We start from the raw sequence: 111,358 nt of genomic DNA, 5'->3' as shown, positions 1-111,358 counted from the left end.
GGCTGGTTGTTCAGGAGGCTTCAGCTTGGGTCCTCTGGAGGCACCCTTCCCCCACACCTCACCACACCTCCATAGAACATATGCCCCCACCCTTTTTATAAATACATCAACTAGAATTGTCTTCAATCTCCTCCTGGGAGACAAGTTTCTCCTCTGCACTCACCAAGACTTCAGCCTTTCCTCTGACCCAGTCTTGGGAGTCCAGCTTAACAACAATGAGAGGGGCATCTCAGAGCCATTGCTCCCTGGTTTCAGGTTATAACACATCCAAGCAGAGGAAGTCACAACAGCAGGAGTTTGAGGCAGTTGGTCACACTGCATCTGTGGGCTGGACCCACAGACAAAAAAAAAAAAAAGAATGCTTGCCATCAGTTCACATCTCCATGTCTTATGATTATATGGTCCAGGTTTCCCACTCGGAGAATTAAGATGGTTGTTCCCTGGGCTGGAGAGATTGTGCAGTGGTTAAGGGCAATGGCTTCCACTTCCACCCATATGATAGTTCACAACTGTCAACAACCCCAGCCGTTGGAGATCTGATGCCTCAGGGGACACTGGGCATTCAGGTGGTGCACAGGCATACATGCAGACAAGTCACCCAAACACATAAAAAATGACTAAATATAAGTCTTCCCACTAAAAGTTAGAATCTCCCGTAGACGTGTCCACAGGTCATCTCCTAGGCAATTCTAGATTCTGTTTATTGGCATAACACCAACCATCATATTTAGATGCCAGATTTTGTCTGTGGCATTGGAACAAAAAATGTGTCTGAATGTAAAGGAATCTGTTGCCTGGGAAGGCCACTCTGGGGTGTCTCTGATGTATGTTCAGAATGGTGTCTCAGCAGGATGCAGAGGCTTGCAAGTTTCGGGTGCTGTAGGGATGGCTTTCTACTGGTAAGTCCTGCATTGCCTATCACATTGTATTATCTTTTTTGACGGAGTTTTTCTATCTTGCTCTCTGTCTTTAAGGATTCTTGTTTTTTCAACCTCATATAGAAAATAATTTCAGACCTAGCCAGTGAGAGGACACCAAGTTGTAATTTTTATGAGAGTTAGGAGGAGAGGCACTTAGAAAAATAGTAGATGTAGCCAAGTATGGGTACAGGCTCCTCAAAGGGGAGTCAATGAATTGTCTCAGCATTTTAGTGCCTCCCAAGGTTTTTGCTTTTTCTTTAAAACATTTTTGGTAAGTTATCTCTGCTCACAGCCAACTCAAGCTAAATTAAAGTATAAAGGTAGGTTTATAGGGGGCTACTCTTGGAGGTAGTTCACTACACAGAAGGGGGTTAGCCAAGGTTCCATGCAGAAAGGGACTGAGGACAAGGGTAAGAAAAAGAGAGAAAGTGAAAGTGCAGAGAAAGAAGAGAGGTGCAAGGGGTAGGGAACCAAAATATTTGGACTATATACTGGAGAGCTGCTGGCTGAATAGAAGCCTAGCTCCTGGGTTGGGAAGTTCAACATAGAGAGAGGGTATTCAAGCCATGCCCTGTGACGGGTAGGGACTGAGGGATTCTGGGAGAAGCTGGAGGGCAGGTCCAATTGGGGATATTAAATATGCACCTCAACCACTGTCTCAGATCTGAAACCCAACACATTTTATTTACTTATTTATGTATATATGTGGTATATATATTTTTGTATGTGAACACAAGTGCTGAGGGCTTTAGAACTCATGGATTGCAGCCCATGGGTTACCACAGCAACATAGGTGGGCATCATCATGACATGGCCCCAAGTACTAATGAGTCCCGAGAACTGTGTTGCTATGGAATTCCACTGTTTGCTGCCTTCACATTCCTCTTAATCTAAGAATTATGAAAGCTCTAATGAGGCTTCTAATCCCTCACTGGGCAGTATCTCTGGCTTTCACAGTACTGATGCTGGATCTCCTTCGGGCACTGCTGCAGGAGCCGATTATGATTCAGTCACCACCCTGGAGAAGAACTTAGAGATGTGGATTGTCAGCTACGACCACTGCCCTTAGAAAACACTTGGAAAAATAAGGTTGTTAGTGAAGCTAGGCTGAAATGTTTTTCTAGTGGCACTGATGTAGAAAATCTTAGGAACAATCTGAAGTTCAGAAAAGCACACTCTCATTAGTTAAACTGGGGACCTTCATGGTCAGGAACAAGAACAATGGCAGTGCTAGCCGATGTGACTCTCGCTGAGGCTGGGCTGCTGCTGATTGGTTTCTTACACCCATGTTTGCCCTCAGCTTCCTGATGTGATTTAATAAGAATTGCTGATGAGCGGATATTCGTTCTGAGGATATAAGGTACATGATTGATTTGTATATAAAAGTTTAGATTTGTGTTCTTTAAAGGATTCTTACAAGATTATTTTTTAAAGATAAATAATAAAATAACACTTCTTTCTTTGTAACTACAAATTGCTGCCTTCCAGTAAGAGAAACTGGCTGAGAAAACCACCTTGCTTGCTTACACTTTGTTAATCTATAAAAAGTTGCTTGGTTACGAGTGTATGTGGGCTTTTGAGAATAATTCTTTTCTTTACCTGTCTGTACTGTGTAATGTTGCATCTTGTAAAGGTATTGAAAAACACACTTTTAATAATTATTCACCAGAAGAAAACTAAAATGTAATCACATTATAATTGTATACTGCTTGAAATATTTTTCTGGGATATATAAGCAATGGAGGAAAGAATAAAATAAAACAGCATAGTGTGCTGTGGCGTGTGGTGTGGTAAGGTATGATGTGGTGTGGTATGGTATGGTGTGGTGCGGTGTGGTGTGGTGTGGTGTGGTGTGGTGCGGTGTGGTGTGGTGTGGTGTGGTAAGGTATGATGTGGTGTGGTATGGTGTGGTGCGGTGTGGTGTGGTATGGTGTGGTGTGGTGTGGTGTGGTATGGTGTGGTGTGGTGTGGTGTGGTGTGGTATGGTGTGGTGTGGTATGGTGTGGTGTGGTGTGGTGTGGTGTGGTATGGTGTGGTGTGGTAAGGTATGATGTGGTGTGGTGTGGTATGGTGTGGTGTGGTGTGGTATGGTGTGGTATGGTGTGGTATGGTGTGGTATGGTGTGGTGTGGTATGGTGTGGTGTGGTGTGGTGTGGTGTGGTGTGGTGTGGTGTGGTATGGTGTGGTGTGGTGTGGTGTGGTGTGGTATGGTGTGGTATGGTGTGGTATGGTGTGGTGTGGTATGGTGTGGTATGGTGTGGTGTGGTGTGGTGTGGTGTGGTATGATGTGGTATGGTGTGGTGTGGTATGGTGTGGTGCGGTGTGGTGTGGTGTGGCTGGAACACTGTCGCTGCCATACATCAACTATGTACGTGTAAACTTTATGAGAATAGGGGTTGGAATATTATTCCTTTCATCCATTGGTTGTGTATTAATAGATGTATGTGTGGCATACTTGGAGCCTGCTTGCTGGATAGCTTTGCTCTAACCATTCTGCGTGTGAATGTGTATATGTCTGTCTATAGTCTGTATGCATGTATGTTTGTATGTTTGAAGTTATTAGATTTTTTTCTTTTTGTTTCAGCTATTGTGTGTGTGTGTGTGTGTGTGTGTATGTATTTTCTCTTTCCTTTTCTTTCTTGCTGGCCCCAAATAGTTAAAAGAGTTTATAGTTTTCCATGGACCACAGAGAGCACCAGCCTCAGTAAATTAAGCTTTGTTCCTTCAGGAAAAAGTCTGCTGAGCAGGTTCTCTAATCACTGGCTACCTTTGGCAGCAGCCCCTGTAGGTTTCTGGACCCACTCGAGTCAGTGGCTCGAAAAGCTGACCCTCAGCGGCTGTCTACCTCGCCTTACCTACCACATGGATGCCAGAGCCAGAGTCGTTGGCGCACAAGTATGCCACAGTTCAAATGTGGGAGTCAGAGAGAGAGAGAGAGAGAGAGAGAGAGAGAGAGAGAGAGAGAGAGAGAGAGAGAGAGGGAGGGAGAGAAAGGAACTTGCAAAAAATCAATTCTTTCCTTCCATCAAATGGGTGGGTCCTGGGGATCATCTGACTTAGTAGCAAGCCTCTTTATTCAGCAAATCCTATTGCTACACTCTTTCACATCTCGTTCAATAGGTGAGCTAAGTGAGGTGGTACCAGAAACACCTCAGGTGTGATAACAGTCTGACAGGTGAAGCCAGGATCCACTGGTGTTGCATAAACTACAGAACATGTCCTTTCTCCACAAGTGGAGTGTTGTGACATATCCACCAGAAAAAAACACTTGAACACAGGTTTAATGCAATATAAAGTCTTTGCTAACTGGCTGACAACCACACAGGGTGTTGGGGACATCAGTATAGCTCTAAGCCTTTCTCAGAGTGAGCTTTAAGCACAAAAACCCTGTCCTGTATTGACATACTTCAGTAAACAAGAACAGTTAGCCAGAAGTGGAACTACAGAAGATAAAAGGCAAGATTAGCTAGAGACTTCCCCAGACTTTGATAGATTAGGTCTTTGTTTTTGTTTTGGCAGGTGATGCTGTCCATGTGCTGAGCTTTATGGCCTGAATGGTGCTTCCATCATGGAGTCAGTTGTGCTAAGGTCTGGGGCTGTGACAGGAGTTTGGTGAGAGTCCTCGGGTTAACCTGAGTGTGGAGAAGGGCCTCGGGGAATTAGCTGCACTAGAGTTCTTGACTCTGCTCTTGAGCAGCCTTACTGGTTTCCTTGGGGGGCTGAAGATGGAGTGGGTGTGAGTGCTCTTCTTCCTTACACAAACACTTTGCACAGGCAGGGTTTCAGAAACAAAGGTTTCAGGCAACAGACAAAGATATAACAGCTACAGGAAAGTTTTAAAAGAGCATGTGAAGTTGCTAGAGACATGGTTCCTGTTCAGTGCTGCAGTCTCCCATCTGGGACATAGGCACTAAGTAGGCTCACTGTTCATTCAGCCAAAGGAGAAGCAGTTGGAAACAAACACACACACACACACACACACACACACACACACACACACAAACATACACATACATATACATACAAACATACACACACAAACATACAAACACAAACATACAAACACAAACACACTCACACAGACACATACACACACACACACACACAAAATCCACACATACCTATACAGAAACACCCACACAAATGCAGACACCACACAGACACACATACAAACACAAACACACACATACACATATATATACACACACACACATATATATACAAACACAAACACAGACACACACAGACACAGACACAAACACATATACACACAGACAAATGCACACATACATATACACACAAACACACACATACACACACAAACACACATACATACAACACATACAGATACACACACACACACACACACACACACACACTAAATCCAGCACCATGATGTGTGTGAGGGCTTGAAAAAAGCCTGGTTTACTATGTTGCACCAGCTGTTTGAGGGTAAACAGAACTGAAGTCTGCATGCCCAGAGCCTACTGGGTAAGGGCAGCAGGGCCTTGATGACATCTTGAGAATTTTCACATGAGGAACTAAAATATTTAGAAAAAAATGGGGGCTTGGAATATGGCTGAATGGTCGGTGCCTAGTCAGCCCTGGAGAAGCTCCTTGTCCCAAACTTAGCATTGTAAACATTAAAAAAAATGTAAAGTGACTCAAGGGTTGGAAAATGAGGTTATGATTTATCATTATTTGGTTTTATTTGATTTTGCTTAAACAAAGAACAGGGTCTTGCTCTATAATCTTGGCAGTTTGGTATTCTCTGGGGAGTTCAGGCTGGCTTCAGACCCACAGCAACCCTGCAGTTTCCTCCTAGGGTTATAGCACTCACTACCCAACACGTGGAGTGACTAAGAGGCAGAGTACTTTCTTCACTGTCGTGAAAGATATCTGAGAGAACTTGTGGTGCCTGTACCATGAACAGCTACTCCGAATTGGGCGACGGCCCGAGGGTTTGAAAAGAAAGACACAACTTTCTGTTACCAGAAAATGCTGCTTTACTCCATCTCCAACTCCAACTGCAATTCCAACTGGCTCCAGCTCTCTAGTATATACACTTGCAAAGGCAGTTTGTAAATTCCCTAGCTGCTGGGTAGAAGTGTCTGTCACCCTCTGGGGTGAAGTCTATATCCTGAGATAGCCAAAAGCAGGAACAGGAACAGGTGTGGAGTAGGCTTGTGACTGGGCATTTATATTACAAAGGAAGGTGTGTTTTCCCAAAGTCTAGGCCTGCAAGTGGGCAGTTCAGCTAACCCTTAGATGATGCTGGATGGGCATAACTCCCAATAAGAAGTAACTTCACAAAGACAGGATTTATGGATGACAGTGTGAGGTTACAGTCCTCACAGCAGGAACGTGGTAGGCACTGGTGTACAAGCTAGCTGGTCACATGGCATCACAGCCAGGAAGCTGAGGTAGATGAGTGCAGGGCGCAGCTCAGCTCCGTTTTACTCAGTATGGTACCCAAGTTCCACCTCCTACCCAAGACTCACTTCTAGAGTGGGTCTTCCCTCAATGAAACCTCTCTGGAAACACCTTGATGCACAAGCCAAGCAGAGTGTTTCCATGGTGATTTTCCATTCAACTAATTGGACAGTGAAAATGAACCTTCACTGCAGGATGTGTAGGGTTGAAATGATAATGTAAATCTTGAAAATGGCAGGAGTGTACTTAGGATATGCATTGAATGTAAATTCAATTTTGGGTGTGGTGGCTGAGGGAGAGGAATTTAAAGAGGCTTCTTTGTGCTTGGTCATTTCAATGTTAGCTCCAGACACCATATTCTAAATTCTATCTTACAGTCCTTCTGCCATTTCTGGATGTTGTAAAGTCCCCACTGAGAATGCTCAGTGGTTAAGAGCACTGACTGCTCTATCAGAGGTCCTGAGTTCAAGTCCCAGCTGAAAGACCAGGATAAATCCTGACTCTCTAACATGTAACGTAGAAGACTCCTGGCAGGTAGAGTAGATCCAAAAATGTAGGATAGCCCATTCAGTGACTTTGTTCCAGGAACTAACTGACCATAAAAGTTATAGCCGGTTCAGCAGTCTTGAGAAACCAGGTGTTTCCCTTGTGATTCTACGCTGGTATTTTCGGTATTTTTCAATGACACCCTCCCTAACCCCTTTGGGTTGTGGTTTTCTCCTTTAAATATCCCTTGTCCAAGCTACTCTACTCCTGTGTGGGATATGAGTCTCGACCCCAGTGCACTGGTTTCTGTTAATAAACCTCCTGTAATTGCAGCAAGGATGGTCTCTTGTGAGTTCTTGGGTGGTCGTGTCATCCTGAGACTTGAATGAGGGTCTTCCCTCTGTGGGGGTCTTTCACCAGCAACTACATGGTGGCTCACAACCATTTGTAATGAGATACAATTCTCTTTTCTGGTGTGTCTGCAAACAGCTACACTGTATTCACACATTTAAAATAAAAATAGTAATAAAAACAGAATGCTCAGTGAAAAACGGAAAAGATGCCTTCCTTCCTTCCTCCTTTCCCTTATCCCTAGCTCCCTATGGCAGGCTAGAAAGCAGGCCCTTGGGTCATGAGAGTGGAAGAGCCCAGTCCTTCATCAGCAGGGGTGCTCAGGAGAGTGGGTCTTGTACCTTGGCTAGGCAACACAGTAGAGCTGGCCTTGATGGCATGGACTCAGGATGAATCAGCCCCAGGGTTATAACAGTGGGAGAGCTGGTTCTGCCCTATGATGTTGAAGGCAATGGATGGGCCAGCTGGAGCAGGCCAGCTGGGGCAGGGCAGTGCAGAGCAGGGCAGGGCAGGGCAGGGCAAGAACTCATCCAGATGTTGTGGGTGTGGGAGAGCTGGTGAGGTAGACCAGCTCAGATACCTTTCTGACTCAGATTCAGAGTTTTGAATTGGCCCATCCCAACATCTACCCTATTCATGAACTGATAGAGTGCAGGTAGGGAACCAGTCCTACAGATTCAAAGCTACAGGATCTTCAGGACGCAGGGCAACAACAGGATGTTCAAGAAGAGTCCCAGTGAGGTTCCAGTATTGATAAGTTACCAGAAGGCAGAGGCCTAGAACCAGACCAATGACTCTTTATAATGAATTTCAATGACATTTGCAAACAAAGAAGTGTGGGCAAGAGGGTATACTGTGATACAGACTACACTTTAACAATGAGAATCCTCCTCCACTCTGGTTGGGGTCAGGTTGTGAGGGTGGAGGGCAGGTACTGAGGGAAGGGAGAGATAAATAGGATTGGAGTGTATGATATGAAATTGACAAAAAACAAAACAAAACCATAAAACATTAAAAAAGATGCACAGAGAGATGTGCAGCATTGTTCTGGGGAAAATCGAGTTTGCCTTTCTGGGAGCCAAGACTCATTAATGAAATAATTTAGGACTTGACCCAGACAAAGGCATGAGGACAATTTTCTTAGAGTCTGAGAGAAAAGCTACAGGATGAGCAAATAGTGGTGGCAGTTAATCCACTGGGGGAAATCAGTGACTTGGCCTTAATTCAAACCTAGGTCAACTGAGGTTATTCTTTCTGCTAGCGGGAAGGCAGCTTTAGAGCCAAACTGTTCCAAGAACAGTCATTAGAAAAGTATGTATCATAAGTATCCATGGAATTCACAGCCGGATCCCTGCTTCATCTTTTCCCATAGTGACAAGCAGGTTTTACAAAGGCAAAGCCAGCTGTCAATATTGCAAGCCCATTGTCCTGCTCTAATGTCACCTGAGGTTGACTGGGATTTCCCACGATTCCAGAGCAAAAGGTCAATGACCCTTACAGGGTGCCTGGCTGCATAGTAAGTTCCTTTCATCCTCACAGTTCTGAACACCCAAATGACTAAGATAGAGCAGGGCACTCTGGGCAGGAAGAAACATGGCGCTCCCACATCTTGAAGAAAGCAGGCAGAGGCTGGAAAGAGTGCTCTGGTTAACAGCACATACTATTCTCCCCCCCCCCCCCACGCCCCACGTACTATGTAAACGGAGCAGCTCACAACTGTTCTAGGGCATTCAAGGTTTCCAACCTTCACAGGCATCAGCATTCTTGTGCACATAGCCGCATATAGACACATGTACACATACACATAATTAAAAATAGGAAAGTAAGCCTTAAAAAAATCAGGCAGTTTCTTAGTGAAGGCCAAATATCTGTGTGGCAGAAGGCAAAAAAGCAAAAAAGACTAATGTGTGTAAAGCATGCCAAGACTCTGGTCACTATCTGAAAGAAAAAGCGATGGGAAGAGTGAAAGAGGAAAAGTCACACTTTTCTGAGTAACTCAAAACAGCGGACAGACCCCAATGCTGTGTGATGGAAACTCTACCAGTGTTGCACAGGGGAGGGGCTTCTGTGTTGAGCATGTCTCCCCATCTCCTTAGCATGGCTTTCAGAGAGTCATCTTCCTGAGGAGTTGTCTTCTGCCAAGGAATTGGCAGGGGCCACATAGATCAACTTTTAATGGAGCAAACAGTAATGTGTGTAATGTTTTTTTCTTGGGGCAGACAACCCAGGGCCAGAGGGAGCTTCCACTTATTTGACCAGGAACTAGCTTCTCTTTAATGGGCATCACCAGGGCTTTATATCTATCGTCAAGTGGTACTGTAGTACGTATTCCGATGTAGTATGTACTACATGCTATGCATTATAGCAATGTCACAGCTGAGATGGAATCATCCATATCTACATGTTTCAGAGAAGAAATAAGGCTTAGCTGTGACCCACGTCTACTATGATCCAGCAATACAACTGGGGTATTGCTTGAACTGAGAGCAGAGAAAAATAAGAAATACTGAGAAAAAGAGAGCTGAGTTCGGAGGGTAGTAAGAGTGAAGCAGGCTTTGGAGGCCACTTGTGCTGAAAAACATTGGCTGCTCAGGCCCACTGGGCATCAGAAGCAGGAGGAGTGTCTGCTTTCTCCACATTGACTTCATATCTGCCTTTCTGACCTTGGCTCAGAGGCCTACTTAACTCCCAAAGGCATGTGAACCATTTGAGTGTTTGTTTACCTAACTCGTCCCTTTCAAGGCTGAAAACACAAAAATAAAGCCATTGTCCAAATCTGCAGTCCCTTGGATTCCAGGGAGATCAAAAGCCTTTCTCAGGGGAGGCCAATTATCCAGAGGGTGGTGCTTCAACTGGGATCAGAAGTCATCTTCTTGTAAGGAGTCAGGTTTGGTCCCCTTGGATAGTAAAACTCATTAACAGATTAACTATTTGTTTGACTCTCTTACAGGTGGCAGCTCAGACAATGATGAGCTGATGACAGACGGGTATACATATTCAACAGGTATGCTTAACTGTACAAACATTTTACCCTCTATTTAAACTAAGCTCACGTCGGAATGCTGAAAACAGATTTGGGGCAACTGTTGTTAAAGAGATTTCCTGGCTGGCGCCTGGACAAACCACACCAAACCAACACAGTTCCACGTGGAGAGGTTCAACAGAATGATGAGACAGTGGGCGGCTTGAGAGAAGAAAAGAGAGAGAAGGGGAGGGGGCTCTGTCTTTTATGGGGTAGTGAGTCATTTGCTCCCAGGTGGAGGTAGGCTTCTGAAGCAGTGTATCCTGGGAATGCTTAGCTGTTTCCATGGCAATGGATGGGCCAGGTCCCTGTCACCCGTGGGTGGAACCATCATTGGGGGTGGGGGTAGGAGCCTTCTTAATGACATCGGTGTGGTCACACTGATCACAGCCATTCTCTCCACTTCGCACATTTGGTGTCTTTTTAATTGGCACGTTGGAAATGAGTGGCAGAATCTAACCATTAAGATTGCTGGAGCCTAGGCTTTTCCCTTAACAGTCTTCATGGCTAACAGTGTCATGAGCACATCAAGTCAGAAAACCAGACATGTCTGTGCTCTTATTTCTACAATGTCAGAATTTAATGACTAACAACAAATTCATAAGATATGTCCATTTCACTGGCTGCAATTTTCCAAGTAGTCTTGACTTCTATTGAGAGCTGTTCTGGTTTGAATAAGAATGGCCCTCACAGATTCATAATTTGCATACTGATCCCCAGTTGATGATCTGTCAGAGGAGAATTAGGAGGTGGGGTCTTATTAGAGTAGCTGAGGCCTCCTTGGACATTGGGAGTGGGCTTTGAGGTTTCAAAAGCTTCTAGTCTCTCTCTATCTCTCTGTCTCTCTGTCTCTGTCCCTCTCTGTCTCTGTCTCTCTGTCTCTTTCTATCCCCCCTCCCCAACTCCTTCCTAATTCCCACCTGTAGATCTGGATATTGAGGACTGTGTACCACCATGTTCTCTGCCCTGATGATAACAGTCAGCCCCTGGAACTGTAAGCCAGCCCCAGTTAAGTGCTTCCCTGTTTTAGAGCTGCCTTGACCATTGTGTCTGTTGACAGCAATAGAACATGACTAAGACTTTTGGTAAAGGCAAATATAGTTTGTTATTTCAATCTTAATTACTAATACCAATTGTATATTGTATATTATATATTACATAATAGGGTTATCACACATTGTGGATGTTTAAATATGCTTGGCTTAGGAAGTGTCACTATTAGGAAGTGTGGCCTTGTTGGGGAAAGTGTGTCACTGTGGGCATGTGCAATGAGATGCTCTTCCTATCTACCATAAAGAGACAGTCTTCTCCTGGCTGTCTTCCAATCAAAATGCAGAGCTTTCAGCTCCTTCTCCAGCCCCATGTCTGCATGGACATGACTGGATGCTGCCATGCTCCCTACCATGGTGATAATTGATTAAAACTCTGTACTGTAAGCAGCCCAATTATGTTGGCCTTTATAAGATGTACCTTGGTCATAGTTATGGTCATAGCAATGGAAACCTAACTAAAACACATATAACCTGAAGTTTCTTTCTCATTTTCTGTGATAAAATGCCCTGACAAAAACTACTTAAGGCACATTGGGTTTGTTATGACCCACAGTCCAAAAGTAAATTCCCTCTTGGAAGTAAAGTTAGGGTGAGAAGTTTGAAGTAGTTGATAACAATATGTTTACAATCAGAAGCAGAGAGGGATGAATGCAGGCTGCTGTTCCATTCCCTTTCTCTACTAATACAGGGCAGATGCAAGCCAGGGAACTGTGACTCTGAGGTGGGTGGCCTAATTACTTCACAATACCATCAAGATAAGTTGTACCCTACCACTGGAAAATTGAATTCATTGTGGTGAAAGGGCCTCACCACAGAGCCACTTCCCAGACTTCATAAAATTTTTAAGAATTTACTTTTATTTTTTCTCATGTGTATGCATGTGTCTTTATGTGTATACCATGTCTATGCAAATGCCTGTGGAGTCCAGACTGTCAGAAACTCTGGAGGTAGAATTACAGGTGCTTGTGATGCTGATGTGGGAGCTGGGAGCTATACTAGTCTCCTCTGGATGAACAGTATGTGTTCTTAACTGCTGAGCTATCTCTTGAGCTATTCAAATAATTTTAAGTTGTTTTTTATTTCAGAACTAAATTTTGTGTCCTTTTTTAAAATTGTTTTTTTCTCCTTCTGAAAACTGGATAAATTTTATTTACATTTCAAATGTATCCCCTTTCCCAGTTTCTTCTCCAAAAACTCCCTATCCCATCTTCCTCCTCCTGCTTCTATAAGGATGCTCCCCTACCAACCAACCCTCTCTTGCCTCCACACCCTAACATTTCCCTACACTGTGGCATGAAACCTTGGAAGGACCAAGGGCTTCTCTTCCCATGATGCCCAACAATTCCCACTTATGCAGCTGGAGCCATGGGTCCATCCATGTGTACTGTTTGGATAGTGGTTCAGTTCCTGGGAGTTCTAGTTGGTTGGAATTGTTGTTCTTATGGGGTTGCCCCTTCAATCCTTTCTCTAAATCCTCTATTGGGGAGCCTGTTCTCAGTTCAATGGTTGGCATCTGCCTCTGTATTTGTCATGATCTGGCAGAGGCTCTCAGAAGACAGCTGCCTCAGGCTTCAGTCAGCATGTACTTCTTGGCATCAGCAATATTGTCTCTATATAGGCTGAATCTTCAGGTGGTGCCGCCTCTGGATGGCCTTTGCTTTGGTCTCTGTTTCAAACTTTGTCTCTGTATTTCCTCCTGTGAATATTTTTGTTTCCCATTCTAAGAGGACTGAGGCATCTGCACGTTATTGTTCCTTCTTCTTGAGCTTCATTTGGTCTGTGAATTGTATCTTGGATAATCTGAGCTTTTGGGCAAATATCCACTATCAACAAGTGCATACTGTGTGTGTGTGTGTGTGTGTGTGTGTGTGTGTGTGTGTTGTGATTGAGTTCCTTCACTCAGGATGATAGTTTCTAGTTTCATCCATTTGCCTAGGAATTTCATAAAGTCATTGTGTCTAATAGCTGAGTAGTACACCATTGTGTAAATGTACCATGATTTCTGTATCCATTCCTCTGTTGAAGGACATCTGGGTTCTTTCCATCTTCTGGCTATTATAAATAAGATGGCTATGAACATGACAAAGCATGTGTTCTTGTTATATGTTGGAACATCTTTTGGGTATATACCCAGGAGTGGTATAGCTGAGTCCTCAGATAGTACTATGCCCAACTTTGTGAGATATCTCCAGACTGATTTCCAGAGTGGTTGTACCAGTTTGCAATACCACCAGCAATGGAGAAGTGTTCCTCTTTTCCACATCCTCACCAGCATCTGCTGTCACCTGAGCTTTTAATCTTAGCCATTTTGAGTTGTGTGAGGTGGAATCTCAGGGTTGTTTTGATTTGCATTTCCTTGATGACTAAGGATGTTGAACATTTCTTTAGGTGCTTCTCAGACATTCAGTATTCCTCAGTTGAAAATTCTTTGTTTAGTCCTGTACCCCGTTTTTAATAGGATTATTTGATTCTTTGGAGTCTAACTTTTTGAGTTCTTTGTATATATTGGATATTAGCCCTCTATTAGATGTAGGATTGGCAAAGATGTTTTCCCAATCAGATGGTTGCCACTTTGTCCTAATGACAGTGTCCTTTGCCTTACAGAAGCTTTGCAGTTTTATGAGGTCATAATTTGCTTGGTAATACAGCTTGAGCTCAGGGATGATGATTCTCCTGAAAAGTTCTTTTATTGTTGAGAATAGTTTTTGCTATCCTGGGTTTTTGTTATCCCAAATGAATTTGTAAATTGATATTTCTAACTCTGTGAAAAATTGAGTTGGAATTTTGATGGGGATTGCACTGAATCTGTAGATTGCTTTTGGCAAGATGGCCATTTTTACTATATTAATCCTGTCAATCCATGAGCATGGGAGATCTTTCCATCTTCTGAGATCTTCAATTTCTTTCTTCAGAGACTTGAAGTTCTTGTCATAGAGATCTTTTACTTGCTTTGTTAGAGTCACACCAAGGTATTTTATATTATTTGTGACTATTGTGAAGGGTGTCATTTCCCTAATTTCTTTCTCAGCCTATTTACCTTTGAGTAGATGAAGGCCACTGGTTTGTTTGAGTTGCCATTATATTGAGCCACTTTGCTGAAGTTGTTTATCAAGTTTAGGAGTTCTCTGGTGGAATTTTTGGGGTCACTGCAGTATACTATCATGTCATCTAAAAATAGTGATATTTTGACTTCTCCCTTTTCAATTTTTGTCTATTTGATCTCCTTTTGTTAATTTGTCTGGCTCAGATTTCGAGTACTATATTGAATAGGTAGAGAGACAATGGGAAATCTTGTCTAATCCCTGATTTTAGAAGGATTGTTTCAAGTTTTTCTTCATTTAGTTTGATGCTGGCTACAAATTTGCTGTATATTGTTTTTAGTATGTTTAGGTATGGGCCTTGAATTCTTCATCTTTTCAAGACTTTTACCATGAAGGGGTGTTGAATTTTGTCAAATGTTTTCTCAGCATCTAATGATCTGATCATGTGTGTTTTTTTTTTTTCCTTTGAGTTTGTTTATATAGTGGGTTACACTGATGGATTTCTATATATTGAACATTCCATGCATCTATGGGATGAAATCTACTTATCATGATGGGTGAGCATTTTGATGTGTTCTTGGATTCGGTTTTTTGAGAATTTTATTGAGTATTTTTGCATCAATATTCATAAGTGAAATTGGTTTGAAGTTTTGTTTCTTCGTTGGGTCGTTGTGTGGTTTAAGAATAAGTGTAATTATGGCTTTGTAGAATGAGTTGGGTAGTGTTTCTTCTGTTTCTATTTTGTGGAATAGTTTGAAGAGTATTGGTATTAGGTCTTTTTTGAAAGTCTGATAGAATTCTGCAGTAATCTCATCTGTTCCTGGGCTAATTTTTAGTTGGGAGACTTTTGATGACTGCTTTTATTTCTTTAGGGGTTATGAAAATGTTTAAGCCATTTATCTGATTTTGATTTAACCTTGGTACCTGGTATCTGTCTAGAAAATTGTCCATTTCATCCAGGTTTTTCAGCTTTGTTGAGTATAAGCTTTTGTAATATAATCTGATGATTTTTTTGAATTTCCTCAGTTTCTTTTGTTATGTCTTCCTTTTCACTTCTGATTTTGGTAATTTGGATGCTATCTCTGTACACTCTGGTTTTCTGGTTAAGGGTTAATATATTTTGCTGATTTTTTTCAAAGAACCATCTCCCTGTTTTGTTGATTCTTTGTATAGTTTTTTTTTCCCTACTTGGTTGCTTTCAGCTCTAAGTTTTCTTATTTCCTGTCATCTACTTCATTTTGCTGTAGAGTAATCAGATTGCTGTCAAGTTGCCAAGCTCTCTTCAGCTTCTTTTGGAGGCACTGAAAGCCATGAGTTTTTTTTTTTTTTTTTTTTTTTTTTTTTTGGTAACACTGCTTTCATTGTATCCCATATGTTTGGTCATATTGTACTTTTATTTTCATCAAATTCTAAAAATTCTTTAATTTTTTTCTTTATGTCTTCTTTGACCAAGTTACCATTGAGTAGAGCATTGTTCAGCTTCCATGTATATGTAGACCTTCTGTTCTTTTTGTTGTTATTGAAGACCAGCCTTAGTCCATGGTGATCTGATAGGATGTATGGTATTATTTCAATCATATTGTATTTGTTGAGGCATGTTTTGTGACTGATTATATGGTCAGTTTTGAACAAGGTAGTATGATGTGTTGAGAAGACATATTCTTTTGTTTTAGGATGAAATATTCTATAGAAATCTGTTAAATCCATTTGCTTCACAACTTCTGTTAGTTTTACTGTGTCATTTTAGTTTCTGTTTCCATGATCTATCCTTTGATGAGAATGCAGTATTGAAGTTTCCCACTATTGTTGTGCGAGGTACAATTTGTGTTTTGTGCTTTATTGAAGGTTTTTTTTTTTTTTTTAAAATAAATGTGGGTGCCCTTGCAATTGTTGCACAGATATTAAGAATTGAGAATTTATCTTGGTGGATTATTTTCTTTGATGATTATGTTTTTTTCCTTATTTTTTGATATTTTTTGGTTGAAAGTTGATTTTATTCAATATTAGAATGTCTACTTCAGCTTACTTCTTGTAATTATATGTTTGAAAAAAAATTTGCAGTCCTATACTCTAAGGTAGTTTCTGTTTTTGTCACTGAAGTGTGTTTCCTATATGCAGCAAAATGCTGGGTCCTCTTTATATATCCACTCTGTTAGTCTATATATTTTTTCCTTTTTTTTTTTGAAATTGAATCAATTGACATTAAGAGATATTAAAGCAAAGTGATTGTTGCTTCCTGACATTTTTGTTGTTTCAGTGGAATTATGTTTGTGTGAATCTCTTCTTTTGGGTTAGTTGAAAGAAGATTACTTTCTTGCTTTTTCTATGATGCAGTTTCCCTCTTTGCGTTGGAGTTTTTCATCTATTTTTCATCTATCCTTTGTATAGCTGGATTTGTGGAAAGATATTGTATAAATTTTGTTTTGTCATGAAATATCTTGGTTTCTCTGTCTATGTTAATTGAAAGTTTTGCTGAGTGTAGTAGCCTGGGCTGGCATTTGCATTCTCTTAGGTCAGAGTGTCTCGTGAGAAGTCTGGTGTAATTCTGATAGTTCTGTTTTTGTTAGTTACTTACCCTTTTTTATTATACTGATTTTAATATTTTTCTTAGTTTTGTGAACTTGGTGCTTTGATTATTATGTGACAGAAAGAATTTCTTTTCTGGTTCATTCTATTTGAAGTTCTGTAGGTTTCTTGTATGTTCATGGTCATCTCTTTCTTTAGGTTAGGGAAGTTTTCTTTTATGTTTTTGTTGAAGATATTTACTGGCCCTTTAAGTTGAAAATCTTTGCTTTCTTCTATACTACTATCAATAGGTTTGGTCTTCTCATTGTGTCCAGGATTTCCTGAATGTTTTGGGTTACATGCTTTTTGCATTTTGCATTTTCTTTTACTGTTGAGTGATTGTTTTTGATGTTATTTTTTTTGTACCTGGGATTCTCTCTTCTATCTCTTGTATTCTGCTGGTGATGCTTACATCTTTGACTCTTTATCTCTTTCCTAGGTTTTCTATCTTTAAGGTTGTCTCCCTTTGTGATTTCTTTATTGTTTCTATTTTCAGTTTTAGATCCTGGATTCTTTTATTCAATTCCTTCATCTTTTTGGTTGTGTTTTCCTGTAATTCTCTAAGGGATTTTTGTGTTTCCTCTTTAAGGCCTTCTAGCAGTTTACCTTTGTTGTCCTATATTTCTTTAAGGGAGTTATTTATGTCCTTATTAAAGTCCTTTTTCATTATCATCAGATGTGGTTTTATATTCATATCTTTTCTGGTGTGTTGGAGTATCTAGGACTTTCTGTGTTGGGAGAACTGGGTTCTAATGATGCCAAGGTACCTTAATTTCTGTTGCTTAGCTTCTTAAACATGCCTTTTGATATCTGGTTATCTCCAGTTTTAGTTGTTCTTGCTGTCTCTGACTGGAGCCTGTTTCTTCTGTTTCTCCTGTGATTTAAGGTGTGTCTTGTTTCCTGGGAGACTATGTCTTTCCGGGCTGAATTTGGGCTTGTAGAGCTGTGCCAAAGGTTAACTCTGGGGTGTTCATGGAAACTGGAGGGATTCTATTCTCAGTTGTTCCACATTTCTTGAACCCTGTGTTCTTCTGGCAGGTCTCTCTTTGGCCAGTTATTGGAGCAACAGTGTTCCTCTTACCTTTGGACTTAGAAATGACAGCACTCTTGAAATACCAGCTCTCTCAGGGCAAGATTGTGTCCAGAGACCTGTGCTAAGGGTTAACTCACTGGTGTTTTCTTGATTAGTGATTGATATGGTAGGGATCAGTCCACTGTATGTGGACAGGTTGGCCCGACCCATATAAGGAAGCATTCTGAGGGCTGGAGAGATGGCTCACTTGGAAAGAGTAGGCTTACAAGGCTCACACCCAAGAAGAAAGCAAGCTAAGAAGCTGACAAGCCAACAAACAGCATTTTTCATGGATGAAGTCTCTGCTTTAGCTCCTGTCTCTAGGTGCTTCTTTAAGTTTTTCTCTTGGCTTTGCTCTACAGGCAGTCACCAGGTAATCTCTTTCCTCTGGAATCACTTTTAGTCACCAACAGAGAGCAAACAAGGACACTGTGCAGCACTGCAAGAAGCATGAAAGGAGAATCAGGGCAGTATCATGAGGGACCTACTCTTGATGTTCTTAGGTCTAGACAAACAATGCATTTGAAGGGAGTCAAAACCCAGCATGACAGGTATTATCACAAGGCAAGGAAGGCTCTCAGTTGATCAAAAGGAGCTGTTAAATATATCTGAGTGATTTTTCTGGAACCTGCCCTTGGAGACCAGGTGACTAAATAAGGAGGACATGATTGTTCCAAGGAATGGTTTAGGAGAAGAATTATTGTAGATATGGGAGAATACAAGCAGAGGCATCTGGAGGAGTCCAGACTGAACCTGACCATGAGAGAAGAAGGGGAAGAGAGTGGGAGAGGAAAGTGCAAACAGAAGAAAGTGCTGAGAGAGAGGGAGCTAAGGTAAAAGACCCAAAAAGGCAAAAGGGACTAAAGGTGTGTGGCCAGTCTTCATTCCAGCCAGATCACACAGACTTAAGTCTTTGAATGAGATCCCTTGCCAGATAAGCCATGTTGCTGTATTAAAATTCCTCTACAGCTTTAGTTATTAAGTTATTAGCTATTATGGTATTCTCTAATACCATGGTCAAAGGGAGCTTGAGCATTAGTTAGGAAGGAAGGCAGTAGGAGGATCATAATTACTCACCTACTTCCTAGACACTTCTTGAATAGCAATTGTGTTGGCCATTTGTAGCACAATGGCCAGCTATATTCTATGTAGATGGTGCCAATGGTGAAACATCACACCTTTTATAGCACAGTGATAGCCAGCACAGTCAGTGGTCAGTAGCACCCTTTAAATATTGAGAAAACAGGATTCTGCTTCAGATTAGACTTGGGATCTTTTATGAAAGGACCTCCTTTGTTAGAGAGGAAGTCATGCTTTACAACTGAATAAAGCATAGAAACCCACAGTGAAAAATAAGTGGGGCACACACATAAGCAAGCATGGCACACACATGAGCAGGCAGGGCACACATATGAGCACTGAATAAGTAAGTGGAAGAAACAGCTGATATGATGAGAACTGCACTCACACACCTGTACATCTCTCACCCATCCGTTGACTGCCAAACATCCCTCCCTCACAACTACATCCTCCCATCCTCATGTCCCAAGTGTTGGGATTACAAGTGTATGCCACCATTCTTGGCTTTGAAAGACTCCCAGAGTAGGGAGACCCTCACTCAAGTCTCAGGATAACACAACCTCCCAAGAACTCACGAGAGACCGTCCTTGCTGCAATTACACAAGGTTTATTAACAGAAACCAGTGCACTGGGGTCAAGACTTGTACCCCACTCAGGGGTAAAGAAGTTTGATCCTGAGTAGCTTGGAGAAGAGGTATTTAAAGTAGAAAACCACAACCCAAAGGGGGTAGGGAGGGTGTCATTGGAAAATATCAAAAAAAAAAAAAAAAAAAAAAAAAAAAAAACCAGCAAAGAAGGGAAACACCTGGTTTCTTAAGATTGTTCACAAGATTTTAATCTGTTTCTGGTCAGCCAGGTCCTAGAACAGAGTTGTTGAACCAACTATAACTCTTATGGTCAGCCAGTTTCTGGAATAAAAGAATAGAATTGCTGAACTGTTGCTTAACCGACTAGCCTACATTTTTGGCTCTACTCTACCTGCTAGGGGTCTTCTACTTTACCCATTAGGGGTTCAGGATTTATCCTGGTCTTTCATTCCCCACTTCTTCTAGTGCCTAGTTCTAATCATAGAACTAGATCTCAGTATCTTTATAATATTGATTTTCTTGACCTTGTAAAGCACTATATTGCTGGCACAACATCAAAATCTGCACAGTACTCAATCTTTTGCTAACAAAAGCTACTAACTTATTAAGAATGCATGGTCCAAATGTAAGAAGCAAAAGAAAAATTAAGAGGCCTCACTAATGAGGAGATTAAAGTGTTCTGCCATGGGGATCTGTTGAACCATCCCTCAAACCATCCTTGTTGTCTCTTTTACTTTTGTCTAGTCTTTCTCTTAGCTTACTCATAGAGTCTTTAATCACCCCTGAATGATCTAAGTAAAAGCAACATTCTTTTCTTAAAGTAGCACATAGCCCTCCATCTTTAAGGAACAGTATCTCTAGTCCCCTTCTGTTTTGCAAGACCACCTTCGAGAGGGAGGTCAGTGATTCTTCAAGCTTAGATATGGATTGTTCTAGGGCTTGTAAATCCTCATCTATTGCAGATCTCAATGTATGGAAATATTAAGGCATCTGTATTAGTGCTGCTGTGCCCATTCCCACACCTATGGCCACTCCAAGCCCCAATATGACTGCTAGGAGTTGTCAAAAGCACTACATACGGCTCCTTCCAGCGAGGTTCTACTTTTCCCACTCAATGGTATTGGACCAGAATGGCATCTCCAACTTGGAACTCATGGGGGTATGTCTGGACTCCCAGTCTCATAAGCCTCTTTCAGTTGTTCCCAGGCTTGATGTCTAACCACCTCAAGGGCCTTTAGTTGGACAAACAAAGGTTTAGAAAGAATAGCATCAGGATTATACACTCCACCCAACTCAGTGAGCTGTGGTGGTCCCCCACAAAGGATCTCATAAGGGGTAAGTTTAAATTGTCCTGGGGTGTTCTAAAGTTGGAACAGGGCAAAGGGAAGGAGAGCTGTCCAGCCATTTCCGCTGGTCTCTAAGGCCAATTTTGGTCTCTTTTAGGGCTCTATTCATCTTTTCTACCTGACCTGAGCTCTGGGGTCAGTAAGTACAATGTAATTTCCAATTGCTCCCCAAGAAATGAGCTAATATCTGACCTACCTGGGTAACACAAGCTGGCCCATTGTCTGATACAATTACCTTAGGGGTGCCAAATCTAGGGAAGATCTCTTCTAGAATCTTCTTAGCTATGACCGCTGCTGCCATTTTTCTCTTTATGGGGAGGATTTCACCTGCCCAGCAAATGTATCTATAAAGACTAATAGATATTTATATCTATATCTTCCTGGTTTAGTCTCTGTAAAATCTACTTTTCAGTAAACCTCAGGTCTATCTTTCCTTCTCCCCGGCCTTCTACATATATTTGCTTTCTGGCATGGCACACAGTTATCTACTCAAATCTGGCACAAAAGAATTTGACCTCAAGACAGTCTTCACAAGTTTGTCTACTTATAGAAGAGTCCATTGATGGGGTTTCTTCAAGTCCAGTACTGTATACCAGATTCTGAATGGTGGCCATGATTCCAACAGGTTATAGGGGTTCAGTACCATGAGGTGGAGATCGGCCACCCATTTATTTACCTCTCAGAGATCTTGAACTGTCCAGCAGTTGTTGGTTCCAGGTTTCTACACCAGTAGGAGAGGCATGTTTCAGGCTGATTGACACTTACACAGAACCCGACTTGGAGTAGCCGGATGATGTGTGTCTTGATCTTGTCTCAGACCTCCTTTGACATGAGGAACTGACATGCCACTAGCCTAGATTTTTAGCTCCATATGCATGCAGGCTGGCTTTCAACCTCCCTCATTCCTGCAGTTTCTGCCCAATCTTGTGGATATGCTTGCAGCCACCAGTCCATCTGATCTGAGGAAAGCTGTTTTTGTTCAAAGAGTTGGTACTCATCCTCCAACCAGATGGTTAGAACCTACACGGGCTCCCCTTTTGGCCCTCTAACCTATGGTCCATCAGAGTAGAAGTGAATCTGTGCCCCATCTTAGTCAGGAAGTCTCTCCCAACAACGGGCAGGGACAGTCTGGCATTATTATGAATAAGTGGGATTCCTGGTCCACCCTGAGTCCACAGATCTTCGGGTAGTCCATGAATATTGTTTGATGTCGGTAGCCCCTTGAGCCCAAGACTTTTTGACATGTGTTTCTCTATATGTAGCAGAACAGAGGATTGAACCCCTGCATCTACAAGGAACTAGATAGGTTTCCCCTCTACTTTTGAGGTTACCCTGGACTCAGGGAGAGGGAGGGTGCCCATGCCCCGTCCCTTCTAATCACTGTCTTCTTGTATGGTCAAAATTTTGGGGCTATGGGACCAAGGGTTCTGTTTTCTGGGTCCCCTTATCTTCTTGTTGGGTCAATCTCTGGCTCAGTGGCCTTTTTCTTTACAGTAAGCACATTGATCCTTGTCAAGAGGCTCCTTCCTAGTGCCAGACTTAATTCTTAACTCCCTGCCCCTCACCACTGTGGCCAAAATCCTAGTCAAATTCCTATCTTGCCTATGATTCCTCTGGTCCACCTTTTCCTCTGCCTCCTGCTTCTCTCTTTCTCGCTTATCTTCCTCAGTCTCCTGCTTATGAAACACTTTCTCTGCTTCCTTCACCAAATCCTACAAGGTATAGTTTTGCAACCCCTCTAGCTGTTGTAACTTTTACTTAATATCTGATGCTGACTGTCCTATAAAGGCTAGAGCCACTGCTGCTTGCTGACCCTCAGAGGTTGGGTCTAAAGGAAGTATAATGCCTGTAAGCCTCCATTAAATGTTCAAGAAACACAGACAGTGGTTCAACAGCCCCCTGAAGAACCTCTCTTACCTTAGCCAAATTAGTGGGGCACCTCGTGTCCCCTCTGAGACCTGCCACGAGAGCCCGGAGATAGACGGTCAGCTGCTCCCTACTTGCTGCCATCCTGAAGTCTCAATCAGGTTGGTTAAGGGGAAACCTGGCATCTATTTCATTCAGAAGTTTGGTTGGTACCCCATTTGCTCCAAGGACTTTTACAGGTCTCCAACATGATCCTCTCTTTCTCTTCCATAGTGAAGAGGACCTGCAAAAGCTGCTGACAATCATCCCAGGTGGGTTGGTGGGAAAACATCAAAGACTCCACCAACCCTGTGAGGTTAGTGGGATTTTCTGAAAAGAAAGGGTGATGAGTTTTCTAATTATAAAGGTCTGCAGAGGAAAATGGCCAATACTGAAGGGGCTGAAGGTTGGGTGGGTCTACCAGTGCCCCAATGGCACGTAGCGGCAGTGCCACAGTAGAGTCCTGTCTGCCAGGATTCTGTGCTTTTCTCAACTGACAAATTGTGTGCTCTAGTCTTAACTTCAGTTCAGTGGTCCAAAGTCAGACTCAGAGGAACTGTCACAGTCTGTCCCATCGTCAAAGTCACAAGTAACACAAAACAGAAACCTAAGACATACAGACAAAGACTAACAGATGCCTGTCTCCACCTAGACAGACAAAACCACTCCAGAAATACAGATGGCAGGGAGGGCATATAACTTTTCCAGTCCAGCAGAAATACTATATCCTCACTGGCACCCACACGGGAATATCCCACGCATTCCTGGGGTCTTTCCTCACCTCCTAGAACATCTCCCATGTCAATGCAGACGGCAAGCCCCTAGCACATCTGCTAATATTCACACTCCCTGCTTCTACTCAAGATGTGAGTCTCCATCTCTACCAGAGATGTGAGCCACTGTAAAACCAGAACCAGGAATCGCAAGCAACTGCAGAACCAAAAGTACAGAACCAGAATTTAGCTAGCACAGAATTACAAAGACACAGACAATCTCACCTCCAAGTGAGTCTTCGGAGATGAGGATGGTCCCAAATCCAGGACGAGCCCCCAAATGAAAGAACCCCCCAGGAGTGGGGAGACCCTCACTCAAGTCTCGGGATAACACAACTCCCAAGAACTCATGAGAGACCATCCTTGCTGCAATTACACGAGTTTTATTAACAGAAACCAGTGCACTGGGGTCAAGACTCATATCCCATGCAGGGGTAAAGGAGTTCGACCCCAAGTAGCTGGGAGAAGGGGTATTTAAAGGAGAAAACCACAACCCAAAGGGGGTATGGAGGGTGTCATTGGAAAATGCCAAAAATACCAGCAAGGAGCCACCAGGGAAACACCTGGTTTCTCAAGATTTTTCACAAGATTTTAATCTGTTTATGGTCAGCCAGGTCCTAGAACAGAGTTGCTGAACTGGCTATAACTTTTATGGACAGCCAGTTTCTGAAATAAAAGAATAGAATTGCTGAACTGTTGCTTAACTGGCTAACCTATATTTTTGGCACTACTCTACCTGCTAGGGGTCTTCTATTTTACTTGTTAGGGGGTCAGGATTTATTTTGGTCTTTCAGCTTCAAGTCCCTTTTGTGTGTGTTTTCAGGCAGACATTATACCAACTGAGATTCATCCCCAGTCCACGTGCCTTTTTGTGAATTGTTTTATCTATAATACTTGTTATTATATCATATGCCTATAATCTTAGCTCTTAGAAGGCAGAAGAGACAAGAATCAGTAGTTTAAGGTCAGTTTGAGCTACATAAGTTTGAGGCAAGTCTGGATTTCATGAGATCCTGTTTAAATAATAATAATAATAGACAAAAAATTTCCCTTGTGTAGAAGACCAAAACCTGAAAGGGGGGGTCCATTGTCATGTTGGCCAAAGCGCTACTGGCAGATCTGGGCCCTGGTCCAGGTCTCGAAGGATGTGTTGTATTTCTACTCCAGAGATGTGCTACATTTGTCTCTGTACTCTTCACCACTACAGCAGGTATGAGATTGGAAAACTAGTTAGAATATTAATTCAGAAACCCAACTCCCAGCTTCTTTTGAAATATATAAATATTAGATGGTACTGGGCCTTTGACACTGGGTTCTCTCTCTCTCTCTCTCTCTCTCTCTCTCTCTCTCTCTCTCTCTCTCTCTCTCTCTCTCTCTCTCTCATACAGTACTGGAGATGGAAGTCCAAACCTCACACTTCCACCCAGGTGTTCTGCCACCAAGCCACACCCCACCACAGCCCTTTTTAAAAAAGTATTTCTGAGACAGTGTTTTACTGAATAGCCCTGGCTGGCCTGGAACTAGCTATGTAGACCAGTCTGGCCTGTAACTCACTGAGATCCTCCTGCCTCTTCTTCCCAAGTGCTGAGATTAAAGGTTTGTCATATGTCCAGCGTCTTTTTACTTTTCAATAATTTAATTTTTTCCATTTATTTCTTGAGAATTTTATACCTACATACATATCAATCACATCCAATCACATCCAACTGTCCTTCTATCCTTTCTTTCTTCTTTCCTCCCTCCCTTCTCCCCTTCGTTCCTCCCTCCCTTCCTTCTTTTCTTTTTCTTTTTGTTAAATAATGCATTATGCCCAATTAATGCTGCCTATATATGCATTCGGTGGAGCATGGACAACCTGCCATGGTTCATAGCTCTATCGATTTACTCTCATCGACCTTTCCAGAAGTTTTGTTTGAATTTGTGACCTTACATAGAGCAATGTCCAGGTAACTTCTGAAAGCCCCACTCCTGGCTTCTCAAATGCATCAATGTGCAGAAGACACCCCTGCCCTCTCAGTTTCTTATCTCTTCTACAGCATAAAAATAACGTGATGCACAGGTGCCAGGTTTCTGAGACTTCTTTGTAACTGGTGTGGACATGTGTGAACAATTGTGTCAGCTGATGTTCTAAGTAATACTTAGTGATTCTTCATACATGCAGTTTCTGAAGACCACTCACTGTTTTCTGTGCTCTGTAAACATTTATAGCTACTTTTATTTTTCATTCCAAATTTAAATATGATACAGAAATACATAGAATTAATTTTTAAAATATTTTAATTGATTATGAATTTTATATTTTGCATCTCAACCCCATTTATCTCCCCACTCCTTCATATCCACCCTTTGCAAGCCCCCCCAAAACAAAATAAAAATAAAAAAGGAAAAAATATATCAAAACAAAACCTATTTTGCCACAGAAGCTGCAATATCCCATGGTATGTTCCACAGTATACCCTTTTGTCCAAACAGCTTTTCTTGCAAATTTTTATTGCATCAAGTCTTTGGTCTCGTTCAAGGGATCTGGCTTCTGCTATACTATTAATACTGAATCCTCATCAGGCCTCTTCTCAGATATCCTGTTGCTGATATCATAGAGATACTGTAGTTTTAAATCTGTAAGACCGGCCCCTTCACACAATCCAGCAGTTCATAGGTGAACTAGATGTTGGGGTGGCCCAATTCAGATCTAGATCTGGGTGGAAGGTGAGTTGGTCAGTTCAGCACCACCACCACCAGGGCTTCTTCTTCAGCTTCACCTAGGTAAGGGATAGGGACAGCTACTCAGGTTTGCCCAGGTAGGGGAGGGGCCAGTACTCCTACTCTCATGCCTTCAGGCAGCTCTCCTGCACTCATGCCACCAGGGCCAGCTCTACTGTGCTGCCCAGGAGAGGTATGGGGCTTACCCTACTGCTACAGCTGGCAAGGGGGAGGGCCAGCTCTCACACTTTCTGGGCCAGCTCACTCACCTGCTGCATATGTGGGGTATAAAATTAAAATTTGAAAAGTTCTGTTTCTCTTCATCACTGTCCATAATTAGGTGTTTTTCTTTGCAGACCTGTATGCTCTATGTTCTTTGTGCAGCAGACAGTCATGTAGGTATTTGATACTGGAACTCTCAGATAGTTGTGCCTGCTAGCACAAGACCCAGGTCAACCCCAGCACTCACCTTTAAATGTTTATGAATATAGAATCATAGGACCCATAATTTCGCCCAATACAAAAATTATCTGCTCTTATATGCCTTGAAAACTCTAAAAACAGACTGAAGAGATGGATCAGTGGTTATCAAAACTGACCCAAGTTCAATTCACAGCACCTACAAGGCATCTTATAAACATCTGGAACTCTAGTTCCAGGGACCTGTTGCCCTCTTCTGGCCTATGTAGGAACTATGCATATGTGGTACATAGACATACATGGAGCAAACACCTATATACATAAAATATTTTGAAATGAGTATCTTTTATTTATTCTTTGACAATTTCATACTTGTGAACTGTACATCTTGATTATAATTATCCCAACTCCCCAGGAACCCACTACTCTTCCCTCCCAACACCCCCAGATGTGGAGAGCGGGTGTGGCAGCAGTCCAAAGACAGCTCTTGGGACTCCAGCCTAGTCTTGTGACTAGCACCTGACTTCCTTCTGCCCCCCCCCCCCAGATTAGCCATCGTGCGAGCTGCGCAGGCACACCCATGACTGGAGATCAGGTCAGATGGCGCAGACCTATGAACTGCAGCCATGCAACATGGATTGAGGAGGTGAAGTTGAGAGGGGATAAAGGGACTGAGCTTGGAGGCGGAGAGAGAGAAAGAGAAAGAGAGAGAGAAGGGGACAGAAAGATTTTCACTGGCATGCTGTAAGGTTCCTGAATAAACTGCTTTGAGAAGAACGCTGTGTCGTTGCTCCTTTTCTGTTGGTCAGAGACGGTAGCGACAATTGGTGGCCCATACGGAACCTCCTCTTTGGCATTCAGAACTCATCGCAGTCAGGGTGACTAGTCGGTAAGCTCCCAGGTAAGTGGGACAATCAAGGTTCTTGGTTTGAGACTATAAAGCTCCCCGGTAAAGGGGATGAGGAAGGCTCTCAGTTTGAGACGATAAAGTTCCCGGTACAGGGACGAGTTGCACCCAGCACTATGGGAAACACAATATCAGTTCAAGCAGTTTGCCAAGCTCTGAAGGATTTGCTGAAAGCAAAAGGGATCGGGCTATGAAAGGAGACTGTAGAGAATTTTTAAAAAGCAATGGACCAGGTAGCTCCCTGGTTCCCGGTATCTAGTCTAGTTGGAAAAAATTAGGAAAGGATTTGTGGTCTGCTGAAGAGCAAGGGGTACTAGCTAAAGGAGTGCTGCCAGTATGGAAGTTGGTGAAAAACTGTATAGGAAATGAGGAACGGTGTAGTGCGGAGCTGGAGAAGGGAAATGAGGCTCTGAATCAGGTTAGGAAAGAGCGCTCCCAGAATTCAGAGGCGGGAGAAGTGTCTAGTGAAGGAGAAATGTCGGAAGACGATTTAGAGAGCATAGCTGACAGTTTGGAGAAAATGAAAGTACGGGTTGAACCGTTGGCTCTGGGGCCGCAAACTCTGACTCCTTATGCCCCAGGCAGAGCGGAAGAGCATAGTTTGCATCCTGAAACTTGGAGAGAGCTACGAGCCCACTGCTTTCCTGTATTTCAGGATGCGCAGAGTAATTGTCATCATGAGCCACTAGACTGGAAAATCGTTCAGAGGCTAGCTGAGGGAGTGCGCACCTATGGAGTTAGTGCTGGGTATGTTGTGGCGCAATTAGAACACCTACACCAGTATTCCATGACCCCTAGTGACTGGCAAAATTTGGCTCGTGCTTGCCTGGCCTCTGGTCAATATTTAGATCGGAAGGCATACTATATTGAATTTGCCACGGAGCAAGCTGTTTTTAATGCTCACAATGTTCAGCCCACCTGGGATCAAGACATGCTGATGGGACAAGGAAGGTTTGCAGCAGGTTTCAGAAGGATATGGTGGTAAACTACTTGGGGACTAAAATAACTATGGGTTTGGTGATTCCCCAAAAAATCCAAATTCGTACTGATAAGTTAAAAATGCTAAATGATTTTCAAAAATTATTAGGAGATATTCAATGGGTTCGACCCTATTTATCTCTGACCAACAGACAGCTGCAACCACTCTATGATATTCTGCCAGGTGATTCTGCTCTTGATTCTCCCAGACAACTCACTGGTGCTGCCCGAGCTGCATTACAACTGGTAGAGCAGGGCATCCAGACTCTTTTTACCTTAAATTTTTAAAATGAAGACAAGCTTGGGCGGGTAGCTGCTGAGCATCACGCCAATCCTGATGTTTCTCCCAAAGGCCTGGTTATGTGGAAAGATGTCCTGACTGGCAAATGGCAGGGTCCCGATCCAGTGTTGGTTTGGGCGAGAGGATCTGTTTGTGTGTTTCCTTAGGAACATTGACAGCCACTGTGGGCCCCAGAGAGGTTGACCAGAGTGGTCCAGGTTGAGCGGAGCAACGACCCTGTGGATGAACCTGATGCTGCTGATGCTCCCAGTGGTGAAGACTAAAGATCTGCAATGGGAGCTCCTATCAGTGCTTCCAGGATTGTTATGTTTTCAGATGATTATCATTTTCAGGATAATTTGGACATACCAAAGTCCTGCTCAGGCAATTGCCAGCAATCCCTTTAATGTATGGTTGCTGTGTGGTGTTAATGGTAGTTGCACAGATTTATCTGCTTTAAGTATGCTATTTGAGAGGGGGTTGGGGTAATGCAAGCTGTCATTGGAATGTGTGTGTGAGATTTGAGACCTCTGTTTCTCAGTTTGTTCCCTGGCCTGTACAGGCCCCCTCAGCTATGACCTTATTCAGGCCTAAAAGGGATTTTGGATAATCACTGCCCCCTCAAGGCTGAAAGTATGGGCTGGACTAGCTGAATTAGCCCTTTGCTTGGTCCCCATAAATGTCCTGGCATTCTGGTGCATGTGCCATATACAATTTCGACAGTGCAGAACTCAAGCCTTAATGATCCAGGCTTTTGCAGTGGTGGAGACTGGGCAGTCTCCTCAAGTGTGGCTTGGCATGTTAGAGAAGTAATCAGTGACGGGTAAGACTCCCTGGGTGTGTCACCAATCTAAGACAGGGATAGAACCAATGCTGTTTGTCTCCCAGTGACAGGTAAGGGGCACTGCCATAGGGGGCAACCTAGGTTAGACATTCTCTTGGCCAAAATTATAAAGAAGGGGGAGATGTGGAGAGCGGTTGTGGCGGCAGTCCAAAGATAGCGCTTGGGACTCCAGCCTAGTCTTGTGACTAGCACCTGACTTCCTCTTACATTCTTTCTACCTCTCTTCTAAGATGACCTCTGTATCTTAGGGAGGGGCAGGGTGATTATGGACATTCTGTTTTTGGTTGAGCACTTAATAAACATTATTTTCAACACTTTGATCAGTTACTGGCATTAGCTGCTGACTACTTCAGAGAGGCTTTTCTGGATCAGGTTGTGGCCAGCACTCATCTGTGGGTGTAAGCATGAATATTTAAAAGTCAGTTTGACCACACATGGTTTTGCAAGAAGACAGTAATCTGTTTCTCAGATACAAACTTTTGACCAAGTTACAGTATTTGCCTGTATTCTTCCTGTAGGACATCCTTGAAGTCCAATGCAAAAGCAATTAGCTACTCTCACAACCTTCATGTCACAATTGTATGTGTGTACATATCTATACCTTGCAAACTTTTTATTTGAAAATATATCACAGTCATTTTTCTTTGTTTTGCAGATAGACTTTTTCACTGTGATGGTTATAAAGCATTTACAGTGTGGGTGTAATTGATTTAAAACTCTTACTATTGGCAACTATTTGGGTTATCCCCACTTTTTACAAATAAACATTTGTTTGCATTTGATTCATCTGAGAGTCAATGGCTCAGGCTGGTGGTTTACGACATGCTGAAGAGGAGATTTCTAGACTTAACTCCAGGAAGATTTGTTTTAAAGTTTGATTCAGCTAGGTGTGATGGCTCATACCTGTGTGCTCAGAACTTGCGAGACTTATATAGGTACATTGCCATTAGTGCAAGGTCAGCCTGGGCTATATAGTGAGTTAGTGGATATTCTGGGCTACAGGATGAGATCCTGTCTCAAAAATAAAAAGTAACAAAGTGTCCTCTAAAATTCATACTGCTGATTGTGAGCAGCACCTGCCGCTGCTCTGCCATATGACTGTGTTGTCTTGCTTAGCTGGCATTTTTCCCCTTTGTAACTGTGATGACAGGCTCTGCCTGTATCCCCTGGCCATCTGCATTTTCTCGTTAGGAGCTACCTGCTTATATTCTCAGTTTTAATCTTCACAGTGAGCCATGGACATGAAAATATATAATAATGAGAGATGTGTGTCTTTAGAATAAGTGATACTTTACTCTTTCTCCTGTGTTGAAGGGGTTCAGTTTGCCTCTTAGTGTAGAAGTTTCCTCTTCTTTAGCCCAGCTTGGGCTCAAACTCACTATGTAACCATAGATGGCCTAAAGCTTCTTATCCTCCTGTCTTCACCCCTGTGTTTGGAATTATAGGCATGCATCACTATGCCCAGGTTATGTGGTGCTGGGAATTAAGTTTTCTACATGCTAGCAGGTGCTCTCCCAGCTGAGCTAAGGTCTCTTCCTGTGTAAGTTTCCTCTTTTGTGGCTTATAGACATCTAAATCACCAGACTATCACCATCCCATAGAAACTCCAATCATCAGACTGTCACTAGTTTACAAACATCTCAATCACCAGACTGTCTGTCACCAGCTCATAGACATCAGACTATTACCAGAAATAATGCCATAGAAACAAATGTTAGAACTAGTGAGAGGCACACAAAATTAGTGAGTTTATTGATTAAGAAAAATTGAAACACATTTGGAAAAAGGCATGTTTGGACATTAAGAGAGAAATCCAACCAGTGTTTGGCACATGTCTGGTATCCCAATGGTCAGGAGGCTGTGGTCATGCAAGTTTAAGGTCAGCCAGAGTAATAATAACTTGTAATAGGCAGCCAGGAACTTTCATCAAACAAAATCAAAAGACCCAAACAAAGAGAGGAGTGCTACTGAGAGCCTCAGAAGAGTTTTTGAAGCAAGCTTTCTCTGAGGATATTGTTTAAAACTAAGGCTCCAGGGGAGCCTTAACTGTTAATCTAACCATTTCCTTATTGAAAGACACCTTTTAAAACCAGAATTTGGGCTTGGTCACTACTGGGGTATCACCAACAAGATGGCAGTGCCCGTGGGTTGACAAGGGACCTGGAGATGAATTTCTCTGGAGGTTTCTGGGATCATCTTTATCAGACATAAACAGCTATTTATATCAATTATGATTGATTAGCACATTACATTGGATTAGACAAGTGAGTCTTTATGCCTCTAGGGTCTCTATGAAGAAGAAGCACATAAGAGATATGAAGAGTGTAGTTTTCTGTAGACCAGCTACCGGCCTCTCACACCACTTTAGAATTTAGTGTTCTATCTTCTGGGAACACTCAGAAGCCGTGCTTCATATTAAGAAGTGCACTATGCCAGGTAGGCGGGTACCAGGCCATGCCTGTGTTTTCTCTTGCTCTACCTTGTAGAGTAGCTGAGGATAATCTTGAATTTCTGACTATTCTGCTTCTGTGCCAACTCCTGAGCCTGGAAATAGAGGCATTTGCTACCACACTTAGTTTCTGGAGTGTTAGGACTTGGTGCATCATAGGCAAACATATTACATCTTTAGCCCAATAGTATTTTTAAAAATAAATTAATATTATAGTTACTTGTGAAGATACTGAACAGATATACATATAAGGAAAAAAATGTAACTAGGAGAAAACATGGCTTAAAATAAAAAAAAAAAATTGAATACACAGGTCATTCTAAGAGGTTAAACCATATATTTTTTTCTGAGCATAGTTCACTAGCTTAATTAACATTTTAAGGAAGCATATTATGGTAGTTTAAATTTGTCTGGCCCAGGGAGTGACACTATTTGGAGGTATGGCCTTGCTGGAGTAGGTCTGCCACTGTGGGTTTGGAGTTTAAAACCTCCATCCTGGTGCCCGGAAGCCAGTCTTTCTCCTTCAGATAAAGATGTAGAACTCTCAGCTCCCTCTGTACCATGTCTGCCTGGATGCTGCTATGTTCCTGCCTTGATGATAATGAACAGAACCTCTGAGCCTGTAAGCCAGCCCCAATTAAATGTCCTTTATAAGAGTTGCCTTGATGGAACTAGAGACTATCATCCTAAGTGAGGTAACCCAGTCACAAAGAACACACATGGTATGCATTCACTGAGAAGCAGATACTAGCCCCAGAAAGCTCTGAATACCCAATATCCAAGAAACAATTCACAGACATTATGAAGCTCAAAAAGAAGGAAGGCCAAAATGGAGATGCCTCAGTCCTTCTTAGATGGGAGAACAAAACTCTCATGGGAGGAAATGCAAGGTCAAATAGAGGAACAGGGATTGAAGAAAAGATCACTCAGAAGTCACCTCACCTTGGGATCCACCACATATGCAGCCACCAAATCCAAGCACTGTAGCTGATCCCAAGAAGTACTTACTGGCAGGAACCAGATAGAGATACCCCGCTTAGGGACTATGCTAGAGTCATATAGACACAGCTGAGCATGCTTACAGCTTACCATCAGTCTGAACTTGGGGACCCCAATGAGGTTGCTAAAGAAAGGACCTAAGGAGCTGAAAGGGGTTGCAACCTTTTGGGAAGAACATTATCAACCAAGCAAACCCTCCAAAACCCCCATGGAGTAAATCACCAACGTTTGTGCACACAGTTGAGAGACCTATTGATCCAGTTGTGTATGTAGCTGAAGATAGCAGTGTCTGGCATCAATGTGAGAAGAGGCTTTTGGTCCAGAAAGTGCACGTTGTCCCAATGCAGGGGAATGCAAAAGCAGTGGTGTGGAGAGGGTGATCAGAAGAGAGTGCACCTTTGTGAAAGCAAATGGAAGGGGAGGGGGAATAGCTGCAGAAAGGGGCTAAGGGATAACATCTCAAATGTAAACACAGAGTATCTAATAAAATTTTTTTAAAAAAGTTGACTTGATCTTATGGCATCTGTTCACAGAGGTAAAACCATAACTAAAACACATATACAATTTATGTTTGCAATTTTTATGTAGGGCAGTCTTGGGTTGCCTATGTAGAGACCTCTGACCCTCTGACTTAATGAGCTGAAGACTTAAGTCATATCCAGGTGGGAAGGGGAAGTCATTCTTTTCTTTCTGGCATTACCTTCACCTCTTCCTATCTGTCACATCTCAGAGTCAGCAGATTTTTTTTTCTTTGCTGAATATAGCCAGCAAGATGCAATGAGAAATCTCAAAATTTGAGATGCAAAGATCTCAACACAGGTAAAACCCTTGACTTAATGTCTATCCCCTCCTCTGTATGTGTGTGTGTGTGTGTTTATTTTATTTTATTTTCTAATAAAAATTGTATTTACTTAGAAGCATTCAGAATGTCAACAAAACAGCCACATTTTTTTTTTTTTTTTTTTTTTTTTTTTTTTTTTTTTTTTTTTTTGCAATTACAGAGTGGTATTCAGTTAACAGAACAATTATCTCCTTATAAGCTGCATCAGGGACAACTGAAGATGAAAAAAAAAAAAAAAAAAAAAAAAAAAAAAAAAAAACCCAAAATAAAACCAAGAGAAAAAAAACCGTAAAAAGAAAAAAAAAAAAAAAACCAAACTACTGCCCCCATATATAACTAATTTGTGCTGTGCACCAACAAGAACCTGCTTTAAATTTCCATGTCAATTTACAACCCCAGACTGTACCAGGCAAGGTTAGTGGCTATTGAAAATACCACCAGGACAGGGCTATATAAAGACACATTCGGTAGTGTGTTAACTATACAAAAAAAGACACTGTACAGTTTAAAAACAAATCTTACACAGCCTTACATTTCAATTTTTTTTCTTTAAAAGGAGTGAGTTGTGTAGAGGGGGGTTAAATGCTTTATAGACAAGAAAAAAAACTGCGCTAGAACCAACTTATTCATCATCATCATCTTCGTCTTCCTCTTCTTCCTCCTCTTCCTCATCCTCTTCATCCTCCTCCTCATCTTCTTCTTCCTTCTTTTTCTTGCTCTTTTCAGCCTTGACCACCCCCTTTTTCGCTGCATCAGGTTTTCCTTTAGCTCTGTAGGCAGCAATATCCTTCTCGTACTTGTCCTTCAGCTTGGTGGCCTTCTTCTCACAGGGCTGCTTGTCATCCGCGGCAGTGTTGTTCCACATCTCTCCTAGCTTCTTTGCGACATCACCAATGGATAAGCCAGGATGCTCACCTTTGATTTTTGGGCGGTACTCAGAACAGAACAAGAAGGACGCCTCTTGGGTGCATTGGGGTCCTTGAACTTCTTTTTGGTCTCCCCTTTTGGGGGGATGTAGGTTTTCATTTCTCTTTCATAACGAGCCTTGTCGGCCTTTGCCATATCTTCAAATTCCCCCTTTTCTTTAGCAGACATGGTCTTCCACCTCTCTGAGCACTTCTTGGAGAACTCTGAGAAGATGACAGAAGCATCCAAGTGCTTCTTGTGCTCCTCCCGGCAGGTTTGCACAAAGAATGCATATGAGGAAATTGTGCCTCTCGTCTTCTTAGGATCTCTTTGCCCATGTTTGGTTGATTTTCCTCCGCGACGCACAGAGTCTCCCAGTGCCCGTACGGCTCTCGCTCGCCCCGGCGCTGTCTCTATGGAGCTCAATGTACTCTGTGTGTTTATTTTTTAAGACAGGTTCTAAGTATGTAACCCTGGCTGGCCTGGAACTTGATTTGTAAACCAAGCTGGCCTTACATGTCCCTCATGGGGATCTGCCTACCTCTGCCTTCTGAGTGCTAGGATTAAAGGCATGTGCCATAACTTTTAGCAAAACCTTTATTTTTTTAAATGGTTCTTTGACTTGTTTTTATAATTATATAAATTTTATAATTTATTTATTAATTATAAAATTTTTTTATTGAATATGTTTTCTTTACATTTCAAATGTTATCACTTTTCCGGATTCCCCTCCATAAACCCCCTATCCAATCTCTCCTCCTTCTGCTTCTGTGAGGGTGTCCTCTATCCACCCACCCCGCCAGCCTCCCCACCCTAACATTTACCTACACTGGGGCATCAAACATTGGCAGGACCAAGGGATTCTCTTCTTATTGATGTCCAACAAGGCCATCCTCTGCTACATATGCAGCTGGAGCCATGGGTATATCCATGTGTACTGTTTGGATAGTGGTTTAGTCCCTGGGAGCTCTGGTTGGTTGGTATTTTTTTTATCGGGTTGCAAATCCCTTCCACTCCTTCAACCCTTTCTCTAAGTCCTCTATTGGGTAGCCTGTTCTCAGTTCAATGGTTGTCATCTGCCTCTGTATTTGTCATGATCTGGCAGAGGCTCTCAGAAGACAGCTGCCTCAGGCTTCAGTCAGCATGTACTTCTTGGCATCAGCAATATTGTCTCTATATAGGCTGAATCTTCAGGTGGGGCAGTCTCTGGATGGCCTTTGCTTTGGTCTCTGTTTCATACTTTGTGTATTTCCTCCTGTGAATATTTTTGTCCCCCCTTCTAAGAAGAACTGAAGCATCAGCACTTTGGTCTTTCTTCTTCTTGAGCTTCATTTGGTCTGTGAATTGTATCTTTGATAATCTGAGCTTTTAGGCAAATATCCACTATCAGCAAGTGCATACCATGTGTGGTTTTTTTTTTTTTTTTTTTTTTTTTGTGATTGAGTTACCTCACTTAGCATGATAGTTTCTACTTCCATCCATTTGCCTAGGAATTTCATAAAGTCATGTTTCTAATAGCTGAGTAGTACTCCACAGTGTAAATGTACCACAATTTTTGTAGAGAGTGGGAATTCTTGACTAAACCCTGGTTTTAGTAAGATTATTTCAAATTTTTCCCTATTTAGTTTGTTGTTGGCTACTGATTTGCTGTATATTGCTTTTAGTATGTTTATGTATGGGTACTCTTGCATTTGTAGCATAGATATTCAAAATTGAGGGTTCATCTTGGTGGATTTTTTTTTAAACATGTGTTAAGTATCCTTCCTTATCTTTTTTTTTTTTTGTTAACTTTTGGTTGAATGTTGATTTTATTCTATTTTAGAATGTCTACTCCAGCTTATTTCTTGTGACCATATACTTGGAAAATTGTTTTTCAGCCTTTTACTCTGAGGTAGTGTCTGTCTTTGTCACTGAAGTGTGTTTCCTGTATGTAGCAAAATGTTGGGACCTCTTTATGTATTCAGTCTGTTAGTTTATGTCTTTTCATTGGGGAATTGAGTTCATTGATGTTGAGAGATATTTGGGACCAATTATTGTTGTTTCCTCTTTTTTTGTTGTTAAAGGTGTATTTATGTTTGTGTGATTATCTTCTTTTGGGTTAGTTGAAAGAAGATTAATTTTTTTGATTTCTCTAGGGTGCAGTTTCCCTCCTTGTGTTGACATTTTTCATCTATTATCCTTTATAGGGCTGAATTTGTAGAAATATGTTGTATAAATTTGGTTTTGTCATGGAATATCTTGGTTTCTCCATCTATGTTAATTTAGAATTTTGCTGGGCATATTAGCCAGGGCTGGCATTTGTGTTCACTTAGGTTTAGTATGACATCTTTTAGCTTTTATAGTCTCTGTTGAAAAGTCTGGTGCAGGTGTAATTCTGATAGTTCTGCCTTTTTATGTTATTTGACTTTTTTTTTCTGTTACTGCTTTTTAAAAAAATACTCTTTGTTTTGTGCATTTGGTGTTTTGACTATTATGTGACAGAAGAGATTTCTTTTCTGGTCCAATCTATTTGGAGTTCTGTAGGCTTCTTGTATATTTATGGCTATGTTTTTCTTTTGGTTAGGAAAGTTTTCTTCTATAATTTTCTTGAAGAAATTTACTGGTCCTTTAAGTTGGAATTTTTGCTCTCTTCTGTATCTATTATCCTCAGTTTGATTTCCTCATTGTGTCCTGGATTTCCTGGATGTTTTGTTTTATAAGATTTCTGCATTTTGCATTTTATTTGACTGTTTTTTCAATGTTTTCTATGATATCTTTTGTACCTGAGATTCTCTCTTCTGTCTCTTGTATTCTGTTGGTGATGCTTGCATCTATGACTCCTGATCTCTCTCTCTTTTTTTTTTTTTTTTTTTGGTTTACTATCTCTAGGGTTGTCTCCCTTTGTGATTTCTTTATTGTTTCTATTTCCAGATTTAGATTCTGGATTCTTTTGTTCAATTTCTTCACCTTTTTGGTTGTATTTCCCTGTAATTCTCTAAGGGATTTTTGTGTTTCCTCTTTAAGGCCTTCTAACTGTTAAGCTTTTTTGTCCTGTATTTCTATAAGAGAGATATTTATGACCTTCTTAAAGTCCTCTAACATTATTATGAGTTGTGATTTTAAATCAGAATCTTGCTTTTGTGATGTGTTGGGGTATCTAGTACTTGCTGTGTTGGGAGAACTGGGTTCTAATGATGCCACATGGCCTTGGTTTCTGTTGTTTAGGCTCTTGGACTTTTGTCTTTTGATTATCTCTGGTGTTAGCTGGTTGTGCCAATTCTGACAGTGGCTTGACTTTCACAGAATCATGTATGTCAGTACTGCTGGGTGACCAGCTGTTTCCCAGCATGTCTGGGTACAGATAGCTGTGGCATAGGGTCAACAGAGGGCACAGACAAAATCCTTGAGGATTCTGTCCCAAACTACTTTTCAATTCTTGTGTCCTGAAGGCTCTGGGCTGGCCTCTCAGAGCTATAGTGGTGGTCTCACATCTGCTGTCAAATGTGTCTGCACTCCTGTGAGACTGGCTCTCTCCCAGTAGGGTCTGGGTATTTTGAACTCTGGTACCCATATTAATATTACATTAATGAATTATTATGTTGATAATTACATATTAAATCACATTTTATATATTAACATATTATTTTATCAATATATTTGCATTGTAACCATCAATAATATAATACTCTTTACAATTAATATAGATAATATATGATAAAATACAATATATATATTGGCTTTGGCTTTCAGGCTGTGGTCCAGTTCGTTCAACAATGGTTGTCTTCCAACAGACCGTCCAAAACTGGAATAGTTATTCAGTTCATGAGGCTGTATGTTTGAGCTGATCTTCTGTGTGTGCTGGAATCCTGAAGAATTAGGCTCTGATGTCAATGAAGGAGAGAACTTGACATTCAAAGGGAGGGCAGATGAGGAGAGAGCAAGAGCTTCTTTCTTTGTTCTTTGTATAGCCTATCTATATACAAAGGTGTGACCTGATTTAAGGTGAATCTTCTCACCTCAAAAGGTCTGGTGTGTTTCTTCACTTCAAGTAATGTGATTAAGAAAAATCCCTCCAGGAATGAGGTAGAAACCTAGTGCTATGGAAGCTCTGAGAGTAACCCTAGCAAAGACTTCTGGTAATGGGAGACAAGGAACTTGATCTGGCCATCTTGTGTAACAAGACCACGTTTCAAATGGAGGGATTGGGACACCAATATATAACAACACAAAATCTATAGTTACTTCTCCTTGTAGAGTATTTTGGAGCTGGAGCCTAGCAGAATCCTCATCAAAGAAACCAGAGAGACTTTATCCAGCAACTGATGGGGACTCTGAAAGTCCTAAGGAGAATGGAGAGAAAGGAACCAGAGGAGTCAGGAATACCACAAGAACACAGCCCACAGAATCACCCGACTGGGCTCATAGGAGATTGCAGAGATCAGGAAATCTATAGTGATCTAACCTAGGTTTTTTGAATATATAATAGAGCTGAGTAGCTTCGCATTCTTGTGGGAATCCTAATAATGGATGCAGAGGCTGTCCCTGACTCTTTTGACTGTTCTTGGGACCCCCTTCTTCCTATGATGTTGCCTTGTCTAGTCTTTATGTGAGGGCATATGCCTGGTCTGGTTGTAACTTGTTATGCCACCCCAGGATGGCCCTTCTCCAACAATCACCAATCAAGAAAGTGCATTTCAGGTGGATCTTATGGAGACATTGTCTCTACTGAGGTTCCCTTCTTTCAAAGGACTGTCACTTGTGTCAGGTTGACACAAACTAGCCAACACATCTTTCTATTGTATTATCTTGTTTTCCTGTTTAGTATAGACTATCAATATAACCATAATAAACTGATGTAAGAGAGAATGATTTTCAATTTGCTGGATTTCTCTACAGATACAATAACTTTAATTTATCCATGCCGGTGAATGGAATTTGCTTTTAAAACACAGATAAAACATCTGACTTCAGGGCTGGGAAGTAGCATAGAGGTAGAGAGTGTGTGCTTTGTGTACAGCATTCTTAAAGCTCAGGGTTCAATCCCTAGAAAAACAAGCAAACAAAACCTCCAAACAAGTATTTGTCTAGCAAGAAAACTCAGGAGGTAAAAACGTTTCTAGGTAACATTCATGACCTTAGTTTTGCCACATAAAAGGTGGAAGGCAAGAACCAACTGTACAAAATTCTCCTCTGACCTCCTCATGCATGCTGTGGCACACATGTCCATGTACACAGATACATTAGGCACACATATACCTGACTCAAACCTATACCAATAATAAGTAAAATATTAAAAGTCTCCAAACAAGAAGCCTCTTGACTTCAGGGTTAAGGACTAGGGAACGTCCCTGGTAAAATGCTGATGGTAATGGTCAGGAGGAAAGACTTCTGATCTCATTTCTTCCACTTCTATTTATGAAGCACAAACCATGCATTTAGGAGCTTCAATGTTCTTCAAGGCTGCATGGGAGGATTCATTCACAAAGGGAGTAACCCTTGTCCCAAGTAACTACCCTTATAGAAACTAACTCCAGAGCCAACACAAAGGACACAGTGTATCCCCAGAGATGCACAGTTCCCCACTTTCCCCTTTTCTTATACATGCTCTCTGCTGTACAGGCTACCTGCATCTGTCCTTTCTACAAGTTCAAGTATGCCCCTTAACTTCTTGAAAGTTCCATTTTGTCATGTGGCAGATGAGGGCAATAATGGTTCCTATGTTGAAGGCATTGTCACAAGCACTCTATGTCTAGCACACCAAGCATCAAGCAGATGCCAGGTCTTTTTGGTCTCTAAAACAAAAGCCATCTGACCATTGTTTAGTGATCAAATATTGTTGGTAAGGGTTGGCTGGTTGTTGAGCTAAGTTCTCACTTTTTAGCTAAGGCTACTCCTGAAGTCACAGCCATTCTTGTGCCTCACTCTCCCACTTCTCAGAAATTGATTACAAGTTTGGGACACAACACCTTAATAGCTTAATATGAGTTCTTTAAATAAAATTCCTGGATTTAGTTTCTCCGAGGTTCATGATTTTTATAGTTTTCTCTAGACTTAGAGGAACAAGTCTGTGATGGTTTGAACTTGTCATAAACATCAGTGAGTACCAGTAAAAATGAACATCTAACAACATCATTATTTTTATATTTGTATTATACGAATTATTTTCACCATTGGCAAGATGATATTCTAAAAGTATTTTATAGCATTTATTACAAGGGGGTATGGTCATTATCACCCCTATTTTATAGATGAGAAAGGTCAAGGCACAGGACACATAGGTCATCAGTGTTTGACCCTAGGCAGTGTGGACCCAAAATCTGTGTTTCTAACTATTCTGTCTTATTGATCACTTATTTTCTTTTCTGGTTTGATCTGTTGCTGTGGGTATGTAGTGTGTACATTTGTAAAGGTGTGAGTGCAGTGGTGTGCATCCCCATGTGGATTCTAAAGGTCCATGAGGTGTCTTAACTTGAGTGTTCTCCAGCTTTAGTTTTTGAGACAAGATCTCTCACAGAACCTGAAATGTAGCCATTGGACTAGGTTGTTAACCAATGAGCTTCAAAGAGCCAGCATCTCTAGCTCATCTCCTCCCTCAGAGCTGGAGGTACAGGCACTCCCCACCTCTCAGCTTTGTGCTTGGGTTCTAGGGAACCTAATGTAGTTCTCAGTGTTTCTACAGCAGGCACTTTAACCCTCTCCATCTCTTGGCCTTACTAAGTAATAATAAGAGCTGTATACATTCTTCAGTATTTACTTAATCAGAGCTTTGAGCATTTAAATACATTGTAAACTTTAGAAAAGTATAAGACTTGAGGAAAATCAGATAAATGAATACCTCTAAATATTTTACAAAGGCTGGAGGTGGAACTGAGTGGTTAAACATTTGCCTATAATGCATGAGGTCCTAGGTTCAATTCCCAGTCATCCTTTTTACCCAATCCACAAAAATAATGATAGAGAGAATACATTAAATAAAGAGCACAGTTTAAAAGTGACATTGAAAGAGAACAGGTCCTGGCAGCCTTGTGAGCATGGCTTACAAACTGGGAAACCCCAGTAGTGCTAACAGAGCCCTCCATCATTTCGCAGTAAGATGGCAGTAAGACCAGTGAGGAAGTTGGGAGTTTCCAGAGGCAAAAGCTAAGTGAAAGCAGAAGTACAAAAATGTCAGTCAAGTTGACTTGCCCTTTGGGGATATTTGAGGTCTCACTTTTAGAGTCTTGGTTTTAATTTTATGTTTATTTTTCTGAGACAGAGTTTTGGGTGGCACAGGCTGGCCTCAAATTTGATATGAAGCTAAGGATAGATGTACATTTCTAAATTTTTTTTTTGTGCATTTTAAAAAGATTTATTTTTTATGTATATGTCTGTGGCTTTGTTGTGCATGTGAGTACTTTTCCCTTGAAGGCCATAAGAGGGTGTCAGATCCCCTAGAATTAAAGTTATAGGAGTCACCCAATGCAAGCAATGGGATCCCAGGTTCTTTGAAAAAACAGCAAAAATACTTAATCTCTGAACCATCTCTTTGGTTCCAATATTTATTTATTTTTAAATTTTGTGTGTGTGTGTGTGTGTGTGTGTATGCTATGTACACTTATGGAGATCAGAAGACAATATCAGTTTCTCCTTCCACTGTGGGTTTTGTAGATTGAACTCTACGCCCTTACATTGAACTTCTGATCTTCCTGCCTGCCTCTACCTTCCAAGTTCTGGGATCATCAAGCTCAGCTGAGGCAGTGCTGGTGATAATAACCATGGCTTAGCATGCTAGGCTGGTACTCTTCAAACACACAACCCTTGACAAATTAAAAACATTTAACTTAAGAATTAAGAATGGCCTCTCAGATGTTTGTAGTCTGTGCAGCAGCCTGAAACCATGTTGATGATCATGGGTCATGCTGCCCCTGGGAGCCAGACTGACCTGAGTGGCCGCACTGCCACCTGGGTCCTTGGTAGTGTCTGGTCTGTTATTTTACTCTAGCCAGGTCTGTGGTCTATACCGTGGCCTGAAGCCATGTTGAGCTATATGATCCCAGCTGTATCAGAGGGCCTTATCTGGATCTGTGACCCTGCAGCAACTGGGATCCCTGTTTGTTTTCTTTGCTGACATGACATTAGAAACCATGTGGAGGCCCATAATTCATGCTACCAAAAACTGTAAAGAGCAAATAAGCTACTTTGGCAGTGATAGTGATGACAGCAGATGCACAACTGAGAAAGAGGGACATGAAAGATTTTTGTGACAACCCCTTCCTTCACCCCAGTGCCTCTCCCTCTCCTCCAGTATAGTAACAGCCTTAACTGGAACCCATGGAAAAGAACTCTTAAGAATGTGATAAGTGTTGCTCTGCACAAAAGCAAGGGTTTGGAAGGGAAAGGATTCAGCACTACTTAAGAGGCAGGCCACTAAGATTTTGACCACACTCCAGTGATTATATAGACAACAAAATTGGATTTTTTTGTTTTGGCTGGGGAGGGGGTCGTCACAAAGGTAGAAGGTGTGGGTAGGGAGGTTGACAAGAAAAGACTAGGGAGCAATAGGGGTACATGATGTAAAATTCCCAAAGAATCAATAAAAGTTTTATGTTGGACAACCCCCCCCCCCAAATAACCACCCAAACTAAAACCAAAATCAAACTAAAACAACACACACACACACACACACACACACACACACACACATACACACAGACATACACCCAGACACACACACAATTAAGGCCTTGTATTTTTGTCAAGTAGGTTTTAGGGCAGGATGCTAATATTACTTTAAATTATTTCATGGGTCCTGCGTCTTGTTTGTATTTGAACAAGAAGCCTATGGTATCAGCAAAAAATGTTAATTTCCTTTCCAAGTGTTTCCAGAAATATAGTCTATTCTTAGTTCCAGGGTGATATTAACTTAGGCTTCAGGGTAGACTGGGGGAGGGGCTAGTCTGCAGATCTTTTGTCCACTGGGAGAGGAGTCACTAAAAGAGTGCTTGAGGGGAGTACAGTCAGTTTGTGTTTATTAAGATTATTGTGATCCAAGGGTGTGTATTGGAATTGAACAAATTCAGAAGCATTTGATAGTTTAATTATGAGAGAAATACTGAGCTCAATCAGAAGCAGGGAGACTGGAGGTTGAGAACATTTTAAAGGAGCTGGTGAACTTGAGCACTGCCTCACTGGGAGGCAGGGCAGCACAGGTGCTGGCCTGTGCTTTTGGCATCTGAACCTTGTGTGTGGGTCAGGCAAAGGCATGTTTAATTGGCTGTCATATGTATGAGTTCTACTGGATCCTGAAAGCACAGATGGAGAGTCCTAAGCAGATAGTTGGTGCTTTCTCTATGTTTTGTTTCCTGTTGTTGTGATAAAATATTTTGACAAAGGATACTTTTTAGAGAAAGGACATATTTGCCCTACAGTTCTGCATTACAGTCCACCATTGAAGAGAAGTCAAGGCAAGGATTTGAAGCAGCTTGTCACATACATGGTTAAGAGTGGAAAGAACGGAAGTACATGAGTTTGCATTTGAGTCGACATTCTCCTTTATATAGACTGGGACCCAAATCCAGGCAAAGATGCTGCCCACCTTTAGCCCCACATCAATAAATTAACGGAAACAAAATGACCCCTCCCACCCCAGACAAGCTCTCAGACAAACCTGATCTAGACAGTCTCTCAGAATGCTGTCTTCTGAGGTGATTTTAGAGAGTGTCAAATAGACAAATCAAATGAACCCTGCATCATTTGAAGGAGGAGGAAGCCCTTGCATCCTCTTAGCAGCTTAGCTCTGAGAATTACTACATCAAGATGGGCAAGAGTGATAGCTCTGGAGTCTAGCTCTGGAAGCCTGGCCCAGTTCCTGAGGCCAACAGCAGAGCTAAGTCTGATGTGTAGCTTGAGAGTCAAGGGGGTGGTTAGAGCATGTGTAAAGGGGAAGGCTGTGGATATAGTCCAGTGGTAGAGCATTTGACTAGCATGCTCAAGGCTGTCTTGATCCCTAGTCCCATGATGGTCTGCCAAGGGTGTGTGTGTGTGTGTGTGTGTGTGTGTGTGTGTGTGTGTGGTATGAGGGGGTGTAGCTTTTTAAAACATATTTTAAAATGTACTAGATTTAAATCTCTTGTATCCTAGTTAGTATTTCTATTGCTGTGATGAAACACCATGACCAAAAGCAACTTGTAAGAAAGGGTTTATTTGACTCAAACTTTCACATTGTAGTACATCATTGAAACCAGGACAGGAACTTTTTTTTTTAAATTGAAGAACTTTATTTAAAAAAAACAACAAAGATAAATGTACAAATCTCAAGCATTTTTGCATAAAAGCATACGAACCCACCTCCGTTATTGCTTGGCCTTTTTTTTTTTTTTTTTTTTTTTTTTAAGGTTTGATAGTGTGGATCAAGATCCCACCAGCCACAATGAGCACAAAGCACATGCAAAACAAGATGCAACCTGGAATTAGTCAAAGTTTTCTTGGTGTGTAAGGAGTAAACATAATGTTTTTTTTTTTCTTTCTTAAACTTCACACAGTCTGTGAGTGGTTTCTGGGGTGTTCAGAGCTTTCTGGGGTTAGTATCCAACTATCAGTGACTGCATATTATGTCTGTTCTTTTGTGACTGGGTTATCTCACTCAGAATGATATTCTCTAGATGCATCCATTTCCTTAAGAATTTCATAAAGTCATTGTTTCTGATAGCTGAGTAGTACTCCATTGTGTAAATGTACCACAATTTTTGTATCCATTCATCTTCTGAAGGACATCTGGGTTCTTTCCAGCTTCTGGCTATTATAAATAGAGCTGCTATGAACATTGTGGTGCATGTGTCTTTGTTGTATGTTGGAGCATCTCTGGGGTAAATGCCCAGAAGTGGAATAACTGGGTCTTCAGGTAGTACTATGTCCAATTTTCTGAGGAATCGCCAGACTGATTTCCAGACTGGTTGTACTAGTTTACAACCCCACCAACAGTGGAGGAGTGTTCCTCTTTTTTCACATCCTGGCCAGCATCTGCTGTCATCTGAGTTTTTGATCTTGGCCAGTCTGACTGGTGTGAGGTGGAATCTCAGTGTTGTTTTGATTTGCATTTCCCTGATGACTAATGATGTCTAGCACTTCCTTAGATGCTTCTCATTGAGAACTTTTTGTTTAGCTCTGTACCCCATTTTTTAATAGGGTTGTTTGATTCTCTAGTGTCTAGCTTCTTGAGTTCTTTGTATATGTTGGGTATTAGGCCTCTACCAGATGTGGGGTTGGTAAAGATCTTTTCCCACTCTGTTGGCTGCCACTTGTTTTCTTGACAGTGCAGGACAGGAACTTAAACAGACCTGGAACCCGGAGTAGGAGCTTATTATGCAGAGGCCATGGAGAAATGCTGCTTACTGGCTTGCTCACCATGGTTTGTTCAACTGCTTTCCTGTAAAATTCGGGACCACTAACCCAGAGATGAAACTTTTCACAATGGACTAAGTCCTTCCCATATCAGTCACTAATTAAGAAAATACCTTACAGTTGGATCTTAGACATTTTTTCAGTTATGGTTTTCTCCTTTCAGATAGCTCTAGATTGGGTAAAGTTGACATAAGACTAGCCAGTATAACTGATCTCTTGTCAGTTTGACATATAAACAAATCACTATTAAGATGCACCTTCCCTTTCTAATTTATCCCAAGATCTAACATTACAAACAAAACTAACTTTAAAAGTCCTACTGTCTTTACAAATTCAGATAAATTAAAATTTCAATCTCTTTAAAATAGCCAATTCCCTGCTGCATGAAGCCATGTTGGTGTCCACCAAGGGCTGTGTTGGGGTCTGTGGTCCTGCTGTAGCTAGGGGTATGCAGTAGATATTGATGCCTTGTGTTACCACTGAAGGACAGGCAAATGTCTGTGGTCTGTGCTGTCTTTCGAAGCTATGTTGGTATCTGTCATGTTGATATTTGTAGTCTGTGCTCCCTTAGAAGGTCATGTGGATGTCTGTGTTTTGTGTTGTGACTGAGGGCTATGACAAGGCTCATGCCTGTGCAGTGGCAGAGGGACATGTTGATGTCTCTGGTCTGTTCTTCCACTGGAGACCATGCTGAGGTTTCTGGTACATTCTGATGTCTGAGGTCATGTGAATATCCCTGGTCTGTGCTATCACCAGAAAATATTTGGAAGTTCTTCTCCCACTGTAATGAACAAGGAAACATCTTTTGCAGTAGTACAGATCACATCAGACTCACAGCTGATAAATAGACAGAAGGTTTTTGTGGTAACTCTTAGCCCCACCAAAAGAAACAGCTTAGATAACAAGCTGTTGAAGAGAACTCTTAAAATTTGTGATAACAATGTTAAAGGGTAGCTCTCCACAATAGATGGCCACTGGGAGTTTTACCATGTTCCAGTAAGTATATAGAAAGCATGAATTGGACTTTTTTCTTCTTTTTTGAGGGGTGGGGGTCATAAGAATGGTAGAACAAACCTGGGAGGACTGGGAAGTATAATTGGGGTGTGCTATTTAAAATTCTCAAATAATTAATAAAAATATTATATTGGAAAAATATATCCAATCTTAAAATGCAAAACCATTTTTATAATTTCAAAGTTTTCTAGCTGTAGGTTCCTGTAAAAATAAAAAGTAAGTTAAATATTTTTTTCAAGAGGAAAGAACAAGGGCACAATTGTAATTTGAACCAAACAAAACAAACCCCAGCAGTATAAATATTTCAATGTCCAACTATCTGGTAGTCACTCACAATCTTCTGTGTTCCTCCAAAGAGTTTGAATCCCTACTTTAGTTCTGTTTTCTCACACACAGCTTGTCTTTTAGGCTCTGGCGACTGTACTCCATTGTTGTAGCTGTTCTTGATGATCATTTCATGGCGCTGACATCTTCAAAACTCTGGGATCTTTTGCTGCAACTGGGCTCCAATTTTATGAACAGTTTCTCATAGGCTCTTTTCATGGTGCCAATCCTCAACTTTTTTTGCATGAGTCCTTTAGTTTTGGGCCTTCATCTGCCACCAAGGGTGCCCCTTCACTAATGGCCTCTCCTGGCATCTCATAGTGTCAAGTTTCAGTTACTTTCCATAATCTCTTCATGTCAAAACCATTATTCTTACACTAACAAGTTTGGCTGCCAGCACAACCACTTCTGGAACACAGCTTATGTGTGCTAACCTATAAACAATTCCCAGAAGATTTCACCTAAAAGATGCATGTTTCCTCTCAAATTTATTAGGTCCAGCTGACCAGCATCAATTGTCCCAGCATTAAAAAACTTTTACTTCAGTGTTGGTCTCTTATTAATTAAGGCTGCTTCTTCATTCCCAGATGACCAGAAAGACAGAATTTCAAGTTAAAATAGCAAATGTCTCTGATAAAGTTCTCTGAAACTTCACAAGCCAGCCCTTCATCTTCTGCACTGCTCATAATATTTTTTACCTTCCAATCTCACACAGAACAACCTACTGAGCCCACTCAATGAGTTTTCTAGCACAAACTTCCAAAGACCTTCTAGAATCTTCCCCAAAACACAGTTTGGTCTATCATAAAAATATCTTACTCCTGGTATTAACTTCTATCTTAATTAGAGTTTCTATTGCTGTGATGAAACACCATGACCAGTAACAAGCTGTGGAGAAAAGGCTTTATAAAGCTTATACTTTTGCAGTATAGTCCATTGTGGCGCCCGCATCATGAACAGCTACTCAGAACCGGGCGAAGGCCTAATAGGGTTTGAAAGGACAGGACTCAATTATTCCTGTTACCAGAAAATTTACTCCATCTTCAACTGCAGTCCTATCAGGACTGACTCCAGTCTCAGTGTATACACTCAGGTAATTACCGAGGAAGTATACAGATTCGCTAGCTGCTGGGTGGAGGAGTCACCCCCTAGGGTGAATTCCGTAACCTGGGCAACTGGAAATAAGAAGACCAGGAGTGGAGTAGGCTTGTGACTGGGCCAATTAGCATAACAAAAGGGGGGCGAGTATCTCTCTCTTGGGCCTGCAAGCAGGCAGTCTACCTAACCCTAAGCGATGGAGGTTAGTATGATTTTTCCAACAGCCCATCATCGAAGGAAGCCAGGGCATGAACTCAAATAGGGCTGCAACCTGGAGGCAGGAGCTGATGCAGATACCAAAAAACCAGGGTTGGAACCACTCACAATATGCTAGGCCCTCCTTCATCAATCACTAAGGAAATGAATGCCTTACAGCTAGATCTTATGGAGGCTTTTTCTCAGTTAAATTCCCCTCCTTTCCAGTAACTCTAGTTTGTGTATCAAATTGACATAAGAATAGCCAGTACACCAAGAGGTTTGGATTTCTCTTTTTTTCCTTCCTTCCTACCTTCCTTTCTCTTTTCCTTCCTTCCTTCCTTCCTTCCTTCCTTCCTTCCTTCCTTCCTTCCTTCCTTCTTTCCTTCCTTCCTTTCTTTCTTTGCTTTTAGGGTATGTTTTGTGTGTGTGTGTGTGTGTGTTAAGGATGGATACACCTGTGTTCATACATACAAAGAAATCATTCATGTTCCCAAGGAGCCACTTGCCTTGTTTTGAAACATTGACCGTTTTCCTCTCCTATTACGATAGGTTGGCTGGGCAGGGAACTCATGGATCCATCTCTAACTTCTCCATATTAGGCTTGCAAGTATATGCCACCAGTCCAGTCCAGCTTTTTTTTTTTTTTTTTTTTTTTAATAACTAGGATTCTAAAGACCAAACTCATGTCTTCATGATTCCTGACAAGTTCTTTATTGCTTGAACCATTTTTTTCCAGTTCCAAGATCAAGCCTGCCAGATCATTCCTTTTTTTTTGACACCAAGTTACCTTATACCTCCCTCCCCCATTCTCTTCATCCTTTTCCTAAAATGGGTGCCGAAACCTGGGATGTCATATTTTAACAATATTGGTGGCCCGTGTGAGAGGATTAGATTTTTTCACGACTGGATATCACTTTTTCCTCTCATTGGTGCGATGACTCAGATTGAGAAACTCTGCAGGTTTGCATCTCAATGCTCACTAGCCTAAACTTCAGAGAACTGGTAAACTTCCTCCCCACACTAGTCAGAGTGTCCCAGACTCTGTCCCAGACTCTCTGTCTGCTTCTAGCTCCAGCTACTGCCTTTGATCATGGTTTTGTTTAGATTCCCTGGTTTTCATGGCATGGCCAGATCAAGCCCTATAGTCATGGAGCCAGTGAACTTGGAACCGGCCAGCAGGGAGGTATGGCTTTGGTTGTTTGAGCCCTGTCACTTACCCTACCTACCAAGGTGCGAGACAGTGCGTAGCCTCTATGGCAGGAATCTGGAGTTAGCAGCCCAGAGCCAACAAATCCAGCCAGCATGTGGGTGTCTGGGAGGCAGCAGCTTACCCTGAGCATGCATGTGGCACCCTGCCATGGTGGACTGTTGCTGCCCCCACCCACCGAGGGCATTCTGTCTGCCAGGGCCTGCCCTAGCCTTGCTCTGCTGCCACAGAACCATGCCTCCTCCCTGTATGTGAGTGTGTCCAGTGCATCAACTGCACTTTCTCACATGTGTGCACTAGCGCCTGTCTCAAACACAACACATTTTTATTTCTCTTTAATATTTTCAATCTTATTCTGTCTTTATGATAGTTTAGTACTGCCATTAAGTTATAATGTGCACTAACCGATAAAACCCTCAAACTTGTCAGAAATCTGTTAATCATTAATATTTAAGTTATGACTGACAGAATCTCCCAAAGTCATTGATAGTTGTCCCCCTCAAGCTCTCAGAAGATATGAATGCAGCTTCAAGAGGCTTCCTAGATTGTGCTGTGATAATCACTGAGAGACAGAGTGGACAAAACTAAATGCTTTGGAGTCAAATGACTTGTCTAAAGCAAGGTGAGTAATTTCTCATGTTATGTATCCACTCCACAGAAAAAGGGCCCTGTGTCTTCTGGGCTCAAAAGCCAGACCGACGTGTCCAAGTTGCTGTGAAGACAATAGAGACCCAGGGGAACTGTTGGCTGATAGACTCTGTCATTTCTTAATTGATATGCCTGATAGATTAAAGTTTTATTTATTCTGAGCCAGATTTCTGACTATATTAACAGCTAAGGTAACCACAGCCTAACAACTAAAAAGAAACAGACTTCTATTTTCTAACAACTAGTTCAGATATAAGCTCTTGCAGATATAACTGGTTACTTTCTTACCTAAACTTGGGTTCCATTAATGCTTCATGTTTCCTCTTGCTAAACTCTCCTTTCCACTAGACAATCCAAATATATAATTCTCGCTCCTTCTGCTCTACAAAAGCTCATTTTAAAAAATGTTTATGTTGTTAACTTATGTTTACAAACTTATAAGCTACAGGAAACCCCCTCAGATCTACCTTGCATGGACCAAATAAGACTCCACCCAGATAAGTACATCTGCCTAAAGCTCACTACCTATTCTAGGTTTCAAATGTGGGTTTCAAATGTATAACTAAGAAAACTTTTTTTTTTTTTTTTTTTTTTTTTTACTTTTCATGACAATAGCTCCTGCCATCAGTTGGCAAAGAGAACGTCTGATTTTCCATACAAGGTTTGGCCAGCCTTTTTGGGCAAGAAGGGTTAGTTCTCTGAAGCCAAAAAGTCCAAGACACAGACATTGACCATTGGGAAAATCCCCTCTGGAATGTCTCTCAACACCCCTCTTCCCCTCAGGACTCTTGCAGCTGGTTTTCTCACTGAAGTTCAGGCCTGGTGGGGTATTCTCTGTAAGGTACAGGACCTGACACAGCCACCAGGAGTCCGAGTGATGATTCTGGGCTCCTGTGCATAGGTGGAATTTTTTCTATTGAGTTTATCCACTGGGAAGCCGGTTTGAGATAACTCAGTAGCCCCTTTTCCCTTTTTCCAACGGACAACTCAATTTCTCAGAACATATCATCAGGCTCCCAACTAATGTGTCTCCTAAAAAATTTCAAATCTCTAAAACTATACATACTGCCAATGGTAAATGGAAAGAGGTTCCCCAGCCTGACCCCTTCTATCTCATCATTTGACTGTTTGCTCCCTGCCTTATTAATCTTGTTTCTATATTCCTTCAATGACAGATACAAAAAAAAAAAAAGTCTAGCCGAACTATTAATCAGTTCCTGTTACAGGATTACCAGCCACTGTCTATGAAGGAGCATGATGTGAACATTTGCCAGGTAAACCCTGATGGCAAAAGCCAGCTGCAACCCTACAACACACCAAGACAGCAGGAAGTAGCCAATGAGACTCAGTGCCCCATTCCCCTTTCACCATTGCCCTCCTTTTCCTCCTTTAAAAAATTTTTTTTTCTTCCAAATGTACTTAGTCTCTACCTATAATGTACACACGTGTGTGTTCCAGCATCTTGTCAAGTCCAGGTGCTTATTACATCTAGAACAGCTCCAGAGAAGCAACCTACAGATGTTTCAGCCTTCTCTCACAGACACAGATGTTTCTACTGGACCTGTTCCTTCTGACCTATCCTCAGATAGTTCCACAGACCCTAGACAACAAGGAAACAGGCAACTCTAAGACTGGACAAACATCCCCAGTCCCATTTTTCTAGACTATCTAGAAACATTGCACCCAAATAAGTGTGAAGCAGTCAGATCACAACGACCCTATTCCTGCTCCACCATCACCTCTAACTTTTCTTTTTTAATTAAACCAAAATGGGGGAATGTTGTGATTCTGTAAACCCCACCCCCTAGTTACCTGGCAACAGCCAAGTATACTCCACTCCTCAGTTACTTGGCAATAGCCAGGTATGCTTCACCCCAGTTACCTGACACTATAAAAGGGGCTGCTTACCCCCTCCTCTCTCTTTTGCCCTCCTCTCTTTTTTTCTTGCTCTCTTGCTCGTTTGTTCTCCCACCCTTGCTCATCGTTCTCTCCCCCTTCTCTCCCCCTTCTCTCCCCCACCTCTCCATGTGCTCATGGCCGGCCTCTATTCCTCTACTTCTCTATTTATTTACTACCACCCCCCGCCTCTATTACCCTCTTAACTTTCCCATGATCTGAATAAACTCTATTCTGTACTATAGCTGGTCCCTCAGGGAGAAGGGATTTCCAGCTTGTGCCACCCAGAGGCATCTCCCTTGCCCTCAGGCCTTGCTGCACCTCCATGGGCCATATCCCTCCCCCTCCACTCTCTTCATCCTTTTCCTAACATTGGTGCGGAAACCCGGGACATCATCTTTTAACAACTGGGCTGGGTGATACATAACTATAAGTGTCCTGCCAGCTGTGAAACCCTACCTCTGGTACAAGCTTTATCTCCACCAAGGTTCCATCCACCCTTACCTCATTCTTACTCATCTGCTCATCCAGTGACAGCTGATCAGTCCACTGTCTGCATCTGCAACGTCTTGTCAGTTGAGTGGCATCTAGCAGTTTTCATGATATGTTTAGTTGTAGCGATCGCCTATCTCGCCGGCAAGGAAAACGCACCACAACAGGATCCTTCTACAGGCGTTTATTGCGGGCTTGATTGCAGTAGCGAAAGACCTCGAGCCCAGAAACCAGCCCTCCTTATATATGCTTAGGAGGACTGTGCCGCCACCTGATTGGTGCATTCTGTATGCCCTAATTAGCATACTCAGAGTCACCATGATTCAGCAAAAACAGGCAGGCATGCATGTGCACTTAGGTTGTTTATCTCAAAACTGGCCACCCTTCCTTCGGGCTTGGCGCCATCTTGTAATGGCGAATACAGTGGCTTCCCACATCTCCTCCTTTTTTCTTTTTTATGAGGCCTCTAGGGAAAAACTGGGTAGAGGAATACGTGACCGATCTGTAACCATCTCTGTCTTAGGATCGACCTCTCGAACCCAAGCCTTACCTGTCTTAGGATTACCTTGTCGTCCTCAAGGCTCCGTGTCTTAGGTTGGTCAGGGGCTAGAGGAAGTTGCCCATCATCAAGAATGGCTACTTTGGGTCATTTTTTCATTCCTTCCAAGGACCCAGGGACGAAGGTTAGGGCCTAGATTACTTTAGGAGATTGTGGAAGCTGACCATTTCGGGAATTAAGATTCTTTAAGTAGGGATAGCCAGATATCTTGAGAAGCACCACCTTCAATGGCCATAAGAGCCTGAGTAATGATGACCTTATCTCATCTTTGTTGGGCTCTAAGTCTGCACAACAACCATAGAAGCGACACACCTCCACAGCATATTAGTGCCCCCAAAATAACAACTCCCACCCACTCTTTAAAGTAGGAAAATGCAGAAGAAAGCCAAGAAGTAAAATCTCCAAGGGTAGTTGGTTCCACTCGAGTGCCATTTAAGGTCAGGATCTGTATTTGAAGTCTTTGTTGTAGATCTTCCAATTCTACAGACTATTCTCCTTTCAAATAATCTGAAATATTTTTACTAGAAAATCGAGAGTCATTAATATACTTTATAGGGGTTATACATAAGTTTGCTTGTTGGGAAACACAACTTAATTGTACCATATCAGTTAAAGCATCTATCTGATGTTGTAATAGGTCCATTCTTTGATTAACAAAGAGGAGACCAGATGCCAATTGCGCATTGGTCCTTTGTAGGGTTACCAACGCTTCTGAAGTCTGTTCTGATATTTCATTTATAGTTGTAGCAGTATTAACTTGATTGGCCATGGCAATCCCAGCAGTAACCGCTGCACCAGCAGATAGATATCACTACAGCAGTTATAATAGCGGCTGTAATTCCAAAATCTCTTTTATATCTGAAAAGCTGGGCAATGGGAAATTCTTCAGGATTAGCTTCTACTGGAATAGGTACCAAAGTGGGAATCTTAACAACCACAGCTTACTTATAGGTTTTATTCCAGCATTCAGCAAGTAGACAAGAAACTTGTGTATTATTGCATAAGATAATACTATTAGTTACATTATTGGTCAACAAAAAGAAAAATGGAGGTTTTAAGCACACAGGTGAGGCAGAAATATTTACCTCATTAATTTTTTGATTAAATGAAGTCACTGTGACACGTCTATCCAAAAAATTATAATATCCTGATATATTATACAATTTATAAGACGCTCCAAGAAATCTGTCAAAAGGAGTCAAAACTGTAGAAGCTCCTTTCTTATTAGACAGAATCTACTGGAACGAAGGCCAAGTATTATCTATGCCAGTTTGATTATTCTTTTTATCCCAATTGACATTACCAAGAGGTGGTGAAAATTCAAATCCTGGAATAATATCTTGGGGGCGACTTTTAGGAGATTGGCAGGGGGTATATACTGGTGGAAAGCCCTCATAGGGATAACAAAAGGGTAAAATCTTCCTATTAGTTGAAGATTTGTTAGCAACAATAGTAGGATCTTTTGGCTTAAATGGTCTTGTACCTTCATGAATCATTAGAAGTGTGGTTAAATTATATGTCTCAACATGACTATCACTGCTTCTCGACCCTGTTTGGGATCCCTTAGCAACCTCTTGAAGGGCGCTTAGAGCAGATTGTATGGTATTAGCTGATGCACCCTCAAGAGGATTTTTCCAATGTGCAATAACACCTTTACGGATCCAAATGCAAGGGTTCGGGTCAGAAGAAAGAGCAAAACATAAGGTACCAGATATGGTAAAATTGGTAGCACTATAAGGCTGAGGGTTTTCCCCAAGAGGTGTTATACATGGAATATCTTGTGCACAGTTTACTGAGAAAAACACTGGCAACACCATGGAATTGGCATGCACAGGTATAGGGACAGGCCAGGTTCTAACGATGGCCCATAATGGGATACTTTCAGTCTGTACAAACCACATTCCCATCAGTATTCCCAGAATCCATGGGTGGATCCTTTTCCGGGGTTGTCGGTCGTCCTTCATCCTGGTCTTCGATGATCCTCACCAATCTCGTTGGCACCCAGATGGGATTTTCTTCATCCTGTGGGAAAACACAAACAGCTCCCCTGGATCTGATTAACACGGGATCCGGGCCTTGCCATTTATTAGTCAATACATTTTTCCATCGTGCCTTATCAATGGGTGGTTTAGGCCATTGACCATGTCTTTCTGCTGCTGATTGGCCATTATCATCCAAATTTAAAAAATTAAGTGTAAATAGAGCAAGAGATAACATTGTCTTAGGGGTAGATGCAGCTCCTTCTATTCCCCCTTTTTGTTTTAGTAAATATTGTATAAGGGTGCGATGCGCCCGTTCAATTATGCCTTGTCCTTGAGGATTATAGAGTAATCCTGTAAGATGTTTAACCTGCATATGTAGACAGAATTGTTGAAATTTGCTTGAGGTATAAGCTGGACCATTGTCTGTTTTTAGCAACAGTGGTTTTCCCCACGTGCTCCAGGCCTCCAAACAATGTTGAATGACATGGGAAGCCTTTTCACCCGAAAGGGGTGTAGCATGCATGACACCAGAACTAGTGTCTACAGACACATGGGCATATTGTTGTTTACCAAAAGATTGGATATGAGTCACATCCATTTGCCATATGTCTAAAGGTCTTATACCACAAGGGTTGACCCCCACATTAGGTTTAGAAATAAAGTCTGCACATTTACTGCATCTTAGGAGTATATCTCGTGCTTCTGCACGAGAGATAGAAAATTTAAGCCTCAATGTAGTGGCAGGTACATGATAGAGAGCATGGAAGTCTGCAGCGGCTTCTAAAGGTGATTTAGTTAAGATGGGGAATATTTTTGTGGTGTGATCAGCCAATGCATTTCCTTGTACCATAGGGCCTGGTAACAGACTATGAGCTCGAATGTGTTGAATAAAGAATGGGTGTGATCAGGAAAAGATACAATTTTGTATCCTAAATATGTCTGCCACTTTGCTAGATTGTTTAATTGTCCCTGCAGTTTCTAGCTGAGAAACCGCATTTACCACATAATGAGAATCTGAAATTATGTTAATTGACTGTAGGGGGAAATGCTGGAAAACTCTCAATACCACCATACATTCAACCAATTGAGGTGCATCAGGTGAAAATTGAAAGAAATGCACTTGATCTTTCACAACATAGCATCCTCTTCCTGTTTTTGAACCATCAGTATAAATATCTAATGCATTAACAAGGGGTTTTGTGGAGGTTAATTTTGGAAATATAATAGGATGCTTAATGGCAAACTGTAACAAAGGATGTTTTGGATAATGGTTGTCAAATTTTCCCGGAAAAGTGCAAAGCAATATAGTCCATTCATTGAGAGTGGCACTCAATACCTGAATTTGGTCTGTTGTATATGGGATAATAATTTTTTCAGGTAACATACCAAAATGTGTTAAAGCTCGTTTAAGTCCTGCTTGGGCTAACTCAGCAATCATTGTAGGATAATGCTCTATTGTCTTGGAACCAGATGAGTGTGAATGGACCCATAAAAGTGGCCTATCTTGCCACAGAATGGCTGTTGGGATTAGGGCAGTTTGCAATAGACATAAAGAGAATGGTTTTTTAGGATCTATCCTGCTCAACTGAGCTTTAGTGATGGCAGTCTCTACTTGTTGAAGAGCCTTCAAGGCGCTAGGGGTCAAGCGACGTGGAGAAGAAATATGAGTTTCTCCTTCAAGGATGGCAAATAATGGTTTTAAATCAGATGTAGGAATCTTTAAAAAAGGTCTGAGCCAATTTATATCACCTAATAATTTTGAAAGTCATTTAGAGTTTTCAAATGATCTCTTCGAATTTGTAACTTTTGAGGTCTAATGCTTAAAGGCTTAATGATGGCTCCCAGAAAGTGTCCCATGGTCAAATATTGTACTTTGTCTGATGCAATGTGTAAGTCATGCTCTTCTAAGGTACTAACAATTTTTGTATAAGCATTAATAACATCCTTTTCTTGAGAGCCAGCCAACAAAATATTATCCATATAATGAAGTATTTTTATATCAGGACATTCTTTTCTTATTGGACTTATAGCATGACCCACATAAAGTTGACACATAGTGGGACTATTGGCCATACCTTGGGGAAGAACTTTCCACTGATATCTCCTATCTGGTTGCTCATGATTAATAGATGGTAGGATAAAAGCAAACCTGCACCTATCTTTTTCATTTAAAGGAATTGAGAAAAAGCAGTCTTTAATATCTATAATAATAACCGACCAATTCTTTGGTAATGTGGAAAGCAAAGGGAGACCTCTTTGTACAGGTCCCATAATATTGATCTGTGCATTGATAGCCCTAAGATCATGTAACAGTCTCCATTTTCCAGATTTTTTTTTTTAATCACAAAAATTGGGGTATTCCAAGGCGATTGGGATGGTTCTAAATGACCTAATGTTAGTTGTTCTGTGACCAAAAGCTGTGCCGTTTCAAGTTTTTCTTTGGGTAGTGGCCACTGAAGTACCCAGATGAACTTGTCCATATGCCATGGGATGGGTAGCGGCTCCTCAGTGGCCCCTATGAAAAACCCAGTCCTGCACTATCTGTTTTTCCCATGGCTGAGATGGGGTCCAATCTTCTTTGCAAAGTCTTTCCTAAACCCTTCCCAGGTATATAACCCATATTTCTCATAAGTTGTTGGCTATTTTTGAATAGTCATTGGTCAAAATAAATTCTAGGGCTATTAGTACATCTCTGCCCCAGAGATTAACTGGAAGAGGGAGAACATACGGTTGGAATTGACCAGTCCTTCCTTCTGCATCTTTCCAGGTTAAAGTTTTAGCACTAATCAAGGGGGTGGACTCATAACCTAATCCTTGCAATGAATGAGCCGATTGATTTACAGGCCAACAGGTAGGCCACCACTTACTTGCAAGGATACTCTTATCTGCCCCAGTGTCCAATATAACTGAAAATTGTTTGCCTTCAATTTGTAATGTGAGCGTAGGGCGTTGATCTAATCTTAATGATATGAAAGCTCCATCTGCACCTGAGGAACCGAAGCCATGATTTTCTCTAATCTTGTCAGAGCTAGGATACATTCTATGACAACTTGGCAACACTAATAACTGAGCTATCCGATCTCCTGGTGAAATGGCAAAGATTCCTCGTGGGGAGGAACACATAGCTTTTATCTGTCCAGTAAAATCTTGATCAATAACTCCAGGATGCACTACTAAGCCTTTTAAGGTAGAAGATGATCTCCCTAGTAATAGTCCTACAGTATCTTTTGGTAAGGGTCCTTTAAAATCTACAGGGACAGGTTGGCATCCCATCTGGGGTGTTAATACTGTTCTGGTGGTGGCACGGAGGTCCAGTCCTACCGAACCCGTAGTGGCTCTGCTTGGGGATTCGGTGGATGGAGAGATACAGGAGCCTGAACTGCCCCATACATTTGAGGGCCCTGGGGACGTGGGCCCCTCTGTCCGTTTTTTGACTCTCGATTATTTGGGGTAAGCAGTCGTCCTTGCATATCTCTTACAGATCTGCATTTATTAGCCCAATGTCTTCCCTTTCTGCACTTTGGACACATCCCCGGAGTCTTATCCTGTCTGAGCTGAGTTATTTCCTGTCTACATTGTATTTGTACATGTCCCCATTTACCACATTTGTAACAGGTGATTTCTTTCCTTTTTTGGGCAGCCAGACCTGCACTAGAGAGTGGCCCACCTATCTCTCTGCATGCCTTCATCCAGGCCTGTAATCCTTTAGCCTTCCATGGGGTTATGGCGTTTCTACATTCTCTAGTACACTGCTCATATATCAACTGTTCTATCAGAGGCATGGCAGTTTCATGATCCCCAAATATTCTACCTGCTGCTTCCATCATGCGAGCAACAAAGTCCGAAAAAGGTTCGGTAGTTCCTTGTATTATTTTTGTCAGATTTCCTCTGACCTCCCCTCTATTTGGCAGATTTTTCCATGCTTTTACTGCTGTCATATTAATCTGCTCATATACTGGCAAAGGAAAAGCCGTTTGATTGTTGGACCACTGACCCTGCCCTGTTAACATGTCAAAGGTCCAAGCAGCTTGTCCCGCTGCTGCGTTAGCGTGAGCTTGGGTTAGACAATGGTCATGCCAAATAGATTTCCATTCTAAATACTGACCCATTGATAAACAGGCCTTTGTCCCTTGCATCCAATCAGCAGGAGTCATTGCCGTACTTGCTAACCTCTCAATTTGAGACTGTGTATAATTAGCATTAACGCCATACGTTCTCACAGATTCTGCTAACTCTTTTACTTGTTTAAGTTCTAAAGGTTGGTGGAATCTAACATTGTTTGCATCCTCAAACACCAGAAACATTTGTTGTAATTTTCTACGCGTCTTTTCTGAGCAGAAGGAGAACTTACACTCACTTCTGCCTTTATTATGATAAGGCAGTGGCAGTGGCGCACTAGCCGCCATCTTAGCAAGGCTTTCTGGACTATAGCGCTCCTTTTCATATTCAGCGGCAGCTTCTTCTAAATCCTCCTTTTCACTTTCAGAAAGCCCAGACTCCTCAGAACTTTGTCAGCTTGATGAGCTCTAACTCTGCCAGAGGGTAAAGCGGCTTTGCTCCGTGCTTTTCTTCCTCTGGTCCTTTTTGTTCTTTGTGCACTCTCTTTTTTTCTTTTCCCTTTAATGGGTTTTTTTCACGCGCTCCTAATTTCTTTTCTCGATCTGTTTCTGACATGCTCTCCTGGTAATCCGATAGCACCTTTTGTCCCTGTCTAACTTGTACCTCACATTTTTTGTCTTGCATGCAAGCTTTTACCAACTTTCATATTGGCCTTATCCCCGAGGCTAAAGTCCCTTCTTCTGCGGCCCTTTCTATATCGCGCCCCAACTTAGACCAACTTGGTAAATTGAGAGAACCTGTGGTAACAAACCAAGGCGCCATCTTATCTACTTCTTTTATAAAACATCCCAAGTTTGATTCCGAAATCTTCAATCCCCTTTCTTTTAGCAATGCTTCGAGAGCAGATATCATAGCTTTAGATGGTGAATTTCCCATGTCGCTTATTTAGCTACACAAGGACTTACACACGGGGCTAGCGAGTCTATCTACGCTCGTGTTACCAGCTTTTCTATACCAAACAAATACACTCTTTTCCAGGGCAATGACAATTGAGACAATAGCAGATAAGCAGCACAATTACGACCAAGACAGGGAAAGCTAACCCAACCCACAGCGGATCTACACCAAATGGAGGCATACCTCTCAGAGCAATCCGGTACACCTTCCGTGATACTTACGGGACTATTCCCACGTTGTGTAGTTCTGAATCCTCCAGAGTACTGGGGTCTTCGTGTGTGCCTCAGATGTTTCTTGTTCCCAGGATCTCGGCACCAATTGTAGTGATTGCCTATCTTGGCGGCAAGGAAGACGCGCCACAACAGGATCCTTCTACAGGCGTTTATTGCGGGCTTGATTGCAGTAGCGAAAGACCCCGAGCCCAGAAACCAGCCCTCCTTATATATGCTTAGGAGGACTGTGCCGCCACCTGATTGGTGCATTCTGTACGCCCTAATTAGCATACTCAGAGTCACCATGATTCAGCAAAAAACAGGCAGGCGTGCATGTGCACTTAGGTTGTTTATCTCAAAACTGGCCACCCTCCCTTCGGGCTGTGCGCCATCTTGTAATGGCGAATACAGTGGCTTCCCACATTTAGTATACCAGATACACTGAGTTTTCATAAAGCTATGAAACCCAGTGTCCAGGGGACTGTAGATTAGATGACCCAAGTACTTGTGTCTGATGTCTTACTGATTGCCAGGTGACTATGAGGAACAGAGTCTGGCACATGCCCTTCCTAAACTCATAGACTTTGTCCTGGACACCTCCAAAGTGCATGAGTCTAGGTAACCATTTCTCCCTCTTGAGCTTTTACCCATATTTAAAGATTTATTTATTTAATTTTTTTGTGGTACCTCAGATCCACAACCTAAAAAACATGTTCCTTTTTGCTCCAGGGAAGGGAGAGCTTAGCTCTTCAAAGAGAAGGAACACATTCAAATTTCTCTTCCTAGCTACACAAAGAAAAGAGGTGAAATGAAAAGATTGCCTTCTGAAATGGGGTGTGTCTGTACCTGCTACAGCATGCTGGAGAGGAAGATTAGCAAGGGTATGGAAAGAGGAGGGACCAGAGGAGGACAGGTGATGGGGTGAGCAGTGACTCAGGCATGGTCTTTGAATTTGAGCTTCTTTGATTTTCTGTGTAGACCATTTAGTCCAGAGTATCCCCAATTCTATTTTGTACAAAAGGGATTGGAGGAGGGGACTGGGCATTGTCTTCTGGCCTCATGTGTACTTTCTTACCTCCAGTTAAGATGGTTTTGTGATTTTGTTGGGGTTAAAACTGGGTGCCAAGGTCTTTGTTCTCACTTGTGGTTTGCAGAGACTGGTTGTCAGTACTCATCTTTAATAGCTTTTAAATCAGTTATATTTCACTTGTTTTTAAAAGTGGACACAAAAGTAAATGCTAAGATGTCCATTCTGTTCTTGGGGAACCTGAAGCTAAGAAGCCAAATGACTTTAGCACAACAATACAGTAATATGTGACCCTAACCCATGTCAATGAAAGACATGGCTTGGTAGGTCAAAGTGCTTGATGGCACTTTCAGTGTTGTTAGCATTCTGTCTAAGCTCTGCCCACCAGGTTAACAGCAGGTGTGCCTGACTCACTATAGAAGAGGCTGCTCGTCCCCTCTGCTCTCTCTTGTTCTTGCCTTCCTGTTCCTGCTCTGTTCTCTCACCCCTTCCCCTCCCCTCTCCATTCCCTTGCCGCCTCTCTACATGCTCATGGCTAGCCTCTATTTCTCTACTCTTCTCTGCTCTCTCTGCTTTTCTCTGTCTCTTCTCTCAACTCCCCTCCCCATGCCCTAAATAAACTCTTCTACACTATACCATCGTGTGGCTGGTCCCTCAGGTGGAAGGGATGACTCAGCATAGGCCTTCAGAGGCACTCCTTTCCCCCATACCTGACTACACCTCCATCAAACATATCCCTTCTTTCTTTGTCTTTTTTATAAACACAACATTTGATGCTGAGACTTCAATCTGGTTCCTCAGGTGGAAGGGATGCTTCAACATGGGCCCAACGATGCATCCCCTTTTCCCCATACCTGACTACAGCTCCACTAAACATATCCCTTCTTTCTTTGTCTTTTTATATAAACACAACATTTGATGCTGAGACTCAGATTTAGAAATTCCACAGGTTTGTGTCCCCTCTGTTACCACCTAGAGAGCCAATGCTCACTAGCCCAAACTTCGGAGAACCAATAGGTAACCCCTTTCCCCCTCACTGGTCAGAGTAAACATCCCCAAGGTCCCAGGGGAGAGCTCTTGAGCTTGGAGCTACCCCTGTGCTTCCCTTGAGGATGGGACATTCAGTTTTTTACTTTTAGGATATTTTCCCTTGGGTGAGATTTCTCTCTCTCCTCTGAGACAGTTTCTTTCTCACTTATGAGAAATTTCAGTCCTGGGTGAACTGCTCTATCTAGCTCAGGGCACCGGCCCAGAGCTTTGCCTCCAGCCTATCATGTGACAACCTGGTGGTCTGGCCTGGCTGTCAGCCTCTCTGGTTAATAATAACGTCCTCAGGATGCTGGTAGGAATAGTTAATAACCCTGTTCTCACCCATGGGTTGGTCTTCACTGCTTTGTCTTCACTTACTGGAATGCCCTCATCTGTCTCTACATGGCCACTAAACTGGCACTTTAAAACACCTCTTTTGTTAGAGATCCATAGTGTAGACTTCCCGTTCCACGATCCTTCATTCGCTCACTCCCTTGCTTTCTCACTCTATCCCCGTCCTGTCAGCTGAGAACAGCTCTCATTCTCTTGCTATGTGCTCTGCTCCGAGTTCACTGCATGAAAAAGAGGTCTGTCCTTGTCCTTTGTGTCCTGCCAGGGACCCTGTCTGCTGAGACGTTGCTTCCCCCTGTGTGCTTTTCTGTGTGTGCAACCATCCGCCCCTAAACTTGGCTCTCTCTTACTTGCACATGTGCAGTAGCTTTCCCACTCAGTCTCTGTCTGGGACTCTGCTCCTGCACTCTGCCACCAGGGCTGCCACCACCCCTGCTGTAGTCACAGGGAAAAACAGCTTTTGCTCTCCTTCTTGTGCTTCCTGCACTCCGTCTAGACTCTGTTCGCTGACATGCTGCTATCCCATGCACACACCACTCTACTTTTGCTCTCTCTCATGCACACACGCTGACACTTGTGAGCTCTCTCTCCTCCTGGAACTCATGGAGTGAGTGCTAGCCCAGCCATCTGTCCTGGGAATAGTTTATACTGTTGCTAGGAAACAGAATGCTACTTCAGGCACCTCCCTTCCTTCTGCCCACAGAAGATTCTGAAAACACTGGGAAGGGTTTCTGGCTGCTAGGAGGAAGCCCTGCCCTACTTGCTTTTGTCTGAGTTACCCCAACTCCTGCCACAGTTCAGTGGTGCTGTGGCCCCGTGCCTGGGTGCATGGCTAGTGCCTTAACTGTGTATGCACACATCTGTTTCTTACTCTGTGGACGGGCCCAGGTCAGAAACAGAAGGGGCCAACACTCCCAGGCCCATTCCCACATTCCTGTGCCTGCCCACTCAGTTCATGTCCTATGCCTGAACCGGCTTGGACACACTCACTTTCTGTCCCTGTGGTCTCATGCCACTGCTGCCAAGTTTCCTACTCTGGTCTTCACCAACTCTATGCCAAGTGCTTCTCTACTAATGCAAAATGTGTTTTCTAACTATGTGAAACCTGTCAAGAGTTACTCAATGATTAAGATGTTTGTCCCTATCCTGCCTTGGTAAATGATTTTTTGCTACTACTACTAAATTATAGTCTGCTATATTTATATACATTCTCAAATAAATAATTTAACAAACACAAGTTTTCTAACTCAGATTTGACCAATCGATATAGCTCTCAATCTTGTCAGAAGTCTGCTGGTTATTAATATAGTTAAGTTTATAGCAGACATAATCTCCCAGAGCCTAAGAGCTTACTTCCCAAGGACACAGTAATGAACTCAGCTATAAGAGAAACACTGTGGACTAACTGGAGAGTCAAATGTGGGTTATTTCTCATTTCTCACATCATCTATTCCACAGAGAAAAATCCCTGTTCTTCTGGGCTTGAAATTCAGACTGAGACCCAAGTTGCCACCACAGGGACCTGGGAACTGTTCGGACTATAGATGAACTCTGCCATTTTTTAATTAATACATGACCCTAGATTATAATTTACTCTTCCTCAGATTTCTGACTACATTCACAACTAAGGTAACTGTACCTTGACAGCTAGAAAACTGACCTTGCTCCTTACCCTAAGGTAATCCACTCATTAAGAAATTCATTATTTAGCCAAGACTGCCAGATTTCTTAGAGACTTCAAGAGAAATGATAAACTAGTTCAGATGTAAGCTTTCCTAGATGTAACCTGTTAGTTCTTTACCTAAACTCAGTTGCAATTGACTGAATGCTTCATATTTCCTCTTCTAGCTATAATACTTGTCCTAACAGTATTAGAGTTCTTGTACATTTACCTAACCCTAGTTAGCATTCCACTATAGGATCCAGCTGTATAATCACAAATTCAAATGTTAAGCTTTCTTTGATTGTCTTTTGACTAAACTTAAGAGTTTCTTATGTATATTCAGTCTCCTAGACAGAAGGAAAAAGCCCTTCTTGTTCCTTCTCCTCCACAAAAAACGGATCTTAAAGACTATTCATGTTGTTATCTTTTTGTAAACATATAAGCTACACTGAAACCAACTCAGATGACTGCCTGTCATGCACCAAATAGACTCTATCCAGATAAGTATATCTGCTAATAAATAAAATAAGGTTCCCACTTACTACCTATTTCAGAGCATGGGATTTCTCTTGGTTTCAAATATACATCTAAGAAAAAAATTCTTCCTCATAAATGTACTATGTACTTAATGTTATCCTTTATGTAATATATCTATCTATCTATCTATCTATCTATCTATCTATCTATCTATCTATCTGTGTGTGTGTGTGTGTGTGTGTGTGTGTGTGTGTGTTTCAACATCTTGTCAAGTTCAAGTGCTTACTATAGGACAGCTCCAGAGAAGCAGCCCACAGATGCTCCAATCTCCTCTCCTAGACACAGACACTTCTACTGGACCCGATTCTTCTATCTCTCCTCAGATGTTCTCACAAACCCTGGACAGCAAGGAAACAGCCAATTCTCATATGACTGGACCAACATCCCCAAACCCATTTTCCTAGGTTCCCTAGAGACACATCACCACAAAGACAGCAGGAAATAGCTAAAGATCAAGACGACCTTATTTCTGCTTCATTGTCACCTCTTTCTAATTTTTTAATTTTTTAAAATTAAACCAAAATGAGGAGAATATTCACATTTTATCTGAGCTCCACCCCACAGTTACCTGGCAACATCAGGTGTGCCTGATTCTGTATAATAGGGCTTCCCACTCCTTCCACTCTCACTTGCTCTTGCCTTCTTGCTCCCTCTCTGTCCCCTCACCCCTTCTCTCTCCATGTGTTTATTGCCAGCCTCTACTCCTCTACTCTCTCTCTCTTTCTGCCTTTCTCCATGACTACTATCCTCTCAACTCCCCTCCTCAAGCCCTGAATAAACTCTATTCCATACTATACAATTGTGTGGTTCCTCAGGAGGAAGGGATGCCTCAGCATGGGCCTACCAAGGTATCCCCTTCCTCCCATACCTGACTACACATCCACCAAATATATCTCCTTTCTCTATATCTTTTTATAAAAACACAACACATGCTGTGGTCTACACATACCTCTACTCCTCCCTGACAATAAACAAGATGTAATAAAAATAATGAAACAAAAGGGGCCGCTATTAATAGTTGTAGTTTCTACTATGTGTACTGCCCATTACTTTTCTTATTTTAATGCATTTTACATTTCAATTGATATTTTTATTTGTTTTAATTTAGTTTATTTTGTTATAATACTGTGGGTTTTAGGAAACTGATCTGACTTTTATTTTATTTTTTAGTACTGGGGGGGTTGAACCTAAGACATTGTTTATGCATGCTAAACAGGTGTTCTACCTTTGAATCACATACCAATTTCTCATCTTTACCAACTTTTTAAGTGAGCAATTATAATTGTGATAAGTATTTATATTTAAAAAGTTTCCCTATTTTGTTGATTGGAAGTCTCAGTTTTGTTATTTTCTTCATTGAAAAAAGATAAGCTAGAGAGCTAGCTTTTTTTTACAGTGTCAACATAATCCTTATCATAGCTTAGTAAGAGAAAGTACAATAAAAGCTCACTACAGACTAGTTCTAGCAGTGAGAGTAGATGCAAGCATCTTGCTGTGGATTAGCTTTAGAGAGCAGTGGAGATGGAACACACAGCCTTGTCTGAGTTAGCAAACACTCATTAAGCCCACACCCCTTCCCAGGAAACAACTCCTTTGATGTGGTAGAAAAGCATTTATTTTTCACAGAAACACTTAAACATTCTTCATTTGTTTTAATGTTATGAACAAGAATACTATTATGAGATTTATGTCATATTAAAGGTTTAGTTCAATGGAACATGTCAGCAAGACAATGAAGAATGAGCTGGAAGTGTGTTTTGCAAGTGTTATAACCATTTATAAACATAAAGAGAGATGACAAACTCATAGAGTAGTAAGAGAGTTCTATATTATTTGTTTTTAAAGAAATATTTATTTATTATGTATATATTGCTCTTCCTGCATTATGGCTGCATGCCAGAAGAGGACACAAGATCTCATTATAGATGGGAGCCGTCTTCATGTATGGGTGCTGGGAATTGAACTTAGAACCTCTGAGGCATGTCTCCAGTCTTCCATATGATTCTTGATTGCAATTTCAATGCACAAAAATCAGTAGCATTTCTCAACAGCAGCAAACAAAATCAAAGAACACACACACACACACACACACACACAGAAAGAGAGAGCGAGAGAGAGCGAGAGAGAGAGAGAGAGAGAGAGAGAGAGAGAGAGAGAGAGAGAGAGAGACCAAAATCAAGAATCTGAGGAAAGCACACCACCAAAAGAACAACTTATGGCTGTAAGATGTTGAGGGTGAGGTGGTGAGGGTGAGATGGAGATGGTGAGGATGAAGATGGTGAGGGTGGAGATAGTGAGGGTGAAGATGGTAAGGATGTAGCACAGGGACTCTAGAGAACATGACAAACATGCCAAAACTCTACAAAGAGCAAGAAGAGAGCTCACAATAACAATAAAGATGTCCTCTTCATCATAGAAAAGTGGAACTTGTTCTGGTCCCAGGGTAGACATCTGGTGTCTTACAACCACGTGTGATTCTTGCTCCATGGGACCTGACACCTTCTCTGGCCTCCATGGCACCTGATTGGTGTGACCTACACAAACTATACATATAAGAAACAAACACACAAATGAATTAAAAAGTCAAGAACAATAACTCTCTTAATTCACATCTACTTTAACATTGTATGTTAAACACACACACTATGTACTAAAGCACTTGTACAGAGGTCAGAGAAGAACTTTTGGGACTTGGTTTTGTCCTTCAGTTCCAGATATGGGACTCAGGTTATCAGGGTTGGTTACTTGCTGTGCCACCTCTCTGAGCCTTCCAGCAGAGTGCTTTGCCTCCCTCTGTGGTTGTGGAAGAACATACAAATGTTTCTGACTTTCTGAGAGATAAGATAATGGACAAACTTGATCTTTGAGTTTCCACTTTGTTGTGGCTAAGTGTGTCCTAAAATATTAATGAAAAAGTCTAGAAAAAACGAATGTTTAAGTTATTACAATACTTTTCTTTCTTTCTTTCCTTTTTTTACAATGTGACTTTGGCCAGCTTTGAGGTTGAAACCTCGAGGCTGAAGCTGAAGTGAGGCCTTGTTTATTTTTCTTGTTTTAAACTACTTTAATTACATGCAGAAAAATTACATCAGTTCTGAGACAGGGAACAAGCAAGTTAATAATCAAAGATCCTGTAAACATCTTTCCGAAGGCCAGATGTGAAGATCAGGACAAAAAGGGGGTCTCAAAAGACAAAGAGACTGCTGAGCCTACATCCACTGAATCTGCCCTGTCCTGAGCTACATTCCTGGAGCTTTAAATGCAAATGTACTTCCCTGGGTTTCAGTCTTAAGCATTTTTGCTCTGAACTTCAGATGCAAATGTGCTTAATTCTAGCCCTTACATGGCACAGCACAGAAGCCAGTTTCCTGCCTATGATCAGCTTCAAGGTGTCCTGAAAAATTAATATTACTCTGCCACCAACTGATCAGAGGTGCCAAAAATGCTTTCCACATCTCCCCCTTATCAATTATACAAACAAGACTGCATCTTTCTTAGGTTGTCTGACAGAAACACTTCTGTTACCTAAATTTTTTTTGAATCGCATTATTTCTATTAGTATTCCCTATTAATATTCTGAATTAAAATGGAATATAGTATTAATGCAATTCTGGCTCAGGTCGGTAAGGTACTGTTCAGAAGTTGCTCGTCCTTGACTGACAGCCTGTTAATAATTCCAAGTGGGGGGGTCTGTTCTCAGTGTCAAGCCATGCATTTTGGCATCCAGCAGGTTGATGTTGTAAAAGGCAAGCCTTATCACAACAGGCAGGAGTAAAAGTATTCCCAGGACTAGAAAAGCTAGCACAATCAGGCCAAGAAGGAATTTCTTCTGGACCAAGAAGGCCATGAATAAATTTATCAGCAACATCTGCAGCATCGAAGCTTAGTGGGGCAGCAATCTCTAGATTAATAATCTCAATGTGTAAGGCTAAGACATCTAGAGAGGTGTTAGAATGAAAGAGTTAAAGTTTCAAGTTACCCCCACTAACCCTGCCTTGAGGACAAATATGTCTCAAGGCTGAGAACAAAAACCACAGACCACCTGACTCTGAAGTCCTGAGAAAAACTAGTATGAAGGTCAATGTGCCCCCAAAACAGAGTGGTCTGGAGTTGAATCATATCCAAAAGCAGACAGAGTGTGCCAATTTGAATGAACTAATGAAATTGCTATGTGTCTGTTGCTAACTGCTTATGTAATTTTTCCTATTAGTATGTTCCCCTAATTGAGTTTGGGGTTGACTCTGTAGATCCCCCTTTTGGGGACCCCCACTCGAGTCTCAGGACACCCAATGAAACTCGAAAAACTTTCTTGCTGCAAAACCATGAGGCAGTTTACTGATGGAGCTCTGGGCTGACACATATCTCATGCAGGAGACAGAGGTATCGACCCTGAGACTCGAAAGCTGGGGGTTTTTATAGGGAGAAGGTCGGGGGCTGGGAAGAATTAGCGTGAGTACAAAGCTCATCCAACGCTCACTGCAGTCAGGAAGTCAGGCGCCCAAGCCCCACACAATGACCTCTTCACCCTATTCCCCCTATGTGAGAGCATGGACTCTTTTCACGACCCTGGTATCTACATAAGAATTAATTATACTTCGCAGTCCCAGGCACCGTGGTGCTTATACAAGATAAGTTACAGCTTCACTAATGACTGTGAATTCCAGAGCTCCACAATCGATGGTGCCCAGGTGTCCCAAGAAGGCGGTTAAGCCCTAAATCTCCTAGCTAATAACTGACAAGATACTTCTCTCTGTCTGTTCACCCCACATTCCATCTCCTTGTATAAGAGATAGCCTAAACACATCATATTCAGACAACTAAAACTAAGGAAAGTATAGGAAACATTATTTCTCCTTAAAGAGAGAATTCAGCATTGCAGAGACTGTCAGATTGTGGAAGGTCTTAATTATTAAAGACTAAACTATACTATAAAGAAAATACCAAAAACCAGCAACAGGATTATCAGACCTTGAATTTAATTTTCTTTCAATTCCTCTATCTCCTGGGTGAGATATGTGTAATCCCCAGAGCTCTGGCCTCCCCCCCTTTAATAAACCTCTTGCCTGATTGCAGCAAGATTGGATCTCTGTGAGTTCTTAGATTCGTATTCTCCCGGTACTAGAGTAAGGGGCTTCCCCAATTTGGGGGTCTTTCAAGAACTATGCCAAATACCCTGCAAGTGTCTCTGAATCTTCTCCCAATTATAATGACTATCATGGTAAAGCTTAGAAGTAAAACAAATCCATTAGTACTTGGCATGACTCTGGAAATGGCTTTTTTACTCTTAAACTCTGAAGCACTTCTCTAATAACTAGAATAACATAAAGAATATCAATCCATTGTTCTAAATGCCTATTTAAATCTACTAGAATATTTAAAACATTAGTAACATTTTTTCTAAATGATTAACAAAAGTAGCTGTCTTAAATTCTGTCAAGGCAATAGCCGAAGCAGTAATACAAGCTATCAATACAATTATGTCTGCAATAATCAAACCTAATACCCTCTTACTTATGTATAAAGCCTGACTAACTTATAGTATCTGCAAATTCTTTTTCAGAATGTCAGGGTCTTCTAATACTCACTGGCCATAAAACAAAAGTGGGTTGATAAACCACCATAACAAACATGTCAGAATTCAATAGTAACACAATTGGAAAGTGTACAATCAATATGACTTACAATAAGTATCATAAAAGAAACATAAGTAATTTTAACATGACCAAATAATAAAAGATTAGGAGCTTAAATACATGTCCTAACATTCAAAGTCTAGATCTTGTCCCAATTTTATCCACTGTAAATGTAGCTTTACAAGGAAATTGTGGATTTTTAAATGTCTTTAAAAATATCCAGAAACCTTCTAAACCAGTCCATGCTTGAGTCAGAATAACTGGTCACATTAAAGTTAAGAGAAAAGTCATTACAACTTCTTCTCTATTTGTTCAATTTTTCTAAGTCAGTTTCCACAGTCTTCATGTTCTCTGTCCCACAAGGTCTAAAAGCTTGAGTCAAAGCTGCTTGTCCAATCTGGGTTAAAGGCAAACAAAGGTCAGTCAGGAACAGATGTCCAGTACAGCTTCTTAGTCACCATTGTCAAGAGAGTCAGGAAGCTCAAAAGGTCAGTATCATTCTTTGTCCCAGCGTTAGCACACCTCACCAACCACTCTAGCAGCTAGCATACTCTTGCAGCATCCTGTGGGAAAAAGCACAAACACACCCTCTTCCTCATATTAATTGGTCCCCTTGATCAAGACCAAACCATATGCCAGTATGTGGATCCTTTCATTTCACCTGGGCATAAGTTTGCCCAGTTGTTGAATGCCATAGTCACTCAAAGAGTTCCTTGACATCCAGATTTTAAAAATTTTAAAATAAAAAGAGCGCGATTCAAATAAATGGAGATGTAACTTCCCCTTTTATTTTATGAAGATATTGTTTTAAAAGTTTTATAGTATTTGTTTTATAATATCTTGTCCTTGAGAATTATTAGAAATCTCAATAATATGGGTGATATTAAGTTGTCAACAAAGCAACTCAAATGCTTGACTATAATAGTCAGTTCCATTATCTGTTATAATCTGATTTGGAACACCAACTATAGGAAAATAACATAGGCCATAAAAAATTATACTTTTAGTTGCTTCACTGTTAAAGCAGTTGCAACTTGAAAGCCTGAAAAGATGTTAATATTTAAATAAATATTTTAATTTTTTAAAATTAGAAATGAGTAATATCTATTTGTCATAATTGGTTAGGTCCTCAAGAGTGAACACCAACCACTATGTGGTATAGGAAGAAACAGAGGACATTTAGGACAAATATTTAAAATTTGATGTGTATATCCTCTAGCAATATCAAATTGTTGTCTCAGGCCATTACTATTTTGATAGTAAAATATGAGATTATGATCTGCCTGGTATACAAATCTGTTGTGGTATTGCCTTCACTAAGGGATCCAAGCAACCCAGTATGTCTTAAAAACCCTATAGAATATGGGACAGTATGTTCTCTCAAGTTAAGTTGTATTTGTATAAGCAATTGTAAAACTCAAGAATTAGCAGTATCAAAAAAAAAAGAAAAATTTTAAGCAATCATAAGCTATTCGCTATATATTGGCTATCAATATATAACTTTAAAGTTGAACTAATTCTTTTAACATTTAAAAACAGTGGCTACAGCACATAATCTAAAAATCTCTGCTGCAGCAGGGGGAAACTCAAGACAATGAACATGTGATCCAATTGTATATACTCTTTTTCCATAGATGAACCATCTATAAATACAGCAATTGCATTATCTATGGGCTGCATGCATAAATTTACAGGAAATATAAAAGCATGCATAGAGAAAAGAACTTTAACTTGTCTATTGGATAATGATTTATCAATTTTTAATTTTGCCTGAAAAAGCCAAACATCAGTATTTGGCAATAACTAATTTAATTGCTGCTCAGAATCAGGAACAAATATTTCATCAGGTTGAGACATTCCCTTAAAAAATACCTTCTATCATACAGTTCTGTATTAACACAGCAAAGGATGTGAAGACCTTACTTAACGAGAAGGAAAGGTGAATTCACATTAATAGTTCCTTTTGCCAAAAGGACTGCTGTGGGTGTAAAGCAAAAATACAGGCAGCCAACAATTAATAATAATCTATATAATATCTGCTATTAACTAACTGCTTCCTCTATATTCTTTGCAAAATCCTTCACCTCTCAGTTAACTGCAGAGTGACTAGGATTTGCATCTAGGTCTCAAACCTCTGTCTGCATAGAACAGCAGACAGAGGTTTGAGACCTCCTGTGGTGAGCTTAAGGCACGGTTTTTAGTCAGCTAACATCTGATGATCTTCGAAAATCACATTAAATAAGTAAATTACCTTTATGAATCTTCTATACCACAATCTTACTAGGGACTGTTTATCTAACAAATTTTTAATTATACCCAATTATTTATAAGCAAATAATTTACAACTAAGACATGAAGAGCATATTTTTGCCTTTTAAAACTAGGCAAAAGCAAGCATGAAGTGACAACACATCTTATATATTTAAACCTGATAAAATTCTCACTTTTTCTAGCTGTAATTTCAAGGAATGAGCACCTTGTCACCTGATGATCTTAGTAAACAGAGATTTTTCTGGAAGAAGCAATGGAACAGCTCTAAGTGGAGAAGCTGCTGGCACCCCTACCTAGGAGTGGTCTAAATATCAGCTTCCAGCAGGTCTCCAGCTGAGCTAACTTCGGGTGCAGGGCACTGAATGCCTGCCTTATTTTTTTATTTTTAATTTTACCCTTTTATACACGAGTTAAAACTAAATCAAAGAGCAAACAACCAATACATAATATTTTAATCATTTTTTTGAACATGAAACACAAAGCAACACTCAATTAAGACACACAAATTGACACACATGGAGAGACAGCTTGGCGTGCCAAGAGACAAACAACACACAAGAGAAGAGAGCTACATGTGTCAAAGGGACCCTGATATTCTTCCTAAGGGACTCAGAACCAGAACTAGACTTTTCTCCAGTGGGAACCAGAGAGTCAGGACGGCTCCTGACTTTCAGCTCCCCCTCAAAGAACTCTGGACTGTTTTTCTGAGACCCATCTTTCTCTCTCTCTTCTCTAAAAGACTTAAAAACACCTATGAGAATTATTTTTAATCCTTTAATTTTTTAGCATCTCTAAAACACATACACAAAACACATATTACCATTACCTCTACCGTTCATTACCTTGTATCTTTTTACAAAAGGTTCACTCACCCTGGCCCAAACTTTTCTTCTGCTTTTTTCCTGTGGTGTCCTTCACTGAATCCAGCGTGCTGGGTCCTCGTTGGCGCACTGCTGTCCAAGGTCAGCTCAAAAAATCAACAGGTCCTCCAGAGCTGGAGTGAGGATTGAAAGAAAAAAGAGACCTTTAGTTAAAGGTTACAATGTGACTTTGGCCCTACAATTCTTTTTTTTATTATTACAATACTTTGTTACAATCTTTTTACGTTAGGAATTACTGCACTTTAAAAATAAGGTTATTTTAATGATGCGCCCCCTCTCTCTCTCTCGTGTGTGTGTGTGTGTGTGTGTGTGTGTGTGTGTGTGTGTGTGTGTGTGTGTGTGTGTGTGTGTATGTATGTATGTATGTAGAAAACTGTGGATTCCAGGAGAATCAGATTCCTCAGAGGTGGAGTTTTTGGCAATTGTGATCTTCTGATGTATATGATCAGAATCTAGTTTGCCTCTTTGCAAGAGCTTAATGTGCTCTTAACTGCTGAGATTTCTATCTCTAGCCCCAACTTCTTAATTTTTATAAATGGTTCTGGGGACCAAATATAGGGCTTCAAACACTTTGGAAGCCGGTTTGTCTATGGAATTACATCCTCAATCTGTTAATATCTTACTGAGGCTAGTTTTTAGATGTAATGTTACTGTAGTTGTGTGTGTGTAAAAACATGGTTGTGTTAAGATTTAATGCTACCTGTAGCTTCAGCTGTCCCCCAAAGGATAAGGGGGTAGACAAATGTGATCTCTTTTTAAACATGATTCATTTGGTGTGTGTTTATGATAGTGTGTATTATGAATGTGTTAGTGGACATGCATGTGGAAGTCAGAGGATGCCTTTCCAGACTTTAGCATTATTCCTGTCTACCCTTCACTTCCTGTCATGGAAGGGCTGGGTTTATAGACATGCATTCCTAATAGCAGGATTATGGGGCTGACACTCAGGCAGTCAGTCTTATAAGGCATGTGCCTTTTACACACATTCCTCGTTCATGTGTGATATTAACAAAGACATAAAATTCTCCTTTTTGGGACTCTGATCTAGTAGGTGGTAAATGGGGATTCCCTATTGGGCAGTGTTACTCAAACAGAATCCCAAATGGGTTTATATTTTACGCTTGTTTTTCTTGCACCCTCTCTGATTCTGTGAACATTTACTAAGAAATGGTACATTTCCTAAGAAATTTCACTTCTTCCTTAGGTTAGAACCTATTACTGTGTCTTGCTATGAAGACATCAGAAATGAGAGAATTGGTTATGTTGGTGGAAAGCTTGTCTAGCATATTCCATTTCTAATACCTCTTCAACCAGGTATGGTGAGGACAGCACGCAGGAGGTTTGAGAGACAGATTCAAGGATCGTGTTTCATAATGAGTTTGGGGCCAGACTGCACTATATGAGATATTGTTTCAGTACACAGCAGACACATACCACATCCCAGACTTGGCTCTCCCCACTATCAATGCCTGGGATGGTGGGTCTTTCTTCATTACCAAGTCTAAACTAACTAATTCTTGTATAGAGGACTTGGCAAAAGGCAACACAGATTTAAAAAGACTGCTGCAAACCAGGTGTGGTGCTTCACATCTTTAATCCCAGCACTTGGGAGACAGAGTTAGGCTAACCTGATCTACAGAGTTAGTTCTAGGCTAGCCAAGGTGATACAGTGAGACTCTCTGAAGCAAACACTCAGACAAGGCTATCATTCTCTGTGGGAGAATTAACCTCAGGACTTGCATTTCTAGTTGCACTGTTCCTTTAACACTGGCCTTATTATTCCCACTGACCTCCGTTCATACTGGGAATCAAATCCATGACCTCATACTATAGGAAAACATTTTATCATCAAGCTACATTCACAGCTGTTCCTAAAATTATTTTTCTGTGGGAGATATAAGCAATGTCTCTCTCTCTTCCTGGGGACCAACAGGCTGAGGTGTGAGTCCACTAAAATTTATTCTGGGAACCCTACAGACCAACGAGTGGGGTACAGGTAGGAGCCTGGGTAGCCTAATACCGCTCTGGTGGATGGTCTCTGCCCAGCATGCATAATGGCCACCCATGTTGAGGCAGAAGGAGCCCTCTCCCCAGTTCTTCCTCTCCTGTATACTTTTCCTCCTCCCCACTGGGATCAAGTGCTCACAACTGGTTGAGAGGGGTGGATGGGTGAGGGTCCCATGGCGCTTTTCACCACCACCTTTTATAAAGGAATTGTCAGCAGTCATCACAGCTGTGAGGTTGCTTTGGAAGAGGCTCACCTGAACTCCTGAGGATGCTGGCAGTTTTTCTGGGAGAACAGTCCTACACAGCACCAGTCCATAATTCCTTCTCTCTTCCTCACTGATGAAAATTTCAGAATGCACAGAAGACTACAGTTGACCCTTAGATGGAGGTGGGCCAGAGGGCCTGTTTTCTTCTTCTTTATACTTACTAGAAAATGGAAGACTTGCAGTTTTATAGGATCTAAATGACTGGCAAATCTGTGGCCAGGGGTTACCTCTCATGACAACCTTCTGCATTTGTAACCACAATAACAACAAAAAAGGCCAACAACAAATTGCTCTATCTCCCTTTATAAGGGCTATGTGTGGGCTAGGGACTGACTGGTCAGGACAGTCTCATCAGCGCTATGTCTCTGTCTTTTTCTGTCATTGACAACTGGGCCATGATGACAAATGAGGGCAGAAGCTAGGAGGCACTTGGTGGGATCTGCCCGGCATGTTTGTTGTAGCCAGTATGCTTTTGGTTAGAATTCATAACTGCCTCATAGTTTAAGTGGCAGGTGTTTTCATAAGTGGAAGGGTGGCCCCGTGTGGCTGTTTAGAGCACCACTGCAAATTTCTTGGCTCTTCTGGCTTCAAACTGAAAGTGCCAATTATTTTTTTATTTTTTTATTCTGGATGTATCTGTTGTTTCTTTTACCATCTGACTGAGTATGGCAAGAGTGGTGTTGTATGAAGGCAAAGGCACATCCATAAAGGTATTCAAATTAAATCCTGGATGATGGGGCTAGAGAGATGGCCCATCGGTTAGAGTTCCTATGTTCAATTTCCAGCACTCACATGCTGGTTTCAGTTTCATGTGTCATGTGTCAGATGCTCACTATTTCCATGGATACCAAACATGCACATAGTGCATATATGTACTCTCAGAGCAAACTATCATATGTGTGTATATATAAGCACGTGTATGTGCACGTGTATGTGCACGTGTATGTGCACGTGTATGTGCATGTGTATGTGCATGTGTATGTGCATGTGTATGTGCATGTGTATGTATATGTGTATGTGTGTATATGTATATATAATGTATATGTATATGTATATTATATGTATGTGTATGTGTATGTGTATGTGTATGTGCATGTGTATGTGCATGTGTATGTATATGTATATGTGTATGTGTGTGTATATATATAATGTATATGTATATGTATATGTGTATGTGTATGTGTATGTGTATGTGTATGTGTATGTGTATATGTATATGTATATGTATACTGCATGGCAGAGGTGCTACATGTAGACACTATGGTTGGGTTGATAGTCCCAGCTGACTCAAGCTTTGCAGTCTCTCTTCTGTCACAACAGACACATAAGTGAGGCTTGCAAATCTTCTAAACCAACCCATCTACCTCACTATACAGCTGGACCATGCAGGAGATGCTAAGTCTCAGAATCTTAAGAAATAATACATGGTTGTTCTTGGGAGGCATTCTTGAGGCTCATTTTTATACAAGAATAAAAAACTGGACAATCCTGGTGTGAGCTATATTCTCTAAGGAGGACACCAACATAGGATTAGACATGCAAGGAATCTTGGGGGAAAGCTAGCCAGATGGACAGGGATAAAGACATTTGCTGTCAAGATTGCTGGCCTGAGTTTGATCTTTCACAGCTCTCTCTGTTTCCCCCCTTTTGTTCCTGAGGTGTTTCCACCACAGTCTCTCCAAAACTTGCAATACATTTTATGAGTGTATTGTGTGTGTGTGTCTTGGTGCCAGGTTCTTATGACCACCATACCACGTCTTATGATTAATAGGTCAACAAATTTTGGAAGGGGAAGGCTAATATGTTCTACTTTATAAAATGAGAAAATTATCACAGAGGATAGGCACTGGGCATGTAGCTCAGTGGTAATGTGTTTGCCTAGCATGCTTCAGGCTCTGGGTTCAACACTCAGCACTGGGGAGAAAGGGTAAGCAGGGTATAAATGTGCAAATCTGAAACCTTAGCATGGAGGCAGGAAGATTATGAGTTTTAGGTCAGCATGGGCCTAATGACTTTGAGGTCAGTCTGGAATACATATCAAGAACTTATCTCAAAAAGTAACATAAAATAACCAATAAAACAAAAAAGAGTGGTCCAAATTGAAGAAAAAAGTTTGAGGAATTCCAGGGCTTCCTTGGAGGATAGAGGGTGAGTAGTATTCAAACAAAAGTTTCAGCATAATTGTTCATTTCTGTTATTATTGCATTAATGTAATTTATGTTATAAAGTTATAAACTTATACAGTAACCTGTGTTACTTATGCATTGTTAAGAGCACCAGGAAGACAGCAGCTGTGCTGTGTCCACTGTGCACAGAGAGAGCAATGGCCTCACTCTGCATCACATCAGTCACTTGATCTGGTCCTTGTTACGAATCTGTGGGCTCCATTTTTCTGAAAGGCAATAGTGGTACATGAAGCTAATGAGGAGGCACAGATGACAATAAAAATCCTGAAGGGGTCACTTAGGGTCACCTAGGAGACACTCCTTCTGGGAACATATATGAAGCCATTCTTAGAGACGTTTAACCAAGTGGGGAAGACCCACCCTCCAAGGGGCAGCATTTCCAGTGGGTAGCTTAGATACAAAGAGTCCCAAGGAAAGACTTGTATGTGCCTATCTGCTTTCACAGCCACTTCCTGAGTGAGCGTGTCTATCCCTACCATTCTTGCCTGACAGGAAACTTCAGTTCCTTCGGCCTTCTCACTTAAACTACACAGCAATGACTACAGGAATCTATGAAGCCTCCAGCACTGGACTGGAACAGCAGAGACAGAGAGTGCCGGAGGCTCCCAAGTGTGCAGATGACCACTGTTGAACTACCCAGCCTTATTGGTTCGGTTGCTCCAGGGAAGACTGACCAATATTGCCTTTTCTTTTATAGGACAATTTTTTTTAAATTCTAGAATAGGGAAAAGGGAATTTATTAAAGACACACTGACCTATTATATGATGCCCAAAAGTCACTGAACCAGCTGACAGCCAAACCTCATAGATCTTCCCTCACCACTAACAAGACTCGTTACAGAGTTCCTAATCCCCACAGATGTCATTGTACTGTGGTACATTTTTCTGGCCCATGTGCACATGAGATTTTTTGTTTGGGATCATACTTTCAACTTATACAGTTCTGGAGCATGCAAAATAATCCCTACTGAATAAATGAATAAAAATTTATATTTTCACATATGAGGCTGGCAATGCTTGGGCAGGTGTCTGCTTTTTTTTCAAGTGACTAAAGTGAGAAGTAGGGAGGACACACTTGGCCACCAAGGTCAGCTGAAGGTTAGGGGTACCTCAAGAAAGACTTGAGAAGAAAGTTTTGATGACCCAAAAGTGTGTGTTACTTATCTTTACCATAAAAGGCTGACAGGCAATAGGGTCTTCTAGGGAACCGATTTTAAAGACAATGAGAGTTCACTTTGGCTCCTGTGCTGCACCTGCCCAAGAGCTCTCTGGATTTGCAAATAAAACACACACACACACACACACACACACACACACACACACACCCCAGCTAATTTTGATATGTCCTGACTAGCTCAATGGTTGGGCACCTCTAAACTTCTCCACGGCTAGCAAACACTCCCCTCTTATATCCCGGAGTTAACATCTTTTAAAAATCTATATTTCACTTCTGCTACCACAGACCCAAATGGAAAGTGGCCCTAGGACTCTTACATGCAGTTTCATCTTTCTTTTTCCATCATGGCGATTCTCTGTTTCTCCTCTGTCCCTTGGTCCCTTGCTCATTTAGTCTAAAAGTCTCTCCCCATCTTCATGCCCAGCTATTGGCTGATTGGCAATTTTTTTATTAATCGAAGCCAGTTGGGGGCAGGGATCTTCAAGTCTGGAGACTGCAGCTTTTGGAAGCTGAAATAAGACAAGGTATTAGAACCAATTCCCAGTAGCCAAGTTTACTCTCTTCTGTATACGGCCAGTGCTCCGATCGGCACACTGGAGTGAGTTGAGATGCTATGTATCACAGGAGGGATTATTTTTCTCTTTTTATTTTTTTATTTTTTATTTTTTCGAACCAGTCAGTCACCATTTATTGGATACTAGTTCTGTCAGGGTATGACGGTTCAGCCGGGTGAATTCTTCTTAGATCTGAGCGGGCCAGGCGGTTATGCTCAGCCATGCAGTGCCCTCCTCAGTGACCTCTTTAGTGATATTTGTGTCGCTGCTAATGTTTAAGTTCATTGTAAGAAACGGAGTAGCTGTAAACCATTTAGGCTGCCAGTCCCGTGCTAATCTCTGAGATGTATTTGTTGTCATACCGTCATACCCTCTCCGAAAGGCTCCTGCATTGCCACTGAGGGTGAAGTCCTGCATCAGTGTCCAGCCTGGCAGCTCTCCAAGTTTAACCTCCATGAGCCTCTTTTCTTTCAATGGCACAAGGGACACCATCTTAAAGTCCTGGTGTTCACGGAAAAATCTATTTTTCTCTTTTTAAAAACATTTATTTGTAATTACCTTGTGTGTGGGTATCTATGTGGGGTGTGTACACATGTATGCAGCTGCTTGTGGAGACCAGAGAGGGCACTGGGTTTGTTGGAATTATGGGTGGTTGTGAGCATAAATTTTGCCTGAGTTATGTCTTTCCCCTCCCTTGTGTGTTTAGTGGACTGGACTCAGAACGTCATGCATAATGGTGGGCAGAAGAATCTATTCTTGGAGCTGTGTGCTGAGGTCAGGTGGGAGACTCACATTTCAGTTCATGCTCTCAGAGTCGCCTTCTGCCATGAACACTCAGCTCACCCCACCTCACCCCCAAAGGCTTCTGCAGACTAGTGTGTTTTAGGCCTCTGCTGATGCATTTCCATTACTCTCTGTCTTATGTCTCCCAGAAATCCCTGCTATCCCTTGGGGGCAAACCATTCATACACACTAAATAAACATATTTAAATCTTTAGAAAAATGCCCACAATGCTGAAGCCAGGAAGCTTGCTTCTGTTGGTGATGTGGCTCAGTTAGCAGGACATTTGCATAGCATGCTAAAGGCTCTGGGTTCTAGCACCAGCACTATAGGAGCCATGGGTGGTGGCACACACTAGTATATCACTGGGGAGGTGGTTGCAGGAGAAGAAGAAGTTAAAAGCATTTTTTGACTACATATTGAGGTAGGCCCGCCTGAGATATAGAAACTATGTCTTAAAAATTATGCTTTAAATTCACAATGTAGATATACCCAGTAGTACTCATCTGTACTCTTAGAGTTAACATGGTAGCTATCATGTGATCTGCCTTTATCACAATTAAAACAGAAGCTAGGTCTTAATTTACTAAAGAATGTTCTATGTATAAGTGGCCATTCTGACTTTTTTTTTCTGGAGTTAGATTCTCTATGCTAAGTCAGGGGATGACTTCCTGTTTAAGATTAAAATCAGGGGTAAAACTCTATGTAGAAAGCAGGAGTCAACCCAGATTTGCAAGCCAAAGATATGAGCAAAATCAGTTAATTGGAAGGCATGAGCCTGGCTAAGCAGTACCCAAGTGGGTCCTTCAGAGCCCCAGAGCAGATGTCCTTCCTCTAGTGTTTCCAGTAAGAAGCATCTGGACAAGTATGGATCACTCTGGTCCTGCATTCCCCTCCAGCTGCTTCACCTTAGCATTCTAGCATTTGGAGGTGTGGAGGGAAGGCTGGATACAAAAAGCAAGAGCATGCCAGCTGCATGAGAGACTGCCACCTCTTGCTCAAGATAGAATGCAAACATTAAGCCAGCAGAAAGGGTGAGTAACGCAGAACTACATTCGATAGGCTGCTTTGTTGTCTACTGAATCAGGAACCCAGGTTTACCAGCCTCCCATTTACCATTGCTAGTGTGCTATTTTCTGTTCAATTTTTGGTTTGGATATATTCTATATGTAGATTAAGGCTTCACTTCTATAATGCATTCTTAATGGCTGTGCTGCTATTTCTTAGTTTTAGAGTATTGAAAAAAAGTCTGTAAGTAATATTTAAAAAAACCTGTGTGCTGGGGGCTGTAGTAAACCAGTTTTAGCTTAAATCCAACTAGCTCACAAATACATGAGACTCAGACTATCATTGTCTGATTTGGCTTTCATGACTGGAGATAACCCTTAATCTACTCTTCTACGCTGGCCTGGTCACCTTCCCAGTGGTGCACCCAGATACTTGCTGTTTCTTCTCCAGGCCACGTGCTAATTGGCCATCGCCCCTCATGGGGGTTTCCTCTTTCTCCCTCTTCTTCTTCCCCCTTCCCTTCCTTATCTCTCCTCCTCCAACCAGGTCACTCCAACCCACCTACTTTTAATCTCTCCAGTACTTAGCTGTCGCCAATTTTATTTAACCAATAGATTTAAATAATGAACAAGTTTCATACATCCAAAGCTTGTAAATGTGAGAATTCACTCACAGGCATAGACCTTTGCTTCAGGTACATATTTTAGTATTATAATACATAGCAACAGACCAAACAGGGGGCATAATCTATATCAGAAAAACTAAATATATTTCTATTTTTCAGGGAGAACTATGCAAGCAAGAGTGAGAAAAGAGGAAGGGATAGGCAAGCTTTGGCAGCTTTGTCCTGGTCACTCAGAGAGAAACTTCTTAATGAGTCTCAGGGCATGAAATGAACACAGGATAGCAAGAAACCAAGTTTCAGCAGAAGTCTAGATTTACAAGGGTCTTAAGCCTACAGGACTGGGGAGAAATGGAGGTTGCAGGCAGGAGGCCAGCGGGAGATGGCTGTTGCTGGTTAAGTGGAGGACTCAAAGGCAACAGGCATATCTGTTATTACTTATTACCTGCCCTGAGTATGCATGCTTGTATACACATTCACAGAGTCTGGAGGAAGATATCCTACTCTCTCACCCTCCAACTTAACCTCTTAAGACTGAGTCTGTCATTGAGTTTAGAGCTAGGGTAACAATTGATAAGTCCTGGGTATTCTCCTGTCTCCACCTTGCTCCCCCTACCAATACTTGCTTTCTTCATGGGTTGTGGAGATTTGAACCCAGGCCCTTATGCTTGTGTAGCAAGCACTGCTACCCTCTAAGCTATCACTGGCCTCCAATGTTAGTTTTGTTCCACTGTGTACTTCAGTGTAAAATCCCACCATGACTATACATCTTCAGTGGCTGCAGTCTCTTCAGCAAGACTGGCTTGGAAAAGGTGATACAGACAAGTGGATGCGTAGAGGGCAAGGAGAGGGAATACAGGATGCAGCCTTATCAGGAGAGATGTGGGAGCAGGAACTTAGAGCTGGTGCTAACCATGAAGTTTTAAGTCCTCAGGAGCACAAACATTTTGTGAGAAGAACTTGGTTTCCCAGCAGACTCAGAGAGATGGGGTTTGGGTCAAAAAGACAAGGAAGTGGTCATAACTTGGGGCTATACCATTGACTAATAAAGAGGTGGCATGACTACCTGCTCTACTTGGTGAAGATAGATCCAAATAACCTCAAATAATGTCTAAATTAGTTTTTACTTCATCTTTGATTCATCATGTAGCATATCCTTTTTGGTTACTGAAAATGTCTTCTGACCACAGAATAATAACACTGGGGTTGTTTTTGCATGGGATATTTATTGTTGATGTCTATCAACTTCATGTTACCTGAGATTAGTCAGAATCATTCCATCAAGATGACCCTCAGAAGGATGTGCAAAACCAATCCACAGTACAAGGAAGAAAGGAGCATGTGCAGCTCAGGAAGGGCCTTGCTCATTCTAGCTGGGGAATGCAGTGCAGGGCAGTGTCTGTGAGGTGTCTGCATCTACCACAGCTTGTTCCTCTTTCCTGATAAGGAAGAAAAGAAGAACATAAATCACACAGGAAACATTCTACATCAATACAAACACAGCCAATGTCCCAGGTTCAATTCCCAGCATCAATCAAAACCAAAACCAAACAGAAACACCCAAACCCCAAACTCATCTGTGTTACCTAGATGTGGTGTGTTGGTGCACATGCTTCTGATACCAGCAGTAGGAAAGTACATTTAAGGAAGGCCAGCCTGGTCTACATAGAAAGTTCAGGGCAGACTGGTCTATATAGAAAGCTCAGGGAAGCCTGATCTACCTAGACAGCAAGAACTACACAGACAGAACTTGCCTCAAAAACAATTATAACTTAGGACAAATTGTCTGAACATGTGTTCAGCACTCATATACATCTAAAGTACGGGCAGTACTAGAAACACTACACTGCCGTAATCACTCCTTTGCAAACTGTTCTGGGAACATATTGTGGGAACTGATGAGTTCGAGAGAATTCTAGGTCCACAGATTTCCACTTCTCTTCCTGTAGAAACATTTTTTTCCTGAGTACAGGTCTCTTTTTTGATCATTTGATGACTCTTATCTTTTGACATTGTATCCTCATTTTTATTCATGTGTAAAGTAGGTTTTTGGATAAGTTTGATGAATATGGAATTCTGGATTCTTGAGTACATGTTGTCTTGAGAAGGTGGAAATTCGGAAAGACACACCAATACCCGAAAGTCACTTCTCCTTCTCAGACCTTATTTTCCTCATCTTTATCCAAAGACATTGGTTTTATTTTCTCTTCCCAAAATACTATTTCTAATAATCTCTATCAAGCAAATAGTGACTGAAACTTGCTGTTTGAAACTAAGGGAGACTGGGACACAGCATTGGCAGGCTTCATGGGCAGTGGTTACTACGACAGCTGTGGTTGTCTGTTGGAGACCACTTCCATGCGTCCATCTTTATAAACACTTTGGCCATTGGCAGCTGGGAATACCCTGGGGGTGGGGCGCTCTTAGTGAATCTGATCTGAGAAAGGAAGGATGATAACAGTTCCATCTCCTAGTGAACTCTGGAAGCTTATAGTATGAAATGTCAGCTGGTGGGATGGCCCAGCGTACAACAGCTCCAGTGCCTGCCTGATGATCCACACACAATCCCTAGGAGTCATGCAGGAGATCAAGAGAACTGACATGTGCTAATTGTCCTCTGACCCTACATATGTGTAGTACTTTGTTAATTTACACACACATGTACACACACATGCACATACACACTCACACAAGTGTGTAGAAATCAATTAAAAATAAAATGAGTATCCTTTTATATGCATAATATAAACACCATCCAGGAATGGGAGGCTGCTGTTCACCTTGGGACCTTACAGGGGCTAGCCTTGCACTGCACTGACCCACTGTGTAGGTTTTATTCAGGGTTAAGTCCCACTGTGGTTTTCCAGAAAAGTCCCTATTTTATGATATCTTTCATGCCCAGCATTTTTCTTTTGAAAGCCATAATTATTACCATATAACTTCTGAATTCCTGCAATGTCATCCTTTGTAAGACTGAAGTCTTCTGAATGGCCTCTTTGATAAGTAGGGTACATCACAGTACCAGGAACAGAAGAGTGGCTCAGACCCAGAGAGTGGCCAAATTCATGGGTGGCAGCAAACAGGAAGTTCACTCCTACAGCCAGGGAAGTGTATATGATAAATATTAAAATAAATATATAAACACCTGCAATATAACAGCCACATCATAATGGGAAAGAATAGTCAATACCCAGGCTTCCTTGGTTATTGGTTACTTCCTTCAAAAGGGAGTAGGCTAAAAGGAGAGTGCATTGCTCATTTTCTTATGGCAGTGACAAAACACCATGTCCTCAGCAATCAAAGGAAGAAAGAATTTATTTTGGCTTATGTTGCTGGAGGGATGGAATCCATAATGTCAAAGAAGTCATGGCAACAGCAGGTGGCAGGAAAGTGGTCTGTAGATCAAATTTCATATACATACAAGGGAAGAGACTCAGAGAGGGGAGAGGGAGAAAGAGAGGGAGGGAAGGTGAGGAAAAGGAAGAGGGAAAGAGAAAGGGAGAGGGGAGAGAGGGAGGGAGGAAAGGAAGGAGTAGAGAGAGAGAGAGAGAGAGAGAGAGAGAGAGAGAGGAGCATGAGCATACAGTAGGGTATTATAATCCATCAAAGCCTGCCCTCCACCAGCAAGATGCCACCTTCTAAAGGCATCATAACCTTTCTAAAAAGTGCCATCAACCAGGAACCAACTGTGCATTTGCAGGAGTTCACGAGAACATTTCACATTCAAATTAGAATAATGGGAAGAACTTTAGTCCTTTAGTGAGTGACCTAAAGTTAAGAACATATACCCTAAACCAACCTCCCAGATAAGGAGTCAAAGGAGAGCAGAAAAAATGGCTATGGCAGTTCTTTATGAAACCAGAATTCAGGGAAAGAATAATATGCTTTGCTGGAAAGTGAGGCAGGGCCATCAGGAAATGACTGTTACTTCAAATCTCTGTGTGTTAAAGACTCTGTGGAGAAGTTCTGACCAGTGCACTCTTGGAAACCTTGGATGTGAGAACTGTGTCCATCTCCTTTGGGCTACTAAGGAAGAAACAAATTAAATTGATTGCATATGGTTATTGTTGGCTTTAATTTTTTAGAAAGTTAGAAGCTATTCTGTGTGACCTCAAGGTCTGAGATAGTTAATGACTTTAACTTTGAGCTTTATGTTAGCTTTGGGCTAGGTAGGGGCAGCTAACTGCTTTGACTGCCCTCAGCTAACCTTTTAGCTTCATGACCAGTAAGGGTCCCATTTTTCCTTATCCTGTTTATTTATTTTTATTTAATCTGTGCATTCATTTACAAGAATGAAGGTGAGAGGACAACCTGTGAGAGTTTGTTCTTTCCTACCAGGTAAGTCTCTACATATCCCACATACAAATTAAAAAAAATATTAAATGAGAAAACATTTAAAGCATCTAGTACATTACTTGCCACTTATGCAATGACCATAGAAGAGACACAGAACACTGTACCTTCATCCTCACTGTCGGTCCAGTACTCATCCTTGTCAAAGTGAGCATCTCCGCCTAGGCCTGGCCCAGGTGGGAAGGCATGACCTAGGGTGTTTCCTGGTCCATCAAATGGGAAGTTGTCACCATGATCTGCAAAAGCACAGTGATTTCTATCAGAGTCTCAGTTTTCCATGACCTTCTCCTCTCTTCACAATCATGTGATTATGAAGATTGGAAAGAGAAGCCAGTCTAGTTGTTGACCCCCTTGGTACCAATAGTCAGTTTCCCACAGAAGATGTGCGGCCTGTGGGTCGAGTCCAGGTACCTGTCTTTATTAGGTCCACTGCCCATCATTGTCATTGTCAACCTGTGTGTGTGTGTGTGTGTGTGTGTGTGTGTGTGTGTGTATGTGTGTGTGTGTGAGTGATACTGAAACTAGAAACCAAGGCCCCTCCCACATGTTAAACATATGTTTCACAAATTAAAGCCCTCTTGAGTGCTCATGAAAGGACTTAGACTTTGAAAGGAGAACACTAATATAAACAACACATACTTTTTCCTTTTTTTTTTACTCTTTTTTTTATTGGATAGATTTTATTTACATTTCATATGTTATTTCCTTTCCTGGTTTCCCCTCCATAAACTTCCTATCCCATCCTCTCTCCCACTGCTTCTCTAGGGTGCCCCCTACCCATTCACCCCCTTCCACCTCCTTGCCCTGACACTCCCCTACACTGGGGCACTGAGCCTTGTCAGGACCAAGGACTTCTCTTCCCATTGATGCCTAACAAGGCTATTCTCTTTTACATATGCAGCTGGAGCTATGGGTCCGTCCATTTGTACTCTTTGGATTGTGGTTTAGTCCCTGGGAGCTCTGGTTGGTTGGTATTGTTGTTCTTTGGGGTTGCAAACCCCTTCAGCTCCTTCAATTTTTTTCTCTAACTCCTTCATTAGGGACCCCATTCTCAGTTCAATGGTTGGCTGTGAGCATCCATCTTTGTATTTGTTTTGATCTGGCAGAGCCTCTCAGGAGACAGCTATCTCAGGCTCTGAAGGAGCTATCCTTACCTCCCCTTGTGAAGGCAATTATGATGTCCGCAGTCCCCCAACTAACCCTCTTGAAGTTCAGTGGGATCTGCGTGCTCCACATTCTGAGAGCTTTTTTCACAATTTGATCCACTAAGAATCGAGGCAAGTCTGATGTATAGGATATGATTCTGAAGGCACACAAAAATTCAGTGTTTGAGTTTTCAGGAAAAGGGTTTTGTTGCTTCCATCAGAATGAGCTAAAGTGAGCCTCACCTGTAGGTGACAATTCTTGAATGCCACTTTGGACTGTTGGGCATTAGTGAGTATTCAGCAACATCTGGCACTCCACACCTAGGCTTCTGCATTATCTCCATGATGAGGGGGGATAACTTTCCAGTAATGGGAAGGCCAAAGAACTTCTGCATTTCCTTGAGTTTGTCCACTAGACTGTTGGCTTTCTTTGTTTTAGAGTTGTGGAGGTAAAATTTTCTAAGATAATTCTGGTAGACAGAGAGTAAAAAATCTTTTATTTAAAAACCTGCATTTCTTATATTTGCTGTGGTTGTGGATTTGGATAGTGATTTGAAGACAGACAATTATGGAGTAAAGTAAATATTCACTGGTGAGGGGAGATGGACTATTATGCTTTTGCATAAGACAACTAGAAGAATGTCTAACGCACTGCATTCTCTGTGCATACTCGAAAGATAAACACACCACCCACTTTTTAAAACTTGGTGTTATTCTTAAAGAAGTTAAAGTGTCAGTGTGTCTTCAGCAAGCACAACAAGGGCTGGGAAAAGGTCTCAGTGAGAGAAGAGCTTACCTCAAAAACCTGAGTTTGATTCCCAGAACCTATGTTAAAAACTCAGTGCCAGGGAGGAAAGGCAGGAGGATTACTAAAGACTACCAATAACAAACTATGACCTACACACAGACACACAAACAAAGACAGATACATATACAAACACACATATATGCACAATCATGTATATACTCACAATACACTCATATACATACATGCAAGCATGCATATAGTCAAATATACACACACATAAAAACATAGGCACCACACATAATATACAATATCCATACAGAAACACATAAATATACTACACATACATGCACACACATACACATGCACATACTCATACTTGCACATACTTACATTTCCACACATAAACACACATAAACACAAACACATACATATATACACTAACACACAGATATATACAAACATACACACATATACACAAACATATATAAATACAAACACTTATACATATACACATACACTCACAAACACATACACACAGAGAGAGACAGAGAGAGACAGAGACAGAGAGACAGAGAGAAAGAGGGGGGGGGAGAGTTTGAGAACGTAGTAAGACACTTGGGCATCAAAGACCCTATGGGGAGATGTGAGGTCTACTAACCATGCTTGAGCTGCTCCTTTCTGCATATTATCAGTTCCATAGGGATAAAAGTCATGTGCTTATTAGTTTAACTAGTTTGACTTAACCCTAGTCCAGGAAGAGACCACATCTCATAGCATCCACATGCTTTCTTTAGGTTCACACACTGAGCCAGCAGCAGCCTGGTCTTGAGATTCCTTATCTGTAGTCCCCTTTCCCTCTTTCCTCAGCCCATTCTGCTGTTAGTATAGCCCATTTAGGAGGTGTCAGAATAAATCAGAACCCCAGATCTTCCCAAGAAAACAATGTCTGAAGTATCCTGGTCATGGGATGGGAGATCTTCAACCAGAATATGAAGAGGCAAGACAATTGACCACAGCAGCAATTCACGAAGGCATTGAAGACTCTTCCTAGGGGCAGGTACACATATACTGCCTCTGCCTCACAAGTGCTGGATTTAAAGTGGTACAGAAATGCCTCTGTCTTGTAGGAAGACACGTGGCTTAGAGAGGTGAAACAGCAGACAAAGATTACTCCAGTTGTCTGTAATCCACTTCCAAGGAAATTTTCTTAGGAAAAGTGTACAGGCTAGAAGCCTGTGTAGTGGGAAGATTGTTGAATGGCTTACCATCTGTTCAGTCATTTGCTGACAGTATTAGAGTGCCTGGTAGTGGCTGTCCACAAACTGACCAACAAGATACTCTTTTACTTGTTGCCATGGTGTTTTGCTCAATACAACAAATTCTCATTATTCACTTATAATAATCACGAACACATTCTTTTTAAATAAAAAATATTGTATCCTTTCTGGAGCTGTAGACCTTAATGAGACACTCTTTAGATGACATGCTTGCATTCTCGTTTCAATTTGAGACAAAAATCTTGCTCTTTAGCACTGGCTAGCCTGGACCTCATTGTGTAGCTCAGGTTGGGCTCAAAATACATAACAATTCTTCTTCTATTAGACATTCTGGTTGCTAAGCAAAGGGCCTAAATACCTTTGTAAGAGCATCCTGGAGAAACCGGAATCAAAACTCTTAAAAAATACTATTTGGTAAGGTATAATTTATGGTTCAATCTACTTTTTTCATCTTTTAAAAAGTCAAGCTGAGTATGAAGCACAGCTCTATTCTTATGCTTCAAGCGCGTCAGTCATTGTCCAATTTTACCAAATAACAATATATTTGAAAAATCCTGATTTCTGAGCTAGAAAAGCTTATCCTGATTCCTACCTCTATTGTGGTAGCAAGAACACGAGTCAAGGTGACTGAGCTCTATCCAGGCTAGTGCTCCTGATCAGATGACAGTCTATACTGCATTCCTATGGGTAACCACTGCACATGTGAGCTTCTATCCTCATGTTACTGGTGCTAGTTTAACCCCAGGGGATAGAACATAGATGGCGTTAAAGCTTCTAATGTGCATGCAAGAATGTTACACCTTCTTTCTGCGATTTCTGACTACTGGTCTCACTGTGAGACCTTATCCTTAGACATCCATTTGAGTACAGTTTAGGAAAATAATCACAAGTTGCAAGAAAACAGTAACAACACTTGCATTCCTAAGCATGGGTGAGATATTTTAGTGCTGCATTAAGTATGCTACAACCTCTCCACTTGGTGACATCATTGTTATACTTCTTCAGTTTCTAAATTGAAACATTTAAGGCCAGAAATGAAATGGAATGTCCGAGTCTATCTAGAAAGCAGATAAAGAAGCTGGCATTCAATCAGAATTTAGGAAGGCTTAGAAAGTTGGCTTAGATGGTTATTCACAGAAAGCATGCACTGCTTTTCTAACCAGCAACATTATGCCCAAGAATATTTACTGCCACACAAGCACTGAAGGACAGATTATTCAAAAGCACATGTGAAATGTTGGTGGTGAGAGAACCATATACCTGAGCCTGTTCCCACTGATGTGCGCTCACATCTCCAGCTTCCTGGGACACTGGCAGGGCCCGGCAGCCTGGCAGCAGACACACAATGCAGAACAGGGTGAGCCGCATAGCTGCCATCAGTAAGTGATTGTTCTCAGTCACTTTGATGTTTCCTGACAGGGGCTGGAGAAATTTATATGGCTTCTCAGCCCTGAATGTGGAAATAGGTGACTCATTTGCACGCTTTCTTTCTTTGTTTTTAGAATTTAGCAACTACGAGGAAGTATTGTGTTTTTATATTGGCAGGAGGAGCACATGATATTTATCTTTTAGATGACCCCCCACACAGTGAATCCACAAGAAAACTAGTTTTATTTATTGGAATCAAATTACTACTCTTTCAAGTCTTATCAATGACAGAGTTTTGGATCTGCCATTGTATTCTGTATCTTACAAGGATTTTTCTAAACATTTATAATATGGGGAACAGTGTATAAGTCTCAAACAGCATCACTGAGCAGAAGCAACAACATCCCCAGTAACAAAAAAGAATATTGTTGTACCAAGATGAATTTATAGATGAATTTATAGATGAATCATGCGTGGGATCCAGAATTCAGTAGGCTGCCGAGGCAGGAGAACTGCTAGTTTGTGGCCACATAGTCAGTTCGGTGGCTACGTAGGGGTATAATGATGAAACTAGGAAAGGAAAGAGAAAAGGAAGGAAGGACAGAAGGATGGAAGGATGGAAGGAAGAATGGAGGGAAGGACTGAAGCAAGGAAAAAGGAGGACCTGGAGTATTGTTGGGGTTTTATAATCCTTTGTACAGGAGAGAGATAGTATTGCAGGTGGAGGGACTGTGTAGCAACTACTGCAGGTCTAGCCTCTAGCCTTTACTCTCACAGCCTCCTGTTGGGTACCCTTTAAGCAGGTGGTTTCTCTTCTCACTGGTTAGTGCTAGTCCTAATTTTCTTTAATTAAGGACTCCTACCAAGTCTTCAGGAAGAACCCGGCATGACTTCTGTATGTACAATAAATGAGCATTTATAGATATGATCTCTATCAGGTAATCACAGTGCTGTGAGATGTTCATTAATGATTGTTTTAGAGTAAAGTCATGGATCTTTTCACGTCTCAGATAACAGGACAAGCCACAGACTGGGAGAAAAATCTTGCAAAAAACATATCCAATGAAGGACTATTCTTAAACCTATACAAGGAACTCCTAAAACCTAACAGTAAGAACACAAATAATCTGATTTAAAAAATACATCAAGGACCCAAACAAATAATTTATCAAAAGAGATAAAAGCTAAGTAAACATAAAAAGATGTTTCATATTGCACTTACCAGGGAAATGTGAATTTAAATAGCAACAAGCCAACTAAAACTCATCAAAATGCTTCAAATCCTGAACATGGGCAACAGTAAAGGCAACATATACTGCCAGTCACTTAGGAAAACAGTTTGGCATGTCCACAGCTAAACCTCTGCCTACCATATGAACTAGCAAATGTACTCTTTACTGTCATGAAAGAAATGAAAATTCATGCCTGTATAAAATCTGCAAATGCATGCTTATAACACTTTTAGTTACACTGTTCAAAACTTGAGAACACTCAAGTGTGGTAACCCACCAAAATAATATCATTCAGCACTAAAAACAAAAGAGCCACCAGTGATGAGAAGACAGGGAAGAGCCTTGAGTCAGCACTGCTAAGAGAAGGAAACTGCGATTCTGAATAGAAGCCATTCAGTCTGTGGAGGCGGCAGGCAGATCAGTGGTTAGAGTAGCAGGGCAGCCGAGGGATGAAATACTGAGCACAGAGAATTTTAAGAGACAATACAATGCTCTGGAATTGTAGTGATGAATACATACATGTTATCACACACTTGTTTAAAACTTTAGAATGTACAATACCAAGAGCGAGCCCTAATGCAAGCTGTGGATGGAGGGAGAACTGCAGGCAGCGTGTTTGTTACTAGGCTCAAAAAGCTTTCCAGCCTTGGGCGCGGGGACTTTGGACTTCATGCTTCTGAAAGAAGAAAGTACTGTGACCGGATTTGGATTTCGAGAAAATGCCAGTGCTTGTTCGGAAGATGGCTTGTGGAAGGAAAGACAACTCTGCTGAGGGCCATCAGAGACAGACAAGCAGACATTACTATGACACCCAGGGCGAGAGAGGGAGAACCAAGCCCTCACTGAGATAAGTGAAGCAGAGGAAGGATACAAGGCATGCCAGGAGACCTGTGTCCTCACGTCAGGAGGCAGGCAGGCTGAGGGCCGGCATAGGCTCTGCAGCCCAGAACTGCTCTTCTCATTCTGCCCAGATGTCCCTTCTCAACACATCTCACACAAGTCAGGCATCATTCTGAGAAGCAGGGCCTTCAGTTTGGGGAAGAGGTTAACAGCTTAGCCCTGAAAAACATCAACTCAGGTACTGTTGAATGTGGATGCAGATCAAAAACATTATGTTATGAACCCAAAAAGAGTCAATATGCAAATAGACATGCCCAATTTCATCTTCGGAGTCACAGATGGGGATGTACCTTGCACAAGTGAAGGCATATGTTGGTTTCAGACTGCCACAGACATTCGAAGTTCCCGACCCCTTAGTCCCTGATACATCCAAACTGCCAAAGACCAGCTTAATTCAATTGGTTCATTTCAGTAAGTGGCAACTACTCATGGTTGGTGACTCCTGAACATACTGTTCTCACGAAGGAGGACCTGCTTAGACAGAGAATATACAACAATTTTCAGGCTAGATTCATTTATGGAAAGTGGAAAAAAACAAACAAACCAAAACCAAAACCAAAACCAAAAACCAAAGAACAAAGCCAAGAGAGACACTGCTGAGAAATTTCTTGCCAAATTTCTGGAGAATCACATTTCCTTAGTGAATGTTCTGGGGTATTCCTTAGCTTATTCTTGGCATTCCTTGAGAAATTCCCCTGGTAAGAAGACCCATTTACTGAAAAGAAGCCTACTTAGTCTTCTGAACATAGACCATATCCAACTATGTAGGAAGTTTGGCAAGGAGTAAGGTTTAACATAATATACTGGAGAGAGAAGAACCAAACTCCAAAGGACAGCATCGGTGTCTTAACAGGACTGTTCACAAGTACAGTGTCATGGCTCAGGCAACCCCTCTTGCAATGCTCAGAGGGAACTACCCACAATGCTCTGCAGTATTTAAAGGTAACATCAGAAAGAAAGAAGGCTTGGAGAAACTTAGGGAATTCTGTGGTACATGAGAAGTTCCTTTCACACCTCCTCTGAAGCAAACGTTTACTATAATGTGTGTCTCAGTGTCCTTTGCAATTCTCTTGCAGACTCTGTCAGTCCTCCAGATTTCATTGTCCCCTGGTAGTTGCTATTAAGATCTTCTTCATGGCTTCAACTTTTTCTCGGTGAATCATATTATAAACACTGTACCACAAGACTTAGTGCAGCTCCCCTTTCCAGAAGGACTTGTTTATTTGCCTGTGACAATGAAGAAACAAAACCATTGCTAGCTACTATGTTACTAGTGCTTAGCCCTGCCCCACCACCTCTCTGGTGCAAGGCTTTACGAAGTGACTTCTAAAAAACCCATTAGAACTACAGTGTTGAGGCTTATATTGAATGCCAGTGCTAAATTTCAGGGAACATGGTTGGTCTGTTGTGTATTTTAAACTAAAAAACAAAGAACTGTTGTTTAGAAGGAAATAAAGAAAGAAAAGAAGGAATAAAGAAAGAAAGAAGGAAAGGAAGAAAGAAAGAAGGAAAGAAAGAAAAAGGAACAAAGAATTGGAGGCAATCTGCACCTACTGTCTGGATAAGGCTTGTTGAGGAAGAGACAAGGGTGGCCATTGTCAGGAGAAGAGGGGCTGACTGTCCACATCATTGGTGTCTACATTGGATCTTGAATTTGAGAGTTCAGCTGGGAAGTCATGTCCGGCACTCAGGAGCATGAAAGCATGCGGACACAGGCCGTGAGTAACTCACGGTTAAGGGAGGAAAACCAACGTGTGTGTGTGTAAAATGGACATAATGTAAAATTTGTCATTTTAATGTTTAAAAATTTAAAACATTTATTTTTTATTTTATATATGTACAACAGATTTACCCGAGTGTACATCTGAGCATGATGAGGGTAGAAATAGGCACTGGATTTTCTGGAACTGGATGGTTGTGAGCCATGGTGTGGGTGCTAGGAGCTGAACCTTGTTCCACTGCAAGAGCAGCCAGTATTTTTAACCACTGATTAATCTTTCTAACTTTATTTTAACCTTTTAAATTACAGTATTTATTTATATAGGAGTTGGTTCTACCATGTAGGACCAGGTATAAAGATTAAGGTGGTCAGGCTTGGCAGCAAGCACCTTAACCTACTGAGCATCTAACCCACTCTGTTTTTACCATTTACTGATGTTATATATACTGAAGTTATTATATACTGGAGTTCGATGACACTAGCATGTTACCGTGTTCTTCAATGGCCAATGGCTAAGGTATTCATTTCCAGAACTTTCCATCATTTTAAATAGCTATCTTCTCGCTCCCCCTTCTCTTAGAAATTTCTATTTTCCTTTCTGTCTATTTCACTGTGACCATTTCAGAAACTTCACCTAGATGTAGCTATTTCAGTTAGTCAGTGGGGTTACGCATGTCCGTAACCCCAGTCCTTGGGAGGCAGCGCCAGTGGGTGGCATGTGCATGCACATGCTTACGGAGGGCCGAAAACAATGCTGAGTGTTGCCCTCAATCCCTCTCCACCTTGATTTTGTTTAGACAGGGACTCTCAACAAACCTTAAATTCACAGGCTGGCGAGGCTGGCCGGCCAGTGAGCTCCAGAGATCTGTCTCCCCACACTGGAATCCCAGGTGTGTGCTTGTATGTTTACACAGGTGTGAGCCTCAAAACTTAAATCTCCAAGCAATATTAGCAACATCACAGAGGCTGCCTCATTTTGTCTGCTGGGTTTTCTTTTGTCTTGGTGTGATTTTTTTTTTTTTTTTTTGCTTTTTAAACAGCCATATTCGCCTGTTTAGTATGTTAAAAAGGAGTTATTTATGTTCCTTCTGTTTCACAGTAACCCAATGTTTAACCTCTCTAAAATGTAGATTCCTTACCTGAAAAATGAGGGTACTTCTCCCCCCCCCAGGGCTAATGAAGAAACAAAGTTCATAAAAGACTGAACAGTATTTTAGAAACCTGTAAGAGGCCAACAAATGTTAGCCAGTATCAGTATTGTTCTTATTATTATTCCAGAATCTCTCTCTCTCTCTCTCTCTCTCTCTCTCTCTCTCTGTGTGTGTGTGTATGTGTGTGTGTGTTTTGGGATGCATGTCTGTGTACCACATGTATGCAGTGCCATCAGATGCCAGAAGGGAGGGTGTTGGGTCTTCTGGGACTAGAGTTACAGATAGCCATGGGTCACTGTGTGGGCGCTAGGAATCGAACCCATGTCCTTTTGAAGAGTAGCTAGTACTCTGAACTGTTGAGCCATCACTCCTATTCTGGGAGTTATGTGTTGTAATTTTCTGTTTATTTCATTTTTTCATATCTTTCAACCTAGTGTGGAAATATGACAAATATAGAAGAAACAGAAAAGGTTGAAATTCCTGTGTCCCAATAATCTTTTTTGAAATAGTTAACGCTATGTTCTTTGAAACTTCAGGAGGTAACCGCTTTAAATATTACAGTTAGAAAGAAGTCTTTTTGTCTATTCCTTTTGTAAACAAGGCAAGCACAGACTTCAGCAGGAAGCCCTCTTGGATACACTGTGTGGGAAACAGAACAGATACAGGAAAACAAGGCTAAAGACTGAAACCGGGAAAGCCAGATGTTAGGACAAGTGACACAAGGCACATTCTAAGTGTCTAGAAATGTTCCATATCAGGAGAAGGCTTGAGACAGAGGGCGGAAAGACAGTAGGGTTCCTCTGGAGTCACTGGCTGGTCCATTGTGTTTAGGTGAGAGGCTCTGGACAAAGTGGTAACACAGAAGCTCCTTGAAGTGCCTTCCAAAGGAGTTGTGAGCTGTTCTATCCACCTTGCCTCTAGATCACCATTGCCCTGAGGCATCAGCAGATGTTAGTTCTCAGAATAGGAAACTGGAAGAGAAAGGAAGAGAAAGGGGAAGTGAGAGGAAAATGTGGGAAAAGAGGATTTGTGTAATTATGGCCCCAGCTCAATCCTCTTCTGCTGTAGGTTTTCCCCACTCTCAGAGGAAGAAAGCAAAACAAGGCTGCCAACAATTCTGCTTCTCCTTGCCCACTTACTCCTGTCAAGAATCTGAACCTTTATCTCCACTCTGGGGTGGGGTGGGATGGGAGAAGGAGCAGAGAAACTTAAGTGGGCCTAGCCATTTGTCCTATCAGTTCAGGTTTTACTGGTTATCGTCCAGAAAGGAAGGGAAATGACCATCTTTGTCCCAGCCCTAATGCCGAGTCTGGACACAGCTTGCTATGCCTGGCCTCTTCCACATGAAATAGCCCCATGCGATAGTGTGGATTTGATTGGACAATGAGCAGTGGAACATTATAGCCCCACACGACAATTTACAAATTCATAATAAATGTTAGTTTTTTTCTTTTTTTTTAAATTAGATATATTTCATTCACATTTCAAATGTTATTCTTTTTCCTGGTTTCCTCTCCATAAACCCCCTATCCCCTCCACCCCACCTGATTCAATGGGGGTGCTCCCACCCCCTCCTGCCTCCTGCCCTGACATTCATCTACACTGGGGCCTCAAACCTTGGCAGGACCAAGGGTTTCTCTACTCATTGATGCCCAACAGGGCCATCCTCTGCGACATATGCAGCTGGAGCCATTGGTCCATCCATTTGTACTCTTTGGAACTCTGATTGGTTGGCATTGTTGTTCTTATGGGGTTGCATACCCCTGAAGCTTCTTTAATTCTTCTCTGAATCCTCTATTGGGAACCCCATACTCAGTTCAAACTGTGAGCATCTTCACTGTATCTGTCAGGCTCTGGCAGAGGCTCTCAGGACACAGCTCTATCAGGCTCCTGTCAGCCTGCACTTCTGGGCATCAACAATGTTGTCTGGATAAATGTTAGCTCTTTTTAAAAATAAATAAGTCTTTCAGTATTACATTTGTCCCAGAATTTCCTGTTTCTGTTTGATTACAGCCTTAAACTCTGGCCAGAGCTACCCAGGGAAACCTTGTCTTGATACCTTCCTGCCTCCAATACCCCCAAAGGAAAAGAAAAGTAGGCAGCCAAACATTGGTGCTGCCTGCCTCTAATCCGAGTACTCAGGAGGCAGAGGCAGGTAGATTTCTGAGATCATGGCCAGCCTGGACTACACAGAGAAACCTTGTTTCATAAAAATAAAACAAACCAAACCAACCAAACACAAAGAATAAAGGGAAAAAGAAAGAAAAAAATGAAGCACATTCCCAGTCACTTACAATTCAGCAGCTTCCTGCTGCCTTGACAAGTAGTTTACTAATATATTTCTGTAACTAAAGAGTATCTTACTCTCTCTGTCTCTCTGTCTCTGTCTCTTTCTCTGTCTCTCTCTCTCTCCTCATTTCTTGTTTTGAAACAGGCTATTTGTCATGTAGCCCTGGTTATCCCGGAACTTGCTAGACCAGGCTGTCCTCAGACTCATAAAGATCTGCCTTAATCTGCCTTCCAAGTGCTGGAAAGCTAATTTCTTTGGAGGACCCAAGAACCTGCTGAATCCCTCAGCAACATCAGGTAACATAAGATCCCACAGTCTGTTCGAAGGTGATTTGTAATTATGGTAATATTCTATTTTGTGATTTTTAAAAACAGAAGCAAACATTTTACTTTAGGCTGTGTCTACAACTTTAGTGGCAAATTTACTCAGGGTATCTGAGGATTGCTCTTAGGGTATTGGATGCTCCTCTCACATTCCCATTAGCAATGAAAATATTAATTAGATTAACACGAAGGGTACTTTTTATTACCTTGTATATATCTGTAACTTTAAACAACTTTCACTGCTAAATCCAGAAATCACTTCTGACGTTTTCACTTCTTCTTTCCAACATGTCTCCACTTATATTCAGGCTCTCCTCTCACAGGTGTCTCTTCAATTTGATCAACTTGCCTGCACAGCCATGTGTGAGAAGCTGGCTATGACTTCCAGTCCCCTGCCACATCCCACCAATGCTCCACTCTCTTCAGTTTCCCAGCTCACCAATGTTTACTTCTCCTTTATCAACTCTTCCGGTCCATCCAGGTTATCGATGCCACAGGAAGATCTTTACTTTTCCCATTAAATGTTTTCTCTTTGTTTTTTTTTTTTTTTTTTTTTTTTGAGACAGGGTTTTTCTGTATCCTTGGCTGTCCTTGAATTTTTGATTTCTTCCTTCTACCTCCAAGTGCTGGTTCTAGGCACATGTCGCCATGACCTGGTTTTGTGTGGTATTGTCAGTTGAACTTAAAGTCTCTGCATTTGGGCAAGCATTTGACTAACATAACCTCATACCTGTAACTGGGAATGGTTCTTTCTTTTTCAAGGAAGGTTAAGCATTAGTAAGCAAGTAAAGGTCTTTTGGAGGAAAACGAGCCCCCATGGCCATCTCGCACTCTACTCAGCCCCTCCCTACTGCATCAGCACTGAGGGGTAGTTTTATCTGTGCATAAGAGTCTTTCTTACCAGTTTCTTGTTCAGTAACTATGCCTCTGGGACCTCTCAGGTCCCCTGTATTCTAGAGGAGGGCTAAAAACAACAAACAAGATACTGTTTGTGGGTTTTCTTTAGGGTGTTTCATTTGTGATGATTTCATACACATTTTACATTTTAATTCATAGTATGTTTTTTCTTAAAAAGAAGCTTTCTTCATTAAATATTCCAGTAAAGACAATGTAGATGGCATCCTGATGCCTTCAGGAATAAGCACTAGATTCTTTTGTAAGGAACTGATGGAGGCATGTCTTTAATATTGAGGATGCCAGTAGCTGAGTAGCCACAAGCTGGAGGTTGCTGGGGATCTTACAGAAGAAGCTGAGGCCCATCTTCAAAGTGGCCAGGGCTACTGAATGCTAGAACTGCGCTCCGGCTCCAGAGCCTGGGAACCTGCTTCATTCTGCATCTGTTCTCCACATCAACCTCCCCTCACTTGCCTCCCATTACGTGTGAGGTACAGATGCTTTTTGTTTGTGAGGCTGAATCTAAGAGTAAAGCTACTGAACATGGGGAAGTGATGACGGCTCACTGGCTCAGCTCCACTCTCCCTCATCTCTGCTTTTCACTGGATGTGCTAGTAATCGGGGTAGGCTGGAAATTCCCACCACCACGATGCCTCTTCAACCTGCAGTCTTCGAAATCCGGTCTTCCCTGGTCCTGTGCAGACAGCCGCTCTCCCTAAACAAGTCTTATTTGTCCTTTGCAGTATCACACGCTGCCTTCTTCTCAGTGACCATCTGTGTTTCAAAGCTTTCATGTTTTCCATGATGCCACAGCATAAGCTTTAGTGTATATGTCTAGACCCTAAAAGAAAAGAACTGGCCATTAGTCTGCCCTACACATGACACACACAATGTTATGTCTAGATTTGATGTAGGGAATTGTCTAGAGAAGGTGTCGTTCTTCCGGTCTCGAGCCTCCATGTAGCCATATAGTTAACCCAATTCAATCCTTTCTGAAGAGAGCTGTGTGGTTGAACTAGTGTGGGTTGTACTTTGAGGATACTTTCTGCTGAAGTGGGTTTGGCCTAAGGCTGCCTGTGTTATAAAGTGAGTTTTGGTCCCCCAAGTGCTTGCATATAAGACACTGAGGGACCCTGCACCCAGTTGGTTCTGATTGGTAAATAAAAATGCCAGCAGCTAGTGGTTGGGCAGTGCAGAAAGAGGCAGGACTTCTAGGATTCACAGGCTTGGGACAGAGATGGACCCACACCATGAAGGAAAGGAGGATGAGAGGGCTGAAATGGCTGAAATGTAGTATAAATGGAAAGCAGCCCTGAGGTAGAGAGTAGGCGTGGCTTCCCAGGAGGCAATAGGGCAATAAAGATAAAATATAGATTTGGAGAGTGTTAATTCAGGTGTACCAGAGGTGAGTGCTTGTTAGCATTGGGGAGGTTTAAAAGTGCCCAACCATTAAGCTAATCAAGGCATATCAAAATTATCTGGTGTGTGTGTGTGTGTGTGTGTGTGTTTCATTTTCAAATCTACAGGGCTTTGGCAAGTGGCTGGAAGAGTGACCTGCCTGAAGCAAAAGCAATTTAAACTAATTCGCCTCTACATTCTGCCAAATAACTCCTGTGTGCTATGAGAAGGCATTATTTTAGTCTTCAGATCCCATTGGGATGGGATTTGAATCCAAGATGAATAATAATCTGTGAGTCCTCTCTTTCTAATATTTCATACTACTATTCACTCATAAGTAGCCCATTCACTCTGAAACACGCACTGTGTTATGCTAGGCATGGTTCTAGATATTAGAACTATAGTGTCACATGACAGGCTTTTTATGCCGTTTTAAAAATATTTTGCATTGTAGTGCTCATAATTGTACAGTTTCATCAGCCGAATTACTGCCTGTTTTAATTTTCCCTGTAACCAGAGTTTAGTAGGCTAGTCTACTTTTGATCATTGTGACAGGGCATACCATGGGGGTAAAAGACAGAAAGGTACGCAAAGTAGTTACCATTGTCCGACTGATGGTTCTTAACATACCTCCCCAGAGTGTCTACGTGACTTTCAGATTTGTTCATAGACCGAGAAAGTGTGTATAAAGCACATGGCAGGTTGTCTGGCACTGTAGAACGATTGGCTAACATAAAGAGTAAGATGAAGAATTGTTTTTCAGCAGCCAGAGTTTGGGGCTGGAGAGATGGCTCTGTGGTTAAGAGTGCTCACTGTTCTTCCAGAGTACTTGGAGCTGATTCACAGCATCTGTGTGGATAACTTACAACCATTTATAACTCCAGTTCCTGGAGCTCCAGTGCCTTCTTCTGGCCTGAGGGTACCTACATGTACATGACACACACACACACACACACACACAGAGAGAGAGAGAGAGAGAGAGAGAGAGAGAGAGAGAGAGAGAGAGAAGGGGAGAGAGAGAGAGACATATACACAGAGACACGGGGGGGGGGAGAGGGAGGGAGGGAGGGAAAGGGAGAGGGAGAGGGAGAGGGAGAGGGAGGCAGGGAGAGAAGCTACTGTTTGGCTGCAATAGACATAGACTGTGAATATAATCCAGGGGCTGATGCTCAGAGGTAAGTGAAAGCATTGTGTTCATGGGGTGAGGTCAGAATGTGTGGCTTCAGGAATAGCCACATAAACCACTCAAACACTAACCTCAGGTATCGATGGCTTATCAATGACTTACTAAACTAATGCTCCAAGACTGATTAATCAGGATTAGTGCCAGGAGATGAGATCCAAAACTGCAGCCTGCCTACTCCCCATCCTCAGAACTAGTTTTTACATGGGGAAACAGTGAACAGGTGCATTTGCATCATTTAAATTTGCATCATTTACGTTTGCAACAAATGTATAGGCTATCTAGACAGAATTCTCTATCTGACCTTTAAGCTGATAGGCTGGGTCTAGAGGCAAGGAGGCTAGGGGATCTCCAAAGTCCACCAGGCTTCCTGACAAAGTACAAGTTGTTTTTGTCAGGGCAAGGAGCAATAGGTCAAGTTAAGGTTATGAGCTGCAAAACAAAGGCTGAGAGAATATGGCAGAGCTGTTATCAAGTTTTAATATTTAACAAGAGCCTAGATGACTCAAACTGGCTAGCACATGTCTCAATCCTCAGCCGACAGTGTCGGGCACTGAGGTGAGGCAGAAGGATCAGGATGTCCTGTGCTTCCTTCTCTGAGTTCCCAGAAGTCGTTGTCTTTGATCTAACTGGCTATCTTCCAGATCATAATGAGTGAGTCACATGGCTTGCAGCTCTCCAGAGTCCTGTGCTTTCTTACCTGGGACCACTTTACTCCCTCCAGACCCAGGAGGGGCCCTTCAGTGTTCAGAGCACCAGGTGCTGTCAGTGTCATTCCCTAATCCTTGTTCCTCTAACCTCCCAGAATGCTCTCTGTGAGGCTAGAGGAGGCAGGCCTATTGTTTGAAACCATCCAGGTATGACATCTGTTCTGGTGGGTGAAAGGGTAGCAGAATCACCCTGCTTTTGCTATTGCCTTATTCCATGCTACCATTATGTTATAGACAGGAAGATGAAAGTAAACAGTTAGTGAGTAATTGAGACTAATTAAATGCTCAGTCCAAAACTAAACCTGGGTTTGTGTACATGTGTTTCTGTGTGGGACACACATATCTATGTGTATGTGTCCGTGTGTGTATCTATGTTGCTAGGGAACAGAGGCCAATGGCTGCGGTCTTTCTCAACTGCTCTCTTTACTTTTTGAGACAAGACCTCTCACTAAACCTGGAATGCACCAATTCAACTAGACTAGTGATCCCAGTGAGGGCCAGAAATTCTTTCTTATGACTTCAAAACATTAGAATTACAGGTGTATGCTGCTGTGCCTGGCTTTTAAAGTGAGTGTTGGGATCCAAACCCAGTTCCTTAGATCTGAACACAACAAAAACTTTATCCATTGACCCATTTCCTCATTCCCCAAGTCTATGTTCCTAATTATTCAGATTATTTTCTCATCTCTCTGGCATTATCAAAATTTAGGTAAGTATGTACACAAAATTATGGTTATGAGGCATAACATCCCCATATATGGCTGTGGGAAACTGTCGCTACCGTCTCTGACCAGCAGAAAAGGAGTGACGACACAGCGTTCTTCTCAAAGCGGTTTATTCAGGAACCTTACAGCATGCCCATGAAAATCTTTCTGTCCCCTTTCTGTCTCTCTTTCTGTTTCTGTTTCTCTTTCTCTCTCCCCTCTGCCCCAAGCACGGTCCCTTTTATCCTCTCTCAACTCCATGTTGCATGCCTGCAGTTCATAGGTCTCCGTCATCTGGCCTGATCTCGTGTCATGGGTGCGTCTGTGCAGCTCACACAGTGGGAGTGGCTAATCTTGGGGGCAGGAGGAAGTCAGGTGCCAGTCACAAGACTAGGCCGGAGTCCCAAGCGCCATCTTTGGATTGCCGCCACACCCGCTCTCCACAGGAAACTAGAAGATGCTATCACAGACTCCCAGAACCAATTACATGTACATGGCATTGAATACCAGTGTCACCTGTAGGTTCAGTGCATTGGTCTTGTGTGTGTGTGTGTGTGTGTGTGTGTGTATGTGTGCGTGTGTGTGTACTTTATAGTTCTGGGGCTTGAGTCAGGGTCTCATATATGCTAGGAAGTGTTCTATCACTGAGCTATACCCATAGACCCAAGTTATTTTTTTTAAAGAAAAGTTTAGAGTTTGGTTTTCATACATAAAAAATTTCAGACATAGTGTGATATTTATCTTATGTTAATTATTTGGTTCAATAAACCCTGTTTGAGGAGAAGGCCTTGGAAGAGCAAAGCCAGGCATGTGAGAAAGCCCTTGCCTACCCTTGAATGTAATCGCTGGTGGGTTTCATTAATTCCTTATTGATTACTTTTGGCTTTTAAAAATTTATGTGTATGTGTGTGTTTCTGGGTGTGTATACCATGTTAGTACAGGTACCTGTGGAGACCAGAAGAGGGTACAGGATCCCTAGGAACTGGAGCTACAGGTGTTTGTGAGCTTCCTGATGCAGAGCTGAGAAGAGAAATAAGCACTCTTATCCCGTGAGCCATCTCTCCCACTCCCTATATTTGGCCTTTCCCCTCCTGGTATAAATCATGGTTACTTTAGCTGGCACCACTGCATGGTTTGTGTCTTTTAAATAACAGATTCAATCCCTCTGCTGTTAGGATTTTCTCCTCCTCTTTCCTTTTCTTCTCTTCCCACTGCTCCCCCCACCCTGCTCCTTTGCCTCCTCCTTTTCCTTAAGTTTTTCCTCCTTGGTTCCCCTCTTTGACCTTTGATGGGTCCACTGTGCATCTCAAGCTGGCCTTTCACCTCCTCCAACCTCCCAACCACCAGTATCATAGGCTAGCCCTACCACATCTGGGCTCATTTCCCCTCTACTTCTTTGATTTGAAGAAATTGTACTCAGTTGTAAAAAGAACATCTCTCCTAGTTACTCAACTCTTCCGTCAGTCAGAGCCCCAAGCCTCCTCTAGTCACTTCTGTCTGAAGATTTCCCAGTGACCATGAAACTGTGCTGCTGCTTCTTTCCTGAGAAGCACATTGCTTACTGGACTTCCCTAGCTACAGAGGTTCTTCCCTTGTCAAGACTGGCCCGAAATGATGCCTGGATCTGTGTGCTGGCAGGGCTAGTTCTGTAGAGACAGAATTCTTTTTTAGGGCTTGGGTTTGGAGAATACTCATGAGAAGACAGATCCAAGGCCCTTGAGGGTCTGACCCTAGCTTGTGCTGTTAACCCTGTTCTGCCAAGATCAGTTTTGTTTTTGCTCTTTTGTTTGTTTGTTTACTTTTCTAAGGACTGAGCCATGATCTAGTGTTGAAACTGGGAACACTGTGGGCTACTAGGTTTTGCAGTGTCCAGCAATTGGCTAACATGAAGGAGATGATGGACAGCTATTCTATGACCATTGACTTTGGAGACAGCTACATCTGGATTCAGATCTTACTTTTGTCACACTGGCAGGTCTCAGCTCTAAAACAGGTTAATACAGGCATGCTCGGACTTTCTTATCTCAGATACTTGGATGCAGGTCTTGTTTCCCCCAGTAAGGAAAAGATCATTTACTTGTCTCATAGTTAAAACTACACATACCAGCCTTTGTCTAATGGATTTCTATAAGTTCGACGAAGGCCACAGGCTTAGTGGACAGAAAATTAAATGTCCACCCCATTAGCTAAACTATAAATATCTGTTCTATAATTTCTTTCAAAATATAGGGAATTTACACTGTGGTTTAAGGCATCCAAATGGATGGAACATTTGGCTGGGTCCTGTAGCAAGCGTCATGGCAGGAGTGTATGGGGGAGAAAAACTACTAACATCACAAGCTGGTAAGCAGAGGGATGAGAAGGGGGTTCTGCAAACTTCATCTAGAGAAAGTGTCCATCTAACATGCAAGGCTGGTCTATGCTTTGGATCTAAAGCAAAGAAAAACAAAACAAAAATAAAAATCATCCGAGTAAATCTCCCATTTTCCTCTGAAGGGGGTTAAGAATCTCTGGAGGGGGAGAATGTGGATGACTTGATGGCTGGAACATTCCAGCTGTGCATTTGGGAAAGATAAGAATTTGCCACAGAGGAAAGATAAGAATTTTCCACAGAGGCTCAGGACATTCTGGCCAGGACTGACTCACCTTAAGTCTGCAAGGCAAGGCTCATTAAAGAAACTGTGGGCATTTTAAGAGGAATTTCCAGCAGTGTGGTGATCACAGCACCAGTGGAAGGAGGAAAGGAAGCAGATAATCAGGACAAAGAGCAAAGGCTATAGATGCAGAGTAAATAACCAGTGGATTGCGCCCAGTGGACACCAGGGTATCAGAGTACTGGGGTCTGTCCCTGTGCATCTCAGACAGTTCAGGAAGAACCAGATGACTCATTGACAAAGAGTGTAACTGTCTGATGGGACAGACTCTTGGCCTAACTGTGTGTTGCTCACTGCTTAGCCTTACCTTCCTTTTATCTCCCCCCAAGTACCTTCAGTGCTTCTTCCCATTAGGGCTCTATGTAGGAGCTTCCTGAAAACACTCTTCCTCAAGCATACTATGAGGGCATCTGCCACATGCATTTGCTTTGAGTGTGACTGAACTAAAGTGGGTCTCAGGAGGTGCAAGCTAACCGGACTTAGGTTCCACTCCCCAGCTATATTTTCTTAGCTCTGACTGGTTAAGTTCCAAGGGCTTGAAAATGAAGAAAGAATAATACTCACCTTACCTAATGTGAAAAATTACTTACCTGTATGACTCAGTGGTGTCGGAAACCAATGAGTGCTCTAAAGAAAGGACCATTTAATAAAACTCAGTGAAAATTCTCACACACTACAATCACTTTGAAAATAATTTAGTGGTACATAATACAATCAATCCATGCACAGATTATGACCAAACAATTCCATGCTTTTTTTTAAAAGATTTATTTATTTTATATATGTGAGCGCATCAGATCCCATTACAGATGGTTGTGAGCCACCATGTGGTTGCTGGGATTTGAACTCAGAACCTGTGGAAGAGCAATCAGTGCTCTTAACCACTGAGCCATCTCTCCAGGCCCAACAATTCCTACAAATGTGCAGCAAACTCATATAGAAATGTATCCATGATTTAACAAGGGGACATGATATGGTCAGGTGGGACCTTTAGTCATTCTACCATCTATAGAGGCACCTAAAACTACCTGTAATGATCAATAAACTTCAGGTTAAAGTCATTTATAATTGTGTTATTGCCCTGAGATATTCCAAGGAAAAGCAACTTGCTATTTAATCCCAGAACATGGCTTTCCTTACCGTGAACAACCTGAGAGGAATTTTGTTTGCTCACTTGTGGTTTTCTCATTGGTTCTTGTCCTTGGTTCTTAATCTCTTCCCCCAACTCTTGCCAGAACAACTGCACTGTGCAAGAAAAGTTTAACTTTATCCTCAAACATGCTAAATGGCATACTGGATAAGAGGAAAGATTTTGGGTTGAGGACAAATTATAATGAAGACATGTGCATTTGAAAAACATGCTAATTTACCCACCAAAATCATCTACTATTTTCAAACTGAAATGCATTTACCAGAAGATTCTCAATCCTGCTCCCCTTTCAAGCTCTGAGAACAGAGCTGGGATTATGGAGTTTGGACAAAAGGAAGCCTTTCAGTCTGACTACATCATCAAGTCACCTTGGGATGAGATAAACAGTGGCAGGTGTAAAACAACCTGAGGGGTGTAACTTCCTTGTTTCAGACCTGCTGGGGGAAAACGCAGAATATCTTCTCTCTTAGACTCTTCTAGTTCTCCTAGTGGGAGTAAAAATCTCTACTCCACTGGCCAATACTGTACACTTTGCCTCAAAGTGTAGTTTGCTGGGTATTTTAGTTGTGAATATTCACAGAAACCCTTTGGAATGATATAGTAAATGATGAGAACAGAGATGAGGACAATACATGGATGGGTCTCAATGAAAGCACCCTGCACATTGTCTGATAACTCAGAAATATGTGTTCAGACTTTTGAGTAAGAGGCTTGCATGGTTGGTTTAACTTGTACTTTGTGACACACAGGCCTGAGCTGTCTCCTGATGAGCTTGGGAAGAGATGAAGGAAGGAATGTGACTTTCTTTCTTTCACCTAACATAGGGCTGCCATTTTAGATAAGGTTAAATGGAAGAACACCTGACTCCAATCACAGAAATTTTAAAGGGAGTCACAAGAGATGTACCCTGCCAGGAGAATCCATCCATCTTTCTGTAGCCTTTTTAGTGCTTTCAGAGGGAGATGTTCACAGTCTATACTGTGGTTAAGAGAGAACCATCAGTGGTCATCAGAGAGCAAGCTGTCATTAGATGACAATTTTACACTTAATTACCCTGAAGCTAAGGGTAGAGTAGTGTCCCTTGGTCTTCATGGAGGCTCCTGGACTCCATGAATACCATTGTCTAGGGATCCATGTGTAGGTCTCTCCCGTAAAAAGTAAGCTATATGCACGCTCACGCAAACTTTAGTCATCTGTATACTACATATAATATTTAATGAGATGTAAATGACATACAGATAGCAGAATGGTATCATTTAGTGAATAATGCCCAGGGAAATAGTACATATGCTCAATACAGAGACAACTGCCTCTCACTGTATTTTATCCCTGTGTGACAAATCTGTGGGTAAAAAACCCTCAGATATGGAAACTCACTGTATATATGTTATTTCTGCAATACTTCTTACTAACAGGGTTAGTGCTGTAAATAATGACATAAAGCCTTAGAGACTGCTTCTTTTCAAACTGTACAGGAGTTATAGCTAATAACCACCTCACCCCTGATTCAACAAATACATGAAACCATGATAATTTGAGAGAATTACTTTTTTTGAGCACAGTCAGTACATTTTCTGTTTTTCTATTTAATCTGGAATTTAAAGAAGAAAAATTCCAGGTTATGAACTATCAATCCATGTGCTGTTACAGGTCACCAGATCTTGTAAGATCTCAAGGGAAGTTTGTAAATTCTCTACAATATTTCAAAAACAGAATTCGCTAGTCATATTAAGGACGATTAGTGAACCTCTCAAGACTACAAGGAACTACTATTCAAATTGTATAATTTGAGTCATGTATTTAAATTGCTAAATATTCCCAGGAGGTAAAGAACTATTCCTATTTGTTTTACAAAGAAGGAAACCAAGAGATCAGAGAATTTGAAGACCATCACATAGCTGAAAACAAGTTCTCAGAATGCAACCAGTCTGTCCCCAGAGCACATGCCTTACTGTTTTCCATGACATCCCTCTGTAGAGTGGAGCATCTTCAGACTTGAGCTTCTGGGTAGTGCTGGACATAAAGGAGATGTTCATCTGGCTGCTCAGTATTAGATGTTTTCAGACTCATGGTTTGCTGCTCTGTGCTTCTTGCCACAGCTCCCATGTTGCAGGAATTTCATGCCTCACTACATCATTTTGATCTTCTTGTTTATTTATGTTTTTATAATACAAGAATTTTATCAAAGTAGAATTTATAAATATACAATTCACTCATTTAAAATGAACAATTCAGTGGCTTTTGTATCTTCATAGAATTGGACAACCATCAGGATCATCAGTTTCAGAACATTCACAACTACCCAGAAATGAAACTTTATATCCATGCCCAGCTACCTTAGTACTTCTGACAAACACTCCCCTTTCTGTATCTATGCAATTTTCTATCATCAACAATTCATATAAATAGAATCATACAACATGTGTCCACTTTCTTACTTAGCATGAGATTTTCAAACTTTATCCACATTATAGCATGTCTTAACCCTTTCATTCCTTTTTTGGATTAATACTCATTTCATTGTTTGAATCTACCACATTTATTCACACATGAATCATATGATGGACATCTTTCCACTTTTAGCTATTGTGAATAATGCTACCATGAACATTGGTGTGCAAGCTTTTGTGCTTTAATTTCTCACAGGTATGCACACACAACAGTGTAACTGCAAGGTTTCTGATTAACATTATGAGGTTTTGCCACACTACTTTGCTCTTCGCTTGTTTTTGAAGTTTTTTTTTATATGCACATGTGTTAATATGCACACATATGTGCAAGTGCCCAAGGAGGCCACAGGAGAGAATCAGAATGCCTGGAACTGGGGTTAAAAGATGGTTTTAAGTTGTTTATGTGGGTACTGGAGACTGAACTCAGGTCCTTGAAAGAGCAGCAAGCATTCTTCTGAACCATCTCTCTAGCCTCTGTTTTTGTTTTTGATGGTAAGACATTTCCAGCCTGCAGTAAAAGTGAAATGGATTTGCTTTTCAATAGGACACCTTGAGTCTAGATAGCAAAGGTACGAGATATTGTCATCAGCAGGCACCCTCTGGGTGGATATGCACAGTGACTTTCAATAAGAGAAGCCAATGGAACACTTGCAGTAACAGACTGTCATTCAGTCTGTTCATGAGTATATGAAGCAAATTTAATAAACAATTCTAACAACAACAGGTTATAGGTGTTATAAGCTGTTATTTGTCT

The 111,358-nt window shown here is 41.6% G+C and overlaps 1 protein-coding gene and 1 pseudogene across 2 annotated transcripts; both read right to left on the bottom strand.

The window, feature by feature from the left end:
* Nucleotides 1-34,673: 34,673 nt before the first annotated feature.
* On the bottom strand, nt 34,674-57,853 carry LOC308430844 (high mobility group protein B1-like; annotated as a pseudogene). The gene is made up of 4 exons: nt 57,809-57,853; nt 55,648-55,773; nt 51,871-51,967; nt 34,674-35,370 (listed from the first exon to the last, which is right to left on the bottom strand). The product of its transcript is annotated as a high mobility group protein B1-like (transcript).
* A 22,876-nt stretch (nt 57,854-80,729) lies between these two features.
* On the bottom strand, nt 80,730-91,854 carry MMP7 (matrix metallopeptidase 7; the record flags this gene model as incomplete). Its single annotated transcript, XM_080930133.1, has 6 exons — nt 80,730-81,010; nt 85,887-86,048; nt 87,415-87,543; nt 88,462-88,610; nt 88,696-88,922; nt 91,738-91,854. The coding sequence occupies 6 exons, from the start codon at nt 91,852-91,854 to the stop codon at nt 80,730-80,732; spliced, it is 1,065 nt and encodes a 354-aa protein (XP_080786259.1).
* Nucleotides 91,855-111,358: the final 19,504 nt, after the last annotated feature.

Source organism: Micromys minutus (genome assembly GCF_963924665.1).
Source record: "Micromys minutus genome assembly, chromosome: 16".
Classification (NCBI taxonomy): Eukaryota; Metazoa; Chordata; class Mammalia; order Rodentia; family Muridae; genus Micromys; species Micromys minutus.
This window is presented reverse-complemented; position numbering and strand designations above follow the sequence as displayed.